This window comes from Phymastichus coffea, unplaced genomic scaffold (assembly GCF_024137745.1).
Source record: "Phymastichus coffea isolate CEN01 unplaced genomic scaffold, Cenicafe_Pcof_1.1 PCOF00151, whole genome shotgun sequence".
Classification (NCBI taxonomy): Eukaryota; Metazoa; Arthropoda; class Insecta; order Hymenoptera; family Eulophidae; genus Phymastichus; species Phymastichus coffea.
This window is the reverse complement of record NW_026706962.1, coordinates 84,924-210,591: the sequence shown is the minus strand read 5'-3', so window position 1 is coordinate 210,591 and position 125,668 is coordinate 84,924. Positions and strand designations below refer to the sequence as shown.

Sequence of the window (125,668 nt, the reverse complement as noted above, 5' to 3'; positions counted from 1 at the left end):
GAATCTTGAGTTCGCTATGGCACATTTAAAGAAAAATAACTTTTAACTTAAAATAAATATTCGCCCACAGTACGTCGCGTAACGTTGTTTGGCTAAAAGTTATATGACTATTCCTGGTTTTGTGAGAAGGGGATATGTGTGATCTGACAAGTAGTTGGCGCTTAACGTAAACAAACATTTACAGCGAGGCTTCGAGTAAGCGAGTTGCTAAGGTATGCGCAGCTCTTACAGCCACGATTTCTCGTACGACAAGCAAATTCACCAATTGACTTGACTCGACTGACGAAACATTGCATTGATTTGGTCGTCGATCGAATGCATAATCGCCGCGAGCGCGGGATCCTTGAGACGGTCAAATAATAGTAGAGTCATGGATGGGCCAGAGAAAGAGATGGCAAAGAAAGCCGACCAATACGCAAAGGTAAGTCACAGCAGGACTGCAATCGGATGTAATAATCGCTACTCGGGGTTACTTTCTGCTATGCAGCGCTTGCTGGTTCGTAACAAGGATCTGGACCAGTCTTTCGAGCCCACCAGGAGTTTCCGCAGGCGCAAGAAAATCATGGACGCCATTGGTAAAAAAGGAATGACATGTAAGACCGAGAGGAAGACGGCCGACGCCGTTGCTAAAACGATTAATCTCGCGCGCAACTTTGCTTTCACGAAGCGGCGGCGGCGGCGGCGGCGGAGAAAGCAAGCAACGAGCCCCAGTTGGTCGACTGGGACGAAGAGCAAGAGAAACCATGCACGAGTACTTGGCTAGAGGGCATCGTCGACAGACTTGACGACACACGCCAATCTCGCGGTTTCAACCAACAGAGCCGAGACTTGGTCGAGTGGCCCGCGCCAGCACATAGCTCCGGCAAGTTATGGCTCAAGATCTCGCTCGACGAGTGTTTTGGCGAATAGTTTCAGCAAGGTTCTCGTTATCCACCCTCTATCTCACGCTGCCTGTCGGCCGTTTGCGCAGAGATGCGAACGGGCCGACCCGCAGGGCGACGCAAAACGAAGCAGGAGCCGCAGCTGCTGAGCCCGAGAGTTCTGCGCGTGCTGGAGCCGCAGGTGGTGTACGTGGAGCGCAGTGTGAACCGAAGCGTGCTGCCGAGCGCGCTCCACGAGCCCGCGGACGAGACGGCCGAGGCGGACTCGACGTTCGTGTCTCTGGTCTCGCGAGAGGCCAGCGCGGAGCAGGAGTACCCCAGCCTGTACTCCAGTCTGCACCCCAGCCGCTACCCCAAGCTGTACCCCAGCCTGTCGTCCATGACGAGGAGGATGTCCGAGCGGCCCGGCTCAACGCTCCGTGGTGAGAGCGCCCGGACTGCGGGTGAGCGGCGAGCGGCCGCACTTGGCCGCGACCTGGCTCTCACAGGCGCCGAGCGCAGCGCGGCGGCCACTCGGACGAGCGACGAGACGGTGTTCGCCACACCGATGGCCGAGTGGCGGCACCCCGACGGCGCGTCGGTCGCGAGCGCGTTGCTCGGGGAAGCGCGCGCGCCGCGGGCGCGCGGCAAGCCCGACCTCGAGTCGACGCGCCAGCAGTCGGTCCAGCCATGGGCCTCACAGCAAGGCACCAGCATATCGACCCTCACCGTGTCGAACACGCCGAGCGACCCGGCGGACCAGCCGGGCGCGTGCGACGCCAGCCCGCCGATCCGGTCGAGTCCGTGCTGGCAGCGGCACGACGAGTCGAGCCTCCGCGTGCTGCTGGACCTGCTGGAGGTGCACCAGACGCAGATCTACCAGGCGAGCAAGGCCCTGGAGCTGTGCCGCGCGACGCGCGAGTTCGCGGTGAGCGGCGAGCGCGTAGAGGCCGAGCGGCTGCTCCTGGCGGCGAACCTCGGCAAGCTGGCGGTCCGCGAGCGCATCCGCGGTGAGGCACTGGCGCCGGCACCGTGCCGCGAGCGCGCCGAGCTGACCGTCGCCGAGCTGAGTGTGCCCCTGCGCGAGCAGCCGCGGCGGCGCGCGGCCCGCGCCGCCGCGGGCGCCGAGTGGTTCGTGCTGGCCGTGAGCGAGGGCCTGCGCGTCTGGACCACCCCGGCGGTCGCCCGGCCCCCCGACGGCCCGCGCCTCCACTTCCCCGGCCGGCTGGCGCTGCCCGAGCTCGCGCCCGACTTCCGGCTGCGCGTCGGCGTCTACTCGATGCGGCTGCGCCCCGGCGCGGCCCTCAGCCACGAGGAGAAGTACCGCATCGGGCGCCGCCGCGGCTGGCCCTGCCCCGCGCCGCGGCTGCCGCGACTGTCGCGCGCGCCGGCGGCCCGCTCGCCGCGGCGCAAGCTCGCCGACTGCTCGGGCTTCCGGCTGCGCGCCAGCCTGGAGCTGCGCCTGGAGCAGCTGCGCGCGCCCGGCCCTGCCTGGCCCCTGCGCCTGGTAAGCCCGCCCGCGCCGGCCCGCGGCCGCCCACAGTCAGCACGGCGACGCTGTTGCAGCTGGACGAGGAGCCGTCGCCGCTGCGGCCCAGCCTGAGCGCGGAGCTGCGCTGCCGGCTGCGGCTGGCCGTGCGCCACGCGGGCTTCCTGACCCACGGCGTCGAGCGGGGCGGCGCGGTCGACTGGAGCCGGCGCTGGTGCGTGCTCGAGGGGCGCAGCCTGCGCTTCTGGAATTACCCGCGCGAGCAGGAGGACGAGCGCCCGCCGCTGCTGGCCATCGACCTGCTGGGCTGCCTGTCACCGCGCGTCGCGCTGGCCGAGCGCAGAATGTGCGCGCGGCCGCGCACGCTGCTGCTGGAGACGGCGCGCCGCTGCCGGCTCGCCGAGGGAGCGCCCGAGGACGGGCCGCGGCCGCAGCGTAGTGGGGCCGTCGTCAGGTAGGCCAGCGGCTCCGCCGCGCCGTCGCCACTGCTTCTTTTCGCCTCTTCCCCTCTGTTCGCAGGAGCCTGCTGTCGTGCGACAGTCAGCACGACCTCGTCGAGTGGCAGTCCCGGCTGAACCACGTGGTGTGCGCCCTGCGCCAGTGGAAGCTCGCGGCCGAGTCCAAGGCTGCGCCACCCGGCGACCTCTGACCTCCCAAGGCGCTGCTGCGCGGCCTGCGCCTTCTTGGATCCACTGCCCTGTTGTTCGGCAATGGCAGACATGGCTCCTCCGCGGGTGCCACCGATCTCACGAGGACATTGCGGAACGTCATCCGTATGCTGGCGATGCACGTCTTCATTATTATAACGACGATTGTTTTGTTAACTTTATCGACAGACTGCACGAACTATCTTTCAAGTGTGCGCGCTTTTTTCCAACTTTTAGCGTTGCAGCTAATCGTTTGAAGATGGCGCTGATTATATTTAACGTTCTCAATTCCCGACAGGACAATTGACACTCGACAGTCAGTTCGGTAATCACGACGCCGGTACTAGGTATTCACGATCACGATACTATGTTAGGTAGATGGCACTGGCTCTTTGACTCAGTGGATCTAATTCTGCCGTCGACAAGCCAATACGCATGCGCGATTGCACTGATTAGGTGTAGGCGCGCTGCGCGCATGCGCCAGTTTGGTATCTTGTGAGCATGGAGATGGGAGTCTCCATGTCTGTGTTATAAAACAACTGCTTTAAGTTGTATCACCTTGTACATTGTATACACACACCTAAATTACAAATGACTGTGAAATAAAGATTATAGTAACACATGAAAATATTGTTCTCGAGTTATTCGTTGAACGTTATCCTTTTGAAATGTGGCCAGATCCATTCGATCCAAAAAGAAGAAGGCTTAGTTTTATGAAAGGGACGCCCGCAAACGTTTATTCTTACCTTGTGCCCGCTGCTGGAGTAATAGTCTTCGTAGGATTGATCAGTCTTCTCCCGTAATCTTAATTGTACTTGTTTGACTTATCATCATAGGCTTTTTACAATAATTATTCTAATCTTTCAGATACCTGCCTTTTGTCTCAAGGAAAATTGAAAAAATTAAGCAGCGTATTATTGAAGACATACCGTTACGAAACACTAAAGGTTTTGAATTAGACCCATATGTTAGCAAGGCTCTTCATACAAAAAGAACAGAACATCTACCCGATAAGTACAAAACATGGTTGGACATGAATTAATATCCATTGCCACAATGCACAAAACTACAAAATGCAAACTTAATCTGCAAGGCAAGTTAAGCCTAAAAAGGAGCAGTAGTGACAGGTATGAAGATTATATCTGACAACATTTTTACTATGAATCTATTCATCACTGTATCCTATAAAATAGTTATTAAAGTTTTCTTGTTGCTTTTCAAACTTTGTCTTGTGATTCTATCCCTTTCAAATTTTGCTTCCGTTCTTCAGTTAACTATTGTAATGGTCTTAAATTGCAAACCAATCTTTTTTTTTTATATCATTAAAATATTTATATTATAGTAGTTCTTTTTGGAATCAAACTTACATTAAATAATTATCTACTTGTATTCATGTATTAATATATTCTAGTGTACAAGGTATTTCAAACTCAGGTACAGTTATTAATTTTGAAAATAAGACTCCGCAATCAACCATACATGTTAATAATCAATCACTTCACAACAAAAATTTCAAATCCAATTCTGATAATAACAAAGAAGATAGTTTGGCTGATTTCAAGTTACCAAAACAAGAACTGGTACAGGAGCCAATTCTAAATAGATATAAATTAGATGCTAGAAAAGCAACAACAAAAATTGCAATTTCAAAAACTAAATCAGCTGTCAAATCTAGAAAAAGTGATGTAAATCAGCCATCGATAAAAGCTACTTTGTTAAAATCACAAACATCTAATCAAAATCAAACTGATCTTAAAGAAGCTATCCCATGTCCTGTATGCTTAAAACTATTCAAAGATGATACTGCATGCACCAGCCATATGAAAAGTTGTGCAGCTAAAAACAATGTTTCGATTAAACAATTGCTTGAAGCTAAAAGACTTCAGGATCGTCAAGCACAAGAAAGAAAGGCAATAGGGCTAATTGCAGCTCCGATTTTACCCGAAAAGAAGAAAGCATTTCAAAGTAAAAATTTTGTAAGTTTAAATTTATCAAGTTAAAGTAAACCAAATTATATTTCAAATTTGTGAAATGAATTAGTGAGATATAATATTAAATTGTTTTGATTCGCAATACTTTTATTTAAAAATATAATTACCTTCATTGTATATTTACCATTTACTTAATAAAAACTTTCTATTTGTTCAGAGCACTAAGGATGATCCACAATTGCAACTTGGATTAGCTATGTCAGAATCTCTTCATGAAGCTGAAAAAATGATAAAACTGAAGGAAGCTGCATTTTTAGCAGGCATTCCAATGGAATATGTCACAGAAATGAATGATGAAGAGCGGAAAAAAACATTACAAAGCTTTGGTTTTACTACAAATAAATCAATAGCTGATATTTCTACAATTAAGCAAAGAAAAAGTAATTGTACATTGAAATAGAGTTAACGTAGTGTATTGATAATGCTTTTTTATAAATTGTTTGCTGTAGTTGTCAACTAAATTTATTATGATACATTTAATACTTTAAAAGTATTATAAGTTTAGTTGACAACTACATCATGCAAAAAACGATTAGCAATACTATTAGCAAACTTCGTTTATTCTTTATAATTTTGTCTGTTTTCCTAATACTATTTTCTTCTTTATATATATTACATCATAATTAGAAGAAAAAATTTTTTTTTCATAAATAATATTTTCATTTAGAAAAATTACTTGCTCCTACGGTTTTGCAAACTCGATCGAAAGAAGATAAAGATCGTGTTTTAACTGAGAGAATAGCTTGTATTTTAACTGATGAAGATGCACTTACTCAAGCACGAGAAAATACTGCAATTAGTTATAAACACGAAACGTTAACGTCAATTACTAGTAAACTGCTGAAAAAAATTGAGCAAACGGTAATAGCAAAGAATATTTTAATACTCTTACATTTATCGTCGTTACCAAGCGCGATATTCTTAAATAAGCTTTATAGGTTATGTCAAAAAAAAGCCTAAATATTTAAAATATGAGAGATTTCGTTGACAGACTGGAATTCAAAGTTTATAATATACTTTCTAGGATAATAAGTTGTGGGATCAAAGCAAATTAACAAAGCGATTTAATAAATTTTATATTGAAGAAATAAAGTCCCATTTTTTTAAGTTCAAGAGGCAATCTGTTGAATCTGAAAATTACGTGAGTTAATATTGATAATATTTTCAATGAAAACGTTGAAAAATAAGCTTTTTATTACGAATTCATAATATTTAAATATTTTTATATACCATAGCAATCACTTACAGAAGAATGTGAAAAAGAAAATACTTCTGTTGTATATGAATCACCTATGGACTGTGATATAATTATTAACAACCAAAACGTAGAACGAAACAATAGTAAATGTGAAATATTCAATATGAATGAATTAAAGAGAAATGATTTCGAATTGGAATTTGTGCAAAGTGTTATTGACAATTGGAAAGAAGCTCTAAATGATAGTTCAGTTAGCGATGTTATAATTTTTGTTGAAAATAATAAGCATATCTACGCACATAAATTAGTCTTTCATATACAATGCCCAAACATCTTGCTTGATATACAGCCACTAGATGCGGTATTTAATTCATCAGTCAAGGAAAAGATAGCTTGGCTTGATAAAGAACAAAGTTCAGCATTAGCATTTTTAGAATTTATTTATAGTGGAACTATTAGCAAATATATAAACATTTTTTATCAAGAAAAATTAGTACATCAAGTTGAACAGTTAGCTAGATTATATAAGAAACAAAATTTATTCACTTATATAAGAAAAAAACAACAAGAATTTAGAAATCAAAGAAAACATTCAGAGATGTTAAAAGATTTTAATAATGTGCAGGGAAAAAAGAATACAAATTGTAATAAATCTATGCATAATAAACTTTCACAAAAATATGATGACCTAAGGAATAGTAAAAGTATTTTTTCGGTAATACAAATAAGATATAATAGTTTTCATATATACAAAATAATATTCATTCAAACATGATATAATTTGTTTTATCTTTACCCAGGAAAATCCATTGATTAATATTTATTGCTCAGCTGATAAATTAGTAGCAAAAAATATAATCCCTAATAATCTAACTGATCAGTTAATTGAAAGAGGATGTGCAGCATCTCCTGATTTATTTGAATCAGAGGAAGATGAAAATAATAGTTCAAGAATAACAACAATATATGATTCAGATTCAGAAAATGTTCAGTCTACAAATAAAAATATTAAAGAAGATGATGAACAAGATTCCGATGAATCTGAACACCTAAACTCTCAAAAAACACTTGTGAATTTGAGTAGGTCAGTCAGTCCTTTAGAGAATATACATGAAGCAATAACACCACCATCAGGACAATCTCCCAAAATAGACAGCGATCCACTCAAATATCAAATTTTCAATGAAGGAGAAATTACTGAAGTACCCACACCTAAATGTCAATCTCCTGAAAAAGTTGTTGACATAAAACAAGAAATCATTCAAAGTGAAGATCTTGCCGCTGTAGTTACTCCAGAGTATGTAGCTCTAACAGAACTCAGTACACCAAAAAAATTAGTGTATACTAATATTGCACTAAATGACATAATGGCTCAAGGCAATAACAATGAATCAATCTACACTGCAGTTACTCCTCCAAGACTTCAAGAAGAATCCGACAAAATGATTGACAGAAATATGCATAAAATCAAAAGTGAATTGACAATATTTATTGAAAAAGTGCAGCGAAGAAATGCTAAGGATATTATGGACACAGATTCTGAAACAGATAGTCCCGATATTCGAATAAAACATAAAAATCCTTTCTTAAAAAAAGATCAAGATGATTCTTATGAATATTTACAAAACAATAAAAATAAACAGTATCAAAAAGCAATAAGTTTAATAGAAAAAGATTTATTACATGAACAAAAATTGCAGCAAAATCTTGAAAATATTGAAATTCATGAAAGTATAGAAGACAATTTAGAAAATCTCAGGAATGACAATTCAGTGAAGAGTAAATTTCAACAAGTATCTTCCAGTAATAGTTTAATATGTCCCTCTGCAAATACAAAAGAAAATATATCCCTATTGAATGATGAAGTTGAGGATATAACAGCTACCGAGTTTGAAGAGTCCATGTACACAAAGTATAAAAAATCCAATAGATATGACAACAGTATTGCTTTTTATCGAAAGAAATTGTGTTTCAATGAACAACAAATTTATACAGACAAGAAAGCTTGGTCTAAATCAATTGTAAAAAATGATTTAAAATACTTGGAAACCTCCAGAAGCACAGTCTCTCAAAGTACAACAGTAAAAAAGCCAAAGCCAAGAATCATTGAAGATATAACATTAGTATCTGATTCTGATGAAGAAAAAAGTCCTTTGAGAACTTTTCTCAGAGATAAAAATAAAAAGAAATCTTCTAGAAATAGCCCTGTTACGGATATAAGTAGTAATAAAGATTTACAAATCGACACAGTAACCACAGCATTAAATACTGAAAATAATAATACATTTCCATTGGAATTTGTTAATGAGTCATTAGATCCTAGCAAAAATTCTAAAGTGTTCAACTCTACAGTATTGAAGGATGAATCAAAAAATAAAGTAATCGATTTATCTATGGATTCCGATGAGGATAATCTTCATGTTAACAGCACTATTCAAAATAATGAACTACTGGTCCAATCAGATAAATCAACGAACAAATCAAAGTCTTTTTTCACAGAGCTTCAAACGAGGATAGACAAGCGTAGGGAGCTCGAAGAAGCTGAGAGGAAAAGTGAAGACATTGATGCAAAGATCAGTGAAATATTACAACCAAGTCAACAGATCACTAATGTCGATGTGAGTTCAAACAGTGATCAAGGAAATCTTAATGTTGAAGAAGAATTTGGTAAAGATAATAATGTGGATATTATAGCATTTAGCTCTGAGCGTGAAATAGTTGATTTGAGTCTAATATCTATTGTTTCTAGTCCAGATGATCTTCATGAACTAGCTAAAATTAATTCTCAAAGATTAAAGAACAACTATATCAATAATAATAAGTGTAATATTTATTCACAAAATAGTGAAAGTAGCCAGGCATTGAAAGAAAACGATAATTTTGATTCGTTGGCGTACAGCGATCAGTATATGAAAACTAAAGAATCTGTGAGAAATATAAAGTTTCTTGAAAAATCTTCTAGAGACACAGTAACTTTGAATGGAGTAGAATCGGATTGTTTCAATGGCTGTTCGCGTGTGACAGATAATAAAACATCCTCCTTGATAACTTCGCCAATATTAAGTCAAAATAGACGTAGCTCAGGAGAAGCCGAAGTAGAATCTTCAAAAATCATCGTCAAATCAAAAAATAATTCAGGGGATACAAGAAAATTAAGAGTAAGATCTGCGTCTGCGTCGACTTTAACAGGAAAAATGGAGAAAACCAGCAGACTTGGATTAAAGCGATGTTCTTCGTTTGTTTCTCCAAAACAAAATAAAAAATCTTCAAATAACCGTGAATTTATAACGTCACCATTGGATTACAGTTTATCTTATATAGATACGCCTAATTTACAGGTGAATGCACGAAAGTTTTTTTCTGATGTTTCAATGATATTTTCATGTATTAATACTTGATAATTTTACAGAAAGAATTGAAAAAGTTTGGATTAAAGCCTCAAAGTAGAACAAAAGCCACAGCTTTATTAACGCATATATATAAAGAAATTCATTCTCAACCTCTAGCACCGCAAAAAAGAACTTCGAATATGGACTCGTTAAGTGAAGAATACGAGCCACCTGCCAAGAGAAGACAGTGCGACAAAAGAGCTACTAAAAACATTGATACTACAAACGAGCACTATTCGAAGACAGGAAAAAGATCCGACGATTGGTAAAAACCCTTTCACTATCTTTCTTATTCGGTAACGTGCTACCTGCGCGATTACTTTCACGTATATGTACTATTCTTACAGCACAATCATCGCCGAGGAAATGGATTTTGATGACCCAGATGTGGCAAGCATCTTTGAGAATCCCGTAAGTATCAAAGACGCCTTCTTCAAACTGATAAAAACTAATAGAGAATTGTACAATCAAGTTTTGACGTACGAACCACTTACGTTGGAGACTTTGCATTCAATGTTGAAGCAAAATGGATTCAAGTGTCAATTTAATAATTTAATGGATTTTCTGGATGAGCAAGTTAGTATTTTCAGATATTGTCATCTAATTTCGACAGAATAATCATTGAAACGTTATTGATCTTTATGTCGAATTATTTGTTTCAGTGCATAACGTTTCAAGTAAAGGCTAACAAAAGCAACTACATAAAAAAATAATATGTTGTGAGAGGTTCTTAACTTTTTTAATTAGGTAGGGCTCCAACATATTGATTCTTTAGCTCACAGAACATATTTTTCTTATTAAACTTGCGAGTGAAAATAACATAATTGACAATACTATTCATGTGATATTTGATACGGACAAATGTCTAACTATAAAAAAATTACCTTTAATTGACAAGTTGTATAAAATAAGCGAGAAGCAACATTTTTACATGTTCGTTTACAACAGCTCGAGTAAAATATCATTAGATAAAGAATAAATGAAGCTTGGTTGATTGTAGTTTATCGCAGACTAAATAAATATAAAACTTGTACGTATATGATTTTATTAGGTATATTGTAAAAATCACTGATGGTCAGTCTAAACATGAGAGGTGTTTTATTAAGTAGCTGAAAAATTAGATGGGCCAATAGGAACTCTGAGGAACACGCGCATCAATTACGAACTACGAGCGATCAATTTATTTGCTTCTGGTTGTAAAAACTCTTCTACAATAGCTGTTACCATTTCATTAAGGGTATTCTGGAGTTGCTTCAAATCTCTGAAAAGTAACAATAAGTGTTTGTTGAATTAAATTCTACAAGGACTAAAGCAATAAATGTGGACTTGAAAGAATACGTACTTTTGATCAGGCGGCGTGCAAAGTTCATTATAGTACTTGATTTTCGGTTCTGTTCCGCTAGTTCGGAGTGTACATACTAATCCATTTTTAAAGGTAAAAGTAATCATTTCGTTGGTCTTGGATACTGGCAGAACTGCTTTATTTGCAGGCTTGGTATTGTCGTATCCTGTGGTTAAATCTCTGACACTCGTGATAGGATATCTTGTTCCGAGAATACCATTCGGGTACTGAAATAAGTAAAAAGGGGCAAGGTGTTAACATCTAAAACTCTTGTCCACTGTGCATTCCTATAGGTTCCGAACAAAAGTCGGGACTAAGTGCGCTTGGCAATAACATACTCAAGGGCACGACCAATCGAGGCGAAAAACGTGGCATGTTAAAAGAATAACGCCTAAGGAAAAACCAAAAACTTGCCAAGCTTACAAAACAGTAAAAGCCTTTTCGTCAAATAATGGCGCCAGGTGATAAAGAGACTACACCGCGGGAATAGCCAAAATGCCCAACAGTAGAGAGGGCACAAGAGTTAACGACGTGAATAGCACGCGCTGAAATTTATCCAACCAGAACGCTCTGCCGGCCGACATTGTCGAGAATGACAATGATTTCGAAAATACCGAGGCTCTTGCAAAAAGAAAAAAAAAAGAAGCGCTCATCGATAGAAACACAAAGCAGTGGTGCTAGCCACGGCCTTGATTCGCCGCGAGCGAACTGATATCGCACAACTGCACGATTACGCCGTTAATGACTGCGTCATGTTGACGACTGTGCACGAACCACTGCAATTACGTCGCCGACTATTATTTTTTTTCGTTTTTTTTCGAACGTCGTTCATCTCTTCCGCCCACGTGACTTTATCACTCGATTGTGTACCTTGCATTACTTTACGACCTAATTACATAGCCTCTTATAAAAGCTCTCTTCCTTTAATCGTCACGGCTCTTTCTGGCGCGCATTGAAAATCCGAGCATTAAAATTTTATGGTATGACTATCTATCGAGATGCTTTGGCATATTGTAAGCTTGATTCTCTTCTATATATAACACGTAATTCCGTGCATTTTTCATCGATCAATTTCTGCAAATTAACGTTCACTTTAAAACTGGCCACAAAACACGGTTCTTAATCAATCGATCTATCCAAATGCTGATGTCAGTGTGATATTATGTTTTATTTTAAATGAAAATAATACTTGAAGCGCGAAGGTTATCGAAATCTAATGAGTGTGCGTGTAACGTTGAAAATGTTATATCTGTCGAGATCTGCACATAGGCCATTTTTGAAGAAACCGACACGCCGAATATAGCTGAAACATATTCAACGTCAACTTGAAAAGCCTTTATTATATTATAATAACAGCAATGCTGCAATCTCAATTAGAATTTATCTTGAAAAGAACTTTAGCCGAGTTATTTTTCAATATCACAAGTGTTATTTTCATTCTTTCCATAGACACAGAATTTTTGCGTAACAAAATGTGAAAGAAGTATTGTATAAAAACTAATAAATATTTTCTATCCTCAATATAATTTTACCGGAAAGCATCCATATATGTCAATAAAGACTTACTTTCGCGAGTGCTATTGAGAGCGTAATACAATGTCACGGCTTATTATTTATTGCGGGCGACTGTACACTGACCTGACGAACGCAACGGCGTCAAATTTTTTTATTTAATTTTTTATTAAGCGTCAAATCTCAGAAAATTTATTTGCTGGTGTTTTTCACAAAACATTTTTCAACATTTTTCATTTTTGCCAATTTAATTGCATTCGGCCTAGAAACAAGAATTCATATTCGCAATCATACTTTCAAATCAACAAGTAGACTTAAATAATTTTCTGAACTTTACATTTTACAGAGATTGAACGGGGTAGTAGTTCCAGATAGAGTATCGAAACAACAAGGGTTGGGTTGGGTTAATTTTAGTTAAGTTGATTTAAATATTGGTTCATTTAAATTTTCAAATTCATGCCAAGTCTTACCGAGCTTTCTTTACCGTTGTAGGTTCTCAATCGGTTGAAAATTGCTTTGATTGTCTCTTTCTCGTGACATATCCAATAAGAATTGTCACTTATATGGTGTCCATACTCGCAGTATATTTCATCTAATTTTTCAATAAGGCTAAGTCCCATACTGTTGAGATAAGCTGCCATTTCAGCAACGCGAGTACCTGCACTCACGCCATCCTTATCCAAGACATTTGAACCGCACATGAAGCCGATAGCTTCTTCGTAAGCAAAAAGTACAGTCTTTCCAGATTTTATCAAATCGGATGCTACGTTCCCCATCCATTTGAAACCGGTTAACGTTTCCTGAAAGATCAATGAGTATCTAAGTACAGATTAACGCATCAAGTTCGACTGTTTATTTGACAAATTAAATCCACCTCAAACTTGAAGCCCTCTTTTTTCGCCATCGAAGCAAGTATTTTACTGGACACGGTAGATGCCAACATATAAGTGTCAGCTAAATTGACATCAGGAAACCTAACTTTATGTGTCTGCAACATCCACCAGCCTAATAATGCTCCTAACTCATTTCCAGAAAATATATACCACTCGCCACTGTGAATGCAAATATTAGTGAATGCCAATACTTTATACACATATAGACTTTTCAAGAATAGCATACTCTTTCTTTTTTACTGCACACGCAAGTCTATCTGCATCTGGATCATTAGCTATGATAATAGTAGAGCCACTCTTCTTTGCTGTTGCAATGCTCAGTTCCAATGCACTGGGCTCTTCAGGATTAGGAAATTTAACCGTGGAAAATTCTGGATCAGGATCCTTCTGTTCTTCAACTGCTATAAAAGCCTACAAAGAAATGATCATCCAATAAATACCTATTACACACAACTAATAATTATAGCAAATATTTTGTTATTGGCTTATTACCTTGAAATTAGCAACTTTAAATGCTTCAACCATGTAATTGTAACCAACACCATGTACAGGTGTATATACAAATTTGATAGCAGTATTTTTGTTAATTTCTGGATACAAAACATCATTTTTCAGATCCTCAAAGTAAGATACCATAACTTCTGGCAATGGGTCTTTGAATAAGAGATTGTTGTATACAAGAAAAGTATCCCACGATTCTGCTAGTGGTTTAAGGTTTTCTAATATATTTTTTTGAATTTCTTTGTCATGAGGCGAAATTATTTGTGACCCATTCTCCCAATAAACTTTGTAACCGTTATCTTCTTTTGGGTTATGCGATGCAGTTATCATAATACCAGCAGCACATTTATATTTAAGCACACCATATGGAATAAAAGGCGTAGGACAGATTTGAGAATACATGTATACTTTGATTTTATTATTCAAAAAGATAGTTGCAGTCAACTCTGCAAACCTGCGAAATGTTTATTCACATGATAAATGTTTATTTATCATTGTCATATTATGAGTGAGATACATTTTGACCTTGAAAATAAGTTCAATTTACCTTTTGCTGTTGTAACGACCATCATATCCTATTACTACACCCTTTGCTCTGACATTTGGGATAGTTTTCAATAGATATTTGGCTAAACCTTGCCCTGTTTGTACAATCACCAAATCATTCATTCCATTATATCCTGGGCGCATTTGTCCTCGAAGACCAGCTGTACCAAATTCAAGTCTTTTAAGAAATAAGTTATTGAGAGTTTTGATATCAACATCATCAATCAGTTGTTGAATTTCTTTTTCTGCTTCTTTATTCTGCATGGAAAAATTGAAACAAAACATGTTTTAATTGTAAGTTTGTAATAGAATGAAAAATCAGGCAAAAAAAAGACAATGCTATGTACTCACTTTGTTCCAGTTTAGCCATTCATTAATTTTATCATCTAGGATTGAATTTCCAGTGGTCACAAAATTTGGAACCATGATTGAAAGAAATTTCAAAGCGTGTATCTTAAAAGCAAGACTTGAACTGTGATAATAGCAGTGAATAATTCTTGTTCTGGAGTAGTCCAATATACTGAAACATGATAAATTTGAGACTAATCAATGTTTACGTATTTTATGCCAAGTAAATTAGCCATTGCACAAGTATTACATATCACAAGACTTAGCAGTTGCCAGAATTGAGGAAAGCAAAAGAAACTACAGTTACTGTATCAGCTCATGGCTCTTTAATTCTAAGTATTATAGAAGAATTTGAAGAAACAATAGTGAATAAAAGATTATTCAATTAATTTTGCCACGGTTTTTCACTAACCACATCTCGCGATTTCAGCAGTGAAAAACATGTAATCCATTCAAAAGTTCTTTTTTATCTCCCTACACTCGTTTTATAACGTGCATACAGATAAGCGACATGAAATGAAATCGTGTCAGAAATGTCTAATCTGTTTATAATAAATCTTGCAAATAATTGATGATGATAATAGATGATTATTTTTCGAATAACGCGCAAGCTTCTAGTTTATAATCAATTTGTACATTTATAAAAAATTTGTTCAACTAAAAATATCAATAGATATATTGGTTTCATATAGTTAAATTATAAATGGATAGACTAGTTCGAAACTTAGTCGATTCGAAAAATAATTACGTAGATGTCTCGATAATTAATTAACGTATATATGTATATATATATATATATACACAATAGACTAACTTGTATCGAAGCTTGTAGGTTATAAGCGTACGTGCATTAAGAATTGGAAAAATTAATGAACAATAAAATAATTGTTTAAGAAGGATTTTTTCAATTGGAAAAAAACATAAAGAGCTTTGAATTTTCGAGATGATCAACCGAGCAGCTCTTGTAAAACACGTAATTTATAGCTACGTTCAGCAATACTAATATTAATGAAAAAAATGATAATCTTTGCAACATAACTATAGTGCTGAGAGAATCAATTATTTTAATGAATAGAAAGTATTTCTCTAGATAATACTTTACTGTTTTAAACTGAAGTTAAGAATACTGATGGCTTATATTTGTTCACCTGACTGAAGTCTAGACAATTGACAAAACATTTAAGCTCAAACTCGAAAGTGTCAAAAGTGAAACAGTTCAACTGAGAATTGCTATCCATAACAGAAGCAAATGACTATACTGCTGATGTATTTTGTTTATAGTTTAGATTTTGATGGCGGTATCCGGTGGGTCTCCTGCTCTATAACCAGAGATTAGTTGACTATAACTGCGAGTATCGCGCAAGTGCAGCGATATAACCCAATATTTCCAATCCTAATACGTAAGCGCAACTTTTTGTTATGGCATGCACGCATGAACGTACATACATACATGCGTATGTAGTAGATATGGTTGTGTGGACAAGAGATCCTCGTTGACTATTCTTACATATGCGACCCTATAGTGTCCAGGGTACCAATCTGCGGATACTGGAGTTGGACCTACAGCTTAGGGTAGAATCCGCGAATCACCAGAACCATGGGATGCCACGAACGCCACACGGACCGACCACACGGTCATGGTGTTAATTTTGGCATATACACTTTTTTTTTTAAATATCATTGGCATATACATTTTTTTTTAAATGTCATTGGCACCCGCTGGTGTATCGTGCATTATACGCAGGCGCCCGTCATCCGAATGCTTAAGTCAAATTCAACCGCGCCGCCTTCGAATTTCTGACCAAAATTCCAACAATTTGTTTTCCATTACTTTAGATCGAGTTTGTCAGCTGTATTTTTTCCGCGGCTCAATACCAACTGAACAAAATATTAAAAAAATGTAAAAAAGAAGTAAAATTTGGCAAAACGTGTTCAACGGAATTGTTAATAAGGTGAACGTCCGACATGCGAACGTTGAGCAGCTTTATCGATCGAAGCATTGGTCGCGAGTGTGACGCTTTTAGACACAGGTAAGATAATCGAAAGACTGATGTGCAAACTGACATTCTCGTGGGGAGTATTTTTCAAGGACATTTTTACAAGATTATAATCACGTGCACGTTTGTACACGACGTACATACATAATCGTTTTTTCATGGACTTGATAGGTCGCTGTAAGCGTGCTGCACTGTCTATACAGTGTGATAGGTAGTCAATGAAACGCATCTTTGCCTTTGCTTTTTTATTTTACACAACAAGGTCGTCGCCGCCAGCAACATGGGCAGCCACTGCATGACCGCTTGACTGTTTGCCATTAGAGCATCGCTTGCGCGGCAACGGCATTCCACTTTGACTCCTGGCTGCGGCTGCGATACCGATCAAACAATCTTTGAAACCGTAGTGAACTTGGTATGCAGGATCGGCGATATGAAATAAGTAGCAGTAGCAGTTGAGAAGAAAGCGAAGCACAGCTAAGATATAAGCAATGTTGTGCAGCTGGTTTCCACGGCTACCGACACGTCGCCTCTGCGAGTTTCGCGAGTTTTCACACCTCCTTCCGCAGTGGTGGCTGCTCTGCAAGCAGCGCAGCTCGTGCAAGTCGTTCATCGACCATGGCCGAAAAAGACGACAGCGCCTGGGTTTTCGACTCGCTGGTGGGCTTCTTGCAAGGTCCAATATGGTCGGCTCCGCTGCTCACCTTCATCGAGGAGAAATCTTTAAGTTAGTATCCATTTGCCGTTTTTGCCCAATCAACGCGAATAATCGTGCGACGATTGCCCCGCAGTATTCGAGCCGGAAACGTACGACAGCAAAGAGTACCGTGAGGTCTACCAGGAGTACAAAAACCTAGTCGACCTGCTGCTCGGCTGCTACATGGAAGACATGGCAATCAGTCCGGAGCAGTTCGAACGAGCTTGCACGCTGAACAAGAGCACGCAAGTACCGGTGCAGTTCCAACAGGTACAATCACTTACCTCCGATACTTATTCCGCTTTCAATGCCGAAAGTTTCGCGCCGAGCATCGCGTCCCTTCGCAATGCATTGCCACGCTAAGCAAAGTTGTTCCCGGCGAACGTTGCGCAGACCTTGTTCGAGCAAATCTGGGCGGCCAACGAGTACCAGGTATTCAAGCGCATGATGATCCAAAAGAACTTGGAGCTGCAGCTGCAAGCGCTCAAGATGATCGAGCAGAAATTCGGCCTGACGCCGGCTTCCCTGAGCAGCCAGCCCGAACACTTCTTGGACGAGGAGCTGCCGATGGAGCAGATTCTTCAGAATGAAAAGTAACGTGCTACAGCATGCAAGCTGGCTTTCATGACGCAACTCCAATTCTTGACCAACAGTGCCGACGGCAGCGATCGAGCGCACGACGACGAGCCGACGGCAGATCTGGAGCTCGATCTGGACAAGGACGAAAACGAAATTCGACTGGAGCACGAACGACTGACGACCAAGTACAAGGACGAAAGCGAGCTCCTGAGGGAGGCGCTGAAAAAATCGAGCGTCAATTCGCCTATCCTCGAGGAGGACGAGCAAGAGCAGCCAGCACTACACCAAGACCCAATGGGCATTCACGAACTGGACGCTTCCGCGAATTTCAGCATCAAGCCTGTAAGTGAGTGAGTGAGAGAGAGAGAGAGAGAGAAATCTCGGTTTGTTTGTATACGCAAAAGTCTCGCAAGATCTTTATTTTCGTAAAAGTTTTATTCGCAATTCTTACAAAATTCGTTAAAAAACTAAATACTCGGAAAGCGAATTGTCGAACAAAAACTGGTGTGTAAAGTCGCTACCGTCGTCATGATTGTTGATTCGTGTCCAGTGTTCATTTATGCGTGCTGTATGAGTGCGCGCGCGTTCTGTGTGTACGTGTAAGTGATAGATAGGTGTCGCATGTTGCAGAAGGAGGAAGCAAAAGAAGAGGACGTACGTAAGAGGCAGCTCTACCTGAAGGCGCAGCGCGACAAATTGGTTGCCTTGAAGAAACAAGCGCGCAGTCAAAGACTCGGTGGCGTCAGCGGTGCTAGCGCCTCGTCGACAAGGCCAAGCTCGGCGAAAATCGTCGCCGAGGCGAGCATCGACGGCAAGCAACAGGAGTTCAATGCACAGCCTATGGATTCTTCGATACTGCAGGTTCGCAAAGCCCTCGGCCGCCAGACTCAAGGCCGAAGTTGTATACAAGTGAACTGCTCTCTCGTTTGTGCGCTTCACCTTCATTTTCATGTCTATTTTATTCGCCTCTCGCCTAGTTTTACTATTACAACCCGTCACTTACAAATTATAACTCGCTATCGACAGTTCGCTACAAATGAAACCAGTTAGTCGGCAATCGGTCAGATAGAGCCTCGTCGTACGCCTGACCGTCCAAATAAATAATGCCCCAGCTTGGAAAAAATGTAATACGATATGTGTGTCTGTGTGTGTGTGGTGTGTGTGTGTGTGTGTGTGTGTGTGCGCGCGCGCGCGCGTGCGCGTGCGTGCGTGTACAGGTCGCTTTGTTTTTTCTCAGTTTTGTTTTCTGTATCATTCGGTGTGGATGGATATGCGTACGTGGTTTACACTATATAATTTGCCTTGAAAACTAGTAGACCGTGTCATCTAAATTTCATTGTTTTATTTAATTAAATATTCAACTCACTTTTACAACGCACATGTTCGTTCGCAACAATGACAATCGCTCATTTACCTCGTTAGCCTCTTAATCGCCTCGAGATTCATAGCAGGAAACGAAAACAAGAAAGAAAAGAATATACATTTTTCTCACATTTTCTTATTTCCCATTTGTCTTAATTATCAATATCAGTGCTTAATGAGTTGTAGGAATTAAAATATTTGCACACATCACATTTCAGTTATTCCACTTGCTGATGATTTTCATGCTGATTCAACTTGATTTCATTCATTCATGGTCTTCACAAAAGTATGTCTTTTTTCTCGTTATTCCGTCTCAACCACATTATCAAAATTTATGACTAGCAACTTAAGTGGTTACTCTTTGAAGTCCATATTGTTTTTTAGTCACCGATCAAACGACGAATGAGACTACTAACTATAAAAAGACTGCTTATATATTTTTAGTTTCATTAAGACTTTGTCTTCTGATGAGGTATGATCATTTGTCACAAAAGAAAGACTGGTGGTGCTGGCTTAGTGATTTAGATCATTAATAACTTACCATTCAAAGCTCATTTGCCTGGTTATCAGTATTGCGGGCCGGGAACTAAATTGAAAAAACGACTTGCTCGTGGTGATCCTGCAAAAAATCCGCTAGACGCTGCTTGTAAAGATCATGATATTGTTTGTTCTCAGTATCGAGAGAACATTGAGGCGAGAAACGAAGCCGATAAAAATTCTAGCTAAACAGGCCTGGGATAGAGTGCAAGCGAAAGATAGTAGTTTTGGTGAGACAGTTGCTGCGTTTGCTGTAGCCAACATAATGAAAGTTAAAAGTAAACTTGGTATGGATGTTAAAATTTTAAAAAAGGAAAAAAAACGAGGTAAGGGATTAAAAAATCGTCAACAACAACGACTTTTTATCTTTTTGTCTTTGCATCCCGCGACTTAAAATGTTGATTAGAAAAGAAAGTCACATTTGAACAATGGCGATGAAAGATATATATATTCCTATAAAGATCTAGGAATTTCATGATATTTTATTTACAATATGTAATGTATAAAGTATAACAACATCGAAGCATTTTAATTTCATTAATCTGATATATATAAAAAAACAAAAGGTCCGAAACACTCCGCGTATTACATATTTCACGTTAAATTCCATGTATGTATTCAAAGTAGCGTCCATAATAAACTACACATTCAAGTTCAAATTATACGTCTTGAACCTTTTATTTAGTATACACTCGTCATTCTTCTTTTTTTTCTCTTCTCTTCTCTCTCTCTCTCTCTCTCTCTCTCTCTCTCTCTCTCTCTCTCTCTCTCTCTCTCTCTCTCTCTCTCTCTCTCTCTCTCTCTCTCTCTCTCTCTCTCTCTCTCTCTCTCTCTCTCTCTCTCTCTCTCTCTCTCTCTCTCTCTCTCTCTCTCTCTCTCTGCGCTCTCTAGTATTTGTTGTACCCAGCATAACGATGTAATCCTAATAAAAAATGTCTATTTACCACAGAGGTGGGCATAATTCTGTCTTAATATCAAATACAAACATACTTTTATGTATTTAAATATAATTTGTAATTTTTTTATATTTAAATTTAGATATTTAGCTTTTTGATATAATTTCCGTTACACGTACGTTTCAAACTATTACAATGGTCATTTTTAAGCTTTGTACTTATTCAAGAACGCCAATGCAAATTTAAAATCTCACTTTATGTACAAAAAGGATTAAGTACCCAAGATTTAATATGCTGCCCACCTCTGTTTATTGCAATACGAAAAACATTTATTGATACCAATGATTGCCTGTTGTACACGTCACAAGTGCTAGACGAAAGTGTTTTAAAGATCCAAAGCAATATGATTCAGAACGCTATTGAAAAATATATTTTGAAAAATGTTGAAATAGAAATGTCAAAGTTAATGCTCACATAAATTTTCATTCTAAACAGTATTATACCTTCATTCGATTTCATCGAAGTTTTCGAACCATCATTATTTAAAATAAATATATGGATGGATAGTGGCAGTACACTGGAAATAACGTAAAGTAATCGTCAGTGTGAAGCATATTATGACTTTTTTATTCCCTTCAGAATTCGAATGAATTTCTTCAAATACAAAAATCTATCGGTAATAGAAAAAAAACTTCCATTCCAATACTTTACACGTTATTTTTTATCAACTTGAAGTAGAAAAGATGAATTACACTATATTATAATAGATACCTGTTTCAATGTATTCATATTTTGAATAACATTTTTCTGTACAATAACTTGTAGCCTTCAACTTGTGGGAGTTATAGCGTGTATTTATAGTTTGTATCAAATTCATATTTAAATAGAATAGTCGTTTTATTGTAAGTTTTCATTGCATCGACCATCAAAGGATAATCAATAAAATATGAATACAAGTTTTCACTATACAACACAATATCATCATTGGAAAAAAATGAATCTCTAATTGTATTTTCTTTATATCTTAGAAACACAGGAATGTCAATGAAATATCTGGCTCGTACGATTGCGTCGTATCGATATTAAATTATAAATGCCAATATCAATAATATGTAATTTTTAAAAGTCAAAAATATAGAAGACAAGACTGTAGGAAAAATCATGTTTAAGTTTCATTCAGAGTAATTTTAATACAGAGTGTCCACATCTAATTAATTACTTTGAACAGTTTTAACATTTGTCATCATAATATTAACCAATAGCTGCTCGCGGATTCAAATAATGTCTCTGAATGCCAACAGTAGGTTAAAAACTTGGTGTATGTAAATTTCAATCCAATAAAAACTTGAAAACAAATGTATTTCCAATACATTTGCATTTAAAATAATTATGTACTTTAAATACACCTGCATTTAAATACTGTATTTAAAATTTTCCTTGCTACAATGACCATTGTAACCGTGTAGTATTTTCAATCATCATTATTTTATAATTTCCGAATTGCTTTCAATACGTGTAACGTATTATGTATATTCTATTTAATAAATACATATCAGTGATTGTATTTGTTTCATGTTTAAATACAGTATTTTGCCCACCTCTGGTCACAGCACTCGTACTATTGACGGATAGTTTGCCTACTATGAGAGCCGTTGCCGTTTAGGCGTTGGACTCAGTTCTGATTCTTCTTCTTCCTCGTCTGAGTCACCTTCGTAATCAACCAAGCCCTGAACAAACAAACAATGTATTTCATTACTTATTCTCCTTTCGTTAATTGTATTTGCGAGAACATAACATTTGATTGTTTTCTAATTATTTCGAGTAAATATATGCAGATAGCGTTTCATGTAAAAAAATGTTTCAAATAATTATTTCCACAATGCAGTAAGTTAGCTGCAAGATATATACTTGCTCGTGACATGTGATACGCAAGCAATGACGTCATGGCGTTAAGCCATATAATTTGCGTGATGTTGAAATCAATTTGGAAATAATTTTCTGATTATCTTAAAACAGTTTTAAAACATTCGATCAAACTGAGCTTTAAAACTCCGAATTGGATCATGTGTGTCAGTCGTATAAACTGTGAATGGAAACATGAAAAATATATAAGTATCTTGCCTATCGAGGCCTAACCTATAAATTTCACATAAAAAATTTGTAAATAATTAAAAATTACATCATCAGTCAGTATTTTTTAGTTCACATGGAGAAAAATTCATTAAAAAGAATTAAAAATGATCATCATCTTAATAAAAATTTCTATTTAGGAAAAAATGTCGATTTCCCGAATTACTAAAATATTCAGATTTCAATTAATACTACATATATAAGAACCGACCTTCTTGAAAATATTAGATGTATTTTTGTCTGCTGCACTGATGGTTGCTGTAGGACTCATCGCATCGGCGGTGGCACCGATTAAGGGTGAGTCGTTCGTGGATGTAGGGCTGCCGCCACTATTGATCTGCGACTGCTGATGATGCGCAACCATGGAAGCAAGCTCACGACCCGGCGAAGGTGTCGCACTCGGCGTCACAACCGACATCACCGCCAAGCTGCTGTTGGTTGTGTTATTGTTAAGAAGTGCTTGCTGTTGAGGAGGCGAGTGCTGTTGCTGATGCGGTGGACTGCCTGTGTCCTTGGCGGAGTCGATAAGCCCACCACCACTACCACCGGAATTTGGCGAGTTGGGTTGCTTTTTCGCGGATGCTGGAGTCACGATGTCAGCAGCAGCCGCGGGTACCACTGCCTCACCCTCGTCGAAATCCTCCTCCTCGTTGAACCACATTTCCTCGTCCTCGTCCAACTGGCGTTGGTCTCGCCTGTATCGGCTATTTCTCAGTATCGACGGTACACTGAGTTTGGATCAGTTAGTAAAATATCGTGGTAAAGACAACACACGTTATACAGTGCGATTCATATACTATTGATTACTGTCTAGTAGTTACCTGTCTAGTGTTCCTCTGTCGCGATCTTTTAGTTTGTCTTGGTGTTGTTCATACCTTAGTTTCAAGGCTTTGAACGTTTGTACGTAGTCGATCGCCTCCAACTCTTTTGAAAAGTTCTCCACAACGTGAGAACATAGAGATTTGACGTCCTCCTGCAACCCAACAAGTAATTAACCTTTGTATTTTTTATAGAAATAAAGACGAATTTGTCTTTCTGAACAGACTCACCAATTTGATAAATTCAAACATCTCCAAGATAGCGGAGTCAAGAAGGTTATAGCGGCCGTTGTTACGTGTAAAAGCGTCGAATACCGGCGCAAACAGATTACCCTTAATGATATATCTATTATAAAATTCATCCTTAAGCGCGATAATCTTTCGCATAAACCTAAGAGCACAGAGCACTAGGAAAGTGTGCGTTGATTTCATTAATACAAGTATCTTCCTCAGCAAATCCTTATTTAAAATACAATTCTTGATGTGGTAAGTATGATGCTCCACACAAAACGACAGTAAATCGAGGATGAGGCCAAGTAGTTGCACTGTTCTGTAGTCTTCTCGCGCTGGCTTGTCGCCGATGGTATTTGCCAGTAAAGGCGCGATCAGAGAAACAATAGTATTTTTGTAGAAATAGTTCAAAAAGTCAGCTTTCTCCGACTTGTTCACCGAGGCCATCATATTCTCTGGATCGAGCAGCAGGCGCAAGATCGAGGCCAGCTGCACCGCACCACCTACAAATCCATAACATATAATTAATCGGCAACTCTAACTATCTCCAATATATAAACTTAACAGAATACAAATACATTACCTAGCTCAGGATCACTGTCGTTGACCAGTTGAGTGACCATGACATTGATGAGCATTTGCTCTTGTTCGGCATTGTTGACTTGCTGCAACGTGTAGTCTCTGACGACGCTCGGCGAATACTCAACAATGTAATTAAGTATATCGACACTGGCGCTCTTGGTCTGAGCGTCGTTGATGCTGAGCGTGATCTCAAGAGCCGGCAAAATGCCCAGCGCCGTAAGAGTTTTGTAGAAGGCTTCCTTGCCCTGGGGCTGAAGATTTTGCGAGAAGTTGCAGAATTCTTTAAGGAAGAGTACGAGGTCGCGCCTCTTGCTGTCGGGCGTGTTTTCATCAGTCAACTGGCGAAACAGTTCCGAGAGGAATTTCTCATCGTCCTGTATGAGGGTAACGATCTCCACTTTGTTAAAGAAGATGAAGCTGCTCAAGGTGGTGAGCATGTTGTCCTCGAAGACGCTCGGGGTTGGCAAAACCACGTCCTGAATGTACTGGACTCGATAAGTTTGGTGTATCTTTGCCAGCAGTTCGGCATTCGTAATAGGTATGGCCTGCTTAAACTTGGCCAACTGCTGCAGATACTGTCTATGCTTTTTAGGCTGAGGCAACGAGGGTTCGTACTCCAAGCAACCGACCACATCAAAAATCGTATCGTCGCTGAACATCACCTCGAACAGAGCATTCTTATTGAGGAGAAATATATTCTTAAAAATGTCATACAAATGGTGCAGTCCTTCCATGTTTCCCAAGTCTTCACACGTATGAAATAAGTTGAGTAACTTTCTAATGTAACCCTCGGATTCTAATGCCATTGCCAATTTTTCTTTCCTCATTGGAGAAGAAAGACAATTTCCAATAAGTTCATTTATATCTTCCAAACGTGCTAACTCACAAGGTGGTAATTCTATGGGTGGTGCTGAGTCGGACATGTCGTCGAATCGTTCATCTTCTGACTCTTCAACTATGTCTTGGGTTATTTCGACTGATGGGTCTTTCCCTTGAACCTGGCATATTTTTTCCCATATCTCATCGCAACCTGCTTTTTCTTGAAAACTTAAAGCTAAATCGTAGTTATCACTTTCTGACCATACGATTAGAGTGTCCTAAAATCAAATTGATACCATAAGTTATGTATTATTAGGTAGCATATAAAACAAGTCTAACATTGCAAAAATAGTAGTTAAAGAATATCTGGCAACTATTCAACTCTGAATATTTAGCTCAATAATATATCAATCTATAAATGGCTATTGTATACATTTCAAATTGTATATAATGTAATTTATTCAAACAATATTCAAGACTTGAATGATTGTAAATATACCTGCTGTTTTTGATAGGCAGTATCTGGCTGAATTTTGCTCTCTAGTAAAATAGTTCCATCACTTTCAGCTCTAACTAAAAGTGATGTACCTTTTAACCTATCTATATAAGATGAGGAAACATGTCCTGTCCCACGATCATCCCACTGTCTGTCTGCATTCAATGCATATAACTTTACTCTTCTGCGTGTGTCTGTCATGATGGAAAATTAGTTTGGCTGCATAAAATAATGATACAATATCACCAAGCAATTAACATGCTGTCTTCTCTGCACAGTTCATTAAACAATTTAAAGACAATAACAGAAAATAAACCTATCTCACAGCTATTGTTGTAATCAATCACATGAGTTCATGTCTGTCTGAGGTGTTAAAAAAAGTAATAAAAGAAAGAAGAAAAAGCACAACCTAATTATCTCTCGGTTATAACAGTTTGAGCAATCCTTATAAAACACATATCATCCAAAGTCACTTGACTCAAACATCAATGAATGCAGAGCAGATCCTCTTTCGTCATCTTGGTCGCACTCGAGACAGTGTATCTGTATTGTCAACGCTACGTTTGGCTGATAAAAATCTAATCGAGACTCAAGGTTAGCGACGCACACAACAGCAGCTTGACGTTCGCACGGGTTTGCACCTTGACAGTAATGTGGCTGCTGGCGTAGCAGCGTCTTGGAAAGAATGTAGCTTCAGCGAGAGGGAGATCGTGAGAGACAGAGAGGAATATCTAACGGCCCTTTGACTCCTTAGTCAGCTGCCGCTGTACGTCGCAGTGTGAGGGACCAGAAAGGTTGTATAAGGACCGCCAGAGACAGTTACCCTTTTGGCCGATATACGTATATATTTGTTTACTGTCGTAGTCGTGCGCGTGAAAATGTTTACGCGTGCTCTCGTTGCATAAGTCTTCCGCTCGCTTTTGCTCGGCAATGAATCTCTCTTCTTCCTCTTTACGCAAGCTGTCCTCTTCTATTCGGCGATGCTCGCGCGGGAAAGCAGCAGCAGCAACAACAGCAGCAGCACTGCTGGCCTCGTTGTCCGCGTGTCGTCACGAGCAGCCAAATCGTTCGTTCTCTCCGTCTTTCACCTGCAGCACGCACCGGTTTCCTCTTCTTCTCCCTCGGTACACAGAGAACAAACACCGAAACTTTCCCTCTTGCCTCTGTGCCCTTTCTCCGTGACTAACTCTTGCGCGCGACGTCAACTCCTCACTCTTTTTCGCTCGCTCTCTCTCTTTCTCTCTCTCTCTCTTTCTCTCTCTCTCTCTCTGTCTCTCTCTCGGTTGCCGAGAGATACGTACGTGAACTGCTCTCTACCGAGGCGGCAGAATCAAGAGAGCGACAGAGCCGACGACGGTGTGCGCGCGCGCGCCCCTCTTCGTGCAAGTATAAGTGTGAGAGATACGCGAAGCCAGAGTTAGAGAGAGAGATAGAGAAACGAAACAAAATCGCAAGGCCAGGTCGCCGATTAAGACAGTTAATAAGCTACGTGAAGTAGCAACAATAAACCGTGTGGTCTTCGGCTTTTGCCTCAACTTTATGCGATGCTCAGCCACGCAGGCGATGTAGCAAGTTACACTTGACGGCAACTCTTACCCCCCGCACAACACGAGATCGGCGTCGTCGGACTTGCCGTAACTTGCCGGCCGCTTAATTGTGCTGCTGAGCCTCCGGTTCCCTTGATTTTTGGCAAAGCCTCGCTGATTGGCTTTGCCTCGCTTGCGGGCCCCCGGGCTCACTGCCTCGATCACACCGATTGTCTAACGTTCAACACTCGCCAACTCGCACCACAGGCCACAACACAACACTCCGCCATGTTAGATTATCACGCGCACTCACACGTATACACACCTACGCTCTCTCTCTCTCTCGATCGCGAGTGACTCCCACCACTGCCACTATTTAGGAGACATTCGTATTCGTATATATTCGAGTTCGAGCTGAACGGTGCTGCCGTGTGCTATGCACACTACTATAATCACGGAGTTCACCGACTTGACTTCACGGACTCCCGCGATTTTTAAAAATTGTTTATTATTCGTGTATATATACTGCTCAACGTGTTACTGTCCTCAATTTTACCAAGATGACCAATGTTTACGTAGGCTCTATACATAATAGACTAGTTGAAACTCGTTTCACAAAACAGATGACAAAAATACTTACGCGGCTAATTGTCTATCGTCATTCGTCCGCTACTAAACATCTCGTTACAAACGAAGTTGGTATCATCATTTCAAATGAACTGAAATTATATTCATTGTTATTATGTTGTTAGTACTATCGACTTCCATTGTTTCGTTTATATTTACTTAATAAATGCCATACGTTCGATTAATTATGTACATTGTTAAATTCTATTTGTCAAAGTTTCTCATAACATTTTTGGAGCATCATTGAGTATTTGTATTAATTGTAAATAATTAATTTATTGGATTTGTTTATTTACATGTTCTTAGAAAGTTACACAATCAACTTATCTGAATGTGCACTTATTTTACATATTTAGAAAGTGTTTATAAACAGTACATAGGTTGAACAAGTGACTTCTAACCTTGGTAAAAATTTAAATTATTTGCCACAAAGCAAACCCTAGGTAAATAAAAAATTGTAATAAGTTAAAGAGAGATGTAATTTACTGACTTTTCCACAAATAAATGTTCAGCAAATTACATTTCCAATAAGATTTCGAATCAATGAATAATTATTCAAACAAAAAATATTTTTATTACTCATCGATTTCTTTGAAAACGGCTATCATACAATATGTAACATTAGTATCTGTTATTCATAATAATTGGATTAACATATTATAGTCTTCAATTCGAATTTCTTTTTGAACAGCTAATTTTGCATAAATTATTTATGACTTGAAAAACAAATTGCACGATAGCGATACTTAGTCGAACAATTGTACAGTAATAATAACATAATAAATATTGAATTTAAAAATGCACTTGTGTAATGTTAATTTTAACATATCACTGCTTTGGAGAAGTTTTAGCCTTAATTTGAGTTTGAAGTACGAAACTTACTCGTTTTAAACTGTCTTTCAGTAGTAGTCGTTGGTTACAGCTTAGTTTCTCTTTTAATACAGAGAAAGTACAGCCTAGGATGAGACAAACGACCGATACCACTCGATTTCACACAGTACGTTCACAAATTATATCACATTAAGTGAATATCGGATGTTTATTCGGCACTTCATTTACCGACTCAGAGTTATGTTATCATCTTACTAACCAATTTTATTTTTATAGCAGATACTTTTTCGTTCTAACCTTTGCTTCAAACTTGAGAATATGTTCATCATTCATTCATTCATTATTCCGAATTATTAAAGATTTTATAACATGCAACCTAATTTTGAAGATTTTTGACAAGAGGTAAGTAGAAAAAAGCAGATTATATAAAAAGTAATAAGGATTCAAAATCTAATCGATGTGAACAAAAAAATGTAAATGAAAAATTCAAAATATTGATAAGTTAGTACATCCGTTACCCGCTTAATCAACAGGATCAATGGTGAATTTTTCTAATCTTCTTCTCCTCAACATTTCTTGTTCGTTTGAAGTTTCGTTATTTACACTAGACGTTGAAGGCATAGTTACACTATCGCTTGTACTTGCGGATGCGGTCGAACTTTCGGCTGATACATCAACAACAGTCTTCTGTGCGGTAAATATTTGCAACTTACTTGCAACTTTTGGCATCTGATTTTCAGTTGAATTTGTTTGCGAACTTTGACCCGCTGCACTAGTCGTCTCAGTTGTCGAAGTGTTTGCAGTCGTAGTTTCGAATGTTGCATTTATAGGAAACGAAGCATCCGGGATGCTAATACAAAAGAAAGGCATTTTAATTAGCATTAATATTCAAAAAGTTTGAATATCAGATGTAATATAGAAAGTATTTACATTGCAGTTTGAGCAGCAGTCTGGTACTGACCCATCATAGTAATTGCTGCATCTATAAGTAACTGAACTCTCCTTAATGTTTCTATCCTATGTTCTACAGCACTTCTTAAATTGCCTTCCATTTGTCTAAGTTCTTCTTCACTAAGAGAAGTTAAATTTGGAGGTGGCACAGGTACAGGAGGCAAATGGATTATTGGATAAAAATTGGATGGCGACAAAAGAGGAATTCCTGGGAATATTGGTGTTGAATCCGAAGTTGAAGAGCTTGTGCCTAAATGTTGAGGTGATCCAGTTTCTGAAGATGTTGTAGGTTGCGGGGGTGGTGGAAAATTGGCCCAAAATGGAGGCATTTGGAAAGGAGCCGGTCCAGGGATAGGTTCTACCATAAATAATAATAATTTAAGCATTATTTTACTCAAATGATTCGTGAAAAGATGAGTACGTACGTTGCACATTTGGCTGTGGAGCAGGAGTTGGTTGTGGAGCAGGTTGTGCAGCAGCTTGTTGTTGATTTTGCTGCCTAGTACTAGTCTGAGTAGGTGTAGGTCTTAAAATATTCAGTCTGCAGGTTGGGCAAGTTTGTTGACGTTGGAACCACGATCGCAAACAAGCAGTATGGAATATATGATTGCACGGCAACTTTTTGCTTGCAGATACCATTTCTTCTCTGTTAAAATATAAGAAAAAAATATGTATTTAAAAAGAAGTTTCAAAATAAATACTTCTGTACTAAATTTAATTACCTGCAAATAATGCAAACGTTGTCAGCAGCTGCCAGCTCTTCAGGAGTTGCATTTGGATAAAGTGTATTCATATTTCTTATAGCTCGTCGAGACATTACAATGTCATGGAAAGCTTTCTTAAAATTCCTCATTGTATAGTACATTGGTCTGAATGCAAATAGTGGTAAGGTGTATATTCTTACCATTATAGCAACAAATGCAACATACAAAACAACCTAGAATGTGAATAACATAATTAATACTCAATATATTTTTAAAGAGCAATTTTATGATATTTCAATTACCTTCATTAAACCAATGATCAGTTCAGTGTATAAAAGAAAAACAGGCTTATTATCCCAAGGATTATCACGTTGTAAATCAATTGTATGAAGTATATATTTTATTGTTATATTCAACACCACAGTAATTAATAAAGCATACTCAAAACCAAAGACAAGTTGGACAGAAGCTCCTTTTGTTACTGTTTGATTGTATGCATAATTGAACATTGCTAAATTTGAACAGAATAGAAGAGCTAGTAAAGACCCAACTCTCAAATGAAATAGCCAAGTTATTACTGGACTTCTTTCCATCTATAAATTGAATAATAAATTAAATAAAATCTTTAATTGTCTTATATAATTTTGAGATTGAATTTTAATTAAAAATACTGACATAATCTACTCTATCCTCAGCCAGCCAATGAAATGATTTCAAGAATAGAAGTAATGTAAACAGTGCTATGAATTTTGGACTGAAATCATCTCTAAAAACAGTAAATGCCAAACAAGTTTCTGTCACTGCATACCAGAGTTTTTCCATCAAGTGCTAAAATTAAAAATACAACAATTGAGCATATTTTTTAAAAGAATAATTGGTTTCATTATCATTAGAAAACTCACTTCAAATTCTGCTGCTCTTAAATTTCCAAAAAAAATTTTTCTCAAAAATGTATTAGCCATCAAAACAAGTATAAGACCTTGAACATAAATGACCTGAAAAAAAATAATAACAATTATTAAATAATTATAATGCTTGATTGTTAAGATTACAAATCATATACAGCTTATAAAAATTGATCCACTGTGTGAAATTATAAATGTTATGCAAATACAGGAAATGTATTCTTTAGGGGTGTTAAGACTTGAACAAATTTTTCAGATGACTTATGTTGAATTAGTTCATTTTTATACGTAAATAAATACAATCAATAACTCTTTGTAAACATATACGGGAAAAAACAGATAAAATGAAACACAGAACCTTTGACTGGGTCTAAAGCAAAACGAAACCGAGAACTGAGTTCCAGAAAGAGTAGAAATCTACAAGAGAGAGAGAGAGAGAGAGAGAGAGAGAGAGAGAGAGAGAGAGAGAGAGAGAGAGAGAGAGAGAGAGAGAGAGAGAGAGAGAGAGAACGTGGTAAGGTACAATTGATGAAAAACTGATACGATGTAATGAAAACGTAAACTCACAGCCATACTGGGATTAGATTTGGTTATGTAGACGACCGACGGGTAAAATTGTTTCTTCTGATAGTAAGCATTGCCGATCACGGCGCAGGTAAGAGCTACGCTGATCAGCACAATACCCGCGGCCCTCATCTTCGCCCTGGAATCCACCTCTGCTGCTTTTGACGGCCCTCCAGCCTTCCGAATGCCAAAATAAAGCTGCTATAACCCTTCAATCGAGAAACTATCACCTGGCTAGAGTCGTTCAGACTTCTTGCCCCGTCACCTACTGCCTTCGTCCAACGGATAGTCCAAGGTTCCACGGTATTTTTCTTTTCTCTCGCTCACCGAACACTACGATTATTTTCAACAACACTTGCTCTTCCTTTTTCTTATTCTGACACACAACTCACGCAAGCAATACTAGTAGCAGCAGCAGGCGACGATATTGCGAGGCGCTGCTTGCGTCGCGGCGTTCATCAAAACTAGCCAAAGACATACGTGTCGTCTGGCTTTGAGTGAACTGATCGAGAGTAGGGTCGAGAGCCATGTAGTATGCACACGTTGACTCAACGTTCATATGTCAATGTATGCATGTACGTCGCTACATGAGTGTGTGTACAATGCTTTATTTATTGCCGATAATTATGCAATAATTGTCGACGGAGACAGATTTGTCGCTTGTGATACAATGGAAACTCGCGATTTTGAAAAATTCACGACTTTACTCTTTTGAAAACGAATTTAAGGGTTGCGCGAGCTTGAAGCACGCGACATGTAGTTATATACTGCTGATATAAGTTTATCGCTTTATATATTTTGCAGATGCTTTGGACAGGCGGTTGTTCGCGATTGGCCCTTGTATAGCTTTATAATTTTTAAATTGTTCATGCGCGATACACTTTTCTCAAACTTGTCGGAATTATTATGCATCTACAGCAGACCGATTGTTCCATTTTTGTTGACGTTTTTTTTCTCTTGTTTAGCTATACTCGCTTATTTTTGCAATAAACTGTGAGACGTTTGATGGTGGTGAAGAACAATGAATGCAGCGTCGTATAATTTTCTTTGTAAGTATTATGTATTACTTAATAATAAATGTAACATTGAAATTAATAAAACCATTTTAGTAAATGCGGATTTCGTGGCATTCACTCGAGAATTTATAATTATTTACAATTAGTCGCAATTTGAAGCACTTGAATACGCTAGCTAAAAATTGCGTTTTTGATATGACATACAGTCATCGATTTTGCTTTCCAATTAATACATATCTTATTATTTAACGAAAATGTCAGAACGAAGCTACAACGAAATTATATTTTTAGTCTAAAACTGCATAAACGAGAAGTTTTTACAGAGTGCTTAGCTGACTTATTTTCGCTTTGAAAAAAATGAATCTGCTTGTTAAGCGTGATTTTGCAGCATCACCCTACAAATCCGAAAGAGATAAGCTCATTTATGTAAAACGATTAGATGTAAGAAGGTTCTTCAAGTTATTAGGTAAGGCACTAAAAACTTTAGCTATCAAATCAAAGCTCCATCGTATTCACTTGTTTCATTTGTTAATCGCAGAAAAATTAGACGATTTTCTCCAAAACGATAGATGTTGCCGATTGGCCGATAACTATTTGATAGCAATGGTTTTTACATACTTTTTAAGGGCCTCATTCGAACCGGAAGAATACACGAAACAGAATTTTTTCGCAGCTTTGTAAGTTTTACTAAAATTGCCATTTTATCATTTCTTATTATTTCAAAGATTACAACTTTATTCTCAATTTTCGAAACAAGGTTTCTCGCCTACAACATGGAAGAGGACGAAGGTGAATTTTCGGTGATCGAACTCGAAGATTGGCTAGATTGTAGCCTCACTGAATTGAGACAATTACGCTACGAGCTTTTCCGGAGAATAGATCATCGGGGTGCGGTATCACGCTCTTGCTGCGAAGTTGTCATGCGGTGTGCCAATCCAGAGCACAAAATTTGGCAGAGACGCCGACATCTCTACCATTCTGGTATTGTCAGCAAAAATACTTGGTGGCCTGACGGGTAAGTATATCGAACCAATTTCAATAAATTACCTAATTAACGAGCTGCTAAACAAAAAAAACAAAAGTATTTTATCTATTATTTTAGAATCGAAAAGTTTTGTCCTGTGTGCGAAGGCGAGAGCGATGAGGATACAGATTACGAGCGAAAAACGGACGTTCATCAAAATCACTCATATAAACGTAATGTTGCTTTATTATTTGAAGTCGTAAAAAGTACACAATAGTATATTAATGTTCTGCACATCATGATGTAGATATAAAAGTTGATAATATCGATAACACGACTTTTATCTCCTATCTGGTAAATGATTTGTTAAATTAATTAATAATAAAAAATGGCTTTCTAAAATATATACTCTAAATCTAAAAATATAATATACGTACTTCGTTAAAAAATAATTGAATACAAATTAAACTGACTCTATGTAAATGACTTTTGAGGACTCCTATAAACAAGGTGGTCTTTGTAAAAATTTGTTTTCCTCATCAAGTCATATGCCGCGTAAGTTGGGTCGTCTTCAAAACAATGCGGGGACTTTGTCTCTTTGGAGTGATAGGCATTACAGCCTTGAGCGGAGTCCGTCGCGGATGCATCGATGCACGCCTGGATGAAAGCTGCTTTGCACTTTTCGGAGTTTTCACGACCAACGGTCTCTTGATATGCGGAGTCTTGCACATCGTACTCTCGTCAGGTTTATAGATATTCACATTGTCATATGATCGATTAGTCATGGAATTGTCGTTACTCGTCACACTCTGTATGAGTTGGTTCTCTTTTTGTAAACTGCTGATTTCTTCGTAACTTTTTCGTGGAGCGTTGAAACGCGTCGATTGACGGTTACCGCTATTACTTATCGTTACTTCCATTTTTATCAAAGGTGATACATTTGGCGATCGGCGTACCATATTTTGTCTTCTGCGTCCGATATCATTATTATTCAACCTTTTGTTGTCTGAAAAATAAAAATATTATAAGACAAAATACTTACCAATAAATATATTTCATTTTAATTTGCGTGGAACTTACCACGTGGAGACCTGGGATCTTGTTTCATTGAAGGACGTGCACTCCCTGGAACTTTCATAGACTGACGTCGATTCGTATCAACTGCCTCTTTCGTTGGATCGTCGAAAAGTTTTGCTTTGGCTAACACCATACCAGCATTTTGGGTTCGCAATTTAGCCACAGATGCCCGGCCTGTTTGGGTCACAGGTGTACGCATCTTCGTTTCTTGCTGAAAATAATCATCGGCATCTTTCCACGAAACCGTCTTCTCATTCTTCAGCTCTACAGACTTTATTCTACTGCTGGTACACTCCATGTCGGATGTCAAATTTGTTTGACTATTGCTTTCTTTTAATTCCTTTATTTTTTTATTGAAATACTGAGAGTTGTCGATAAATTCGCCCATATGAAAAGAGGATGCTCGACGAACCATCGTATTGGCTATTAACTTTGCACTAGAATTTACAAGAAAATCATTACGTCCATATTATTTTATAAAATTAACTTAAACTCTATAAATATTGCACTGTAAATAAAACCTTCAATTGTTAGATCTAAAAAATAGACTTCTTCTTATAATTACCTGATAAGTGGCGATTCATTATTTTGAAAAACATCATCCTCAAGCGACTCAAAGTCATCATCGCTGAATGTACCTCGCGTATGTTCAGCTGTATGACTGATAAGAGTATTAAGCTGTTCTTGTAAATATTTCAGACGCGCGTTTGTCTCCTCACTGCAAAACGTTGTTGGATGTTTAACTTCCGGAGTTTTTGGAGTTAAATTGAGACTCTTGTTCGAGTCACGTTTAACCAGAGGACGGCCACGTTTTAAATTACATTGCTTTGGGTAGCAATTATTCAAGTTGTTGTTTCTAATGTGTGACCTATCAGCAACGTGCCAAGATGCAGTACGCTGTACTTTTTTATTGCTAAAACCAATTACTTAATGAACGATACATTTTATCCGGCAAATCTCTTATCAATTCAAAATTAAATGAAAACATAGTATTTACCAAATAAGATTTTCTTGAGATCTTCGCCTGATGCTTCCAATTTTTCGCGCGCTTGGTGATCTTATCACTTTATGCTCCATTGATTTTCGTATTTTCAGTTCTCTACTAAGTCTTTTGGCTAATTGATCTGTATTAGAAGTATTCTCGATATTCGCTTCTACCAACGTTTTTTCATATTCATTTTGTACTTTCATTATTGGATTCACAGTCAATACTTCGTTTGATTCATTGTTTATGCTCTTGAATTCTTGAGAAATTCGTGATTCTATCGCCGATACTCTATTTTTTATTTCTTCATATTCGCTTTTTGGTATTTTTACGTACTCCTCCGATGAGGCATCCGCAGTGTCGCACGTAGTGCTAGATACATTCGGAGACGAAGAATTTCGTAATGAGTATGAATGAGTTGATTTTCTAACACAACTAACGTGTTTGCATCGGGGATTGGTTTTGCTGTTTGTTGGATTTTGCGAGGTACAATCACCGCAATCATCAGATAGATTTACTTCAGCATCCATAAAAATTTCATTCAAAGCCTGGTTTACGACTGAATTACGCATTTTAACTTGAGGTGGGGTAAATGCTAAACTGATACTTTGAGATCGACGTCGTTTTTTCACATCCGATGAATTATTTCCGTTACTCAATCGCCTTTCAGCGCAAGGACTGAATGATTTTTTGCGCAATTCGATACCTTTCTCGCTGATTTTTGGTTTACTTCTTGGAACAAACCGGTCTAAACTGAGTCTATGCTTCTTCGATCTATCAACTTTATCGCAAACTCTCCTGAAAAACATTTTCAAAAATTATTGTAACAAATCTAATCATTAATTGTAAAAAAAACAACAATATTTAACAACTTACGTTTCAGAATGAACTTTATGAGATAAATATTTTTGTACTCCAGATTTTTGAGTAGGACTTCTATCTTTAGCAGGACTAAAATACACATTTTAATGTTTATAATATTCAAAATAATTTTTCGAAAATTACTAACCATGCAAAATAAAATTATATAAAAAAAAAGAAAAACATACTTTGGATTATTAGAAACCGGGGATAAAAAAAGATATGTATGACCAAAAGAATCACTAGTAGGCATAACTTCAAAAATATTGGTGCTGTAATAAATGTAAAATAAAAAGTTCATGTGATGCAGTGACTATCAGCGAAAATTATCACAGCAGTTAATCACATAAATTCATGCAATTCACACAAAAAAATTCTTAAATATACTGCTTAAGATTTGACACATACTTTCTTTTTATCTCTAATAAGTCCATTGAATCAGTAACTTTTCTTTTCTTTCCTGCTTTCAAAGATGGCGTAACAAGTGACTGATTTGAATCAATATCCAGTAAACGACTTTCTGTTGCATCCATTCCATTAGGAGAACTGTTTTTGCCAACTATTTTCTTTAACCCAGTTAACATTCCTTGAGAAAATATACAAATTTTATAATATATCATACAAGAACAAAAAATGTTCAAAATATGATAGGTACTTGTAAGACTACCACTGCGATGCTTTTTTTTTTTGTTTTTGAATGAGTGTGATGGATCAGATTGATCAAGTTCATTGTCAATGCTTCCTGTAGAAATAGCTTCGGAAATATCATGTGGAAGAACTCCAATTTTCTCAGCATTCTCAATCAAAAGCTGGAACAAGTATAATTGTAAGAAATTGGTCAATTTAACAATGTATATAAAATTAAAAAAATCTTAAGTTACTTTGACAATATTCAAATGAGCATCTAATCTCATTTGAACAGCAACCATTGTAGTTTCTTGCAGGGGCATTATGTTTGGTCCAAAAACTCTAGCCAAGTTATCAATACCCATTTTATTTTGCTGCTCATGTGTTGAGACTGCTTTTAAAAATTCCATGAGGTATGCCAAAGTATTCAAGTGATGTGGTGGTAATAAAATGCATGCCAACAGCAATGCATATAATTTATTTGTTTTAAGCATTTGACATCGTACAAAGAGATCATGATAAATATAAGGTATCAAAGGTTCTGGTAAATTTCTGAAAAATGTTTTTAGGCAATTCCCTACATCAATAATATTATTTTTATCTCCAAGTTGGCCTCCGTTGTCAAGTCTTGCTATAATTTCCTTTTGTCTAAGCTGTGAGCCAGCTTTTCTGAATAAACCTTCTTGAGTAATATTTTTTAAAATACATGTTGTAGCTTGACTAACAAAGACAGGGACATGAATAATTGCTCCTGAAGATAAGTTGACGACGTCCAAAGGTAAATACGAAAGATGCGTATTAAATACTTTTTTCAAGGCACTTGCATTTCTTTCTGGCTTTTCTGTTTTCACGGCACATTTTTTTATTCGATACTTAACCCCGAGATTTCGTAGATTATCCGAAATTATTTGGTAAACTTTTTCTTTGTGTAACACGTCGTAAATCAGCATTTTAATTAAATTTGTTTACGACTTTGCATCTTAATATATTTTCAATACACTTTTTATTCATCAACCAACCATTTCCATTATGAAATATTTCAATTGTCCGTATGTATACATGGATAAAATTGTCGCAAAACTTTACATCACAAGCAATTTCTTTAATGCATAATATTTACACTAAAAATATACGAATAAATGCCTACTACATTATAAACAAAGAGTAGTCGTTTGAAATTGTAAACTAGTAAAAGTGAGTAATCCCAAAGAGTTTACTTTTTAAAATTCGCCATTTATATACAACCATGTATTAAATGTAGTAACCGCCAAAATTATCAAGACGCATTTCTATGAAAACTGTTTTATGTATTTCAAATTATTTAACTATTTTCCTTAATCCAAATCAAAAGTTTGATTCATAAACAAATTGAAAGCTAATATTATTAAATGATTGAAGTTTTTTACGATGAAAATGGGTAAATTGATTGTTTAGTGTCTTCAAAAAATGTTCATGAATGAACCCAACCCATCTTACCCCAGCCGACAAACTTAATTTATAGTAAAAACAAAAAACACAAGTCGAAATATCTCTAACTGCACTACCCAAAATTTCTTCTAATTTAAACTGCACCATCCTAGTTTTTCCAGAAAAAATTTATAACTTTACGGATTTTTCGAACGGTCAAATCTTTGTAAATATTCTATATTTGTATAATTTAATTTCACAAAAAAACTGCACCATGACTGATCTTAACTGCACCCTCTTTACTTTTGTGAAATAATCAACATAAATATTAGATAATTAATAAAAACCATATTGTTCTATTAGTCATGGAGCAGTACTGGTTAGAACGCATGCGCGAACGCAGAAGCGGGAAAATTGCTGTTTTAAATTTCTGATAAAACAACAATGTATTGACGACTACATATATATATAGGACATTATCAAACGGTAACACGTTGGTAATTAATGAAACTGGATCCTTCTAGTTATTAAGAAAAAAATTAATACATACGCTCGTTTAACGAGATTTTGCAAGGACAATAACTTATCGTACATAATCGATATTTTTGCGATGTAAAGGTACCAAAAAACTACGTTTTGTCTGATCTTAATTGCCCCCTCTTTACTTTTACAGAATTATTAATATAAATACTAAATAATTAATGAAAACCATTCTTATATTAGCTATGTAGCAGGTAATGTTTCGTTTAGTTTAGTTTACTAGATGGCGGTGGGACCCTTAGCTGAGACTCCGGTATGCCAAAACGAATGCGTTCACCTAGCAGGTAATGCTTTCCTTTACTAGATGGCGGTGGGTCTCTTAGCTGAGACTCCGGGGGGCCTATTCTGAAAAAAAATTTTGTGGTAAATCAGTTTGTCACTTCAGTTTACCATAGAATTAATCACTTTAGATGTGATAAATGCTTATGACATGTGCTAAAATTTTTTTTCAGAATAGGCCCCCGGATATGCCAAAACACTAGTAGGTAATGGTTAGAGCGCATGAGCGAACTACTACATAGAGGCGGGAAATCTAGACCGTTTTAAAATTCCAATTAAACAAAATAGATTTATTGACTTGTTTACTCACTTTGAGTTTTAAAATCAGTGTTAGAGTTTAAGGGAGTATGGTGGATAAGACTATTAAAAATAAGAATTACTTGTAACTTTGAAATAGCGCGTATTATAGCTTACTTAAGCTATGGTTCAAGTTTCGTGACCCTTCAGAGCATCAAACCCGAGATATTAATGATTAAAAATAACATGTGATCTTATGGGAAAAGGAGGTTTTTGTAGATTATAAAGATATTTAAAATTAAGAAAATTCTGAAAAAATTTTGAGGTACGTAGAAAAAAATAAGAAACCCATAGGTGCCTTCAAAATTATCAATCAGAACCTGTATAAAAAGTTATTGAATAAATTGTATCGGAAATTTAGAAATAACAGCTGAGAATTGAACATGTGGCAACGTCGCATTATTTCCACGTGCTACGTTGAAGCGCGGATTTTTTAAGCTTTTCAACTGCGCATCTCCCTCAATTTTTCATTTGAAAGTTGCAAGAATCATTTTTTTATACCTTTTCCTATCTCTGTTTGCTTGCATCGTTTCTTATAAACTGCTTGAGTAACTCTTTTGCCTTTCCAAAACCATTTTCCACTATATTCACTCATATTTATTCAACATATATGTAATTAGGCTATCTTTTAGGTTAGAGAAAGAGCATGTAAACACGTCGCGGCGAATGGCTGTTGAGCGGAGTGTATATGCGACGTTGCCAAACTTATGATTGCCACTACACGAGTCAATAGTTAGTCGAAGCGCTCTCTCGACTGACTAGCATCGTATCCACCATACTCCCTTAAGTAATAAAACAGTAGTGAAACCAGGGAGTAAGAGAGAAGGAGGCACAACTCATATGGCCGCTGAGCCAGAAAGCGGGACGATTTTGTCGGCGAAGATCGCGACGGAATAGCCTACCCCTCGCTAGTTTCAGACCCCCCTTGTGGTTGACGCTCGTACTATATTAGCGAGCTGATTGACCGACAATTTACCTACTAAACTCGTATGCATTACCTTTATTTTCAGAGCACACTCAGTTTGTTTAAACGTCACTATGTAATATTAGACAATCGCAGTTAATTTATAACAATTATACAAAGCCTAAGCACCTTTAACCTAAACCTATAAATTTAATCACAAGCTCCCACCGGGGATCTGCAACTTAAATATAACCTTCAACCTTTATATAGTGATGAAGACACGTTAGCCGTAAGGCTAAGGTTTCTGCTCCGTGATTACAAGATCACGGGGTCGAATCCTGGTATAATTTTTTTTTTAGTTTTTTGGCATTTATGAATCATTACCAGTAATATAACCAAGCAATTTAATACTTATTGTCGATGACCAAATTATATACTGTAATACTTTAATTCTCGTTTATGAAATGGGATTTGTTTTGTACACAACAATTTCATAGCATTTATTTAAACATTAAATTCTTAATTCTTTTTAGTTGGTAAATGGTTTTTGTATTTTACGCACAAAATAAAATTAAATATTAATTAACACATAGAATACAATTAGAAACCTATTCTTTATGTAGAAAATTCGACTGGAAATTATATAATAATAACAATTGAATATTTGCAACAATGCAAAAAAAAGCAATTGCAAATGGCAAAATAAGAAACTTGTCAATACTGTATTTAACAATGAATTTATCGAATATTTATAGTTTTTATTTGAGAAGAAAGGAAAAAGTATTGATAATAGAGTATTTTTTCATATTAATATTTAATTGTCAATAATATTTGAATTTGTTATTTTCAATGTAGAATTGAATTATTCAAAAAGAATTTGATATTATCGATTAATGAAAAATAATTAAATACGAAGTTGTCACTAGAATATTGTTTGTCAACAAAAAAAGCGATTTATCGATGAGTTATCGAAGACTTAAAATAAATTTCATAAAGTCGTATAAACTCGTATGAAATTGAATCAAAAACAATTATTGATAGACATAAGTGGTTATTTAAATTTTGAGAATGTAAGATATTCTTTTATTAATTATTATTCATTAAGCTCATACTTATTCATAAATTATATGACAGTAAACAAGAATATACGTAAATATGGGTTCATTCAACCAATAGATGTCGAGTATTTTTTTTAAACGCTGTAAAAATCATATAATTTTTCTTTTAATAACAAACTGATGAAAAAAAGACAATGTTAGATACAAAGTCAAAAAGTAATTTCACTGTAGTGCATAATATTTTATGACAATTATGTATGTAAACCACGTGATTTGTGTAATTGCGACACCATTTCTACATGATTAGAATTAATTCAATCTTTAAATTTTGTTATATTAACAGAGCAAAATTAATACCAGTTTCATTGAATAACTAAATATTATTTATCATCATAACTTTATACACAGTGATTTTTTTAAACGATATAATCGTGCTTTTGATCGTTTTTTAATTTTGGACAGGGGCATATAATTCATGCAAATATGTAAATATTAATTTACATTATTATTAATATTGTTATTATTATTATTATTACTGTTCCTCAAACATTCTGTGCAGATTAATTTTCATTGTATTTTTTATAGAAAAATGAGTTTTATCAAACGAATTCTATTTATTTCTTAAATATAATTACCAACAAAAAAGAATTAAGAATTTAATGTTTAAATAAATGCTATGAAATTGTTGTGTACAAAACAAATCCCATTTCATAAACGAGAATTAAAGTATTACAGTATATAATTTGGTCATCGACAATAAGTATTAAATTGCTTGGTTATATTACTGGTAATGATTCATAAATACCAAAAAAACTAAAAAAAAAAAATTATACCAGGATTCGACCCCGTGATCTTGTGATCACGGAGCAGAAACCTTAGCCTTACGGCTAACGTGTCTTCATCACTATATAAAGGTTGAAGGTTATATTTAAGTTGCGGATCCCCGGTGGGAGCTTGTGATTAAGTTTATAGGTTTAGGTTAAAGGTGCTTAGGCTTTGTATAATTGTTATAAATTAACTGCGATTGTTTAATATTACATTGTGACGTTTAAACAAACTGTGTATGCTCTGAAAATAAAGGTGATGCATACGAGTTTAGTAGGTAAATTATCGGTCAAACAGCTCGCTAATATAGTACGGGCGTCAACCACGAGGGGGGTCTGAAACTAGCGAGGGGTAGGCTATTCCGTCGCGATCTTCGCCGACAAAATCGTCCCACTTTTTGTATACGGAGTTGTGCCTCCTTCTCTCTTACTCCCTGAGTGAAACCATGGAGACTGTATAAAGGAGAGGTAGCGCCATGTATAAGAATTTCCGGCTAGTCCCGAGCCTCAGCCAAGCACTGACCCTCTACCCCCAGCGCCTCTCTCGGTGACCAGACCACGCGAGATACCGCGTTACCGACGCGACCTGTCCCAAAGAGAATTGCATAGTCGAGATCATTATTTGAAAGAAAGATTATTGATGAAAATTTATGTGTAACAATTCGCTTGAGATCGAATGCATGACATTATAAGAAATTATAATTACTAAAACTTAAGCCCCTTTTCCCTTGATGAACTTGTACGATATTCATGTCAACGTCGCTGTCTTGTCACGGTAGCTGCGGTAGCTAAGGCGTCCGTATGATTTTGCGATCGCAGGTTCAAATCACGTTTTTTTTATTTTTTTTTTATTTCTATGGATTTTTGTTGATCAGTTGGTGCAATAAATAAAAATGAAGTTTATTTATTTTACTTACTATAATTAATTGTATTATTCACTATGCAAAACACTATTTTTATCTATACTTATTTATTGCTTGGATCTATTTCTACTAAACATAATTCATTTCCATACGATATAAATAAATATGTAAATAAATAAATAAGTAAATAACCATTTTCCCGAAATTATTGTCTAAATGCCAGTGGTATTTCTTCCAAAGACAACAATTTTACGGCATACTCATCAAGTAATGTAAATGAGCAGGCGACACAGGTAAGAAGCCTCAGTGTTTGACACTGTAAAGCATTGTATTGTTATGTTATGTAAAAAGAAATCGAAGCAATGAACATAACAGTAGTGTATGACGTAGTGAATAGTATAATTCATTTTTTGTAATTAAAAGTAGTATTTGTAATTATTTATTGATATGAAAGATACATAAAATACACCATTCTTTTTAACATTTATGTTATATTATGTTAATTCATTTTTATAATTATAAATAGTATTTGTAATTGTTTATTGATATGAAGGATACGTAAAATATACCATTCTTTTGAACATTTATGTTATATTATGATAAGTACTCATTGAATTTCCATAAAATATGTACTTATTCATTTATGCATAGTGAATAATTTAATTAATTATAGTAAGTAATATAAATAAACTTGATCGTTATTTATTGTGCCAACTGATCAACAAAAATCCACAGAAATAAAAAAAAAATTAAAAAAAAAATAAACAAAATGTGATTTGAACCTGCGATCGCAAAATTATACGGACTCCTTAGCTACCGCAGCTACCATGACAAGACAGCGATGTAGACATGAATATCGTACAAGTTCATCAAGGGAAAAGGGGCTTAAGTTTTAGTAATTATAATTACTTATAATGTCATGCATTCGATCTCAAGCGAATTGTTACACATAAATTTTCATCAATAATCTTTCTTTCAAATAATGATCTCGACTATGCAATTCTCTTTGGGACATGTCGCGTCGGTAACTCGGTATCTCGCGTGGTCACCAAGAGAGGCGCTGGGGGTAGAGGGTTAGTGCAGAGATGTGGGTCGCAAACGTTTTACATGGAGGGAATACGGCCGCTACCTCTCCTTTATACAGTCTTCATGAGTGAAACCGCTCGAAGCAGTTATATCTAATGTCTAGTTATTTATCTTAGCGAATAAACCTACATTTAGAAATTAAACAGAGCATTCGTTTTTCTTTTTCTTAATAAATATAAAGAAGCAGTTTGAATAATTACCAAAGTACTACCGTTTGACAAGGTACTATATATAGGTCCTACATACGAAATCCTTAATACATTGTTATTTAATCGGAATTTGCAAACGGCTTAGTTTTCCCGTCACTGTGTCCTTTAACCATTATCTGCCAATCAACGCATGCGTTTTGGCAAACCGAAGTCTCAGCTAAGAGACCCACTGCCATCTAGTAAACTGAAATAAACTTAAAGTGAATCATTACCTGCCAAAAAACTAGACAAATATGCACAAAAAAGTAAGACTTCCCCAATAACTACAATCAGTATGATATATTATACCCCATGTCTCTTCTTAACCGAATTTCTTAATAAATGCAAACTGTTAATTTAAAATAAACCTTAATACTAAACAAATATCTCCTTCCATTCCTCGCTCTTTTACATAAACCTATACTATATAGAAATAAATATACCAACCTTAATTATAAACCACTCTTATTATTTGAATTTCTAACTTCTAATTCACTCTGATCGGAGCCTCAGTTAAGAGACCCACCTCCATCTAGTAAACTGAAACATTATACTTACTATGTAACTAACGGAAGAATGGTTTTTATTAATTATTTAGTATTTATATTAATAATTCTGTAAAAGTAAAGAGGGTGCAATTGAGATCAGATAAAGCGTCGTTTTTTGATACCTTTACATCGCAAAAATATCGATTACGTACGATAAGTTATTTTCCTTGCAAAATCTCGTTAAACGAACGTATGTATTAATTTTTTTCTTAATAACTAGAAGGATCCAGTTTCATTAATTACCAACGTGTTACCGTTTGATAATGTCCTATATATAGATGTAGTCGTCAATACATCGTTGTTTTATCAGAAATTTAAAACAGCAATTTTCCCGCTTCTGCGTTAGCGCATGCGCTCTAATCAGTACTGTTGTTTGGCGTATCGGAGTCTCAGCTAAGAGACCCACCGCCATCTAGTACAGTAAAGTAAAGTAAAGCAGTACTGCTCCATGACTAATAGAACAATATGGTTTTTATTAATTATCTAATATTTATGTTGATAATTTCACAAAAGTAAAGAGGGTGCAGTTAAGATCAGTCGAGGTGCAGTTTTTTTGTCAAATTAAATTATACAAATATGGAATATTTACAATGATTTGACCGTTCGAAAAATCCGTAAAGTTATAAATTTTTTCCGGAAAAACTAGGATGGTGCAGTTTAAACTAGAAGAAATTTTGGGTAGTGCAGTTAGAGATATTTCGACTTGTGTTTTTTGTTTTTACTATGAATTAGGTTTGCTGGCTAGGGTAAGGTGGGTCATGACCATAACATAATAAGTATTTACATGCGAGTAGGAGTTTAAGAACACACGTTACCTTAGGACTTTGTATATTAACATGTCTAATTAAATTTTAGAGTGTAAAAATTACAATAAAACTATTTTCAGTTGGTAAAATTTAAGGAAAAGCAAGAAATTAATTTTGTTCTTAAGAAATGAAAGATTTTCCTGTAAAATTTATCACTATTACAACTGTACAAAAAACGTTGTATCATTCAAATTCTACAGGGGTACAAATTAGTTTTATGTATTTAATGTTTTATGTATTTTTATGTTTTATGTATTTTTAGATGGTACAAACAAATTAAGAAGACATTCATATTTTTTTTTTCAAAATCGCATATTTTTCTACTAGAAGATACTAGATTTTCCGCCGCGCAGGCGCAATAATACGTTTATTTGAATTGCTAATTTACCATACGAAAAAAATTTTTTTTCTCTATTTTTAAAGAGAGTACAAATTCCAAAAAAGCATTTTTCTGATGGTACAAATTAAGACGAAGCTAATGATATATATATATTTTTTTAAATCAATTATTCTTCTGCCAGGGTCGTTTCGATTATTTATCTTCGACTTCGTTGATTTAGGTTAGGATTCACGTGTTTTTGTTGATCAGACGCTGAGGTCATTTAGGCTCTTATTTTTCAAAATGGAAAAAACAAACAAAAAAAAAACACGAGTGATTATGGAAGAATATGGCATACCTAATGTAAATATAGTTTTTATTTGTATCGTTACTCTAAATCAAAATTCACATTATTTATTCATTTTTCATTCAGGCGTTTGAATTTGCTAACCTGCTACACTTGCAAGAAGACTGGACTATTGACAAATTTAAAGAGGTATAATGTATTTTATTACTATAACAAATCACCTTTATATTATATTAACAAAAGACTCACGGTTTTAGAATTTTAAAATAAAAATAGTGAAACAAAGTGAAGATATGTATGAATTGGAATTTGATTTGATCGAATGTTCAGCAGCACTAGCAAATGCTTTTCGGAGAATTTTACTAAGTGAGGTACCTTCTATGGCTATTGAAAAAGTTTATATGTTAAACAATACTAGTATAATACAAGATGAAGTGTTGGCACATAGGTAACTATTTGAGAAGTTATATTTTAATATATATAATGATCAATATTATTAGACTCATATTTTTTAATATTGTATCAATACAGACTGGGGTTGTTACCTTTAAAGGCTGATCCCAGATTATTTGAATACCCTTCACTTCCTTCAAAAACATCTTCTGGAGAAGATGAAGTTAGTGACCAAGATACTCTTAGGTATGAAATCAAAGTCACTTGTAAATGGAACCCTCAAGCGCCCAAAGATTCCAGAAGACCTGATGACATTTATTGTGGAAATAATGGTATTTTTTATTTAGTTAAATTGATATGTATAAATATTTGATTTCTAATGTTGAATTATCTTTTCTATTACAGTATATAGTAGAGACATTAAATGGGTACCTATTGGGAGACAAGCTGAATTATATCCAAATGGTGAAAAACAGTTAGGCATGATTTATGATAATATTTTATTATGCAAAATGAGGCCAAATCAAGAAATACATGCGTTTATGCATGCTGTAAAAGGAATTGGCAAAGATCATGCTAAATTCTCTCCAGTTGGTATGTGTTGTACATTAATAACATAGTATTTTCTTATCCTTATCTTAAACTATAAACTTATAGTAATAATCATTTTCATTTTACAGCCACTGCTAGTTATAGACTTTTACCAGATATCCAAATTATGGAACCTATTACAGGAAAAGCAGCAGAGAAATTTAGAGATTGCTTTAGCCCAGGTGTTATAGAATTAGTTAAAAATGGTAAAGGAGAAGTAGAGGCAAAAGTAAAAAATGCACGTTATGATAGCTGTTCTCGAAATGTCTTCCATCATGACGAGCTGAAAAAATGTGTTAAATTAGGAAGAATACCTGATCATTTTATTTGTAAGTTTTTGCATAATGAATTAAAATAATTATCATATTTTTCTCCTTTTTTGTTAACATTAATTATCATTCATATTCTTTTACAGTCAATGTTGAATCTGTGGGTACCCTACCGTCGTCTGTATTATTCCTTGAGTCTATAAAAGTCTTAAAAGATAAGTGTAAAACATTTATAGAAGAATTAAATAGCATATTATGATGTTAACAAAATTTTTACATTTTATTTTTGTATAATTGCTTAATAAATATTCTATCGATTATCAATTTTATTTTATTTTCCCTGATTATTTATAATTTTTATTTTATACGAAGCTGTCTGAATCAGCATAAATATATTTTCCTTGTTCTCATGAACCTTTTAAGCAACGCGCCATAAAAATAAGAATAGATATGTGGCGATCTCGTGATCGAATAACCAAAGGTATTAGACCCCGATCCCATAGCTACGTATGAATGTGGACGGATACGGACGCGAATCGCACCTCTAGTAACATCACTAAAAATATCTAGTTCGATTATTTAGTACCAACACTACCGGTAGTGAGCAAAAGTAACTGTTGTTTAAAACTGTAGCGCCGAACATACCACAATTTAATGTAAGGCCTATCTAACCTTTACATTATTGCAGTCTATAAGATGGCAAATGATAGAGAATTGATAGACTTTCAACTACCATTAGTGGAATTAGACCTTAATTTTATGGAAGTACTTGAATATATGAGAAGAAGAAGAAAATATATATGAATGATATGCATTAATCATCCCAAAAACTTTTTTTACATTAACATACTCATCAATAAGCAATATTCATGAAAATTTGAAAAGTAAATTGTAGACCTGACACTTGAACATTAAATGTGGTACGTTCGGCGCTACAGTTTTAAACAACAGTTACTTTTACTTACTACCGGTAGTGTTGGTACTAAATAATCGAACTAGATATTTTTAGTGATGTTACTAGAGTTGCGATTCGCGCATGGAGTATATAGTCTCCATGGATTCGCGTCCGTATCCGTCCGTATTCATACGTAGCTATGGGACCGGGGTCTAAAAATATCTAGTTCGATTATTTAGTACCAACACTACCGGTAGTGAGTAAAAGTGACTGTTGTTTAAAACTGTAGCGCCGAACGTACCACATTTAATGTTCAAATGTCAGGTCTACAATTTACTTTTCAAATTTTCATGAATATTGCTTATTGATGAGTATGTTAATGTAAAAAAAGTTTTTGGGATGATTAATGCATATCATTCATATATATTTTCTTCTTCTTCTCATATATTCAAGTACTTCCATAAAATTAAGGCCTAATTCCACTAATGGTAGTTGAAAGTCTATCAATTCTCTATCATTTGCCATCTTATAGACTGCAATAATGTAAAGGTTAGATAGGCGTTACATTAAATGTGGTACGCTCGGCGCTACAGTTTTAAACAACAGTCACTTTTGCTTACTACCGGTAGTGTTGGTACTAAATGATCGAACTAGATATTTTTAGTGATGTTACTAGAGTTGCGATTCGCGTCCGTATCCGTCCGCATCCGTACGTATACCTATGAGACCTTAGGGTGCTTCTTCATTATAGACGTAAATCGCACACAGCAAGCGTAAAACCAAGAAATTCTGAGTGCTGCCAACTTCGAAATTCAAAATGAATTGAAAAGACAATTCTTATTGTATATACACTGCCCGTCAATCACTTTTGCCATGCTTACCTCAAAATTAGGCAAACTTGAAAGTTTGGTATCTCGGTCGGAAATCATCGTTTCACAAAAAACAGCAGGGCATTTTAAAGGTAAAGTCCCGCACGCTCGGCAGAAAACGTGCGTTGAAAATCGCACTTTCCACACGTCGTATCAAAAAATACGGTACGGCACATGTTCGGGAAAGAGTTTCTCGTCTCGTGTCCCCTTCCACCCTCGCTTCGCTCGGGTATAAACGCCACACGAGACCAGAATCTACTTTCCCGCACTTGTATCGTAATGTACTATTTTCGGTTTTTTAGCGCATTAAAAAAATAAAGGAATTTAATTTTTTTTTACGCTTAGTTTTAGTTTTTTTGTGATTTACTACGTCCCTAGACATTTTAATACGAGACGAAAAAAAAAAGTTAAATTCCTTTATTTTTTTAATGCGCTAAAAAACCGAAAAAAAATTTTTTCTCTATTTCTTTATTTTGACTTTATTTTCGTATTCTTGGGCACAAAATGAAACTTTTTTCTCCTTGGCATTTTTTTCCAAAACGTACGCAAATCGAAGTAATTGAGGATTGAAAAAAAAGGTTATTTTTTTACAAAAAACGCCGTAAATCGGTTAAAAAACATCGGATAAAACCCCGCGGGGGCTAATTTTAAAGGGAAAGACATTACTCTCCGAACCCCTCTGGTCGATTTGCCCTCCACCGCCTGGTTCTAAATTGGCATTGATTTAAGTCGAGGTTAAAAAAATTGAAATTTTTTTAATCAGTTTTTTTACTGTAAAAAACACATTTTTTCATTTTTAAGTCTCTGCACGTCTTAAATGGAAGCCTTTGCAATTACCTTTAAAATGCCCTGCTGTTTTTTGTGAAACGATGATTTCCGACCGAGATACCAAACTTTCAAGTTTGCCTAATTTTGAGGTAAGCATGGCAAAAGTGATTGACGGGCAGTGTATATACAATAAGAATTGTCTTTTCAATTCATTTTGAATTTCGAAGTTGGCAGCACTCAGAATTTCTTGGTTTTACGCTTGCTGCGTGCGATTTACGTTTGTATTGGAGAGGCACCCTTATGGCGTGCGCTCCGTCAGTTTACGCGCGAAAATAAGCGTCTATGTTCTGCTAGCATACCGTGAAAGTGTTGTGAGGACCGACTTTTAGTTTATTTGTATTTTATTAACTGTTTCACATTCAATAAATGTTCACTTATGTTACCCAAAATGTCTGTAAATACAGGAAAATATTATCGTGATAAAGGTGAAGAAAAAAAATCGTTTCAAAAAGATAGGAATGTTCCAAGGTTAGATTTTTTATATTATTTAAATCAGTGGTAACTTACTTATTCTCAAATTAATTTTTATTATTCACTATTTCAGAGAGAATACTGCTGAAGGCAGATTATTTCAAGTCAAAGAAAATATTGAAATTGATGGCTTGTATGGTTTTCACAGAGTTACAGATTTTAAAGAAAGAATTGGTTTTCTCATAAATATGCATACTGTAATTTTAATTATCTTTAAAACATTACATTATGAACCAAACCACTCCACCAAAGCACTTGTTTCATTTTACAGACGGACATTGTTGAAGATGACAAACAACTGGTAACAGGTGTTGACTATTATTTTTTAGAAGAAGATTGTTCAAGATTTCAAATTTCTATTCCTTACCATCCTTATTTTTACATATTATGTAGAGATGGCACACATCAAGAAGTCATTACATTTCTTTTGAAAAAGTTTAGTGGTTTTCTAATAAAAGCTGATATTGTTTCTAAGGAAGATCTAGATTTGGTATGTATTATTATAAATGTCATAAAATTTTAAATACATCAGAAAAATATTTTATAAATATTGAATCCATTATATTAATATCATAATCATTCTTTAATAGCCAAATCATTTGATTGGTCTTAAGAGAGATTATGTCAAATTGTCTTTCATAAACTCAGTGAACATGATAAAAGTAAAGAGAGATATTATGAATGTTGTAAAAGTTAATAAAGAAAGAGAAAAAAGTAATACACATTACACAAAACTTTTAGCTGAAACTTTTAATTTTGAACAAAAACATAGACAAATTATTGATCACATGGATAATATTCTAGATATAAGGTAAATAAAATTTATGAACATTTTTTATAAGGTGTTGAACGATTTATTATCAAGTTCTATGATAAATAACTTTGTAGAGAGCATGATGTACCTCATCATGTAAGGGTTTCGATTGATATGGAAATTTTTGTTGGTCAGTGGTATTCTGTTAAAACAAGAGGTACAGAGCAGGCTCCAATAATTACTCCAAGGCCAGATATTGTAGAGCCTCCAGAACCTGTAGTCCTAGCATATGATATTGAAACTACTAAATTACCTCTCAAATTTCCTGATGCCAACACTGATCAAATCATTATGATATCTTACATGTTAGATGGACAAGTGAGATTGAAAAAATATACAAAATATACTATAATTTAATTAAAGATTGAAAAAACATATAAAAATATACCTACATTAAATTACTTTATATTGCAGGGTTTTTTAATAAACAACAGAGAAATCATATCTGCTGAAATTGATGATTTTGAGTACACACCCAAACCAGAATTTGAAGGATATTTTACAGTATGGAATGAACCAAACGAAAAAGCAGTTATTAATAAATTTTTCAATCATATTAATGAAGTTAAACCCCACATATTCGTAACTTACAATGGTGACTTTTTTGATTGGCCATTTGTAGAAACAAGAGCAGCAATTCACAATATTGATATGAAGGACAGGATTGGATTTTACAAAAACAAAGAAGGCGTTTATTCGAGTAGAGCTGCGATGCATTTGGATTGTTTTTGTTGGGTGAAGCGAGATTCTTACCTGCCTGTAGGATCTCACAGTCTCAAGGCAGTTGCCAAAGCCAAACTCCGATATGATCCAGTTGAACTTGGTAAGAAAATTTACTTTCTAACATTCCACTAATGAAAGATAATTAATTTACTTCGTTTATTTCATCAGATCCGGAAGACATGTGTCGATTAGCCGCAGAAGAGCCGGAAGTACTTTGTAACTACTCGGTTTCCGACGCAGTCGCAACGTTCTACCTTTATCAAAAATACGTTCATCCCTTCATCTTCGCTTTGTGCACTATCATCCCTATGGAACCAGAAGAAGTACTGAGAAAAGGCTCCGGAACGCTTTGCGAATCGTTACTGATGGTACAGGCCTATAGAGCCAATGTCATCTACCCCAACAAACAAGAAGCTGAGTTAAACAAGTTTACCCGGGACGGACACCTATTGGATACGGAAACCTATGTAGGTGGTCACGTCGAAGCCTTGGAGTCTGGGGTATTCAGGGCTGACATCAATTATCGTTTTAAAATCGTGCCAAGCGCGGTTGATCAACTCTTGAGCGGCGTTGAGAAAACACTAAAACATGCGCTTGAAGAAGAGGAAAAAATTCCGCTTGAAGAAGTGATCAATTTTGATGAAATCGTTCAAGAAGTAAAAGGTAACATTCGTAAATTAAGGATGGGATATAAAAATATAATACGATAATTTTTTAGGCAAATTGGAAGCTCTTCGCGCTCAACCGTTACGAAGCGAGAAGCCCGTGATCTATCATTTGGATGTTGGAGCTATGTACCCGAACATTATTTTAACGAATAGATTACAGCCGTACGCAATGGTTGACGAGTCAACTTGCGCCGCCTGTGATTATAATAAGCCCGGGGCTCTTTGTCAACGCACGATGGCTTGGGAATGGAGAGGTGAAGTTCTAAAAGCCACCATGGGAGAATACCAACGTATGTTGCAGCAGTTGGAGACAGAAAAGTTTCCACCGTTGATTCCCGGCGGCAACAAGAGAGCTTTCCATGAACTCAGCAAACAGGAACAAGCAGCTGCTGAGAAGAAAAGATTGTCGGATTACTGTCGACGTACTTACAAGAAGGTTAAGGAAACAAGAAACGAAATTCGTCAGCAAACGACTTGCCAAAAGGAAAATTCGTTTTACGTCGATACCGTAAGAGCTTTTCGGGATCGACGATACGAGTACAAAGGTTTGACGAAGAAAGCTAAGCAACAGGTACGCTAATTATTTTAAATTTGGGCTGTTTTTGTCCTAAATCAGATATTTTATAAATCAAATAGTTTATAAATATGTGGTTTTAATATTATAATTATTCTTAGGTTGCTCAAGCCACAGCCAATAATGACGCTGCAGCTATCAAATCAGCTAAAAGTCGTGAAATCTTGTATGATTCTTTGCAGTTAGCGCACAAATGTATCCTAAATTCTTTTTACGGCTACGTCATGCGAAAAGGTTCGCGTTGGTTTAGTATGGAGATGGGTGGCATAGTGTGTCACACTGGAGGTCACATTATCAAAAAGGCGCGAGAGATCATAGAACAAATAGGAAGACCACTTGAGCTAGATACTGACGGAATTTGGTGTATCCTGCCAGGTTCTTTTCCTGACAATGTTGTCGTGACAACTAGCAACCCTAAAAAACCTAAGTTAGTTGTGTCGTATCCTAACGCAGTACTCAATGTTATGGTGAAAGATGAATTTACAAATGACGTATACCATGAATTGGTCGACCCCATAACACGCGAGTACACAATTAGAAGCGAGAATTCGATCTTCTTTGAAGTTGATGGCCCCTATTTAGCTATGGTTTTGCCAGCTGCAAAAGAAGAAGGCAAAAAGTTGAAAAAAAGATATGCTGTTTTTAACTTTGATGGTTCTTTGGCGGAGTTAAAGGGTTTCGAAGTAAAGAGACGAGGTGAATTGCGGCTCATCAAAATTTTTCAGTCTTCAGTTTTCGAAGCATTCTTGAAAGGTACTACTCTGGAGGAGTGTTATACAGCAGTAGCTAAAGTAGCGGACTATTGGTTAGACATTTTATACAGCAAGGGAATTAATCTGCCTGACTCTGAATTGTTTGATCTTATTTCGGAGAACAAATCAATGTCTAAGAAATTAGATGAATATGAAGGACAAAAATCCACATCGATTTCAACTGCTAAGCGTTTGGCGGAGTTTCTCGGTGATGAGATGGTCAAAGATGCTGGTTTAGCTTGCAAGTAAGCTCGAAAAATTTATTATTATTAATTTATTATTAAGTTTTGAGATTCCAAGATTGCGATTTAATAGTTTTTATCACATTTCAGATTTATTATTTCTCAGAAACCATTGGGTTCACCAGTTACAGAAAGAGCAATTCCATTGGCTATTTTCCAGTCAGATCCCAGTGTCGCCCGTCATCACTTGAGGAAATGGTTAAAAGATCCTAATATTCACGATATTGACATTCGAAACATTTTAGATTGGCAGTACTATATTGAGCGTCTTGGTAGTGCAATTCAAAAAATTATTACTATTCCAGCAGCTTTGCAAGGTATATTGAATCCGGTTCCAAGAGTACAGCATCCAGACTGGCTGCATAAAAAGGTATTAGAAAAAACGGACGGCCAAAAGCAGCAGAAGATTACTGATCTATTCGAAATATCTGAAAAACCAAATAATGTTGAAGAAGACGAAGAAAGTGGATCGGATAAAGATGACGACAAAACGCATGAGTCAGTGCCAGATATGGAAGATTTTGGAAATCAAGCTGGTCCTAGTAAATACAGGCCTATAATCGCTAGTGTGACGAAACGGAAAAGGACATTTTCGGAAGAAGAACGTGAAGAAGCTGAAAGAGAAACAAATAGTTTACTGACAAACGACTGGAGAAAAGTTTTCGGCAATCCACCAGATCCGCCTCAAACAAGGGTAAACAAAATAAAAATTAAAAGTAAATTTTTATAAATAAATTTCAACAACTAAGAAACTCTCACGGTAATTGTTAATTTAAAGGAAGAATTGCTAGCGTGGCTTGCATTTCACAAGAAAAAGTGGAAGTATCAAGCAGAGCAGAGAGAAGCAAGGAAAAAAGCTGGTGCTGCTAAACGATTTAGATTTAATCAAAGCTCTAAAGCTACTGATTCCGGTATGAAAAGAACAAGTACAAATACTCTAGGTGGTTTCTTGCAGAGAGCTCAAGAAAAATTGCTGGAAACTCCTTGGCAAATTATACAAGTAAGAAGGAATTTAAAGTAAATATTTTGATAAATTAATAAATTATTTATCTGAATAGCTAGCCGAGACCAGTGAACCAGGGCTGTTTAAATTATGGGTTTTAGTTGATCAGGACCTGCATCAATTGAGGTTGAACGTTCCAAGGATATTTTATGTAAATACTCGAAAAGAAAGAGCTGAAAATACTGAAAATCATTCTTGGGTGAAATGTAACAAAATTTTACCGCGATCACGTCCCGTTTATCACCTCTATAAATATACTGTACCTGAAAAAATTTTTCGTTGTCACGGCAGGTAAGTTGTCTATATATGTTTATATAAATTTACAATTAAATTGATGTTAACAAATATATCCCAGGACTCTGACAGAAGATTTGATCGATCCTGACATTGAAGGGATATACGAAACTCAAATGACTCTTGAATTCCGAGCGATAATGGAACTTGGCTGTATATGCTCAGTCACAAAAGAGGCAGCTAAGGGTTTGAGAGACGTGACTGATACCTTCAATTTGACTCAATTATCATACAAAACTATTGCTGCTCAACCGTATTTCCGCAATGTATTACCTTTTTTATTTAGACAAAATCCATCAAGCTAAAAAATCGCTTTATAACTTTCTATTATCTACATTTTTCTAGACTAAGAAAATCAAGAAGATATTTTTCTATCATCATTGGTCTGCTAACAGCAATTACAGAAGGGCAATGTGGAGTGTGTTTATAACGGAAAGCAAAACTTGTTACATATTTGTCCAAGATACTGTGAAAACAGACCGGATGCCGAATATGAATACACTTTATGTCAATGAGAGAAGCAAAGCGTTAGTACAATTTTTCTACTTTTTTCACCGATCTATGAAGTGTTGGTTTTATTGAAAATTTAATTTACAGAGTTGAAATGGATGAAATAGAGAATATTGCCTCGATGCCTGAATCAATGCAATTCAATATTCGAATTGCGACTGATGTTAAAGTTATTCACACGCAAATACAGAGTGCTCTAAAAAATTACAAAGCTGCAAACAAAGGTGCTACGGTTGTACTTGTGCAATCTCCAATACGTAAGTAATTGATGAATGAAAATTTTATATTTTTTGAATTAATGAAATCTATAATGTTGAATTAATTTTTGTATTTAGCAATAAAGCCACTTACAAGTAAACTGCCATACTTAAATGAATTTCCTCTGGTCAATATGCATATACAAGATTTGGATAATTTATACGATAATCTAGACTGGCAACGAGTAGGTTCGAAAATGATGCTCAGGCATTATTTCAAAAGCGAAGACATTTTTACAAATTTGCTCGAACAAGCTCGTTACTTCCATGCACCCGTGGGAAATTTACCAGATGATGTTATCACTTTTGGCGCTGACTTGTTCTACGCACGTCATTTGTCAGTAGCTAATTTCGTTTTATGGTGGTCACCAAATGAAAAACCAGATTTTGGTGGTAGTGAAAATGATGACAGCAGGTTTGGATTAATAATTTAATGTTATTTTATAAATAATGATTGTTCTTAATGGTTAAGAAATCATTCTTGTATAGGTTGTTGACTGACTTTGAAGAAAGCTCAGGCTGCGTCAAAAATAATTCCAGTGCGTATTCTACCGTTTGTATTGAGTATGATTTGATAAGCTTAGCTGTGACGGCTTTGGTTCAATATAATCACATCAATGATATTGATGGTACCAGTTCATATGTTGCTTTTCACGCTGCACAGCAAACGTCCCTCCAAGTGAGTTAAACAGGATGCGCAAGTACTTATAACTATTTTTAATTGAACCTTTCATATAGGATATGATTTCAAATGAAGGCGGTGGTGTTGCATTACCATCATATGATGAAGTATCACTATGTGCAGACGCTTTTAAAGTTTTGAAAAAAATGGTCAGTACCTGGTTAAAGGAAGTCAGTCAGTTTAAAAACCAGTTTGCCGATTACCTGTTAATGCACTTTTATAGGTTATTAAAAATGCAAAATTTTATTTCGCTATTTGATCTGAATACTCTTATTTCTATTCCTTTTTTTATATACTTTGCACAGATGGCTACGTTCTTCTACATCATTTATGTATGATCCAGCTTTGCGTCGTATTTTACATAATTATTCGAAAAAGTTATTTGTACAGTTAGTGTCCGAAATGCAAACATTAGGATTAACAATAGTCTATGCAGATTTTACGAAAATTATTTTGAGTACAAAGAAAACGAACACGGAAGATGCATATGCGTATATGGAATATATGATTCACAAAATTGTCCAAAAAGAACTTTTTCATAGTATACATTTTGAACCACAAAATTGTTGGAAATATCTTATTTGGCTTGATTTAGTAAGTATATTTTTTACTAAATAGTTTTTTATAGTTATTCAAGAATTGAATAATTTTGCATCATTTTTTACTTGACAGTCCAATTTTTCTGGAGTCAAACAGCGCTTAACGAATACAGACGGAGAAAATTCAGAAGAAAGTGATGGGGTAAATGTTCTAAGTGTATTAATTTGTTAATTCTTGTAAATTTCATAATTTTTAAATAAACTTTCAGGTGGAATTTTTTATGAATTTTAATATGATTGAACATGTACCTATAGAGATGTGTCAACATACTTTCTCAAAAATAATTTCTGAATATTACGGCACAATTTACACTGAAATGCAAACAAAATCTCCTGAAGAAGTAACGGTCATAGCTAAAAAGTTAATTTCGGAAAAAATATCACAAAGACTTTTCCAGTAAGTCCTAATTTGTTACTCATTTCATATATAAATATAGTTTACATTATAAATCGCTATATAGCTTCAATTTTGTTCAAATTTCATTATTAGTTATGTGCAAGCTATCCATAAAAAATATCCAGAGAAAAGTTTATCAATTGAGGAAAATCCATTCCTTGAATTTGATCCAAAAAGTAAGACACTGTCAATAAATCCTGCACTTGAGCTATCTAAAGCAATAACCAAGGTTTGTTTTAATACAAGTAAATTTTTAAATGAATTTTGAAAATTTCATGTGTTTTATAGGTGTTGTCCTTGGACCCTCAAATTAAAGATGAAATTGATAACTTACATAAGAATTTGTTAAGATTAATAAATATTGGCTGCTTTAGTGATAAGGCAGAATGGAAAGATCCATGTGTTTCTTTTATCTTAAATGAAGTATTATGTGAAAATTGTAATCATGTTAGAGATATAGATCTTTGTAAAGATAATTTTAAAGAACTTGAAAACAATAAGTAAGTTAAACTCTACTTTGAAATTGATTTCTCTTTATCAATTTACACAATATAATTGCAATAATTAATTTCAGGCAAGTCTGGAAATGCTCAAATTGTAAATTAACTTATGACAACACTCAGATAGAATTCTCTCTTATAGACATTCTAAATCGTAAAAATATGGGCTATATGATTCAAGACCTTCAGTGCCTGAAGTGTGGTGAAGTCAAACAAGACAATATAATTCCAAGTTGTTCTTGTTCAGGATTTTTCAAAACATTAATATCAAAAGACAATTTAATTAAGACTCTAAAAATATTCCGAATGATAGCTACAAAATGCCAAATGCCGATTTTAACCGAAAGTGTCCAATTTATGTTGACAAATGTAGATTAATATAATTTCTTTGTTTGTAATCTGTAATTTTATAAAAATTATAGACTCGTTATAAACTGGTAAAAAATGTGGAAACACTCTATGAACCTTAACAATTATTTTTTATTCTAAAACATTTAACCATTTATAATTAATATATGGTAAGGAATTTACTTTGCAGTAGCTGGTGCAGCACTAATTTCAACTTTGGGTTCTGTAACAGAATTTAATAAAGATATACCATCCCTTTCAAAGCTAATAATCACCTTTCTATTTTTTAATTCTTACCTGGGAAGTTAAATTTAGGAAAAGAAGTCATGTCAGTTCCTTCAGAACCACCATAAGCTTTGGCTATTCTTTCTAGTTCACTTTTCAACTCCTTTTGGTACTCAGGAGTGTCAACCTTGCCACCCCTATATAGAAACTATTTTATTATTGATTCTTATTGTTCTTGGTAACTTTTAGAATTTTATATACACGAACATTACCAAATTTTGAATAATTATTTTATCATTTGTTAACAGACCATAAGCCTTTATAAGTATGAAAAATAGAAATAACAACAAAATTTGTCATGGTTTTTAAGTAACTTACATTTGCATCAACTATTAAATATAAACATAAACTCACTTTGATTTGAACTCCCTAATTTTATCGATGAAAAGTTGTTGAATTGGGTCGGTGTTCTGAAGAGCTGGAGCAGCGATTCCGAAATTCCTCCTAAATAATTTCGGGGCAGCAGCGACGATACGTTGCGAAAGCATTTTTATATACTGACGATCTGAAATGTCAAATTATCATGAAATTATAAAAAATTATTCATTACATAACTGCATATCGTAAATTCCTGCTAGTTAGACCAGTTAGAGGTTATACTATTCTGACGTTTATAACTTATAAAAGAGAATCTATCCCCAAAGAACTCAATTCAAGTCTACTAAGACTAGAACATTTAGTTATATTTGCAAGTGGGTCAAAGATTAATACGTGATGTTGTTAATGAAATAAATAAAATAAAGTACTTACGACTCTATGATTTTCGTCAATATCAGTATCAGCTCAGCCTCAACTGCTGGTAAAAAGCACAAAGACACCAGTTCACAGAACGGACTTGCAATAAACACGAGCACGATTTTCAAAGACTAGCGCCATCTCTAGGCAATCACGCATATTGAATTTAGAAAATTCTATTTAAAGCGCTTATGCGGAGGCGCATAAGCTTTTGAGTATAGCAATGAAACGGTAGTAATCTTCAAACTTGAGACGCATTTTCAGTAATAGACGTATTCGAAAGTAAATATTTTGTTTTTGTAGTGGCATATTTAACATTCTCAGCGGCAACAGTCTAATTTGGTTTGCTAAACCTATGAATGAAAAGTGTAAAGAATAGTTTCTCCCATGATATTTTATTAACGCAAATAGGCCAGATTCCGAAACGAAAATTCGGTATTCCTATCACACGAAGCAGGCCAACGCAAGATTTTTTCCCAGACTCCTTTTAAGCTCTTGCGTTCTGTAACCAAAAGTCGAGAGAGAGAGAGAGAGAGAGAGAGAGAGAGAGAGAGAGAGAGAGAGAATGAATCCTAACAGAGGTTTATGTGAGGACCTAGCTACTCTGCGTTTGCGTTCATTCCGCATTCACATGCCGTGCGATCGTCTCGCTTTCTTCGCTCCTCCCTCGCTGCTTTTGCCGCTGCTGGTGCGTGTGCTCACATACCCGATGCGTCCCTCGCGCGTCACAAGTGCTCGGAAATAGACGCATAAAAAATCTCTTTTTTCCTCTGTCAGTTTTATTTTCAAAGCCCACGACGATGCGCATGTCGATGATACGGGAGACGTGACATTTTGTACTCGGCGCTCGTATCGCCGCACGGCTTGTATAATTGCTCGTTTACACACGGGCCTTGCATCGCGCGATGCAGGTGATGATTGCACGGAGGAAAGAACGACACTGCCACTTGGTTTATTCATCGAGGATTAGCCCGGGAATAGCTAATTACTGACGACAATTGCTGCTTATAGTAGAGGAAGACAGACAGATAGCAATTGATTTGTAAAGCGATGTCACAGGGCGGATGTTGTCGTCTACGCAAAAGTGCATGAAATTTGAATGAAACATTTCGCTTGTCATATTCTTTCTTTTTTCCGAGAGCTGTCTGTTTCCCGATGCTACACAATTAGTTTGACGAGAACAAGCACTAAATGGCTCAAAATTCAATGTACTTACCACACATTCGTCATACAACTTATAAATAGTTTAGAAAGAGATGATACGGTCATTTTCATTTATCTGTGACATTTTTAATTGTTTATCGTATGTTTCATATTGTTTAATAATTTTAATATTATCAACTTATAATTTATTCCTGTTCTTAGTTAAATTCGTATGTAGTAAACAAATTACTTTTTACAATAATCCTCTTTACATTCAAAATGCATCATCTAATATATTTGAAGTCTTTATTTTAACTAAAAATTGTCAGTAAATATTGTTATGTTAAAAGACATTTTTTAATATTAAAACCAATATATGTTGAAGCTATTTAGTGAAAAGCTTCTCTGAACAGCCCAAAACCAATGGCAATATTTATTATACAGGTTTATTTACGTACTAAAGTTGCTGCCTTTGTTCCATCAACCGCGCATCAATCTGTTGAAAGAAAGATCGGCCAAAATATCCCTGAGCGTATATATTCATTCTTCAACAATACTACCGCTATTTGTAGCTTTTGATCCAAAAAAAGAAGTTGACTAAATCTCCAAATAAAATATGCGAAGATTCAACTCAACAATTACCAAGCTAGTTTGCTAACTTCTGAGAGAGAGAGAAAGAGAGAGAGAGAGAGAGAGAGAGAGAGAGAAGGAAATCCTTGCATTCATTTTAATGTTTTATTTACTGTAATAGTGAAAAAATATATATACATATAAGAACGAGAGAGCTAGTAAAACCACGATAATACTTTGATTCGGCCACAAAAAAACATTGCTAGATAGAAAAATCAAGACAATTGATTGTGGAAAATCAAAACAATTTTTTTACAATTGAGAATTTTTGTCATTTTACAAGTTTCAAGTCGTCGATAACCAACTGGGATTGATTTCAACGAGTAAGTGAATTAAACCGAAACAGTGATTACAAGAACGTTACGCATTTTTTCTATTAACGTACTTTTCTTCGATTACTAATCTGATTTTTCTTTGTTAACAAAATCCATCCGAGTATTTTCCAGAACAAACATTCAAACTCGCTGAACGCTCGGTATAGGCAATCGAATTTCATTTCGGCATATTTTGGAGAACCGTAAGAGAAATCTCTTTTTTCAAAATAAAAAAAAAGAAGAAGAAAAGACTTTCCCAATCTACCCCATCACGATACCGAACCCATAGGGGTCCCATCGGAAATCTCGATCGTCTGGTGGATCGTCTAACGCCGAGCGGGCTCCCACATGAACGCGCACAGCATACACGTACGTGTACACGCAGGACATGGATGGCAGTGGCGGAGCTGAGAGCACGGTTTCGGAGTAAAAAATAGCAAAGCGGAGCAGAGTGCAGTGCGAGGGCGCCAGTGTCGTTGAAAGAGGAGAGAGAGAGAGAGAGAGAGAGAGAGAGAGAGAGAGAGAGAGAGAGAGAGAGAGAGAAAGGGAGAGGACGGGTGAGCGCGAGGGAGACGGAGCGAGTTTCATTCATGAACAGGCGGAGGCGGGGAGAAAGAGACTGAGCCGAGGAGCGCTAGCTGCCGCCGTCGTTGCACGGTCGCGGCAGTGTGCTGCGAGTCCGCCGCCCTGTGTGTATCCACGTACTACGTGCCGTACTTAAATCAAGACGAAGAAGAGAAGACAAGTGCGCGCCGATGTGTTCGCCGACGTGGACGACAGTGCCCGACTGCTAGCGGACGTTCCACGTGCCTTGTTCGCATTATCATTATATTTATTGCTGTCAATTGGTCTTGTTCATTCGCGTAGCAAACGAGCGGGGAGAAGAGTAGTTCGGTTGCCGCTGTGAACGGAACGCTCGCGCCTCCCTCGCCGTCAAGAAGAGAGGGACGGTCGGAGAGAGAAGGGCCCACTCGCAGAGCGAGGAGAATCGCCGGAGCTGCTTCAGGTATACTTTTCTCTCTCTCTCTCTCTCTCTCTCTCTCTCTCTCTCTCTCTCTCTCTCTCTCTCTCTCTCTCTCTCTCTCCTCTCATGCTACACTTTTTTTCTTTTTTCTTTTTTATCGGCGCACTTAACCTTGGAAACAGTCGCCGTCGCGCCGGTGGGATTTCGATATTGCCGATCGCTATCGCTCTCTCAAAGAAATAATTGCTCTCGCTGTCCGACTCTGTTGATTCCTTGTTGCGCAAGCGCGAGGCTATTTATAAATGCCCGGTGTTCCCCCGTCAATTTGCCAATGAAGCGTCTGCGCCCGCATAGGCTGATCTTTGTGTGCTCAGCTGACTGGCCACTGGCTATACGTACGCGTCGCCAGTTTCTCGGTGCATAAAAATCACAGATAACGAGCGCATCTATTCTCTTGGCTCGCGTTTCACGACGATTCAAAGAGGCGAGCCTGCCTGGCTGTTTATACGAGGCCGGCGAAAATCGCGAGTACCAGTCGGGTGCGCCTCGCGCGATCGCTCGGTCGCTTGGGAAAGTGCCTCGCAGTTTGCGCCAGAGTCGCCTACGCCTAAGCAACGCCAGCCTATATTTGTTTTGGTTTTCATCGGGTACGCGCAGCCGTCCGGAAGGAAGTCGCAGGGCATCAACGGGCTTGTCTTGATTGTTGGACGGCAGAAAAAAGAGACGAAGACGAGGAAGAAGAAGAAGAAGAAGGGGGAATTGCGACGACGGAACCTCTCTTTCTCTTTTTTTTTTCTTTTTTGCGAAGGAGGGCGAATGCGATTTTAATCCCCCTTTCGAGAGCTTTCGTCCCATGCCCGGCAGCCAAACGCTGTTGATTGCTTCGTCTACTTGTTGCTTGTCAAGCGCTCGCTTGCTCGCTCGATCACGAGACTTTTATGGGCAATAGCTCTCTCTCACTCCCTCTAACTATCAAGTCATATACGATCTGCATTCCCGCTCGTTTGCTCGATGGTATCGCAGTGCACTTGCTTGGTCTTCCAGATTTATTTTTTAATTAGTCGCACGAGTGTCAAAGAGAATCCAAATCCGACAATCGATCGCCGATTCCGGTTTGCTCAACGCGCGCGTAATACCGTGGATTATATCGGTGCACGCGATAGGTGCACGCACCATGGACTTGGTCCTCAAACGTGCGTTAGCGCGTCGTAGGCGGGCGCCTGCGGGTCACTCAACAGTCGTCCACGAACAAAGCTCGCGCCGTTGCCGATCGTCATCGACCCTCGCAAGTGTACTTTTGTTACCAAATAAAATGTACGATATTTATGTTTGTCCGATCGTATATCTTTGGTTCCTAACGATGGTGCGCAAGCAAGCCTTTCCAAGCGGGTAATCTCGCTGGTCTTTGCTGACACGTGTGCCGAAATTGGGCGTGCGATCGAGTGCTTGGCACACAGGTCGATTAGGCTCTCGTCTTTGAAAAACTTGTCTGTATGGATAGTCTCGGGCTTGGAAGCAGGAGTGAAGAAGAACCGTTCTCGCGACGGCGACAGCGACGAGTCGCGTTTTTACCGATCAGATGCCAGCGGCAATGTTGAGCAATAACACCAAACCGAGGATAGGAACAAGTTTATGAACGGAGCTCTCCTCCTCCTCCTCCTCTCCGCTCCTCACTCTCTCTCTCTCTCTCTCCGGCTAGTTCGCATCGCAGTCGAGCCACTGGTAGCTGACCTTTAATATTGCTCCGGCGTATTGAGAACGACTGATAAAGCAGAGCGTATTCCTCGCAGCAAAAAGTAAGTTGATCGTACTTTTGCGCAAGGAGCGCGTGAACGTATCGGGCGGCATTCGCGGGCTTTTAGCGTTCTCCGTCTCCGTCGCTCGTCTCATCTGGCTCGCTCGGTTTTTGCCAGTTCCCAGGAACTCAGGCTCTGCCTCCTCTCTTTCTGTGCCGCTTGGCCGGCGGCGCGGCTTGGCAACGTCGTTTGCTCCGGATCTCTCGATCTCTCTCTCTCTCTCTCTCTCTCGAGTGACGAGCCGCCAGTCTCGTCCTACTATTCTCTCTCTCTCTCTCTCTCTCTCTCTCTCTCTCTCTCTCTCTCTCTCTCTCTCTCTCTCTCTTTCTCTCCGGTACGCCTACCCATACATTCTGAAACGAACGCGAGGGGAATCGGCCTAAAGAAGGAGAAAAAGAGAGAGAGAGAGAAAGAGAGCCGAGTGGGGCTAGAAATGCTGCTCTTCTGTTGAATGAACCGACGCGTCGCTGCTGACCGTGCTCTTCCGATGAAAGAGGAGAGCGCGAACACATCTTTCTCTCGGTTTCCTCGTGTGACTCGCCGTGGCAATTTTCGGTTTACTGCTGCTGCCAACTGACGCCGTGCACTTGTCGCTCGCTTATTTATAAAGCCGATATAATGCATTACGCGCGCAGGCAGACAGACAGGCAGGCAGGAGCAGCCGGGTCGATATCAATGAAGCTGATTGAAACATTGGAAATTCATTATGCAGCTCGCAGATAAATTTATTCGTATACTTTCTCTGTCTGACTGTCTCTCTCACTCTCTGCCTGCCGCGCGTCTCTCTGTCTAACGCGGATAAATGTGGCAAAGCATTATACCAGTCGACTCGCCACTAAATAATTGACGAGCGTGACGTTCATTCAGCGAATTGCACTCGACCCCCCCCCCCCCCATCCGTGAAAATAGACGACGTCTTTTCTCGTGAGCGACCAATCGCTCGATGAAATAAACGAATTTTCGTGGCTCTATTTCCCTCACTCTCTCTCTCTCTCTCTCTTTCTATCTCGCAACGTCGCTGAATTAACTGGATATATTTCGGGTCTTCGAATTTTCACGGGGAAGCGAAATCGATTGGTTGCCGTGAGGATCTGGAATGACGCCGTGCGATAATAGCCGATCGATCTTAAAAGCATTATGTGGGCGTCAAGTGGCGGAGGAGAGGTCGAAGTTCAGTCACCCTCGAGCGAAATTCTTCCCTCTGCCTCTTCCTCTCTCGCTCCCTCGGGCCCATTGTAACAGTATATATCGAGTAATACGGGCGCCGAGGTCGACGCTGGCGGGCCCCGCACGCATCATCTCCCGTTCATCCTCGTGCGAGCGAGCGCGCGACTCCTTCGAGACGTGCAACTGGAGAGAGCCGATGAGGTAATCGATGAGCGGCTTCTCGTACAATGGATGCAGCGGTGGTGGCGGTGGCTGCGTTTAACGATCATCGCGCCTTTGATACGCGCTCGTTGTTTCGGTCGGCGAGATGAATTGGACGCGTTCCTTTTCTTTTCTGCCCCCGTCGCCTGGCGGCGCCTTTCGACCAATCAACTGCACTCGTCCCTCGAGAAAGTCTTATTCGAGCGCAAATGGAATCGTTTAGCCGGATTAGATTTTAATAACGTAGACGCGAAGGTTTGGCGAGCGCATATATTTTCGTACGGGCGATTAGTCATTAACACGCGCGCGAGAGATGGGCAAAGTAGCCTTTCTATAAATATTTCGCTGCAGCTTGGAGCGCTGTATGCAGCATCCGCTAGACCATTCGTTTTAATAATTGAGTCTCATCCTCGCGCGGGCTCTCTCTCTCTCTCTCTCTCTCTCTCTCTCTCTCTCTCTCTCTCTCTCTCGCTGAATGCGCATCGCTGGATTATAAATAAGGCGTTTTTTTCGGCCGCTGGCGACATTTACAATTTGTACGTGAATTATTCAACACCCGGTCAAATTAGTGTGTACGGCGCGACTTGTACGTCCGCCGCGTGCAACGAGCCGACATTGCAATAACATCGACCTTTCGGAATCCGGCGTCAGAAGAGCTTTTCCGAGAATGCACGCGGGCCAAGTACCTGAGCCACGGTGACTCGCTCTCTCTCTCTCTCTCTCTCTCTTTTTGGTTCATTCAGCGTTCGGCACAAAGGGGGCTGCTGCTGCAGCGTTTACTTGTTTCCTCCGCAAACACGTACGGCCGCAAGCATCACGCCGCGCCGCACTAAAAATATAATCGCGCGATATCGCACTTGCAGCGAGGGTCCGCCGGGCTAATTTTGAACTCTCTCTCTCTCTTTCTGTCCGCGAGCTACAGACTTCGATGGCGTGCAGGCGAGCACGCAGCGTGAGACACGCAGGCTCCCTCGAACACGTGTGCCGCAGCAGTTTTCCAATGTGCCGCACGAGAAGAAAAAACGTGCTAATCACGTGCGGTTTTTCCTCCCCCCCTTTCCGTCTCTCCCTCATCGCATACACTGGCGGGACGACCGATTTCTCCGATTTCCAGTATTCGACGAAAAATCTCGGTCGCTCTCTATCGCTTCATTAGCTTCCCCTTCCGCCATTTACAAGCAAATGGGCTTTCCTTTCAAACTGAAATCTGTCCGCTTCTCCGCTTTGTGTTGGCCTGGAATTTCCACTTGATGCCGTGTCTCTAAACCGCCCTCTTCACGGCTTTTCAGTATCCTGGAGAAACAAAACTCATTCATTCCCACTGCACCTTTCGTTCTGCTCTCCTCCCTCTCTCTCTCTCTCTCTCTCTCTCTCTCTCTGTCTCGCCCTCGCGCACTCATTTGGGTTGGCTCAACTCGGAAAGGTCATCGCCGAAAAAGAAGGCTCGTAACGAGCGTGCGCGACAAAAAAATAAAAAAAAAGGAAACGTAAGACGACGAGAGAGTGTGCAGCCCTACCAAGCTTCCTTCTTTTTTTGGCTCAAGCGCATCCACTTTAGACTCGTCCCTCGGGGGTAAAAGAGGGTCAAGTGCAGAGCACGACAGAAGCCGATGCTGCTGCGTGTCTCGCGATGCTCTCTTTTCGTTTGTGTCTCTGAGGCTCTGCTTTCAGCCCGACAGCGAATATAATGGTTCGAGCGCTGGCTTTTCCACTTTGTTGTACACCAACCGCACGCACTCTCTTACACCAAGTTCTCGGGGGTTTTTTTGCCCCTTCCACTCTTTCTCGTCACTTGTTGGCCAAGATTTGGCAACGCGATCGTCAATACCGAGAAGAAGCTTTAATTCTTACGAAAGATCGCATCATCAGTAATATAGCGAAAACGAAGTTGACGTTGACTACTTTTTTTTTTATTGACGTAATCTTGGCACAGCAGCGGATTTCACTCGACAATGTGAAAATAATGGGCCTACTCTTGTCCTCTTATTCCGCGAAACGCCAGTTTTATTTTTCGCAAGTTAACGCTGACTCGACGCGATTGATTCAAAAATACACACACACCGACACACACAGGACGAATCCGGCAACAAGAAAATCGAAGGTTCATTCTCACGCTTTGTGTGCTCGGAAAAGCGAACCATGACGTCGTAGCGAGCCAAGTCCTCGAAGGGCGTATTTCCCATGACAATGATATTTAACATAGATTTCAGGCGCGCGAGAAGGGAGAGAGAAGTCGGAAAGTCCAGCTAGCCGCTTTCTGCATTACCCTCAGCTGCAGAGCAGCAGAGGGGGAGGGGGGCAAACATCGATAGCTGAGAACAAGTCCGCCCGGCGATTCTCTCCGCGATCGTTTCGGGCCCGAGCGAGCACTTGTGCCTTTACGCGAGTGCGTCGATGTGCGCGCGCGTTGTCTGCGCACACGCACCTTCCATCTGTCTGCCTTCCATCGTCCCCTTCCCCTGGCCTGCCCCGTCTACAGTTCCGCTCTCTCATGCCGTGGTAATTCGATCCTCGAGAGAAGGCCCCGTTGCAAGTTCCCAAACCCTTCGCTGCACCTTGAGCCTTTTAAAAAAATGCATCTGCGGCAGACAGTGATTTCAGGGAAGCTGCGAGGCTTCCCTCCCGTTCCTTCAATCGTGTGCCGAGGCCTGCTGGTGGCAAAGCTCCTTCTCCCCCGTAATGAGATGCGTCCATGTTACCACGACGCGCGTGAGAAAATCATCGCTAATTTTCCTCCTTTTCTCTCCTCGTTCTCTCTCGCGCTCTCCCTCCCTCTCTCCCTCCCTCCCTCCCCCCTCTCTCGTTCTCTCACCACTCTGTTTATTTTGGAGCTCGCGCGCCAGCTGCTGCTGTATCAGTCGCGACTTTTCCCTCGCACCCAGTCGTTTGTTACATCTAACGAGCACGGACCCAAATTACCGCGAGGTAAAAAACTGGCTCCAGTTCGGTCCTGGAAGAAGCGACGATGATACGCCCAATGAATGGAGATGCATCCGTACTCTTTGACTCACTCGTCTCACTCATTTGATGTTTCAGACGAACATGGATATGGAATCACTGTATGACTACGAAGAGGAAGACTTTTACGAAGAGAGCCCCGGAAGAAAAGGATACATCAGTTATCACCGATCATCACTCAAGGTGAGCATCTCGCATAAACGCGCGCCATGCGAATCGAATCGAAGGGACGCGAACGCGCGCCAATTGCAATTTGGCTCTCTCTCTCTCTCTCTCGCTCTCTCTCTCACGCGAGTGCAAAGAAGAATATTCAATTTGGCCGTCTACCGCATCAAGTGCTAAATAATCGAATAATCTAGAATGCACGCAACACTAGGCTGGCTAACACCATTGTCCTGGCTGCTCAGCTGCAATCTGCGCCAATCGCTCCGCCAATTGCATTCGCCAGAGCACGCGCGTTTTTTTTTTCTTCTCGCTTGTCTTGCGCGCTCGTCGTCGACCGTCCCGCAGACGCGCAGGCATTCGCACGCCGCGTTCGCTCTGTCTGTCTGTCTGTCTGTCTCTCTCTCTCTCTCTCTCTCTCTCTCTCTCTCTCTCTCTCTCTCTCTCTCTCTCTCTCTCTCGGCGTTATTGCATTATCGGTGGAAATCCAGCTGTCGCGCACGCCAATTTTGCCAGGCGCGATGTGAGTGCGCGCGATCGGCGACGTAACGCTTTGATTATCGACGGACAACGCCGACGCGGGTATCTAATCTCGTCGCCAAGTTCGGGCGTGCTAGTAATGAAAAAATAAGAAGAAGTGAAAGAGAGAGAAAGATGAAATACAAATCAGATGTATGTTCTATTTATAAGAGGTGGAGACTCGAGACTCGCTCGCGTCTATAATTGCGCGAACGTTGAGTTTGGCATAAATCTCCGAGAGGTTTTCTCGGTATATATCGTCAGGCGAAAATAAACCTTTATCGGCATTCCGTGCTCGCCGCTAAAATTACAAAGCCGCTGCTACGCGAGAGCTGTACACGCGTTCGCGCAGTGAGAGAGAGAGAGAGATAAGGCAATGGAGAGCTAGTTTAGCCTGCCAATCGTTCGACGAGCTAATTCTATCGCCGATAAAAAAAATGAACGCGAGACATCTACCATGCGCCGCGGCTCTTCTGCCCTTTCCCGCACTTTTCGTCCGTCCCCGAGTCGGTGCGAGAGCAAAAGCACAATGTGACGCGCGTTACGCAAAAATTTTCGGCGAAAATATTGGCAGAGCGGGAGGGGCACGATAGGGCAAAGACACAACGCGCACTAATAATACTCGCCAACGAGTACAGTAACCCGCGTAGATGAGTAATCGCTGAAAGCTCTCGGCACTCTTTTTCGCGTTCGTTGTTCGATGCGTATAAAGACCAAAGCTTCTCACTTGGTTTTCTCTCTTTTTTTTCTTCTGACTCTTGACGCTCGAGCATTCAACCTCGATGCGAATGCACTTGCCAGCCGAGGTGATCAATCGCAAACAAGCGGCTGCATAAAAGATTGCCGTTTTTTGTCGAGCTTCGCTCATCGCGTGAGCTTTTCCGTGAATTATTGGCGAATCTGACCGTGCATGCGCGCACGGAGGCGACTGATCGCTGGCGTTAATCGAGTATTTTGGCCCTCGTTACTTATTCAATAACCCGCCTCTCCCGTCGGTGTCTATCGCTTTTTTATCCTCTCTCTCTCTCTCTCTCTCTCTCTCTCTCTCTCTCTCTCTCTCTCTCTCTCTCTCTCTCTCTCTCTCTCTCTCTCTCTCGTTGTATCTTCCTTCGTCCTCTCGGCGTCCTGACCTTTTCAGCATCAAACTTTCAAGGCTACTCGCGACATTGACAAACTTCTCGCACGTCAAAAATAGTCAATAGATCGGAAAAGTTTTGCTCGCTCATGCGCGCAATGCGCACGACTGAGAATTGATGACTCATTGGGAAATCAGAATCTCGAATTTATATCTGTCGCGTACGTACGTATGTACTTTCTAGCAACACGATGCTACGCAAATGTTAGTTCTTCAGCTGACTAAATAAGTGTATTCAATTTGGAGCGCTGTTTTTGTTGAAAAGCAAGCGAAAGCGCCAGATAAGTTGCAACATTGTAGCTCTCGAGTCGTTGTCGTTTGTCGCGCTAAACGAGAGAGACGTGACAAGGTTAGCAGGCGGGTCGATAGCGAATTCTCAATCTGAGAATAGCATCGCACAAACGAGAGAGCGAGAGAAAAGAACGACTCCTACGCAGTTACGGAAATGCTCTCACTCGCGACGTGAGCTATTAGCGGATCGCCCCCCTCCCTCCCGCCAAAAAAAAAAGAAAAAATAGTGGAAGCTACACCCGAAAGCTCCAAAGGAACGGCGTGGCAGCGGCAACAGCAGCTCGATAAGAGCAACAACAAATTGCCTCTGAATTATTGAGCAGCTTGGTATATTGAAATTCGCGGCGTAAGATGGCAGATAGCGCAGTGTTTGCCTGCCCTCTGCTCATGATTTATTCAATGTCGTATGAGTGCAAGGCGCATCAGCAACTATATCTGATCTAATTGAGCGTACGGACGAAAGAACAAATCTGCGCTTTTCGCCGCAGCAGCTTGCGGCAGCGGTCACGTCCTTCATTACCGAAGCGGCTTACATTCGCGTCGATTTCTGCGGGCTCGGTCAATCCGAAAAGCTCGCGCGCGAATAGATTTACATGTCTGAGAGGCTTGCGCGTACACACGCCGCGCGCAGCGTCTATTTCGGCCCCGCGTAAATTTATCTGACCTGCGAAGTGCATGCATTTTGCATAGAGCCGCTCGCCGTCAGTTCGATCGAATCGCCTGGGGAAAAGGAAAAACCGAGCAGCGGCCGAAAGCCGCGAGAGTGGACGAGAGTTCTTTGTCCGGTGTTTCGGGTGGGACCGGAAGGATGCGCCTTAATGACAACGGAAAAAGAAGAGGCGCGCGAAATTGTCATGCAGGACGGCTCCTCGGCGTACGCGTGTTCTCCGCGGCGAGCTGCTCGTTCGTCGATTCGTCGCGCGTCGTCGGGCTGCGCGAGCAGGACAGAGCAACGTGCCTCGGCCGCTCGGCAAAAGGTGGCTTTTGCCAAAGTTGGGAAATAGTCGCGGGCAAGAGCGCGCGGCTCGCTCCAATTCTAGCCACACGCGGAGCAGAGCAATCGTTGCGTCACTCGCGCAGCCGTTTCATTCAGTCGCGCGAAGGTCAAGTGGTCACCCTCCCCCCGCGGTTCTCGTCCGTTGCACCGCCAGCTCGTAGCTCCCCACCGCCGCTCTACTCTTTCGCTCTCCCTCGCTGCCGCCGACGCCATTCAGCGGCAGCAGGTTCATTCATGACTCCGGCGATCGCTCTTTCTCTCGCTCTCTATCGCTACTCGCTACGCTGACTTCAATACTTTCTCAGAGTCCGAAGCCAAAATTTTCTCTCTCTCTCTCTCTCTCTCTCTCTCTCTCTCTCTCTCTCTCTCTCTTTCTCTTTCTCTTTCTCTCTCGCTCCATCGAGGAGAAGCCTTTGCGTGCGCGCGAGAGAAGCTTCTTTGTCTCTCCGAGCGTGTATCCTCTCTTTCTCTCTCCTCTTGTTTCGCTGCCCCCCTTTTTCTTCTCTCGGTCCGCCGCGTTTTTTTCTTTTTTTTCCATTTCACTTTTTTGCGTGGCCTCAAGCCGCAAGGATATGCACATCCCGCCCCGATTTTCTTACTCCCTCTTTTGTAGCAGAGAGAGAGAGAGAGAGAGAGAGAGAGAGAGAGAGAGAGAGAGAGAGAGAGAGAGCGCACGTAACCCAAGTGTTGCCGGCTCGGCTCTCGGTTCGTGTTTCGAGCGAGCCACTGACAAAGGATCGCTACCTTTCTTCGCCCGGTAATTGCAGCTAATGGGTCGACGAACCTAGTTTTATCAAAAAGTCGCTCGCCTCGGCGAAGCTTCTTTCTTTCGGTGAGAGAGGCCGAGTCTACAGCACTGCGGAACTGCCCGAGTTTGCATGCTGCGCGCGCGAGAAGCAAACATCGACGGGGGTTTCTTTTCGTCGTTTAGTTTTTTTTTTAAATATCGCTCTCGGCGCGAGATTTGTCCGAGCACGCGGAGAAGAGTGAGCTTCGTTCGCGCGGCGTGTGCGGAAGACGTTCGGTGCGCGTCCGAGCGCGCGTAGGTCGCCGGAAAGTAAAGCTCGCGCGGCGGCGCGCGATAGAGAGGATTCTTTTTTTCATTCTAGTTTTCGTTAGTTGATACGCTTTCTAGATATACACCGCGACGACGACAACGACGACAACGACGACAACGACGACGATGATAACGACGGAAACACAATTAGTCAGGTTCCCGATAAAAAAAGAAGCCATGTATGCGAATGTATAGTTTAATTTTGGAGAGCAAGGTTGCTTTTGACAAAAGAGAAAATGAAATAAAACGAAGGATAAGGAAAGAGGGAGAAGCGGTAGGTAAGATAAGAGGCAGCGTAGATTAGTGGTCTTTCATTGATTCACGCCCCCGCGCGCTTGGCGAAACAGCGAATTAACACCAATGAAAGAGCGCATAAATTCTCATCGCCGAAGACACAGTGCCCCTCTATCCACTAGGCGAAATTCGAGCGTTTGATCGTTAAAATTTAGATGGGCAAGCGCGCAGCTCGCGAAATCGGCGAATCTCCAAAAGTCGAAATCCGGTGAGCTGTAATTAAGAGGAATGAGCGCGCACGAGTCACTCCTTAACGAGGCGGGCAATTACACGCGGGCTCTTATTAAAATCCTTCCGGTGTCCGATTTGCCGGGTTGTGTGTTTCAGCAGCAGCGGGATGCGCGCGCCGGCGTGGGCGGTTTGGACTGCAGCGGCGGCCTAGTCGGCGTGACCGCCACCACCGGCGGCGTCATGATCATGATGGCCAAGTACATGAAGCAGGAGCTTACCTCCGACGCCGAGGAGGAGGGTCTGGTGCCCAGCATCTCCAACCGATTCACCGGCACCTACGCCATGCGCAAGGTGCCCTCGCTATCCGATCTCTCCGATCCCGAGAGCTCCCTCGGTAAGTTGCTTCTCTACTTCCACACTACTCGTTTGTGAGCTCGGACGCAGCCGTGGCATTTGTTACGCGCGTTGCATCGTCTCAAACGCGCACTCTAATGATAACAATGACTGTATTCGCTCTCTCAATTTACTTACACGATTTTCCAATTGAAAGTTTATCAATTGATTGATGTAATATAGAAGGTAAGTGAATAATTGATCGTTTTGGTGGAGCAGCAATATATACCCACACGCACGTAGGCCTACACGAGGCCCATACGGCTTGAATTGAATAAATCGATTCGTATAAAGGAGAGGCATCGCTCTCGGGTACGAGCTAAAGTAACCGCATCGAATGGCACATTTGGCGCGCCTCGATGAGTGCCTTCGCCAGAGTAATAATAAAAAAGGAGGCGAGGCAGCAGCGGCAGCAGCGGCAGCAGCGGCGAAGGCGCTGCGAGTGCGTGCGCTGCCTGGTCGATGCGGGACTCGTTCTGATGGATGCACGTCGACTATCCTCTATTAGGATTGATGACGATGATTGCCGCGCGCGCGGAAGTTGGTTAAACGCAGATGCATCTGGTAAGACAGGCGCGTCCGCGGCTATCGCAGCCCGCATACGCGATGCACTCGCAAGTTTTCAGCTTTGGGCGGTTTTTCCTTCCGGCCTGTACGTGGGCGCTGGACGCCGAGGAGGCGCGACGGCAATCGCGCCCCGGCGCGCTAATTAAAGCCACGATTTCCCAAATTGCAGCGCTTAATTGCGCCGCCGCTCGGCGTGTCGCGCGCGTCGATCTTGTTACACGGCTAGCCGCCAGCCAGAGTGTCGCGGCGCGATGAAAATGTAGCGAGAATTCACGAATTGGATAATCAGCAGCATCCTCATTAAAGCCCCTCACACCGGGCTCCGCGTGCGCAGACGCCCCCGTCTTCCTCGCCGCTCGGCTCGGCTCAGCTCGGCTCGGCTCGGCTCGGCTCGGCTCGGCTCGGCTTGCTCCCGCTTTGTCTCGATCTCGATCACGGCTGCGTGCGCGCACCGATAGCGCAATGTAACGCGTGACCCACGTGCTCCGATCGACCGTACGTGCCTATGATAATGCGCCGCGTACACCACTGCGCTACGCCACTAGCGTCGAGGAATCGCGCGCACGCGCCTGTGTGCGTGCGCCGTTCCCTCGCACCTTCCTCCAACCTCCTGCCGATTCGTCGGCCACTCGCGCCGCCGCGGAGTCTATTGACACGCTAATCGCTCATTATACAACGCGTTCCTTTATTCCGGCAACGTCAATACATCGGCACTCGACGGTGTTATCGAACCCAAGGAGGCGTCGTCTTGCTCCTAGCGGCTCCGTTCGGTCGGCAATTTCGGAGCAGTACGGCGGCTTGAATTGGAAGCAGACGAGCGCTCGCGCAAAACTAATGAAGTCGTGCGACAATGAAAAGCGCGGCTCGCTCACGCTCAATTACGCGCTCGACCAAAATAAAGCTAATTAAAGTCTCCTTGGGCTGGCTGCAGAGTTTTGTTTGGCGGAATTATGTGAGTGCGCCGCGCGCGAGGGACTCGAATCAGGCCTGGAAAATCGCTTTCAAGACTCTGCTCGCTGCACTCATGTGTATACAAAGCGCTCACACGATTAAATTAAGTCCAATTCGAGGCGCGCGCTCACAATGCGAACGTGCCACGCAGTAGCGCGTTCAGCGGCAACACGCGCGCAGTCGCTTTTATAAGCGAATCGGGGGCTCGCTTAGCTCGCGCATTGTTCTGGCCGCGACGATCGATTTCTAACGCAACGCTCGGCGCGAAAGCTCCTCTTGTTTTACCGGGAAAACAGACGCTTCGCAGCTACGCTTAGCTATCCGTAAACATTGTCCGTTCACGCTCCCGATGACTTATTTAAAGCGGATCGCGCGCGCTCGAGGGTAAAATTAGCCGCTCATTATACCGCGACGCGCGCAGGCCGGGCAAACAGCGCGGCGGCTGCCTTCTCGTGGATGACCGCGCGGAGCCAAGTGTCGCCAATTAGCCAAACGCAAATGTCCTTCGGTGGTGGCCGGTGGCCAAGTCCACTCGGAAATATCGCTCGACGAGATTGGCTATGTACGTGCGTTCTCCGACCGCCTTATCGGCGCTAGAAGAAGAGCAGCGAACCGACGGTTTACCCGTTTAGGAGAGGCGCACTCGCGCGCGAGCCTATGTGTGCCGGATGAGCGACGACTTTTTTTCCGCTTCTCCTTCCTATCGCGCTATCTCCAGTCCGCCATCTGGCTTGTAAAGTCTGTTTTCGGAATCGCAGCGAACCCAAGTCTTTTCGCTGTTCGCGCGAGAGGCGCGCGAGCTTACGATAATCATTCCCGCGCTTCAGTTGTCTTTTTCGAATTCAAGGTTCCTCCCTCTCCACCCCCCCCCCCCCACCCCTCTCTCTCTCTCTGGTTTTTTTCCTCGAGAAACTATCCGGCGGGAACACACGCGACGTATTTGATTTCTTTGTCGGGGAGGAAGAAAAAAAGGCTTGTAACGTTCGGCGCCGAGAGGGGAGGAGAGCGACCGCATCGCGCGGGATATTTACACGAAGTAAACTTGCATAAGCGCGAGCGCTCGTATTCCCATGAGCGAGCGAGAGTCAGCAAGAAAATAACGTTTGGCCTGTTTATTCGTCGCTGTTCGGTGCGCGCTGGCCTGTCGCCGCCGCACGAAAGGCTTCCCTCTGACGACAATGGCCAACGTAAGCGCAATTACGTTTCTCTCGCTCGGTCGCTCGCTCACGAAAAATCTTTCTCGTTCGCACCGTGCACTGTACACTGCCTGCGACCGCAGATATTCCAAAACAATTCTCACGTTCGTCATCGACGTATCTTCTCCTCTTTGTTTTTTATTCGCGCGTTACGTGCGCGCGTGGACCTCGTAGGCAACGGTGACGACGTTCACGGGGAAAAAGCTCGTCGAGGCATTGCCGATAGTTTCAGACGATATCCGTGGATTCATTCATCCGCGATATTAATTGTAGTTTACGAATTCCTACAATTAGAACGCTTATGGCGCTGTTTTCTGTTTTCACATTCGACAAGCACGCGCATTGGAAATGACGTCCGATAAATTCATTCGTACACATTCGTTCGTCCGATCGTTTCATTCAGAGTTTCAACTTTCACGTAACTTTTTCTCTCTCTCTCCCTCTCTCTTTCTTTTGGATATCGGATACGTATACACGTCCAGCTGTAAATAGTCGTAAACGTCTCTCTGTCCTCTACTAATATCAACCGAATGTCAGAAAATCTTGTCCCATCGTGCCACTTAAGAAAAATACCCGAATCGAAAGAAAATGACGCCACTAGCGCGATAACATCGTTAATTAATCCCAATGATCAATTACTTTTTATTCGGATCTCATTGAAAGCTGCTATAGTGTATAAATATTATAGTGTTGCGCATATACGTCGTAATCGTGACGCGATAGCGGCGCGGGATTTCTACGCGTATCTGAAACGATCACCACGATACGTCGTGGCGTAGCCTTGATAAGCCGACAAGAAAAAGAAATCGTCAAACAGAACCGAAACGAAAATCACGATTAATCAAGTCTCTCCGTCGCGGAGTATTAAGTCGCAGAGGCGTATTTTCGAGCGTAAAAATATATGTAAGAGAAGCAACGACGCATCGCACGCCCGAAACTACGGAGTAGTAGGGACGTCAGATAACTGTTCCGCGAATTGCAATCTACGATTTTTATAAGTCTCCTACTTACTCACATTGTCAATACATACTAATATCCAACGGAGTGTGTCTGCGCGATGCTGTGCGTGTGCGTCGTGGCTATGCACTTCCCACGCGAACGAATCTTGCCACCACATAAGGATTATACCTGCAACACTCCTTTCTCGCTCTCTCTCTCTCTCTCTCTCTCTCTCACGCGCGCGCTTAAGTTCCAGGCTTCCATTCACGCGCCAGGCATCCATCCATTCACGAAAATCCACGCGGCGACGGCGGCGCGGCACGTAAACGTCGCGCGACCTCAGAGACTTGCTGCTTATTATTCAGAGATCCTCCTCTCCCCCTAGCAGCGGAGCTTTATTTATTTTTTCTTCGTCCGTCATCTCCCGTCATTCCCTCGCTATGCTCGGCTATTTATTTATTTATCTCCGTCGCTCTCGGAGCGTCTCGGCAAACACGCAGGCGGGAATTCATTAATGGGTCGTCCGCAGCGGCGACGCGCACTCGCGCATGCGGGCGTCACCTAGCGGCCGCGACTCGCGACCCGGGGCTTCGATGATCTAGCGATAGGTAGCGCGAGCTTGCCTCTTCGCGGTGACGAGTGGCTCGGTGGTCGGTAAGGTGGCCGACTGCCGCGCGCTGCGCTCTCGAGTCCACAGGGCTCGTGCACTTGGCGTTGCTCGTAGTTCGTTCGCGAGGAGGTAGCAGAGGCGCAGCGTCCAAGGAACTGGCGACTTACATCGCCAAATACAAAATATCTTCATTCTCGCCTGATATTCCTTTTTCTAGGTTGTAATTTGCGCGATAAGATGCCGTAGCTGCGGGCCGACGATCGATACGCTTTTCTGAAAAACCGGCTGCCGCGGGCAACTTTGGCGAATCCACGCTCCAACTGCTTTCGAGCTTCGGCTTCCGAGCGCGTTCGCAAAAGATACTCCGGCGTCCTCAACGAAGCTCGCGGCCGCGCGGCAGCTCGCAAGCGTTGCAACGGTCGCTGCGATAATCGATGCTAAAGCTGCAGTCTCGGCCGGGGCCGCGCGCGTAGATGTACAAGGATAGAGCTGGGACAACAAGCCAGTGCATGTAGCTGTTGCACGCGAGGCGAAACGCGCATGCACCTGTAGTGCGATGCAGCCAGCATTAGCGCAGCAGCGGTCGCGAGAGGGGACGTTAAAAGCCCGGGGGGCAGCAACAGGTAGCAAGGAGGGGCTCATGCGTGTGCAGCGAGCGCATGCCAGTTTCTCGCTTTGTTGTCAAGAGACTGCTGCTGCTGCTGCTGCTGCTGCTGCTGCTGCTGCTGCACCGATCGCTGCGTCCCTTTCTTTTTTTTCCCTCTGCTTCTTTTCTGCCCTTTTTCACCATTGCTCTCTTGCTATCCTCTCTTCTCCGTCTTCTTTCCCTTCTTTTGCTGCGATTCACTTGTCGTGATCGATTTCTTCTTTTCAAGGTGCTCGAGTGAACTGGAATTTTTTTTCTTTTTTCCTCCATTATTTTACGAGATTCAGCTGGTGTAGTTTGCTCTGTATATAATGATGCTCCAAACTTGAAAACAACCTATTCACAAATATTTCATTGTTTAAGAACGACTAAGTAAAGAATGGAATGAGATGTTGTTCAATTTTTAGACTCGACCCATTCGTCGTTGATTAGTAACGCAGTTAAGCCTAATTATGGAGAGTTTAATAGAGAAGTTCGGCAAAGTAGGGTGTGTCCTTCTTGACGTAAGATTATAGGGATTCCGTAAAATTTCATGAATTTTTTCACTCAGCGCGATAGTCGAATTGACGAATAAGTATAGAGCCTCGAATTGAAATATACTCTTTCATCCCTACGTACGATCGAAGCGCACTTTTAAAAGCCTTTGTATACACGTCATTGGTAAAATTCTCATGAATGAATGATAATGCGCGCAGTGTGTGGACGCAACTGTCAACGATAGCCCTGCCGTCATAAGCGATAGCTCTAATCTTATCCTAATGGCTCGTCCGTGTTTACGGAGCAGCAATTTCAAGGAGGTTCGCAGTGGAGAGAAGAAAAAAATGGTTTTCTACGAGCGAATCACGGCGACAAGAAGGAAAAGCCACTGGACCGATCGTACAAACAGGTCGATCGCGCGTAAAAGTGAGCAGCGGGCGGGAAATCGCCGAAAGTAAAGCAGGAAATTCAAATGTATCGTCCGTCTATCGGTCACGGCTTGCGAAGCCGACTCACGAAATCCGGCAACGACGAAACTTTCACCGTGGCGTGCGTGCCCATATGGTCCTCGATCATAGGCGTATCCTGCCCGCTCCGCTTGGCATACATATACAACGCGCGTAAAAAGGACAAGGCGCAGAAGAACGAAGAAGGCTACCGTGAAGATGCGCCTCTCATAAATGAAAATCGCCGGCGATAAATTCGTGCGTGCCGGAGTAGAGAAAGAGAGCGAGAGAAAAGGGAATAGAGGTGTATTATAGAAAGAGAGGGGCAGTGGGGAAGTCGGGGCCCCCACTCGGTTGTCCGAGTAGCCACGCGAGTTCATTCATGAGATCGTGGGAACGGTTCACTCGCGGAGCAGGACCGCTTTACCTTCATCTTATCCCCACCCGCCGCCGCTTCTTCTCTCTCTCTCTCTCTCTCGCTCTTTCAGCCAGCTACTCTTTTGCCATTATCTCTTCGTCCTCGTTTCGCCGTGTACCTTTTGCAGCATTGTCTGGCACAAGCTGGCCCGCAACGAGCACCTTTTTTCCTTCGTCGTCACTCTGCCCGTCTCGTTCGTTTGTTATTTGTATCGCGATTTACGTTTGCTGTCATAATTAGCCGCTCATCGTCGTCGGCATCGGCGTCGTAGCATTGACGAACAGAGAATTCCGCGCTTTCGTAAAAACCTTACGTCAGAGCTGCGCCAGCGGAAGTCGAAAGTCGGCGATTTCCTTTCCGAATCAATGGGCTGCCGCTTTTTCTCTGTCACGCGCGGGAAAAGTCCATTCGTTGTCTCTCTCCCGCTCGGTCGGTCGGCCGATTCGCGCGACGCGAAACTCGCTCGGAGATACGCACGAGCTTGGCCGCATCGGGCCGGCTCCTCTTCCTCGCTCCTGTTCGTTTGGCGCGCGACGCTGGCTAGCTGCCGTCCAGCGGCCGTCCAGCGGCCGTCCAGCGGCCGATACTCTCGCTGTCGAGTCGTGCGTTCGAGCGTAGTTCGAAGGAAAAATACGAGCGAGAGCGGCATCGATCGGTTTGCCGGGCGCGGTTCCCACAACAGCCGCGCGCCGGCGCTCATTGTAATATCTTGTCTCGACGCCGCTGCTGGCAATTTATATCGGCGCCGTAAAGCCGAGCAGTAAAATCGAGAGCCCCGAAAGCCAATTACTTTCGATGCTTTATAAACAATTAGGGGATTCCGCGTGGCGGCGGGTAATTGCCGGCCAAGATCGGTCCGAAGAGCCTCGCGCCAGCGCGTGCATTCAACACCGGCGAGAAGAGGCTTCTGCGAAACGCACAGCCGCGTATAAATGGTGCGGCGCGGCTGGCCGGGATACCGGCGATGGATTTTTCCGGCGTAATTGCCGCGAGGCGAGAGGCGAGAGGCGAGAGGCGGCGCGGCCGCGACTTTCCTTCGCGCCGCAGCCCTTTTGTTGCTCTCGCGGCGCAGAGGAGGCGAGGCGTGCTGCTCTCGTTCGCGCTCTTTACTGCTTTTCCCCTTATATGATAGGCTCGGCGCGCCAACCGCGAGCGGCAGCTTCTTACCGAGTCATTTTCAAAATAATGAATGTTTATAGCATCAATATTATCCACACGGGACGATATAGCAGGCCGCGCGCGCACGCGTACGCCGCCCTGGCTTTTTCTCCCTCGTCCGCTTCTTCTCTTTTCCCCTGTGAAAAATTGCGGTAGCTTTCACGCTCCGGCCGCTGCCGCGTGTTCGCGCGAGCGCGCGCGCGCGCCAACCATTGATTATGGTAAAAAGACGAATTGTCGTAAAAGCGCTGACTCAAAATTATTATGACTCGGCCAGTTTTTACATAATTGGACGCATCATTTTTATCCGCGCGAGCTCGTTTCCTCGCGACTCTTCTTTTGCACGCGAGATACGCGAGACGCGAGACGCGAGACGCGAGACGCGAGACGCGAGCACTGGCAAAAGCTGTTTTAGAAAGCGCAATCGAGATGAGATGATTTATCGAAGAATTCGCCGATTCAGAGCGACTTTCTCCTCGACTGAAACGCACGAGGGTTTTGATAAATATATGTAGCACACGGCGAGCCGGTGGCGCGAGATTCCTGCGCGTTGCCAGTTCAACTTTGCACCACCGTCAGTATTATGCGCTGCGGCGAATCTCCGAACGGGCGACGAAGAGCAGTTGCTAGTCGCTTATCAGACGTCAAGTGCGGATGAGCAGGCATCGCGCGATGCTGCGAGCGTTCGCCTCTCTCTCTCTCTCTCTCTCTCTCTCTCGCTCGCTGCCTCGCAATTCTCGCTTTTTGCCGCTCCTCTCTCTCTCTCCTCGCGAGCCTCTTATTTTACAGCCCCGGCGCTTTTATTTCTCGTTCGTGAATGAAGCGAGTCTTGCCGCGCACACCTGTGCAAGCGCACGTTCGCCTCGGAGCGAGCATACACACGATCTCGCATCGTCTGCTCGCCGCCTCCAGAGCTTTTCTGTCATTCGCGCTGCCACTTCTCCTGCTGTGCCTGGCGGAATTATAACCACGATAATAACGATCGCGGCTACTTTCGCGAAACGGTGGGAAAATCGGGCAAACTTTACGACCCTCCTTGATCACCGACGAAGCTTCCGCGCGCGACAGAGCTCTGCGATTTTGTAGCGCGGCGAGATAAAATAAATAAGCTCTCTCTCTCTCTCTCTCGCAGGCGGCTTCTGGTTTTGAACGGGGCGTGATATAGAGCCGCTCGCGCGCGAGAGAGCGAGAGAGATGACGGAGGCCCGATAGACCAGGCATCAGTGAGAGGAGAGCAGAAGCAGCAGCCGAAGGTCCTTGCACTCGGCCAATTGCCGGGTTCATTCATCTCGCTAGGACGCGCGGCGCGAAAAGGCCAGGCGGGGAGGAGAGAAAAACTAGAAACACAGCTGCGGACTTTACGCGCACGCGTCCTCGTTAACGCCACTTTCTTGCGCGGCCCGTCGTTATATCGGCGTCTCGCGCTCCCGCGGCTGTTATCGAGCCTTTGTTTGCAGATTATCCCAAGACAAACAGATCCAGCCGAGCACGTAATCCCGTCGGGCGGCCAAATTGCAAACACTCTCCTCGCCGAACGACTTTAACCGCTTTTTCCGAACGGTCAATTTTCTTGCGCTTATATGTGTTGCGCTCGCTTTGTTATTAGCTAAATTACAAGCTCCCTCTCCGTCCGAGGGCTGGTTTTTCTGGCCGCGGCAACGAACGCGAGCAAGAAGCCGCACGCCGCCGCCGCCGCGAGAATGACTTTCTCGGAAATTAAGCGGATTGTTATTTGCTTTTAATAACTGCGCGCGGCGGCGGCGGCGGTGGCGGCGGCGGTGGCGGCGGCGGCGGCGGCGGTGGCGGTGGCTTTTTCATCCGCTGCCGGGACTCGCTCCACTTGCAATCAATTATTCGTCGCGGCCTCGCCAAATCCACTCGGCCAAATCCACGTCGTCGCGACGCGTCCGAGCAGAGCGCAGCCAGCGCGGCCGCGCGCAACTTCGATCACTTGCCGAGGCATATTCGGGCGTTACGGTCAAGCTGTTTTGCTGGTCCGCGTTGCCCGGTTATCGCGAGTGGCGATCGGAAGCGAGAGAGAGAACCGGCGCTGCCACTTCCTTCCTGCCCCGATCCGTCCACTGCGTTGCTGCGGTGCGCCTGGACTGCCGACTATCGCGAGCGCGCGGCTCGCTGATAAGCGCGCGCCAAGCCGAGGCGGCCGCGGCGAGTTTAATTGGTCGCGCGTGCAACCTTGACGCGCGCCAGCGGCGAGAAGAGGCCGAGGAGCAAAAAGAGAGCGAAAGCGCACGCTCGCGGTACGAGCTGCTACCTACAAAGCATCGCCCGGGGCGACGGAATGCCGCGCTCGCTCGGCTCAATCTCGCGAACGATGGTAACTGTATCGAGTAATGCCTAGCTGCGCGATCTTCCTCTCTCACTGGGCGCTCTGCATCCGTGGCCGCTTGAATTTCATCTGGTCGGGCGCGCGTGCGGAATGACGGTCGCGTGGCTTCGACGATTAGTCGGCGAGAAAATCTTCGTGCGGTTTCCATACGCATGGAGATCTCGGCTGAAAGGAGCCAGTGCACGCGTCGCTCATTAAGCTCGTGCCGATGCGTGCTCCTGCTGCTGCTGCTGCTGCTGCTGTACGGGCGAGAGTTCGATAGCCTCGGTAATGACTAGCGGCGACTCTAGGCAAATAAAGTAGCGAAATAAATAATTGAGGCGGCGCGGCAAACGAGTTTTCTGCGCCGACAATAAAACTCGCGAAAGGGGAGTTTTAATGCGCCGCCGCCGCCGCACCGCTGCTCGGCTACCTCGAGCCCGAGGCGAGGAAGGAGAAACAGGCGCGCGACTCGACTGCTAAGTGGGGATGAGAGCCACGCGATCAAGATTTATTTATAAGTCCAAGGGAGCGGGCGAGAGAGAGAGAGAGAGAGAGCAGCACGCACGGCAATATGTGCAGCAGTGCTCTTTTTTTGTACCTTCCTTCGCCCGTTGCTCCTTTCGCTGGCGCTCGCTTCTGCAAGGCGCTACACGACGTCAGAGGTACCGGCGCGCAGTGCTCTTGTTGCTGCATTACCACCAGCCGGATCCGCCCGTGATCTCTCTCGCTCTCTCTCTCTCTCTCTCTCTCTCTCTCTCTTTCTCTCTCCCTCTCTCTCTCTCTCTCTCGACGGAATGTACATTGTCGTCTGCTGGGGCACCTTGTCCTGCGAACGTCGCCAGCCAGCGTGACCGTCGTTCCGTCGTCCTCGACGAGCGGGAGTTCGGCTTACGTAAAGTCCGAGCGTCAAGACCGAGCGAGAGAGCTTGACGGCCGAAGCAACGCCGCCGCTCACCCTCCCCTCTCCCGCCCAACTCGAAAGGACGCCGTTGCTGGATTTCGATGCGCCGGCCCGCCGAGATTTTTCCAATCAGTCGGAGCGCCGCGCTCCAGCCCTTTTTTGCGACGTGTACACGTGCCATTCCGTACACGCGGCTGAAATTTACAGCGGCGAAAGCCGATACCTCTGCTCTCCTGCCTCATCTTTTTTTTTTCTTTTTTTTTTCGCCGTCGTCCGTGGAACACAAAGCAAAGCGGTAGTAGCGGATGCGAGCGAGAGCGAGAACAGCGGAAATCAGCGTTGAAAAAAAGCGCGATTGAATTACTGTCGATCGCCTGCGGGCGCAAGCGAGCGAGCAGCAGAGCAAGCAAAACTCTCGGTACACTAACGGGACTACGTACTCGCATGCTTGTCTGCGGATATAATATTCGGGCTTATCGCGATTACGTGTAGCACGCGTACAAACGTTTACCTACCCACATTCTCGTGTGTTGGTGCACGCTCGTTGCTTGATGCCGAAGGGAAAGGTCCGGACGCGCGTGCCCGAGCTACGGGACGCCGAGAGACGGCGTCGCCGATGGTGCTCAGCCGGGGTAATTGAATATCGCGAAGCCGAGCATTTTGCAAACCGGTTTTTCGAAAACTCGCGCCGACCTCTCTCGCTCTCTCGCTCTCTCGCTCCGTCTAATGACTTCATTTTTTCGTTATTCATTAGGCGGTCGCTATTAGCTCGATCAACTGTCGCCGACGAGGCTCGATCGGCGTTCGCTCCCGGCGGCCAATCAGCGGGGCTCGCCGCGGTCGCCCGACAAATTGGCCCGTGGCGGGAATCGCGGCCCGGCAAGCTAATCGGCGGCAAAGCAAACGCCGCGCCGAAAATCCAAGCAGCGTGCCCTCGCCGCGAGCCGGCGTACGCGCGACACCGGGCAAACACGAAAATTCAGCCGGCAAGTTGACTAGCGCGCGCTCCGTGTACTTTTCGCATGCGAGGCGTGGGAGGAGCTTGAATGGCCTGTCCAATCGCTGACCTCTGCACACCACGCCTTTTTCGCGACTTTTCTCTCTCTCTCTCGCGATGCTCTGGCGATGCTCTCGCGATGCTCTCGCGAGCGCACCAGACTGCCCGCCAGGATTTTCGTCACGCGCCGATACGGTCGCGAGATCTCGGCGGTTGCGCGTCTCAGCCGGCCATCTCGCGGACCAATGGTCGCGCGAGTCGTCAAGTTCAGAGCTCGGCGCGTGTTGCCGGGAAAATCCGGCGAGGCGTGACGCGAGCGCTTGGCATGACGTCACAGCCGCCTAATTTACACAGCGTGCGAGTCCCTACGCCTAGCCGGGCGCACCAGCTCGGAAATATTAGCATACGCGAGCGGCGAGGGACTCGCTGCCTGGCGTAATTGCCCGATTCGTTTACGGGGGAGCTCGAGGCCGCTCTTTTCCTTTTATTTTCACCTTTCTTTTGTCCGACCGCGGCACAGTCACTCGCCTTTACATATTTATTGTGGTTTCGTCGATGCCACAATAACGCGAGCGCCGCTCGGCATTCGATGCGCGCACGCTGGCTTTTCCTATGAGCCATTACACGGGCTACTGCTGCCAGCGTGTAAACAGTTTTCCCGACAATGCCCGCTACAATGTGAACGGGCGCATAGCACTTTGCAGAAACGCATTACGAAGGGCTCGAAGAAAGACAGAGGCAAGTCAGAGGCAAGGAAGCTCAGTGCGCAGTCGTCGGGCTGCACGGCCAACTCGAAAGAAATAAAAAACGGTCAAGTTGCTCTCTCCCCCTCGCGCGTAGACGCGCGCGTAAAGCGTCTGTCGGCCCACGTCCAATTTGGCCGCGGCATTTACTCATCTAAGCGATTCAGTAATTGCGGCCGCGCGGTGGCGGCTAAAAAGAGAAAAATGGAAACGACGACTGCGCGACGCGACGAAGGCGCGGACACCGTGCGTGCGTGACTGTTGTTGTTTCTCGCTCTCTCTCTCTCTCTCTCCCTCGCGTATAAATTCTGGGTTACAGGTGCGCGCGCGCTTCGTGCGTGAGAATGCAGGTGCTTCGCCTTCTTTTTGCGCTTGGCGTGCCCCGCCGCGCGGAGCAGCGTAGTCGCCCACCGAGCGCGGCGAAGAGAGCGAGAGAGAGAGAGAGAGGCGCCGAGACACTTTCGATGTGCACTAGCGGGCGCGTCTAATTAAGTCGCGGCGAGAAGCCGGAAGGCCGATCGAGCGCACACATCCTTCGCTCTCTCGCGCACCCCGTCTCGCACAAAGGCCGATCAATCGCCGCAAGACCGCACCGCCAACTTACCAGCATTAATTAAAGGCCTCGCTCTTGCGTCGGAGTATGTTTGCGCGTCGGGGCTTAATTATCATCTCGCACCCCGAGGCGATCACGCGCCCGGATAATCCCGTTCGATCCTTCTTTGAAATGAAATTGCTCGCGAGGGTGCTATCGGCGAGATAGAGAGAGCATAGAGTGGGGATCGGTGTCGCGGCGTAATGGAATTTTCGAGGCAAAAGTCAAAAAAAAAAGAAGGAAGAATCGGAAGGTGGGTCTGGTGCTTGGATGATCACGAGGATGACGCGGGCGCGCAGCCAGACGAGTACGTAACGTACAGCTCTCGCAGGCTTCGCTGGCCAACGAAGCGTACTTCCAGTCGAGAGTTGTTGCGCTCTCTCGGTGACCCCGCTTCGGCTCCTCCAACGCGCACGTGTGTGTGTGCGAGCGTGCGTGTGTGTGTAAGGTCTTTTGTTTCGCTGAAAAGCTCGAAATTCCCAGAGTAGATTGCCGCTGCCGAGCCAAGCCCACGAATAAATTTTGGCGCTCGGTCGCCGGGCAGCCCGCATGGGAATCGTCGCCGTTGCACGCGGCAGCAGGAGCAGCAACGCTCGCGAGAACGCGTTGCGTAACGCGCAGAAATTTTTCGAGGATGAGCTGCGACTGAGCGAGCGAGAGAGAGAGAGGTGTGCTCATGTAGATAAGCTCCGTTAATGACCGGACGCGCGCTCAGCCAGCCAGAACTTTGCGAACCTCGCCTTCTCTCTTTCTCTCTCTCTCTCGCTCTCTCTCCAACCTCGCTCTCTTATTTTACCTTCACTCTTCTCTGTATATCTGCCCCCGTGGCGTGCGCACGCGCGAGGACGATTTTCAGTCGAAACTCTAATAGCCGATCATTTTCGCTCGCTCGCTTCTGCGAATTGTATGCAGAGTCACCCAATGCACGGGAATTAGCTCCCGCCGCCTTCATCTTCGTTACAAATTTTTTCCCGCACCGATACTCAATTACTGTCCGGAGCCCTTGCCAAATACCGCCAATTAAACAACCGCCTCCACCGCGTTCAATCTCGCCGACGCGAGCAGATTCGCCGCGACGATATGTACAAAGACGCTTGCGAGCGAGCCGAGGTGTATATTTTTCTGGGAGCTCTCTCAAATTGCTTCATGCCTCGCTAGTTTCGCGTACGCCGACGCCACCACCGCGCCGAGCTGACTTTTGTGTTTTTTCTCTCTCTCTCTCTCTCTCTCTCTCTCTCTCTCTCTCTCTCTCTCTCTCTCTCTCTCTCTCTCTCTCTCTCTCTCTCTCTTTCCTTCTGTTTCATTCCAACCGACGCGCACCGCAGGAAAATCTCCACGGTCGCCGATTTTTCATTCATGAAACACACTACTCGGCGCAGGTCGTTATTATTCCCCCGAGCGCGCGCGCAGAGCTCGTCGCTCGCGCGCACCGTTATATCTATAGCACTTTGTCGGTCTACTCTTCACCTTCGATTTTCACGATTACGCTTACGAGCGTTTTGTCTTCCTTCTGTCTTTAGCTTGCTTGACGCTCGTCGGAACGAGACGTATGCGACATCGTGGCTCGACGCGTCGTCGTCACTCGGACACAGCCACGCGCTCGTCGTGACGATATCACGTTTGGTAATAAGCCCCGACACACTCGCGCGACGACAAAGAGAGAAGGTCAGGCGCGTTCGTTCTAGAAAGTATAATTCCTCTTCTTGTTCTTCTTCTGCCTTGCGCAACTCTCGCGATTTTCCGCAACTCCCTTGCGCTCAGCGCCCGTTAAATTTTACGATTGCATCGACTCGCCCACGCTAACGCTCATTAAACATTTCACAAAGCCATGATTTTTCAATGCAGCCAGCGTAATAACTCTATTCAATGCAGTCGAGCGGCCGTTTTCTTGCTATCGCCGACGAATTTGCTGCCGTAGGGTCGAACTAGCCGCCCGATAAACCGAACGTATTAATTATTCGCTTGTCTATATAATGGATGTCAGCCCCTCCCCCCGCAGAATATCAGCTCGCCCTGATGGACTTGATTTTCACAACGCGCTACTCTCGTATGGATCTGGAGCGAAAGGAAGACGTCGTTGACACTTCGGAATAAATGTTCACGCTAGTTTTATCGGAAATTCTTATGCGCGAGAGCATCGATGAGAGCTCGCGCAGGAAATTAAGTTAATGCTTGGAATAATCTTCTAGCGGCCCTTAATTATTAATTGGCGCAGCGCGACTAAAAAATAGAGGGAGAGAGAGCGAGCATTAGCTATTTTGAGAGAAGCTGTATTACATGTACAGACGTGAATTTCTATGTATTATGCATTTTGCAAGAATTATATTACACCTAAAAATATAATTAATTCGTTGAAACGCCGCGAGGGGTGAGGAAATCGGCGCCTGCGGTGGATATCGGCTTTTCGAACATTAATTAAAATAAAAAGGTTTGGCTATTTGCTCTCTGGAATACATGCCGAAACATGGACAAGGCACGCCAAATGAAAGCTCGCGAAGGGAAAACAGTATTTGAAAAATCAGCAGCAGCAGCAGCCGCAGACGAAAGAAGGAGGAGAAAAAAGACCGTGCATCCGTTTGTCGACGAACGAAACGTATTAATTAATACCGTGTAGTAGCCGAGTACAAGAGACCGGTCTCGCTAATTGCGAAAAGCTTGCGCGATCCATCGTTTCTTTCCGCGGGCAACAAGAAAAGGTTGCGATCGGCTCATTAGTTAAATATCACAATGCGCGTACGGCTCAATTAAGTCGGCGTTGGCCTATAGATTCTCATTAGTCGCACGGCGCCTTTAGCAGTCCATAAAGAAGTACGTGCGCGCAGCTGCGCCGAGAAAGAGAGAGAGAGAGAGAGCGCGAGCGCTCGAACGAGGAAAAGCGGAAACGGCCGGTTGATATTGCTCTCAATGGGCGAGAGGAGGGAGAGCGTAGGCGTGCCTATCGCCCGGAGAGCATACAAATGTTTTTTTTTCGTATCTTGCACGCGCCGCGATTCTTATGTACGTATAGGCACACAGAGGAGCGCTCGAATCGTCGCACATGCCGGCCATCGCTAACAGCTCGTCGCCTTGTTTTTCAGCGGCGTCACCGCGCGCTGATTAATGGAAGCGCGATATTTCTCACGATATTGCGCAAGGCCGATTAAAATCGACAGCGCGGTCGAAGGAAACAGCGGAGAAAACAAGGAATATCGGCGGCGCGCTCGGGGCGCGGAGCAGAGAAGCCTCGCCATTCATAAAACCGCGACGCGCCTGCGAATTGCCTTCATCCTTGGCGTGCGAGCCGAGCGACGCAGCTTTCCTCCTCTTCTGTCATTTCCGCTGAAACGTAATTTTCATTCACCTGCGCGCCGCTTGGCGCCGAGCGACCGACAGCATCTCTTCGAATCGAACGACTTTCCCTGATAGGGCGGCACGCCTCGGCCGGAAGTCGTCCGCGACGCGCGTGGGGCCTGTGACGTTGGTTGACGGGCCCGAGGAAAAGACTCGATCTATCGATCGGCCAGAGGCAGCCGAACTATCAGGCCTCGCGGATCTTGCCGAGAGACGCAGACAATTGCTCGTGCCTCGCTCGCGGCCGTTTCATTAATTAAACTGATAGCGGCATCGAGATTCGAACGGTGGCGCGCTGCCGCGCGCAGTGGCCGGAAGTCCCTGCGTAACTCATTCTTCCTTTATGCGCGATATACACACGCGAGAGGCGCGAAAGTCTGCCAAGGTACGCGCGAGCATTATATTGGGCTCTGTTTGCGAAACGCAGCCTCGCGCGCGCTCAATCGACGCACGCCGGTTTTTCGCTGTTTTTGCCCGCAACGTTTATCTGTCTTATTGAATTATTACCTGTTCACGCTCAATGAGCTCGGCCGGCACGGACTGGCCTTTCCTCCGCGGCGCGCCCGATTGCAATCGAATTTTGCCGAGTTTACGATCGCCTCTCTATTTCTTTTCCTCTCTCTCTCTCTCTCTGCTCGCTCACTCTGAGAAATCCCGATTGTCGTTATGTAAATTGATATCGACCGCTGCAACTGTTTGAACAATTAAGAATGAATAATGAGGCCGTAAATTCGTGTACGCAGAGGCACAAGCAGCAGCTACGTTGAGAAAGTTGATTGAAAGTAAATTTTCATGAATGGCGAGCGGTGGCGAAAACAGTGGTGCGCGCAGCGCAGCCGGAGGAAGAAAGAAAAGGCGAACGCGCGTGCCCGAGCGAGAAAGAGAGCATTCATCTGGCAAACTGTTTACTCCTTGCGGCCAAGCATCCGTAACGTATAGCTCGGTTCATTCATGCTTCCTCCTCTCTCTGCCTCTCTCTCTCTCTCTCTCTCTCTCTCTCTCTCTGGCTCCGTTGCTGGCTCTCGGGCGCAACGGAGAAGGCGCGCAAAAAAGAAAGGTAGGTATGGGCACAGCATCCATTGAAGCCGCTTATCTGCTCACCTGACTCGCGGAAGCGGCTCGTCTAGTTCCAAGCAGGCGAGCGGATGTCGTGAGAGGAAGTGACGTTCTCCCGGCTGCACGTGCGCTCTGCTTTGCAAATCGCGCAAAAAGAGAAACAACGAGACTAGCCCCCGCGTTACGTTCATTCATCTACTGCCAAATGAATCACATCCTCTCTCTTGCTGAGGCTGCTGATGCTGCTGTTGCTGCTGCTACTGCTGCAAGAGCAAAACGAAAGCTCACGTGTTTCCTAGTCGGCAAAAACCTGCTCGGCCTCGGGCGCCTCTCTCTCTCTCTCTCTCTCTCTCTCTCTCTCACAGCCGATACCACCTGTGGCTTATTATACCTGCGTGCGCCTGCTTGTCTTGATCCTGCGCGTGCTGCTTTGTCCTCCTCCGTACTGCTCGCTGGCGTTGCTACCGGCCGGTTTTATCGTGTAAATTGCAGGCTTACGGACGATGAGGGAACCGATGTGAAATTTGTAAGAGAATCAATTTGGTTTGTGCCGCCTACAAGCTACACAACGCTCGTTCACGAAAGAATTGGCGCTCTTTATTTCATTCGGCCGCTTCTCCCTTCTCGAGCATCGGCGGCGATCCTACGAGAGAGGGAGAGAGAGAGAGAGAGAGAGAGAGACGGACGGTCGGACAGACTCGACGAGTGGGTAATGAGGCCCCGGGCGCAAGTCAGCCGTAACTTGAGTGCGATATACACCTATACTCGAGTCGGCGGCGCGACTAGTTTCGCAATAGAGCGCGCATCGTTAGCACACACGCGCCTTCGACTCTCCAACTCTCTACTTACAAACTTTGGGTGCGCAACGTCACGTCTCGGCTCGTTCATTCACATAAGCAGAAACCGCTCTCCTTATCTCGTCTCTCTCTCTTTCTCTCTCCGTCCATCCATTCTCTCTCTCGGCAGTCTCCCCTCCTCGACCCGCGCTGAACCGCTCGGCTCGGCCCCGCGCGCGCGAGCGGCGCGTGTGCTTCTGTCTCTCTCGCACTCACCTGCGGGCCTCTCCGCGAGCCGCCTGCGACGCGCGCGTGCTTCGCCGAGTGACAGTAGGCACCAGGTACCAAGTGCAAGTGCGTGGTGTGCTGGTGCGCGTTCGTCGATGGAAATGCGCCGCCGCTGGCGCGCCCGGCCGCCGTCTGCTTCGAGCGCGAGGCGCGGCCCAGCGGCTCGCGCGGCCTAGCGCAACAAAGCCCGTCACAGGCGCTGACGCACGGCGCGCGCGATTGATGCATGAGCGCCAGCCGACCGCGGACTACCCCCTCGCCGTCACTCATGTACGTGGATCTGGGCGACGGAGCCCACTACCAATATCACCACATGGGCTTTCAAGCCAAGGCCATGAAGCCCTTCGCCAGGCCGAGGCCCACCATTGGTAATTCCCGCGAACGGCCGCAAAAAACTCGTCCCGAAGCTATAATAAGCTCATAAATAGTCGAATAGTGGAGGTAGGGGCATCGCTGTTGTTTTTTGCGCGCAGGTGTGTTCGCGCGCGGTCGCTCGGGCCGCCGGGCCCGCTGACATCTGGCGGACGATCGCGCACTCTCCGCCTGGCCAGCGCTTCCGACTCATATCGCGAGTGCCCAGCTTCTCGTCGCGACTTTTTGCGCGGACGGCGATCGCCGATGTATCGCCCGTCGGACTGGTCGCCCGTTATTGCGCGCGCGCCGCTCACAGACCATCAAGCGACGACCAGTCGGAGCGCAATCAACCAATAATAGTCCTCAATTTACGTACGCGCCCGTAATGCAAGGATAAAAGAAACTTTCCAGCTCGCCCGCACGCGGCACCCGCGTTGCGACAATGAGAGCAGAGCCGGCGCTGCTATCCCGAAAACGTCGAGGGGAGCCCGTCTTCGAGCCGCAGCTCGTGCGGTTAAAAAGAGACGATTGTCCACTCGTTACGTACGATAAAAGTGTCGGTTCGGCCGAAATCTTTGTATCGCGTCGTTATCCGCTTAACAGCGCCACTTGTACGAGTACAATGGTGCGTGCGGAGAAGAATGCATCTGCCGCCGCCGCCGCTGTTGCTGTTGCTGCTGCTGCTGCTGGCCAGTCACTCGATTCCAGGAACGAGGAGGAGGCGAAAAGTACGCCTATTCGCTCTGCGAGGCAGAGGCAGAGACATTTCTCTGAACTTCCGCTGTTGCCGCGAGATTCAACGGTTCGCCGGGTTATCAGTAGTGCCTTTTGGAGAACGCGTGTTTCATGCTGATATCGAGCAAAAGCCAGCCTCTGCGGCTTTGTGTTTTTATACCCCGATAACGTTGCCCCGCGACGTACTTTCCTCGCTCCCCTTCTCTCTCTCTCTCTCTCTCTCTCTCTCTCTCTCTCTCTCTCTCTCTCGCTCGTTCACGGTTCTTCAAAGCTTTTCTTCTCGGTCGCGTAAATCGCCGACTTAACAACGTAACATCTCAATTATAAATTCACTGGCCGCCATACTTTCTGCCCATAGAAGTCAACGCACCTCGCAATCCTTGAGGCGGCGTTCTTTCCCCTCGATTTGCGCGCTTAGTATGTGCATCGCGGCGTCGATCTGCGATAAAAGCTATACCGCCACCGTTCGCATGCTCGCGCGACGCGTAGCTATCTGCGCCGCGACGTGTACGAGGAAAGAAAAAAAACGAGGAACGCGCGTCGCGTTCGGTCGAAACTCGGCGCGCGGACGAGCCCGCGAGCTCGAGCGCTTCGTTAGTGCCTACTCGTCCAAACGCGCAGTATTAACATTTTTTTTCTTCGCTCTTTTGGCTGCTTTGGCGCGCGCATTCCTCGTGCTGCTCCTGCCTCTGCGCTCGACCGCGTTTTATTCGCGCGCGAGACAAAGAGGCGAGAGCCGCGTCAGGCGAAAATTGTGCGTCATTAAAAAGATTGAGGCGAATTAAGCGCGCCAATTGCTGGAAAACTTGCGCGCAAGGCCAAAAAACGCCGCGCGCCTTTATCAAAACAAATCCCTCGCGCCGCCGCGGTTTGCTCGCGCATCGCGCGCCTCGCGTACACAGCGGGAATGGAAGAGGGCAGCAAACCAAGTCGGCCGACAGGTGCAGCGCGTGCGCGTACGCCAACTCTGTCCCTTCGCGTAGTACGTTGGACTGGCGACGCCTTCCATATGCCGAATGTAATGCCGCGGGAGCGCGTTTTAATAATCCGACTGACCGCAATTACGGCAAGTCGCTCGGTCGGTCGCCCACCTCTGGAACGTAGGTGTGAAGTATAGCCGCGCGTACCGGCGAACAGTCCGAAGGCTCGAAATTACGGGTTGTCGCGAGCGATCAATCGTCGCGATTAATGCTCCGAAATGGGCAGCGCTCAACAGGTGCAATGACAGCGCCGCAACAGGTACACGACCGATCGAGGCGAAAGGGGTGCGCTTTGTTGCCCACGCACGTGCAACGCTCGCGTTGATTAGCGCTCGGGACAGGCCGTCGGCGGATCCCTACAGGCCTCCATGAATATCGCGCCTGCCCGAGCAGCGAGGAGCGAGCAGCGGGCACCGGCGCGAAGGCTCTATTTTCAACGACTCGTTGCGCCGCTCGCGCACGTGCGCTTCGACGGCGTAGTCCGTTGAGCGGGCCCGCGACGCCCCCCTCGTAAACGTATCGCGCGCAGAGCGCTTGCACGACACGCCCGTAATTTTCCTCGGCGAGCCGTTTTCGTCGGCAGCGCCCGCCGATCGCCGGCGATCGCCGGCGATCGCCGATGGAAATTTATGCGCGGCGCGGGTTAGGTATCGCGCGCTGGCCGTCTGACCCCTGCGCCGCTTGCACGACCATTTGCATCGGTCGGCGGTATGCTGTTGGACTGGCGCGGCCGGCCGATCGACGGCTCTCGTCGATGCACTCGTCGTCGCTGCGCGTTCGAGACGCAAGCCCAATTTCCCAACTGACCGCGACTCCGCGTCGTCTGCTCGGCCTCGCCGTTGAAAACGCCCGGCGCAAAAGGAGAGGCGACTTTTATTTTTCTCCGTTTTTTTCGCGTTCTTTGTACGTTTTTCCCAAGGCTCTCGTCGAAGCCTCCATTGTTTTTCTATTCAAATTTCGCCGGTTTCTCACACGCGCCGCTGATGCCCAGCGGCACCAGCAGCGCCACCACGAGACGTTAAATTGGCCAATAATGTCGAGTCCCGGGGCTTTGTTCTCTGGACGATTTATCAAACGAGCGATAATTAAGCACGATGTCGAGCTGCGAGCGACGAGCGAGACGATAAGCCACGTACTCGTATCAGTGCGCGCACGAGAGTTGGTCATTGTTGGGTTTGGAAGTTGGTAATAGGCTGTTATATACGCTCGTCCGACATTTACATTCAATGGAAATGTCGAGCGCGACGTTATTCTTAGCTGCACGCGGAATATTGATCGGGCTTGGCCCGAATTAAGCGGCAATTAGAGCGCTCGGCTGTCTTCCTCTCCGATGCTCGGCGAGAGGGATGAAGGCGGCAAGGTCGGTTGACACAGCTCTGGACGCTCGCGCGGAGGCGTACCGAGGCATGACGAGGAGAGCTGCTCCGAGCCACTTGCGCACGCGATGCACCTGCGATCGTTCTCTCTCTCTCTCTCTCTCTCTCTCTCTCTCTCTCTCCTATTTGCGCGATGCTATCGCCGAGCGCGCTATAGAGAGTCGGCGAGCTCGTGCCCGCGTGCGCGTGTGTGGGGGGACAGCCAGCGCGAGAGAGCTGCTACTGCTGCTAGGCGCATTATATATGGCAGCCGCCCCTGCACCTGACGTGCCTGCTATGCTGTCCGAAGCGAGCGCCGTGTGAGAATCGCCATTAAGCCGGCTTCTCACACACGCGCGCGGCGCGCTCGTACGCACCTTGCAACCCCTTGAACCTTGCGCTCGCTCGCTCGCTCGCTCGCTGGCTGGCTGGCTCGGCCGCTCGCCGGTCGCGCTTCGTCGCCGCTCGCGCGTCCAAAGTGCCCAGCGGGACAAAGACCTGCTCGCGCGATGAGACCTAGCCCAGGCCGTGGATTACACGAGCCGATATACTCGCGCGCGCTCGCCTCCCGATCGGTTCTGCGTACGCCTCGGAGGCCCGGCGAGCCTCCGTCGCCGCTCGCCGCGGAAGGCAACGCGAGTGGCCCGTGCGAGAGTATGCTAATGGCGACGCCTCTTGGCTCTGTTGTAGATGTCCCGACGCAAGTGCCGCCGCTCACGCCCGGGACCAACAAGAAGATGACCGAGGCCTTGAAGGCCTCCTTCGCATCGTGGGAAAAGGAGCAGATTCGCCTCAACATAACCAAAGGTCAGTGCGGACAATGCAGCTCGCGCATAAAAGCGGCAGCCGCCGCGGGCCATTACAATTGCTCTCCTCCCGCGCCTTTTCACTTGGCCTCCCTCCCCCCTCGCCCTCCTCTCTGAGCGCGCGCTCGCCGCCCCGGTCCTCGCTCGTCAAACGCCTCCAGGAATGTCCGCGGCGCGCAGCCAAAGTTCACGCGGAGGTCAACGGCGCGCGGGAACAGCGCGGAGATCCGCGAGCAAGCCAAGCGGAAGTATCGTCACAGCCGCGTGGCTCTGAATGCGCATACCGGAAGTATAGGCCGATCGGCTCTCTCGCTCGGTCCCTCGCGCGATGCCTACCGATTAGACGGCATGCGACCGAGCCGCGACGCGACAAGTGCACCAGATTGTTTATCTCTCGTACCTGCCCGCGTGGCGGCGCGCGGACCGGGGCCCGGGGCAAACAGGAGAAAAGGAGGCCCGGACAAAAGCCTCTGTTGGCAGAGAGCCAACAAGAATCAAGCCTTGGCAAACAGGGCGACCAAATATCGGCGGCGAAGCTTTGATCATCATCGTTTCCGCGCCATTAGAAGAGCAGCCTACGCGTACGTGCATTCGCGCCTCGGCTCGCTCGGATGGGCTGTTTGCTTTTTACCTCGCCTCGACCTTCACTCGTGTCTTTCCTCTTCTCTCTCTCTCTCTCTCTCTCTCTCCGCTCTCCTTCTCATTTTTCGGCACACACTCGAGTGCTCGTTAGCGTAGCCAATGATCGTTGCACGATTTCAACTAACTGCGATAAGAACGATGATGCTTTTGCAGATCCCCGACAGTGGTCGGAATCGGCGGTAGCAAACTGGCTGCAATGGGCCATCCGCGAGTTCTCGCTCGAGGGGGTGGCCATGCAGCCTTGGCAGCACATGAGCGGCAAGCAGATCTGCGCCATGGGCAAGGAGTCGTTCCTCGCCAGGGCACCGGTCTTCATGGGCGACATTCTCTGGGAGCATCTCGAGATTCTTCAAAAGGGTAAGAGGATAATTGTCGAAACTGTCGCCTAACATATATAACTCGAATAATCGCCGACGCGCGCGCGCAACAATACAATTACACAGCGGCGCACGGAGGCGAACATTAAAACAAATGAAAAAGAAACCGCGCGTCACGCTACGAGTTATGCTCGCTCGGAACTGGCGAGTTTTCATCGAAATTGCCTCGGCGCGTACAGCGCGGCCACGGCTTTTCGAGCATTTTCCAAGGACCGCGGCACATCGACGTCGCGCTCGCGCGCCCGCGAGACACACTCAACGTACGTTTACCATCCAAACAAAGAAAATCGTAACAAAGACAGGCTAAACACGGCTATATAGGCCGCTATGCAAATCGCTTCTAAAAGTAGAATCTCGTTTCGAGCGTGCAAGAAGGAGCGAGAGAAAAAAAATGAGAACCGTTTAGCGTTTCCGTATCAGCGAGCTCGAGTCGCGGAACAAGTGAAACGAGAAGAAGACGAGGAAAAAAGAGCCAGTATTGGCGTAAGAGAGGAAGCTCGTGCCCGAGGCAAAGAGAAAGAGAGAGAGAGAGAGAGGGGCAGAGAGGAAAGCAGCGGAAAAAGAAGAAGAGCGACCCGCTGAGGTGATGTGACTCGCTGAAAATAGATCAGATTTCCGTAAAAATCGCAACAGGTAGTAGCGATGATCGCACACAATGAGCCCCCAAAGGAGCCCATACAAATCAGTCGTCCGGAAGCGCGCACTTACGCAAACTTATGGCCCTTTTTCTCCTCGTCCCTCATTTCCCTGTTGACACGAGTATATGCTGCGCTCTTTCAGCCTCTGTTCACGGAATATTTGACAGCTCAATTGATCGGAGCGCTGCACGAGCGGCGACGGCGGCGCCGGCGACACGCGCGCGTAACTGTGCTTTCCATTCTCCACCAGCGATTTTTCAGGCTGCGCCGAGTTTGCGCAAAGGGCCGACCGGCTGAAAAGCGGGAAAACGAAGCGGGCGCCCACGGATCTCTGTTGCACGCGCCAGAGGACGCCCGTCCGATTCCTCGGCACGGCCTCGCCTCCGATTGCCGTTACGCGCGTGTACGTGCAGATTTGGATCTCTTTGTTGTTCACAGCGACGCTGCACCACACGCGAAACGGCTCTTATCTCGAGCGATGGATTCGTCAGCTTGCGGCTGCTGCTGCTGCTGCTGCTGCTGCTGCTGCTGCTACGCGCTGATAAAAATTAAGACCGAGCGAGCGTACGCACGCGCGCCACTTTTCAGCGCAGATATCGCGCTGTACCTCTTCCGCTCGCTCGCCTTGCTTCGCTTTCTTTTTCCTATCGACGTCCCGTGGAGACCCAATCGTACGGCTTGGACCAGTCGGTCGCGTCTCGGTCTGAATTTCACGCAAGGCTCGCTCTTGTCTTACAGAGGTGGACGCCGAAAAGGCGTCGCTGGAGAACATGCCGGCGAACCTGTACGAGAGCGTGTGCATGCCGGACTTGGGAGAGTTCCTGGGTTACAACCAGGCGAACGCGGCTGCGGCGGGCACGAGCGGCGGCGGCGGCGGCGGCGGCGGCGGCGGCGGCGGCAGCAGCGCGTCGTCCTCCAGTGCCGTGGCCACCGTGCCCGACAGCAGCCAGGGCAAGAGTCCAGCCACGAGCTCCAGCAGCTCGCCCTCGGCCACCAATCAGCCGCCCCCCGGCCCTATCGCCACTCCGTCGCCCGTCGCTGTGTCTTTGCCGCCGAGACCCTATCACAACGAAGGTAAGCCGCACTCGCGTCGACGTCACCTAGCTCCATTGCGCAACGACCATCATTATTTCGCCCGCTCAACTATTGTAATTTTTATTGTGGCCATATAAATCATTTCACAATGGGCACAAGTAATGTTCATAATTTTAACACATGCCGTCGTAAAAGGAAAAAAACGATGGCGCAATTGCCACGATTACTCCATCGAGAATTTTCACCCAAAACATTCGACCCGCTGCAAGGCTGCTCTTTCGGAACATCAAAAATATCGATAAAAGTTGTGCTTGGCGGTACAGGATGAACGAAAGAGAGTGGCGGCGAAGGACGAGGCAACCAGGGGAGGGGGCATTTCGTGACAAAACTGCAGTCCGTGTTTCCCCGATTGTAATGCAAACGAAAGCCGCCTCTGACTGCAGGTTGTGCGGCGGTGGTTTCTCATTGTTACGTCAAGCGCAAGAGAGACTCTCGTTCTCGATAGCATCTATTCCGTGAGCGAAGTGCAGCGCCGCGCGTCGCCTCGCGTTGCGACTCCATACTCGCAGCGCGCGGGCATATATCTCTTTGAAGCGCGCGAGCAGGCAACGCCAGAGTTGCGTTAACGTTAGCCGCTCAGCCCGCTCATTATCGGCCGCTCGTAAGTTTCGGTTTTCACGAGAATACAATTCGACTGGCGCGCGCGGCCATTCCGGAATTTCAATTAATTATTCAGAAGGGAACCCAATCGATGACCGAACCTCTCTCTCGTTTTACTTTCTTTTCTTTGTTTTTCTTTTTTAATGCCGCTTATCGTATGCGATAGATCTCTGTTCTTGCGTGCATGAATGATTCATTAGCGAGGGGGGCTGTTGCACTCGTTGCACTACTGCTCGCGGAGCGCGGACTGCTGAGCCATATTTTGTTGTTGAAATAGCGCTGCGCGGACGCGTGGACGCGCGATTCCCACAGCGATCAAATCCTAATTCGACTTATCGAGCCGGCGACTAGTGCCAGCCGCCAGCCGCCAGCCGCCAGCCGCCAGCCGCCAGCCAGTTTCGCGCGGCGGTACTTGCGACCAATAGAACAAATCGAGCGCAATTATACGCACTGCTCGTCGAGCATTTACAAGAACAATCAACGAAGGCACGGATTGGAGCGGCGAGGCCCGCAGTGCGCTCGCAACGAGTATTAATACGCGCCGCCGCGGGGACACGATGAATTTTAATGTGCGCGCATGCAAATGGCCCGTGCGCAGTACGGGCCGCCGCCAATCGGCTGCCCACTGCAATCTAATCGAACGGCGCGCCGACGAGCTCGCGCTGTCGTCGGCGATTATCGATCGATTCTCCGAACCGCGACGGCGGCGAGGACTGCCGCCCGCGCCGTCGGAGAGCCGTTCCTCCTGGATCGCCATCGGCGCGCGCGGAACAATGGGGCGCACCTCCGGCCTCGCGCTCGCCACCGATGATTGGCCTTACGTCAGCGCTGGACGCCACGAGGGAAAGCCAGCGCGCTCGGCGGCGCGAGGCCCGCATCGGCTCGGGCCGCGCACGTGCGGGGCGACGTCGCCCACATCGCCGGGTCGTGATTTCAGGGCCGACGACGAGAAAGCGAATTCGGCGCGCGCCCGATTATCCTCACGTACGCGCGTACACGTAGCTTTCGCGCGCGGCGTGCGAGCCGGCCATTGTAACGAAATACATAACGAGCTTTGTTGAGTCAGCTCTTAATCAAGAATAATGAGCGCGCGCGCGCGGTCGTCGACGTCAATTTGCTCGCGAGACTTGGTTCGCTATTCGCCTTTCGCCTCGTGACGACGATATTAACGATCATAATCGTCGGGCACACAGTCAACGTACGCGACGCCGCTGGACAAGGTCAAGCCCGAAAAAGGCATCGCTGACGGGCCACGGGCGCGCACGAGTGGGTACTTGCATGTTGATCGCAGCCGGCTGGCCGGCTCTGTGCCGGGCGCCAGGAGCGATTGGATTCGCGAGAGAGTGGCATCTGGTCCCCTCTCGCGACAGCACAATAGGCGCGAGCGGAGCATCTTGGAAGGAGGTTTTCTTCCCCGCGCGCCCGAGGGGATGGCCGCACTCGCTGCCTGAATTGTCCGGGGGGAGGAGCAGCTCGTCCCCACCCCCTTTAGCTTCCGGTTGTAACGCGAGAGCTTTCGATGCCTGGCTCCCCTTAACGACCTCTCCACTCTCTCTTTCTCTCCTGCCTCGTAACGACGCGGCTCCCGACGCGGCTCCCGACGCGGCTCCCGATCGCTTCGTATTATGTATTTTTCGTGGGTGTGCGCTCGCGCTCGAGAGAGAAAGAGAGAGAGTATTGCATGTCTCCTCCTCCCTGCCTGCGACTATCTCTTCCTTCCTCCGCTCCGGCGCGCGCCACACGTGTTCCGCTCCTTTCCTCCTCTCGGGCGCGAGAGCCCGCGAGGGTATAAGATTTCCACTTATCAGTGCCCATTGACGGACGTGTGGGTCGTTATAGGCGCTGCGCCAGTGAATGAGCGAGCGAATGAATCGGCGACCTTGAATCTCGGCAGGCTGCACGCTTCATTCATATCGACACCTTTGTGTGTCACTGCTGCAACTCGCAACAACGCAACGCGCGACTCAAAAAGGCGCACCCCTTTCTCTCGCTTTGTTCCTTCTCTGTGTGCGCAGCGCTCGATGGTCTTTTTTTTCTCCCTTCTCCTTCGTCTACTCCTTCGTCTCATTTGGTTTCTTACGCGAGGGCCCATTCGTATTCCACGCGTGGTGCTTCGCGCGAGCGAGGCCTTTTGTATGGTGTGTGCCGCGGCGACGTGGCGCCGCGAGGGAGGAATACAATTTTATTATTATTATTTTTTTTTTTCGAGGATGTGCCGAGAAATATCGGATCGAGCCTTACATAATTCATGCGCGATCGACGCGCCAAAGGTTACGTGCCGATACATCCTCGAGCATTGAAATTCGCGTGAAATTCGAGCGAAAAAAAAAACAAAAGGAATCGCGAGGAGAAGAGCCACCGCTGGGGGCAATGTTGCCCCGCGCGCCACTGGTTTTACTGGCACGGCGGCAACTCACGCACGCTGTTGGCGAAGGTACGTCAGCAGCAGCGCTGATTTAACCATGCTCAAAGGTACGCGACACGTAGGACCGCCCATTGTTTGCGACGACGAAAATTTGCGTGAGCATAGCCTCTCATGAGAGCGTTCGCGTAAGGAGTAAAAGAAAGAAAGCGAGTGCGAGAGAGAGAGGGGGGAGGAGAGAGAGAGAGAGAGAGACAGCGTTTCCGGCCTCTTCGGTGTCACGTGCGGCAACCCTCCGGCATCCGGTCGTCGTAGCGCTCTCTCTCTCTCTCTCTCGCTCTCCCCTCTCGTTCGATCTTCAGTCGCTTATACACACAGGCCCCTCTCGAAAATAGGCTAGGCCCAGTGAGGCGCGTGGGCGACGTCGACCACCTTATGCTCTTGGATACGTATTTCTTCTTCGTTTTTTTTTCCATCCTATCGTTGGCAGAGCCGAAAAATTGTTGTTTCCGCTGGGCTCTCCAGTTTCCAAGCCGCGCGCATCGTGATTTTTCATCGCAGATGTTTCGTGCGTAGGGGATCCACCGATATTTATTATACGTACGCAGAGTTTACTATCAACGTATTTACTGGGAAAAAAACAGAGAAAAGAGAATCGACCGAGAGAGAGGGAAAGACAGAGAATCAAGGCTACCGGATGCTCGGGCGAGCGGAGAAAAAGCGGAGAATCGTAATTGAAAGATGATAAAAGCCTGTAAACAAGCGTGTCCAGGACAAGATAATGATGTAGGTTGCGCCGTACGTATTCGGTGAATCACACTGCCACTGACAAAAATCAAAACGACGACGACGACGAGGCGACGAGTGCCCGGCGGGGCGGGAGGGGCATTGCAGTGGAAGCTATTGATAGAAGCGTGTATGCGCCACGTAGCCGATAATGCCTCGCACTGGCTCGCCGCGGCGCATATTAAATCGGCCCCCGGCCGCTTATGTGCGATTCATGCAAATTCATGCGGCGCGCGACGACGCAGCCAGCAGCAGAATTGCTCGCCCGCGACGAGCGTCTTGCGCACGCTCGAAGGTGCCTCCACGTTCGACGTCATATCTGCTGCCCGAAAAACGACAACTGAAGAGGAAAGGCAAAGAGAGAGAGAGAGAGAGAGAGAGAGAATGAGTGAGGGAGAGGGGCGAGGGGGAGCAAAAAATGGTGGAGGTATGAAAAACCGTTGCGAAGCCCTGCGGAGTATGCAGCCCATAGAGCGAGAGATCGTCCGCCGCTAATGAAAAGCTCGTTGCTTTATCCTCGAGACGAGAGCGAGCGAGCGAGCGAGCGAGCGAGCGGTGGCGGCGGCAACGGCGGCGACGGCAGCCAGCGGCGGCGGCAGCAGCAGCAGCAGCAGGTGGTTATAGTTAAAGGATCGGTACGGGGGCGTACCCCTCCCAGGACGCTCGTCTTCCGGCACGTTATCCCCACCGCGCGCGCGCCCAGTCGTATTCTACGAGAGCGCGAGCGAGAGATAGAGGCGCGCCGAAGGGAGGGGGGAAAGGAAGTAGCCGCGCGGTGGTGGCAGGCCGAGCGAGCGAACGGAAACGCGCCGAGGCACCGTCACAGTGACACGCGCGTGCAGCTCGCGTCAAGTGGTTTTGGTGTTGCTGCTGCTCGCGGCTCAGTCCCGCGCTCTCCCGCTCTCGCTCCATCTCCGCAGGCTCAAGCAGCGGCTCTGCCTCGCTCCTTTTATGTAATGTGCGCGACCAAGTGATCTCGCCGCGAGCGAACCCAGTGGTTCCGGCCGAAACGAGTGCCCCGGTAGAACTCCGCCTCGCAGTTCGGCCTTGTTGTTGTTCCTCGCTCTCTCTCTCTCTCTCTCTCTCTCTCTCTCTCTCTCTCTCTCTCTCTATGGTGCGCCGAAAGTGATCGCAGTGCGACGAGGCAGTGCTTCGAACGATGACAAGTAGATAAAGTGCGCGCGAGTAGATGCGCCGGACAGAGGCAATCAGTCGCAAGCGCACGAGCGGCCAGCAACAGTGTGGTCGGAGCCGAGGGTGAGCAAGCTGCGGCGTGTGTCAGTGGCGTTGGTCGAGGGGGCGCGAAGTTTGCCCGCGGAAGTGACGGCGCCACGGCAGGCGTCGCTCGGGTCGAGACGTCGGGCTCGCGGCCAGCGGCGCCGGCGAGCACGAGCCTAGCCACCACGGCAGCGGCGGCGGCGGCCTACCTCCAGCTGGCAGGAGCGCCAGATCTCGGCACCCTGCTCAACAACCCCAACTCCAGTGCCAGCAACGCCTCCGGCGCCAGCAGCAACGAGATGGTCCTGTCGATGCTCGACAACCTCGTAGCGGCGCACGAGCCCATCTACGCCGACTACCCCTCGTCCTATCAGGACATGACGCAGCTGCACCACCATCACCAGCAGCAACAACAGCATCAGCACCAGCACCAGCAGCAGCAGCAGCAGCAAAGGCGGCACATGCAACAGATGCAGCAACAGCAGCAGCAGCATTGCAGGAGCAACGGGCCGGTGCTGCTTTTGGCATCGTCACTCGACGCCACCACTCACACGCCAGGTTCGCCAATTTTCAAGACTGCCGACGTTCACACGCGTGTGCACATGCAGCTGTCTCGCTCGCGCTTCCGTTTCCGCAGCAACAACGGCTCCCACCACTCCGCCGCACTCGTGCTGCTGCTGCTGCTGCTACCAAGTCTCTCTTCTACCTCTTCTTTTTTCTCTCTTCTTACGTGCGACGGTGGCGGTAGCGGCGGTTTTGGGAAATTGGAGATGATAACTGAATGAGCGAGCGGTTTTCCTTGTGGGTTTTATGAATGAACGCCGAGAGTCGCTGTGGTTTCGCGCTGCCCAGTCCCACGGCGAAAAAAGGGAGGATGTCGAAAAGTCGTAGTGCGTTCTTTCATTCTCTTCTTCTCGCTCCTTCGTCTCTCTCTCTCTCTCTCTCTCTCTCTCTCTCTCTCTCTCTCTCTCTCTCTCTCTCTCTCTTTAAAAATAGAGCTCGCCGGAGCTTTTATCTCTGTCTGCCGAGTCTTCGATGCTCGGCAAAGTTAAGCCAGTCTGGCGGCTAAACAATGACACGACGAGCCTTAAGAAAAGTTTATTCGCGTTGCGCCGATTCACCGATAAGCCGGCGTAGCAGCGCGCAAAGGTGTTTGACGATAGCACACACAGGCAGCCGGAGAACGTCGCTCGTTTTTTTTTTATTTTCTTGTCAGCCAACGGGTTGAAAACAAAAAGTTGGCTTATCTTTGCGCGCAACAACGAGCGAAACACTGTGGTTTTTTCCCCGCTGGTTAAAAATTTCGCACGCGGCTAATTAATTTCTATGGTGCGCAGCAGATATAGTTTTATCGGGACAGAAAAAAAAAACACGAGCACGCGGAACAAAAAAAGTGAGAGAGAGAGAGAGAGAGACTGAAGCACGAACAAGAGCAAGACAGAGAGAGAGAGAAACGAAAGCAAAAAGCCCAGCGAAAGTAACGAGCCACGAGATATATATCCCCAGACGGAAGTGGCTAATTACAAAAGCGATATTTTGCGGGATGCAAGCTAAAATTAATCAAAATCTCGGCTCTCGCGAGCGAGCGTTGGCAGCTATTGATCGCGGGGCGCGCAGTTTCTAATGCACCGATGCCCCGGGTGTGTGTGTGTGTGCACAGTGAAAACTCGCGCGCGAGACAAACGGATACGTAGCGCGGCGATCAGAGTGATTTTCTTCATTAGTCCGCGCTCCGCGTAAACACACGGCCGTGCGCGGAGGACGGCCAAGCTGCCGCGCGGACTTTCCATAGAGTGACGAAACTGCTCGTTACACGCGCTCGGCGAACGCGATTGGCTCGCAGCGCCGCGCGTTTTTTTTCTCGCCGTTCGCCAATCAGATGTGCAACGACACCGCTCCACGCTCCCATCCAGGTTAATGAGATATCGATGCAGCGCTGGCGCAGATATAAAAACAATTAGCCGACAGCAACCAGCGGAAATTGTATTAATCAAGGCGCTCGGCTGCAGCGCCCGGCTCGCTCGCGCGAGATCAATGAGAGCCGGGTACATTTTTAATAAACATGAATTAATCAGGCCCCCGAGTCTCTTTTCATTCATCTGCCCGGCGCGCCGCAGTCTGTTCTCTCTCTCTCTCTCTCTCTCTCTCTCTCGAATATAGACGCGCGCACGTTTGTCCAATAATGGCTTCATTCGAGTATTTAAACTGCACTCCGCTCCTACAGCGCGACATGTTTGCCTTCTACGGCGTAAGGCAGCTGCCGCGCGAGAGTGCGACGTCGCTTCACTCTCTCTCTCTCTCTCTCTCTCTCTCTCTCTCTCTCTCTCTCTCTCTCTCTCTCTCTCTCTCTCTCTCTCTCTCTCTCTCTCTCTCTCTCTTTTAAGGGAGACGGAGAGCGGAGGACGAGTGCTAGCGAGAGGCAATGATAAAGAGGCGCGCGAGCGGCGCGTGCCGAGCGGCCCTTCCGACCGGCCGCCGCGAAGCGAGAGAGAGAGACAGACACCTGTTCCTTTCCTCTCTTTTTCTTCCTCGCGCGCGACATGCAGCCACTGCATCGTGCCAGCTACCTCCTCGTACATGCTCTCGGTCTATCTACGTTCCTGGCAAGATTCCGCTTCGATTTCATACGCAAGTACACGCGGCAATGCTTCATTGTTGCTCGTTGAATTTCGCGTTAAAATTAATCGACCAAATTCTGCTCGCAAATATGCATCGATTCATAAGAAATTCTTCAACAGTTGACTTCCACGATCTGCGATTTCTTTCTTTTCTTTTTTTATTATCGACGGTATCTTGTGTTATTTCTCCGGTGCTCACGGGATTTATTCATTCTGCTTTCAGACCGCTATGAATTTTTATCGTAGCGTCGTGTTATTAGATATCATTTATAATGGAAAATTCGATAATCCCAGCAATACCCTCGCCCGCGGTACATCCGGCGTTCACAATGCAAGCGACAATCGTATGCAGAAATCAATGTTGTCACACGAAAATAGACTAGCTGTTCTTGGAATTTTTTAAAGCTGCCCTGCTTCGGCTCGCTGCCTATTCGGGCGAGGGAGAAAACTCATCTGCGGCGCTGCACCAATTACGAGCGTGCAGAGTGTTTTTTAAATGGGGGAGTCGTAGTAAAGATCCCTCGTTGCTCTCCTCGATGATCCTCGAGAGGCAGGGCAGCTGTGACCACATTTTCCTCTTAAAACTACTTACGATTAAGGCTGCCTCGTTTTACATTCGACACGTCTTGGATTTATACACCGCGCCAGACGAGCGGAAGCAGCGCGCGCGTGCGCCTAATATCACTTCTCCTTCGTTTTTTGTTTCATACGTAGTTCCGAGGGCGGGATGCGAACAAAAAATCTTGAAGTGTAACGGGAAATCGAAAGATCGAAGAAGAAGAAGAAGAAGAAGAAGAAGAAGCAGCAGCGGCAATGCATGGAAGTTGTAACGATGAAAAGAGAGAAAAAGGAGGAAGGCGCGCGCGAGAGTATCGGCGAGTGACCTGCTGTTGCGGGACAGGTGTATGGAAATGTGCGCCAGACATAAAGTCTCGCCAACGTCGACCGATCGGCCCGCCGCACAGCTGGTCGCTATAGCTTATTATGCGCCATACCTTCTTTCTCCACAAAATACACATATATATGTACACACACACACACACACACACACACACACACACATACTGTTAATTAATAAGAGTGTCAGCCCCAAGGGAATGACATTTGTTTCAAGACAGCCCGATTTCCAGGAATTTCGGCCGTTTGTATAGATCCGAATCGATGCACATAATTTTAAATAATGATATAGACATTAATCGGATTGGTACGAATCCTTTTTCACAATATAGAAAAGCAGAATTTTTATTTGGTCTGTATTTACTGAAAACGACAAGGAGCCACGGCTGTTGGCGAGGCAAGCAAACAAGTTTGTCGAAACAAAGCAAACGAAAGAAAATCTGGTAATTTATTAAAGAATAAACTGACTGCATAGAGCTCGCTCGCTCTCTTGGCGGAAGTAGAAAAAATATTGACTCAATGAGCCCGGTGCATCACGGAAACTCGAGCAATGCAGAAAAGTTGGTTGGATCAGCTGGTCGTCGTCGTCGTCGCGGCTCTCAATGTGTCCCAGGTGCATGCCATGTGGACTCCGCATGCAGGCGCTCGCGACGACGATCTTCCTTTGGAGTGCTCGCCTGGTCAGGGGCCCGGCGAGTATGTGCGCGTCTACATCGGCACTCGGCGCCGATATCGCCGCTTATCAAAGTGTCGCTCGGACCATCGAGCGCGGAGGAGTGGGCGAGAGCGAGCAGCGGCGGAGGAGGTGGCGGCGGCCGTCGGTCGCTCGGAGGCCCCCGCTGCGCGATAGGCGGAGTTAGTTGTTCGCCAATCGAGGATTAGCGCCGCCTCCCCTTTTTGCAAGCCGGGGAAGGAGCCAGTCGAGGGAGAGGTCGGAGTGCACTCTGCGCACTAGCGACGCCAACGCAATACCGGCTCGTGTCCCACTCTCTCTCTCTCTCTCTCTCTCTCTCTCTCTCTCTCTCTCTCTCTCTCTCTCTCTCTCTCTCTCTCTCTCTCTCTCTCTCGCTCGCTCGCTCGCTCGCTCGGGCGCGGGCCGATTGCGCCGAGATGCCGATGGAGAACGCCGCGCACGCTCGATATTTAGGCCTCCATCGAAACGCTCTCGCGCGCTTTATCTCCCGCTCGTAGCAACGCGCTGTCGCGCGGAGCTAATTAACGTCGCTGACTAACGAGCCCCTATCGGCCAGATACGACCCTTGAAAATGGAGTAAAGCTATCGGCGCTACGCGATAATAGCAGTCGACGGAATAGTCGGGAATTCGCGGCGGTGTAGAATATAGTCCACGGACTCGGCCGAGAAACTTCCAAATAAACTTCCAAAATAACGGAAGCAGCCAGCAACACACGCGAGACTAAACAGACTCGCCCCCGCATCTGCGTCTGCATCCCCCAGGGACAGGGCGGCGTACTAAACGGCTACATGCTTGTCTTGTTCTTTCTCGCAGGCGGCTATCACCACCTACGCAGTCCCGCGGAGCAGCAGCAACAGGACAGCCGGCGGAGGGAGAGCTCGCCCCCCGCGCTGACGAGCGGCAATGGCACCGCGACGCAGCCCCCAAACAATAATCCCAGCGTAGCCAACAACAATAACAGCAACAACAACAACAATAACAGCAGTGCTCACAACAACAACAACACGACGAGCAATGCTTACATTCACCTTAGGAACCTCAATAGCCTCAAGTCCGAGAGTGAGTTGGAAATCAGACGTAGACTCGATCTAATTTGAGCTGCATCTCCAATGGCTTTCCGCTTACTATTTCATCGGTCGATTTGCATGCACAGCAAAGTTTGCCGCCGAGCGACCAGCGAGCAGTCGGTCGTCTATAAATGCACACCGCTTTTTCCGCGTGATCCAATTTACACATTGAGTAGCCGTTGCATGATTCGCGGAGGGTAGGAAAGCCTTTCGTTCCCGGAGTGCGAGAAGCGACGCGCGACTGATGTGCGCGCGGCACGCTCGTGTTTCAGCGAACTACGCGAATCACCAAACGTCGGAGCAGGCAGGAGCGCACCTGGGCTCGAGCAATGGCAGTGAGCTGGGCTCGGGGAGCGTCGGCGAGGATCTCAGGTCGTCGCAAGCTCCCGAGAGTTACCTCACGCCGGCACACTACTCGGGCTACGAAGAGCCGCCGAGCTCCGACTATCACGGCCTTGGTTCAGCCGCGTCGGCCACGCAAGAGCACCATCCCTCTGGACATGCCTACGGCCTGGACGCCTCGCCCGAGTTTTACGGCCAGGCGGCGGGCATGCAGCTCGAACCCAAATACCAGCCGCCGCCTTTCAAGAACTACCCTCGAAGTAAGCCGATTCTTATCTGTTATATATCTTATTATAGAGCTTATAGGCTTTCCACGGCGCCGCGTGCCGAGGGACGTCAAGGATTGTCGATGCATTTCTTATTTTCCAGATAGCGATGGATATCTTGGCTATTTTATTATGCTTGTTTTAGCGTCGCCGAGAAAGTTATACAAGTTTTTTTACTGATTTACGTGACTGGATTTTTCCGTCCTCGGCGGAGCGTGCATGGGCTATTTCTGAAACTAACAAAGTGGAAGATAATAGACGCGCGCGCGCGACTAATCGATTGCAAAAATCTGGAAGTCACACGGCGCGCGCTTGTGTTTCTCAAATCAAGATACGCGCGCGTTACAAGCTGCCATGAATAGGCTTTTGTTACGAATACAAATCATTGTTCTTTTTTTTATTTTTTTTGTTTTATTCTGTTTTTTTTTTTTTTTTTTTTTCGAGAACGACGCGTTTTCGTCGAGTTTGAAAATGCAAATGAATTAGAAGCAAGGCAGAGACCGATTGTTCGTGCACCAACGCGCGTCGTCGTACGAACGGGGAAGCTAATCTGAATACTTGATGTGTCAACAGGTCGCTATCACGAAAGTTACAGCGAGGGCGGCTACGGCCAGTACGACGCGACACCCTTCCAGACGGTTCCGGCCAGCGCAGGTCCTGGCGGCGGAGGAGCTGGAGGTGCGCCAGTGAACGAACAATGGGGAGTCAATCCGTCTGTTGGCGATCATCTGAATGCTCATCACCCGGCCTTCCTCGCGGGCCTTGGCCTCCGCGACTCCACCAACTCGTCGCATCATCCGTCGTCGATGGGCAATCAGAATCCGGACCACCAGAAGCCACTTCTGCCCAGCGCCATGCTCGCTGGCTATGCAGGTTTGTGCCGCTCGAGTGTTAGGAAATAGCCCAGCAACGCGCTATTGTAATCGAGTCGAGGGTCAACGTTCGCCGAAGCAACGTTTCGGTCGGTGGTTATCTATATCTTTTGCTATGGAGCTGACACGCATGACGCAATGTTGGGCAAGCGAATATTGAGCGATCATCAGGTCGCATTGCTCAACGCGTATATTATAGATCTTAAGAAACTGATTAATCGAATTATAGAAACATTGTTAAACGAGAGATAAGTGTGCCAAAATTTGTGAAGCAAAGTATTTCGTCATGAAGAAGCCAGTCACAGCTAACTCGTTAGATGTTTCGCTTCGAAAAATAATACTTGATGAGAGTTGTCTGTCCGATTTTTTACTGACTTGCGTCATTCACGAAATCGATATTTAATCGTCGGTTTCTTTTCTCCCGCTCGCTTTCTGAAAAGGAAAAAAATCAGCGGGCAATTCTAACGATCCACGTTTTTTTCTTGTTTGCAGGAGGCGGGCCCTGTTTTACGGGTTCTGGGCCCATTCAGCTCTGGCAATTCCTCTTGGAGCTGCTCACAGACAAGAGTTGCCAAGGTTTCATCTCGTGGACCGGTGACGGCTGGGAGTTCAAACTCACCGACCCCGACGAGGTGGCACGTCGCTGGGGCATCCGTAAGAACAAGCCCAAAATGAACTATGAAAAATTGAGTCGTGGTCTGCGTTACTACTATGACAAAAATATTATTCACAAAACGGCTGGCAAACGCTACGTTTACCGCTTCGTCTGCGATCTCCAGAATCTTCTAGGGTTAGTATCCGCTTACTCGTTATGCGGAATTCATTGACTCGCTCCAAGTTAGCTTGACGTTGTGGGTTCGACGGCTAACGGCTGACCTTGTTCTTTACAGTCAAACTCCCGAAGAACTGCATGCAGCGGTGGATTTGAAGCCCGAGAAGAAGGAGGAAGACTGAGTCCTCCGATACGCCTAGAATGTTGCAGCAGTAGTGCCGAAGATGAGTGTCGATAGAGACGATTATTGACCGCCACACGGACGGCAATCAATTCTTCGGTGTACGGAGTCTAAAAAGTGACAAAAAATAAAAAGAGAACGAGAGACAATTGTTAAATGTACTAGGGCTGCATTATACGAAGAAGAAGGAGAGTATTAATTGTAGATTTGCGTGCGCGAAAGAGTGCAAGGGACGCCCAGGACGCGTGAGAGAGCAAAGTATACGTTGTTCAACAAGTGCGACCGTACTAGCGAGCGAGTAAGCGAGACACACAGAGCGAAAGTGACATAGACATTTGCGTGTGCGTGCGAGTGTGCGGGGCGACGCGAATAGTTGTCTTGAGAGATTTTTTTTCCTAGATTTAAGAATGTTTCATAAAAAACGTAAATGAGTTAATTAAATCATTGAATAAATAAACAAGCAATGAAGAGTCAACGGCGAATGACGAATGTACATTCCGTGACTGCTTCCTCTTCTTCTTCTTCAAACTTGTTCTATATGACAAAAAAAATATAAGTCTCCCTAAGAGAGAATAAAAATGATGCAATGAAATTGAATCGGTCGTATGTACCAAAGACAGGGTCCGCATACCATTGGTGCCTCAAAGTAATAAGCTAAAATGTGAATTTTTTTCTATTTTTTATTATTATTATTTTTCGTTCGATCGACTATCGATTTGCCACGCAAGATTTTAGAAAATATTTATAGGAGTAACTCGAAGACAGTTTATACATACATACATGCATATATATATATATATATATTATACATTATATATATTTTTAACGTTACGTGATTTTTAAGCACTGTGGCATCGATTCATCATCAATGATGCATCTAAATTATTTATGTCGCATCATTTTATTACGTGTGTTATTATATCGTTGATAGATGACACAATATGTGATTGTTATGACTCTAATTTTACTACAATAAAATATTATACCTATGTCCAACGTCGTTAGTTATTGTCGAACCTCTTTCGTGGTTTCAACTTTTTCATTGTAAATAATGTTTTTGGATCGGAATTTTATCATTTCTACAGACTTTCAATTTATTTCACTTTCGAGAATCTTTATTTGATCAAACAGAACAAGTTTTCTTTACTTCGATATGCTAATTCAGTGTTATAATTCTAAAATTTCAAAAAAAAAATTATTGAAGCATCCTCTCTCGGAATTCAATAATTTTGTTGATTATGATAATATTTTAGTCAAATAATATTGATGTTCTTGGTAAAAAGTCACAATCAAAATCCGATTTTCCCATAGTTAAATGTTTAAATTTGTCAAAATTTTCATAAAGTTATTGGTTAATTAAAATTCTAAAGTTATTGGTATATAGTTAATTTTCTTCTTTTTCATCGCATATTTTATTACATTTAAGCTCCAAGGGCTCAGCGAGTTGGACAAAAAATGAATAGCAACCAAATCTTAATATTCAAAAAATAATTTTAATAATTCTTAAAATCGTAATATCGCTCACGACCAGTTCTTTTTTCATTGTATAATTTGTGTCATTGAGCCAAAATTGGTTGAGTATTAGTTGAATATTACAATAAGAAAGAGAATATCAATGTTTATAAATTTTGTACAAGGCCTAAAACGCTATCTAAGGCTGGCATTACTATAAAGAATATAAAAGAATAGCTATTGATTGAATAATTAAAAATTGGACAGATCAAAATAAATGGTGAAATCTATTAAATCGATTGGACCCGAAGATGATACCTGCCTCTCCAAGTTTGTTTAACCGTCATTAACCATCACTAAAAAATAAAACAATTAATCTTCGAACACAACACCATGTGTCGCATTTCACGTGCAATGGGATAATGATGTGCATAAGAAAAATATAAAAAATTAGAAAAATTAACTTTTTCAAACGTGTCATGAAGTTAAATATATGAAATATTGTTTTATTCTGTATATTGTAAGGAAATAACATTTCCAAAAAATAGGATCATGGTGCTACAGGATTTCTTGTTGTTACCAGCAGTAGAAAAAGTTCCACGTTACCGATTTTCGCTATAGTAATGCGTGTCGGTAAATGATCGTTGAACGATGAAGTGCTCTCCTTTGCATTCAATCATACTAGTATGATTTTCTTTGTGTTGCAATATTTAAAAAAGTGGACCAAGCGTAGTTTAATCATGAGCAACGATTGTCAAAAAATTGAAGATTGTTTGTAATTTATAATCCTTAACAGATGCAAACAGCCATACTTGGGAATCCAGCGGGCTGCCTGATCACAGGGGCCCAGCACTACTTAGCATGATGCGGCGCCCAACCCTAAACCTTTACCTTGCCAAACTTGCACGGTTGACTTATCGCATTTAAACGAAGGAGCAGAAGAAGGACGGAAAATGCTGTGCGTCCGTAAGTGAGAATAAAAACTTACCTTGTAAGCAGTGTCCAAACCGGTAATAAACAAGCAGCCACCGTGATTACGCTGTTTACGATCGGACACCGCAGCGGCGGCAGCAGCGCGGCGCTCGGCCTTAATTGCGCCGCTCATAAAACAAGAATTAAGAAATTGCGCGCGTTGTCTTTTTGTTGCGCAATTACGTTAGTCAGTGCCCACGCGAAATGACGAGGCGGAAAAAAAGAGGCAGCTTTATACTTTGCGCGAGCAAAAATACAGCGTGGGCGAAAAAAAGCAGAGCAGGGAGAGAGCGAGAGAGATTGGAAAAGTGGATGTACGCTATCTGTGTTTGCGAGAGGAGTTCTGGCGAGAGAGTTCTAGTCAAAGCGCGGCGATCTGGGTGGTCCAGAGCAAGAGAGAGAGAGAGAGAGCCCTGCGGGCTCCAATGTCCTGCCGGCCCGTCTTGCACACCTACGTGTACCTACCACGGCTCACCGTCTGTATGAGGGCACCAATACGCAAAGCCGCGCACACCTACGGTCACGGACACGGAGTCTCTCGTTTAGACCAACCTACACAGTGCCAAGCTTCGCCATCGTGTGTGGCCGCTCTCGCTCTCTCTCTCTCTCTCTCTCTCTCTCTCTCTCTTCTCTCTCGCTTGCTCGCCCCGTTACGATCGTTTCTCTTTCTTTCGGACCAAACTGTCCCGCAGCTCCTCTTCTTCTTCTTCTTCTTCTTCTTCTTCTTCTTCTTCTACTCTGCCATCTTCTCCGCTGCTTCTATACAGCACCACGAGAGATAGATAGAGAGAGAGAGAGAGAGAGAGAGAGAGAGAGAGAGAGAAGCTTGCAGCTCTCCTTTTCTCCGTGGCTCCGAAAATATTCCGTGTTTTCATACAGCGATTTCGCGCACAACTCTTTTCAACTTGGTATCCCTCCCACAACAAGCTCTGTCCAGGCTGTTACCCTCGTCGCACAGCGTGGCTAATGTCTCATTCGAATACAAAGGTAAATAAATAGAGGCGCTCGCGGGCGCTTAAACCAACAAACAACTTTCCCTTTCCAGCGGGCGCGCGAGGTTAAGGTTTTTTCCTCGGGGAGGAGAAGCGCGCGGAGGAACGTTAATGACTGTATTCTAAAAGCTTCGATTTGCCTCTCGGCCGACGCCCGACGATTGGGCCTCTGGCCGTTAGTCTCTCTCCGATCGTTGCCGATAATGCTCGCGCCGCACGCACACGCGATCGCCTAACAGTGCCGAGGCTTTTCCAAGGCCTCCCACGTGAACCAGACGGAGATCGTAAAAATAAAAGGCGGCCGTCGCGCCGTCCGCCCAAAAAACCACTCTCTACTCTGCTTTCACGCGGCAGCCGGTCGGACCTCCCAAGACTTTTCCAGCGGCGAATCGCGAATGTTTTCCAAGGGCCCCTTGGCGATTCGCGATCCCGCTGTCGGCCCCCCCTCGCGTCATCTGCGCAGCGCTCGCGGGCCGACTGCCGGGGCGGCGAAGGCGTCTTGCGAACGGAACTCCGGAAACTCATCTGTCGGACGGTTCGTAATAAGGCCTGCACTTCTGCGCTCGTCGTGACTTCGATGTTTAATGAGGGACTCTTGGGAGTTCCGTATTATAAGTGCTCGGCTCTCTCTCTCTCTCTCTCTCCACGGGCTGCAATCGCCGGCTAATCAATACCTCTTGGCTTTCCTAATTACACAATCATCTCCCTGTGCGGCGGCGGTGGCGGCGGCGGCGACGGCGCGAAGTCACATTTCGGCATACGATGGGGGGCAAAGAGCGTGCAGCCGAAGGCCGTCTCCTTCTCTCGCGGATAGACTGCCACCGGCGCGACGTCGTGTGTGGCCGCGCTCACTCGCGAACCCAGAGCAAAAGAGAGAGAGAGAGAGAGAGAGAGAGAGAGAGAGCCCGAACAGCTGCTCTCCGCGCGCTCTCGCTCTCCGCGAATCGCGGAAGAGATCGGCAGCCCGGCGTTTACCCCCTTCTGCTCGTTTCTCTAGCCTTTTTCCTATTTTTATGCTGTTTCGCCTGGTCGATCTCCGCCGACCGTCGGCTTTCCATTAATTATCGGGCCTCGCGCGCACTCGCCCGGATACAAATCATTCGTTACACTTTTCTGCCGAGCGCTCGCGCGTTTTCATCTCCGCGCTCGGTCCGTGGCCACTCGATAAAGTCGAGCGCCGATATGGTCCTTTTGCGTTATTAAAGACTGGTTTCCGCGCTCGCCGCCGCTCGCCGAAGCACGCGGACGCTTGGACAGGCCGACCGCGCGAGCGCCTCGCGGCTCGTTCCTCCGGCTGCAATACTCGAGCCGTGATAACTTAATGATCGTGCCGATGTAAGATTAATGAATCGACAGTTGGATGAAATTTGTTAAATGCGGCTTCGCCGAAAATCCGCGCCTTTACCCCCGCGTCAGGCGCCTCATTGCCGAGCCGCCTCGTTCATTATCCTCCTCTTTCTCTCTCGCGCGCGTGGATTTACATTTTTCCACTCGCTTCCGCGAAATTATACGACCAATGTCGTAAAAACATTTGATGAGTTTCTCGATTAGAGAAAATTACGCCAAAACACCAGACGCTCAGTTTTTTTGCTTTTCATGGTACAAAATCTTTACTGATGTTATTCACAATATATCTATATATACATACATATGTATATGTATATGTATATATATATAAACCCTTTGTTCGATATTATAATATTATATATATATATATATAGTTTCTCATCCCGTGCAACTTATATAATTCTTATGTACAAAGGAAACGTATCATTATCGGACATATATACAAAGTGCATCATCGCTGGTAAACGAAAGAAGATTCGGAATTTGGCCATCGGCTGACTATGGCTCGTGAGTTTTCGAAAGCCTTTTTGCGGAGCAACCTAATCCCAAAGCCAACGTATACATACATAAATTAAATTATTCACAAGCAAAGCGTAATAATAAAAGCACTTAAATAGGCGATAAACTTTGAAAAACATCAATTCGAATGTCGAGTCAGGGCTTCGGGACTAGAGAGTCGCTGCTTTGAGGCAACGGGAATTCACGATCCAAAGTGCGTTTTACGTACGGAGTAATTGGTAAGGCGATGTATAGGAACACAATTGTCATGACTCAACGAATTGATAAATACACCGTGTGATCAATCTCATTTCGTTTACGTCTTGGTTCCTTTACAGAAATCAGTGAGTTACTCGCAAAATATACATATTAATATAGTGGAACGTCTACGTTGTTTGCTCGCTTTTTCTTCTTTTCTTTTTGTCGTGTCAAGTTATGCTGCCGCGTTGTTCATTCGACGCAGAAAACGTTGACTGTGCTCGAGATTTCCTCGCAGTTCTCTCACGAAAGTACACAACAATATATTCAACGGGTACTCGAGACTTGCATGATCCAATACGCGCGAACAAAATAATCTCGTCATTAACTAGTCAATTAAACTAAAATAAAATAACAAAAACAAATAAAGATAAGAAAATGTTGGTGCGCTGTTTGACGCCGTACGTTTTGAATAGATTCGAGCACGAGGTCGACGAAAACCTTACGAGATATACAGAAAGAGAGCGCGAAGAACATGTAATCGAAAAGTCGACGGACGACTCAGGACGAAAGAGAGAATGAAGAAAAAGAGTGGAGCGAACAGGGCGGAAAGCTCTTTTCTTCTCTCTCGGTCGGAGTACGATTTGTATGAGAATACGAAAGAATGGTTCTCTATGCGCGATATAAATTACTATATGTAAATAGCTACAAGGCGGCTCGAGTCGAACGATATCTTTAGCGCGATCTGCATTACAAAAACGAAAGTGGGCCTGCGCTCTGGATTCCGTGGCGTAGTGGAAGGCAGGCGGCAGGCGGCAGGCGGCAGGCGGCAGGCAGGCAGGCACCGTTCACTCGTGGGCGCCGGATGCGTTTGTCACTCGCTTACAGATATCGAGCGAGTTATCTCCGTCTCTTTCCTCGTCTCTCTCTCTCTCTCTCTCTCTCGTCTCCGCAGTAGATATCAACCAGGGAGTCCTCTTTGGTCGTTCACTCGCGAAATACTGTTTCCGGGCGTTGTCGAGCTCCTTTCTCTCTTGCGCGTTCTCGCCTCTGCGTCGCGACGACGCCCTCTGAAAATAGCGGAGATGCTGCTTTTACATGCGCTCTGCACTTGGCATCGCGATGCGCGCCGACGCGCGCTCCCCGAGTGTTTCCCGGAAAGCCCACGCGATCGCGCAGCTCCTTCGATTCGAGGAAATTTTCGAGAAGCCGGCTTCGCCCCCCAGCGAGCCCAGCGAGCCCAGCGAGCCCGTCGAGCCCGAGATTAGTCATTCCGCGAGGTGAATCGACGACTGGAAAAACGGACTGCCGCTGGTGCAACACGTGAAGCGCAGCTTTCCGCCGAACGATAAAAGAAAAAAACGCGTCGAGGCCGCCTCTCGCTCTCTCTGCGTGGCCGTGCGCCCGCAGGCCAGTTTCTTCCTAATATGTCCCTTCCGGTGGCCAGGCTAAACTGCCTCGCGTGTCGTGGACCCGGCCTAATCCCGATAATCCGCTCGCGAGAGCAGCCCGGGGAGGGGCGGAGAGCGCGGGCGCGCATACCTTATCCGGCCGCGGAGCGCAGCAGCAGCACCAGGCCCAGCAGCAGTATCGTCCAGGAAGCGCTCTGGTTGGACGCGCTGGCCACTCGGTTGGGGATCTTGTTGGTGCTCGGGTCGCTGGACTCGTAGGCGGAGGTGGCGTTGTCGGCCTCGGGCCCGAGCTGCTGCTCCTGGTAGTTGTGATGCTGGGACGGCTTATTGAAGCACAGCACGTCCATGTTGCGGTGGATGGCGATGCAGTCGTAGTCCTCGGCGCCGTCGCAGAAGCACGTGTTCAGCTTGGCCGCCTTCTCCTGGCGTCGCAGAATGTTGATCGAGTTGCGGCAGCTGTCGGAACGGACACACGAGACACGTGAGCCTTGATTCGCCGATTCTCGCTGCTTAATGCAAATCCGCGAGGCGTCGGCGGCGGCCGGTCTGGCTTCTTCCCACGCCGCGACGGGGTGAGAAAATCGTCGTCGTCGCTCGCGAGGGCCGACTTACCGCTTGGTGCACTTCTTGCCGTGGAACATTCGCTTGCAGTTCTCGTTGTAGTACTGCAGCGCCGTCGAGCACAGGGCGTCGGCGTTGCAGATCCAACTGGCCACTCGGCAGGACACCCTCGGCCGCTTCATTGTCGTCGTCACGCTTGCGCGGCAGATCTCCACTCGCTGCTTCGACAGCTTGCACAGCACGTCGTCCGGCTGGCAGTAGCACTGCGGAAATACACGCGCCTTTAGCGATGCACGCGTGCAGGCGACGCGGATCGCGAAGTCGGAGCCTCGGAGAGCAGGGGCTGCGTCGGGCAATCAAATCGCCAAATCGCCAAATCGCCGATATCCCATTGAATCCATTTGCCCGACGCTCAAGACCTAACTGCATCCGCGGGCCTCGTCAAACTCGCAGCCTATTGTTCTGCGAGCCGACTCTCTAATTTAATCTTTCGCATTGCGCTTGTGCCGACGAGCCTCGAGGGCCGTCCGCGAGTCGATCGCGCTGCGGCGCAATTAAACGCAACAAATTGGCCGCAGCGCGCGAGTCCGTTATTGCCGATCGGTCGCACCGAGTACTGTTAGCGCTATTGTTGCTTCGAGGACTACGGTAAGCCGGTTTGAGCTCTGCGCGAGCACGCGTCGAAAGAGCGCTCGAAGCACCCCGAGCCCCCCCTTCGCGTCCGCGGAACTCGGGCAATCCGGGGCTTTATCGCCGTTTTACGAGATCCATTAGTGCTGCCTAAGACTCGAGGGCAGAAAAAAACCAGCTGTCAACGCGCGGCATTGCTCGCGAGTGAGGCTCCCGGATGTCCTCGAGACGCGAAGGTCCGTCCTAAGTCCATTAAGAGGCTGCCGCAGAGATGGCAATGAAGCGGCCCGCGCGGCGGTGCCTCGATAAAAGTTCCGTCGAATCGCGCGTGAGTCGTAAAGCGCCACGGCAGAGGGTCGAGGGGATCCGGGATCGGGTGCGCGGACACTCACCGTCATGAGCTCCTTGCCTTCGTCGGTGCTGGCGAGACCGATGAGGGCGTGCTGGCAGTCCTCGGGGCACTGGTCGACGTCCCCGTGCAGCACGGCGGCGCAGCGAGTGAGGTAGTGCTGCAGCGCTCGGCCGCAGCCAGTCCGGTAGGCGCACCGCAGCCTGGCGTCGTCGCACCTCATCGTGCCGTTGCCGTGCTGCTGCTGCTCCTCGTGGTCCGCGGCGGCCGACGCGTTGGCCCTGTCGGAGCCCAGGCCCGCGACCACGTCCAGGGCGGACGTGATGGGGAACAGCCTGGAGGCGCCGGCACAGCAGCCGAGCATCAGGCACGCCGCCAGCAAGACCCTCGGCTGCAGAGCCGTCGTCGAGACCCCGCTGCCTGGCATCCTGCGTGCGCGGCCCGGATCTGCGGGCAGAGCGGAGGAGCGGTGCTCGGTCAGCCGTGCGTGCGCCTCGGCCTGCCGGAAGTCGACGCGCTCCGCCGAGCTGTCGAGTCGATCGCGGCGACGGAGAGCGGCGCGGGCTTCGACGAATTTGGCTCTCGCGTCGGCGCTGCACGCGCATGGGGGAGTTAAAAATAGAGATGCCCGCTCGGCGCGTGACAGCCTCGCGGAATGCGCGCTCAATTGTTATCGCCGTCGTGGCTTCTTCGCGCCGAATACAAAGTGGAGTTGGGTTCCGCGCGGCGCGAATTCCATCATGACTAACGTCCTCTTGGGCGCTCGTCGTGGGACGCGCCGTACAAATTGCTCGCGAGCAGAGCGAGCGCGAGATTTATCGGTTTCGATGTCGAATAATTTCTGGCATCGCTCGGCCGGACGGCGAAACGCTCATTTACATTTGAATCAATCCTCCGCGATTCTCGCTCGGTTCGCCCGTGGCCTCCGATTTGAATATTTTCTATGCCAACGGCCTCTTTCGACGCAAGCCTCTGCCGAGCTCGCTCCAAAGAGACACCGAGACACCGAACGTCGGAGGAACGCCAGCTTGGGTACTGTTGGACTCGGATATCGCGAACGCGCTTGGAAAGTTATCGGCTGTCAGCGGCTGGCCGTGTACGGGTCGGTCGACGGCCGCAAAGGCAAGCGAATGCGCGGCAAAGTGAACCCGGCAACGCGGACGAAAGTCGTCGGAGCCGCAGGGGGGGTCTCGAGGCGAGGCGCGCGCCCAATACCGCAGGCGCTCGCGGCGAATCGATCGTCCGATCGTCGCTCGACGAAACCACGGGGGACAATTATCGTATCGCGTGCGCGAGCGCGAGCGCGCTAAAAATGCCCGTCTCTCTCGCATAAATAACTCAATCGAGCCGAGCAGCTTTGCGCTCTGCGAGCAAGAACCAGCGCAGGAGGAGGACGGACAATCGGAGCGAAGAAGGCGCAGCGACAGCGAGAGAGCGGAACGCGGGCGCGCGCGCGCCACGGCATACGCGACATTCTCGCTCGGAGCGTTTTTACCGCGGACTCTCTGTCAATTAAAGCCCGTCGCGGATAAGCACAGCCGGCGCCGTCCAAGCGGCGTCGTCGATTACCTTGTTCGCTTAGCTCTTCGGCCTGGCGCACCTTGAGAATCACATTGTTGTCGGAGCACACGAGGGCGAAGCGTAGACTTGCGCGCCGAGAGCAAAGTTTGGCGAGCAGGCGCGAGTTCAAAGTCCGACGTGGTACTGGAGGAGAATGGAGCGGAGAGGCAGACGAAGAGAGAACGGGCGCGGTGCTGGCGGGAGCGCAGCCTCCGAGGAACTAGATTGAGTTGTGACGGCTGAGCGCAAGCGGCCGAAGCTCTCTCCCCCCACTCGCGCGCAGCACAACAACCGACCAACCGACCTATACGAGCCGCGGCCAACCTAAAGGAGAGGGACCATCGCACGAGCACGCTCACCTACAGGCGCGAGCGCCGCTGTGTGCGCAAGACCTCGAGGCAGCGGCGGCTCGCCACTAGCAGCAGGCAACCAAGCTAGCAGCCCCTGATTGAGATACCAACTCTCCTCTCGCGGGCCCAACGCTCCCCCTACCGCGCAGCCTCCTCCTACTCCTCCTTCCTCTATATGCTTCTGCTGCTGCTGCTGCTGCTGCTGCCGCCGTCGCCGCCGCCGCCGCCGCCGCCGCCGCTTCTTTGGAGAAAGACTACTGCAGCGGTGCATCGTAATGGGTCCCAAGAGCGCGCGATCCCAATCACTGGTTCTCAACCTACATACGTCTCTACTCCTCCGCAGCCGAATAACGAAGGGTTATTCGGTGTCACGTCCCGGCTGCGTGCTCGGCCGCGAGCGAGCAGGTGCAGCTCTTTTCAACGGATAATGAATTACAGCTCGGCGACGCCGCCGCCGCCGCCGCCGCCGCCGCCGCCATGAATTAGCTATGCTCCGATTCCACTCCGACGGAATGGACGGTTCCTCCTCGCTTTTCCTTCTTTCTTTTTCTCTCCGCCTCGTCCGTTACTCTTCGCGCTCCCGCGGACGTGGACCGTGGCACGGCGCACGGGGGCCCGGCTGAAAATCAGCCTATTGTTGGTCGCGCGGACGCGCGTGCTCTTCCCCGTGGGAAGGGAACCTTTTCATTGTTTCGGCCTCCGCCTCGTAGGCCCGGACCGCTCGCGCGGATGTACCTCCAAGCGAAGCACTCGCTCCCGTACGTCGCGCTCTAATTTCATCGAGCGTCCTCTTCTCGAGCTGTACCGACGAGGACGAGCGTCGACGTCCGATTGGCCCGGAAACCACAGTCGTCCCGCGCCCACGGATCGTCTATTGCCCAACGGACGATTCAATACCCCCGATCGCCATTTCGCGCATTCGCCATCGCTAATGAAGATGTGAAATATAACAGCAAACAACCAGTCGGCCGTTGAAAAAACGAAAAAAAATGAAAGGAGCGAAGGAAAAAACCGAGCATCGCCGGGAGTTTCTCTTCCTAAAATGACATAACAGAGCAAAAGAGCGAAAGAGCGAAGCGATTGCGACGAAAGAAAAAAAGGCGGAGCAGCGGACAAGGCCGTGGCCTCCAGATTTCTTTCGGCGCGAAAAAAGCGCAAACGGGAAAATTGAGAACCCCCCGAGGAGCCGAGGCGAGGGTGCAGCCAGCTGGCTACCTGCGACAGGACAATGGTCCCGCGAAACACGAGGCGCGCGCACTCTCTGTCTCCCTGTGTATTTTCTGCCGCTGACCGAGCAAACGGCTCGAGGTGTCCGCCACGGGGCCTACGTAAATAAAGCGACGCCACGCGCGCTATCGACACTCCGAAAAAAATCTGCATCTCGGCGCGCGTCGAGATTGAGTTATTATCCCTCCCCCCGCCGCTCTCGTTTCCTGCTCGCGGCGAGAGCGAAGGAGACAACGAGTAAACGTCCAGGGAGCAATTAAGCTATCTAATTTAGAGCTACGCGCGACACGTTAATTGGAAAGGAGCAGGCGCGCGCATCGCGAGCGCGGCTTCGGCATCGACTGCAATAAATTGGCTGATTTGTGCCGCGAGGTTTTAACCGGGGACTTTTTGCCGCGCGGAGTATGCGCGGCTCGTCGTTGTTTTGGGCCTTTGGCGAACGCGCGCGCGCGATGGGAAGGCAAATAATCGGTGGCGCGCCGCAGGTGCAGCTCCAGCCACGGGGCAAAGAAAGGCGCTCGCGCGGTTTTTCCGCGCGATTAGCCCGAGCAACATCGGATCCCCGCGCGTGCAACGGAGAGCGAGAAAGCGAGCTATCCGGTGTCTCAATCGATACAAAACACGCTTTCTTGCGGCCTCGACCAGCAGATCGCTTACGTTTATTAACGGCCCGATCGCGCGCAGATTGCCATGCCTCTACCGCGCTTACGCGAAAGGATGCGGCCGAGACAGCGCGATCGAACTAATGATATCTCGCGCGCGGGAGACTCCTCCGCGGCCGCTGCGAGCTACGAGGGAAATTCTTGCGCGAGGGAGGTCTATTTGTTGTTTGCGCTTTTTGCGCGGTGCTTCTTTCTGCCCCGAGACCAAACCGACGATTCGATGTGCTTATTATGGCCGCTCGAGCTTGAAATTTAGTGCTCTTTCAGATTGTAATCTGCCCTTTTTTTGCTCCTTCATTTCCTTCTTTTTCGCCTTAATACTGAAATCTCAGTTCTTGAAATTATTTGCAAGTTGGACTGTATCCCACGAGCGTTATTAACTTGGAATTTAGCGCGCCATTTTTTTACTCTACTTACGCAGTTTTTATCTACGTCTCGGGATATTTTATTTATTTGCCAATATCAGTAGTATTTTTAAATATGCGAGGAAGGCATACGTATATTTGTATCGAGTAAAATCTTGTGAAATCCTATAGAAAATGTGAAAGTCAGTTAATGCTTCGAAAAT

The 125,668-nt window shown here is 45.1% G+C and overlaps 12 protein-coding genes across 28 annotated transcripts; 6 read left to right on the top strand and 6 right to left on the bottom strand.

Moving 5' to 3' along the window:
• The first annotated feature begins 2,994 nt into the window (after nt 1–2,994).
• Nucleotides 2,995–10,367, top strand: LOC131672475 (uncharacterized). 3 transcript variants are annotated; one of them, XR_009302628.1, is made up of 12 exons: nt 2,995–3,795; nt 3,864–4,123; nt 4,408–4,972; nt 5,145–5,367; nt 5,655–5,848; nt 6,012–6,128; nt 6,223–6,900; nt 6,986–9,523; nt 9,595–9,839; nt 9,922–9,985; nt 10,047–10,150; nt 10,237–10,272. XR_009302628.1 is itself a non-coding variant. In XM_058949715.1 (12 exons), the coding sequence occupies exons 2-12, from the start codon at nt 4,020–4,022 to the stop codon at nt 10,285–10,287; spliced, it is 4,836 nt and encodes a 1,611-aa protein (XP_058805698.1). In that variant the 5' UTR covers nt 2,995–3,795; nt 3,864–4,019; the 3' UTR covers nt 10,288–10,367. The 3 variants fall into 3 exon arrangements, 2 of the variants coding, with proteins under 2 accessions (XP_058805698.1, XP_058805697.1); XM_058949715.1 differs by having other exon boundaries at nt 4,408–4,430; nt 4,539–4,972; nt 9,922–10,150; nt 10,237–10,367; XM_058949714.1 differs by having other exon boundaries at nt 9,922–10,150; nt 10,237–10,367.
• Nucleotides 10,368–10,696: 329 nt separating this feature from the next.
• LOC131672476 (phosphopentomutase) lies at nt 10,697–16,362 on the bottom strand. Of its 4 annotated transcripts, none has more exons than XM_058949719.1 (9): nt 16,167–16,362; nt 14,720–14,888; nt 14,370–14,626; nt 13,814–14,276; nt 13,548–13,732; nt 13,303–13,480; nt 12,899–13,228; nt 10,917–11,143; nt 10,697–10,835 (listed from the first exon to the last, which is right to left on the bottom strand). In XM_058949719.1, the coding sequence occupies exons 2-9, from the start codon at nt 14,792–14,794 to the stop codon at nt 10,733–10,735; spliced, it is 1,818 nt and encodes a 605-aa protein (XP_058805702.1). In that variant the 5' UTR covers nt 14,795–14,888; nt 16,167–16,362; the 3' UTR covers nt 10,697–10,732. The 4 variants fall into 4 exon arrangements, with proteins under 4 accessions (XP_058805702.1, XP_058805701.1, XP_058805700.1 ...); XM_058949718.1 differs by lacking the exon at nt 16,167–16,362 and adding an exon at nt 15,865–15,960; XM_058949717.1 differs by lacking the exon at nt 16,167–16,362 and adding an exon at nt 15,819–15,953.
• Nucleotides 16,363–17,088: 726 nt separating this feature from the next.
• LOC131672477 (cilia- and flagella-associated protein 36) lies at nt 17,089–19,630 on the top strand. Of its 2 annotated transcripts, XM_058949721.1 has the most exons (6): nt 17,089–17,125; nt 17,213–17,437; nt 17,502–17,677; nt 17,777–18,000; nt 18,061–18,328; nt 18,617–19,630. In XM_058949721.1, exons 2-6 carry the CDS (start codon nt 17,329–17,331, stop codon nt 19,034–19,036), a joined length of 1,197 nt encoding a protein of 398 aa, XP_058805704.1. In that variant the 5' UTR covers nt 17,089–17,125; nt 17,213–17,328; the 3' UTR covers nt 19,037–19,630. The 2 variants fall into 2 exon arrangements, with proteins under 2 accessions (XP_058805704.1, XP_058805705.1); XM_058949722.1 differs by lacking the exon at nt 17,089–17,125 and having other exon boundaries at nt 17,305–17,437; nt 17,801–18,000.
• Nucleotides 19,631–20,766: 1,136 nt separating this feature from the next.
• LOC131672469 (serine/threonine-protein phosphatase 4 regulatory subunit 3) lies at nt 20,767–28,017 on the bottom strand. Of its 2 annotated transcripts, XM_058949701.1 has the most exons (7): nt 25,861–28,017; nt 24,544–25,639; nt 23,961–24,463; nt 23,733–23,884; nt 23,123–23,639; nt 22,380–22,508; nt 20,767–20,807 (listed from the first exon to the last, which is right to left on the bottom strand). In XM_058949701.1, exons 1-6 carry the CDS (start codon nt 26,056–26,058, stop codon nt 22,422–22,424), a joined length of 2,553 nt encoding a protein of 850 aa, XP_058805684.1. In that variant the 5' UTR covers nt 26,059–28,017; the 3' UTR covers nt 20,767–20,807; nt 22,380–22,421. The 2 variants fall into 2 exon arrangements, with proteins under 2 accessions (XP_058805684.1, XP_058805683.1); XM_058949700.1 differs by lacking the exon at nt 20,767–20,807 and having other exon boundaries at nt 20,819–22,508.
• Nucleotides 28,018–28,265: 248 nt separating this feature from the next.
• LOC131672455 (E3 ubiquitin-protein ligase synoviolin A) lies at nt 28,266–32,450 on the bottom strand. The gene is made up of 9 exons (XM_058949674.1): nt 32,235–32,450; nt 31,969–32,142; nt 31,399–31,491; nt 31,172–31,324; nt 30,799–31,089; nt 30,515–30,729; nt 30,218–30,438; nt 29,772–30,150; nt 28,266–29,691 (listed from the first exon to the last, which is right to left on the bottom strand). Exons 2-9 carry the CDS (start codon nt 32,095–32,097, stop codon nt 29,364–29,366), a joined length of 1,809 nt encoding a protein of 602 aa, XP_058805657.1. The 5' UTR covers nt 32,098–32,142; nt 32,235–32,450; the 3' UTR covers nt 28,266–29,363.
• Nucleotides 32,451–32,498: 48 nt separating this feature from the next.
• On the top strand, nt 32,499–34,223 carry LOC131672457 (speedy protein A-like). 4 transcript variants are annotated; one of them, XM_058949678.1, is made up of 6 exons: nt 32,507–32,556; nt 32,931–33,014; nt 33,305–33,447; nt 33,520–33,658; nt 33,739–33,996; nt 34,084–34,223. In XM_058949678.1, exons 3-6 carry the CDS (start codon nt 33,339–33,341, stop codon nt 34,220–34,222), a joined length of 645 nt encoding a protein of 214 aa, XP_058805661.1. In that variant the 5' UTR covers nt 32,507–32,556; nt 32,931–33,014; nt 33,305–33,338; the 3' UTR covers nt 34,223. The 4 variants fall into 4 exon arrangements, with proteins under 4 accessions (XP_058805662.1, XP_058805660.1, XP_058805659.1 ...); XM_058949679.1 differs by lacking the exon at nt 32,931–33,014 and having other exon boundaries at nt 32,499–32,721; XM_058949677.1 differs by having other exon boundaries at nt 32,499–33,014; nt 33,296–33,447.
• Nucleotides 34,204–38,688, bottom strand: LOC131672456 (rho GTPase-activating protein 11A-like). The gene is made up of 10 exons (XM_058949675.1): nt 37,750–38,688; nt 37,524–37,677; nt 37,277–37,454; nt 37,057–37,140; nt 36,884–36,958; nt 36,020–36,805; nt 35,588–35,935; nt 35,026–35,459; nt 34,383–34,951; nt 34,204–34,296 (listed from the first exon to the last, which is right to left on the bottom strand). Exons 1-9 carry the CDS (start codon nt 38,443–38,445, stop codon nt 34,485–34,487), a joined length of 3,222 nt encoding a protein of 1,073 aa, XP_058805658.1. The 5' UTR covers nt 38,446–38,688; the 3' UTR covers nt 34,204–34,296; nt 34,383–34,484.
• A 7,235-nt stretch (nt 38,689–45,923) lies between these two features.
• On the top strand, nt 45,924–48,486 carry LOC131672467 (DNA-directed RNA polymerases I and III subunit RPAC1). Of its 3 annotated transcripts, none has more exons than XM_058949698.1 (8): nt 45,924–46,031; nt 46,856–46,977; nt 47,048–47,110; nt 47,179–47,369; nt 47,453–47,646; nt 47,720–47,908; nt 47,995–48,234; nt 48,321–48,486. In XM_058949698.1, exons 2-8 carry the CDS (start codon nt 46,918–46,920, stop codon nt 48,431–48,433), a joined length of 1,050 nt encoding a protein of 349 aa, XP_058805681.1. In that variant the 5' UTR covers nt 45,924–46,031; nt 46,856–46,917; the 3' UTR covers nt 48,434–48,486. The 3 variants fall into 3 exon arrangements, with proteins under 3 accessions (XP_058805681.1, XP_058805680.1, XP_058805682.1); XM_058949697.1 differs by having other exon boundaries at nt 45,928–46,031; nt 46,817–46,977; XM_058949699.1 differs by lacking the exon at nt 45,924–46,031 and adding an exon at nt 46,226–46,240.
• Nucleotides 48,487–51,084: 2,598 nt separating this feature from the next.
• LOC131672479 (DNA polymerase epsilon catalytic subunit 1) lies at nt 51,085–59,777 on the top strand. The gene is made up of 24 exons (XM_058949724.1): nt 51,085–51,234; nt 51,311–51,434; nt 51,509–51,727; nt 51,828–52,048; nt 52,126–52,369; nt 52,466–52,874; nt 52,943–53,437; nt 53,493–54,013; nt 54,118–55,013; nt 55,101–55,704; nt 55,789–56,010; nt 56,069–56,304; nt 56,369–56,573; nt 56,653–56,834; nt 56,905–57,074; nt 57,153–57,489; nt 57,564–57,753; nt 57,813–57,979; nt 58,062–58,350; nt 58,429–58,497; nt 58,565–58,752; nt 58,846–58,981; nt 59,041–59,252; nt 59,327–59,777. The coding sequence occupies exons 1-24, from the start codon at nt 51,143–51,145 to the stop codon at nt 59,628–59,630; spliced, it is 6,732 nt and encodes a 2,243-aa protein (XP_058805707.1). The 5' UTR covers nt 51,085–51,142; the 3' UTR covers nt 59,631–59,777.
• LOC131672480 (ATP synthase-coupling factor 6, mitochondrial) lies at nt 59,715–60,736 on the bottom strand. The gene is made up of 4 exons (XM_058949725.1): nt 60,636–60,736; nt 60,240–60,390; nt 59,898–60,022; nt 59,715–59,823 (listed from the first exon to the last, which is right to left on the bottom strand). The coding sequence occupies exons 2-4, from the start codon at nt 60,371–60,373 to the stop codon at nt 59,780–59,782; spliced, it is 303 nt and encodes a 100-aa protein (XP_058805708.1). The 5' UTR covers nt 60,374–60,390; nt 60,636–60,736; the 3' UTR covers nt 59,715–59,779.
• Nucleotides 60,737–63,355: 2,619 nt separating this feature from the next.
• On the top strand, nt 63,356–113,873 carry LOC131672481 (ETS-like protein pointed). Of its 5 annotated transcripts, none has more exons than XM_058949730.1 (11): nt 63,356–63,713; nt 69,872–69,976; nt 74,579–74,813; nt 97,347–97,463; nt 98,258–98,461; nt 99,858–100,193; nt 110,204–110,449; nt 110,730–111,059; nt 111,639–111,938; nt 112,430–112,727; nt 112,828–113,873. In XM_058949730.1, exons 2-11 carry the CDS (start codon nt 69,878–69,880, stop codon nt 112,889–112,891), a joined length of 2,229 nt encoding a protein of 742 aa, XP_058805713.1. In that variant the 5' UTR covers nt 63,356–63,713; nt 69,872–69,877; the 3' UTR covers nt 112,892–113,873. The 5 variants fall into 5 exon arrangements, with proteins under 5 accessions (XP_058805713.1, XP_058805712.1, XP_058805711.1 ...); XM_058949729.1 differs by having other exon boundaries at nt 74,576–74,813; XM_058949728.1 differs by lacking the exon at nt 63,356–63,713 and adding an exon at nt 68,893–69,760 and having other exon boundaries at nt 74,582–74,813.
• Nucleotides 113,874–117,997: 4,124 nt separating this feature from the next.
• Nucleotides 117,998–123,110, bottom strand: LOC131672463 (growth arrest-specific protein 1-like). The gene is made up of 5 exons (XM_058949687.1): nt 122,871–123,110; nt 121,345–121,748; nt 120,374–120,585; nt 119,892–120,217; nt 117,998–119,419 (listed from the first exon to the last, which is right to left on the bottom strand). The coding sequence occupies exons 2-4, from the start codon at nt 121,726–121,728 to the stop codon at nt 119,893–119,895; spliced, it is 921 nt and encodes a 306-aa protein (XP_058805670.1). The 5' UTR covers nt 121,729–121,748; nt 122,871–123,110; the 3' UTR covers nt 117,998–119,419; nt 119,892.
• Between the last annotated feature and the right edge of the window lie 2,558 nt (nt 123,111–125,668).

Excerpts from the sequence above, each read along its gene's own strand:
- LOC131672476 (XM_058949716.1), bottom strand. Across the intron at positions 13,481-13,547 it reads TGTGCAGTAAAAAAGAAAGA|TGGCGAGTGGTATATATTTT; the intron begins GTATGCTATTCT and ends TTGCATTCACAG. Across the intron at positions 10,836-10,916 it reads TGCACGCCGCCTGATCAAAA|AGATTTGAAGCAACTCCAGA; the intron begins GTACGTATTCTT and ends GTTACTTTTCAG.
- LOC131672463 (XM_058949687.1), bottom strand. The coding sequence starts at position 121,728 with ATGCCAGGCAGCGGGGTCTCGACGACGGCTCTGCAGCCGAGGGTCTTG. Across the intron at positions 120,586-121,344 it reads AAGGCAAGGAGCTCATGACG|TGCTACTGCCAGCCGGACGA; the intron begins GTGAGTGTCCGC and ends GTATTTCCGCAG. Across the intron at positions 120,218-120,373 it reads GGCAAGAAGTGCACCAAGCG|CTGCCGCAACTCGATCAACA; the intron begins GTAAGTCGGCCC and ends CCGTTCCGACAG.
- LOC131672456 (XM_058949675.1), bottom strand. The coding sequence starts at position 38,445 with ATGCTGATTTACGACGTGTTACACAAAGAAAAAGTTTACCAAATAATT. Across the intron at positions 36,959-37,056 it reads CCGGTTTCTAATAATCCAAA|TCCTGCTAAAGATAGAAGTC; the intron begins GTATGTTTTTCT and ends TGTGTATTTTAG. Across the intron at positions 36,806-36,883 it reads CATAAAGTTCATTCTGAAAC|GAGAGTTTGCGATAAAGTTG; the intron begins GTAAGTTGTTAA and ends AATGTTTTTCAG.
- LOC131672457 (XM_058949679.1), top strand. The coding sequence starts at position 33,339 with ATGAATCTGCTTGTTAAGCGTGATTTTGCAGCATCACCCTACAAATCC. Across the intron at positions 33,659-33,738 it reads CAGAATTTTTTCGCAGCTTT|GTTTCTCGCCTACAACATGG; the intron begins GTAAGTTTTACT and ends TTTCGAAACAAG. Across the intron at positions 33,997-34,083 it reads AATACTTGGTGGCCTGACGG|AATCGAAAAGTTTTGTCCTG; the intron begins GTAAGTATATCG and ends CTATTATTTTAG.
- LOC131672455 (XM_058949674.1), bottom strand. The coding sequence starts at position 32,097 with ATGAGGGCCGCGGGTATTGTGCTGATCAGCGTAGCTCTTACCTGCGCC. Across the intron at positions 31,325-31,398 it reads TAAGAGCAGCAGAATTTGAA|CACTTGATGGAAAAACTCTG; the intron begins GTGAGTTTTCTA and ends TTTTAATTTTAG. Across the intron at positions 30,730-30,798 it reads TGATCATTGGTTTAATGAAG|GTTGTTTTGTATGTTGCATT; the intron begins GTAATTGAAATA and ends TTCACATTCTAG.
- LOC131672469 (XM_058949701.1), bottom strand. The coding sequence starts at position 26,058 with ATGACAGACACACGCAGAAGAGTAAAGTTATATGCATTGAATGCAGAC. Across the intron at positions 25,640-25,860 it reads CTGCCTATCAAAAACAGCAG|GACACTCTAATCGTATGGTC; the intron begins GTATATTTACAA and ends ATTTGATTTTAG. Across the intron at positions 22,509-23,122 it reads CATCTAATATTTTCAAGAAG|GGCTTGGTTGATTACGAAGG; the intron begins GTCGGTTCTTAT and ends TTGTTTGTTCAG.
- LOC131672479 (XM_058949724.1), top strand. The coding sequence starts at position 51,143 with ATGTTACCCAAAATGTCTGTAAATACAGGAAAATATTATCGTGATAAA. Across the intron at positions 57,980-58,061 it reads CTGTTAATGCACTTTTATAG|ATGGCTACGTTCTTCTACAT; the intron begins GTTATTAAAAAT and ends TACTTTGCACAG. Across the intron at positions 58,753-58,845 it reads ATATCACAAAGACTTTTCCA|TTATGTGCAAGCTATCCATA; the intron begins GTAAGTCCTAAT and ends TTTCATTATTAG.
- LOC131672467 (XM_058949698.1), top strand. The coding sequence starts at position 46,918 with ATGGAAAAAACAAACAAAAAAAAAACACGAGTGATTATGGAAGAATAT. Across the intron at positions 47,647-47,719 it reads CATTTATTGTGGAAATAATG|TATATAGTAGAGACATTAAA; the intron begins GTATTTTTTATT and ends TTTCTATTACAG. Across the intron at positions 47,909-47,994 it reads TGCTAAATTCTCTCCAGTTG|CCACTGCTAGTTATAGACTT; the intron begins GTATGTGTTGTA and ends TTCATTTTACAG.
- LOC131672477 (XM_058949721.1), top strand. The coding sequence starts at position 17,329 with ATGGCCGAAAAAGACGACAGCGCCTGGGTTTTCGACTCGCTGGTGGGC. Across the intron at positions 17,678-17,776 it reads TACCGGTGCAGTTCCAACAG|TTGTTCCCGGCGAACGTTGC; the intron begins GTACAATCACTT and ends CGCTAAGCAAAG. Across the intron at positions 18,001-18,060 it reads CAGATTCTTCAGAATGAAAA|TGCCGACGGCAGCGATCGAG; the intron begins GTAACGTGCTAC and ends CTTGACCAACAG.
- LOC131672480 (XM_058949725.1), bottom strand. The coding sequence starts at position 60,373 with ATGCTTTCGCAACGTATCGTCGCTGCTGCCCCGAAATTATTTAGGAGG. Across the intron at positions 60,023-60,239 it reads ATTAGGGAGTTCAAATCAAA|GGGTGGCAAGGTTGACACTC; the intron begins GTGAGTTTATGT and ends GTTTCTATATAG. Across the intron at positions 59,824-59,897 it reads TCCTAAATTTAACTTCCCAG|AACCCAAAGTTGAAATTAGT; the intron begins GTAAGAATTAAA and ends ATTCTGTTACAG.
- LOC131672481 (XM_058949726.1), top strand. The coding sequence starts at position 69,515 with ATGAGATGCGTCCATGTTACCACGACGCGCGTGAGAAAATCATCGCTA. Across the intron at positions 74,814-97,346 it reads CGATCCCGAGAGCTCCCTCG|ATGTCCCGACGCAAGTGCCG; the intron begins GTAAGTTGCTTC and ends GCTCTGTTGTAG. Across the intron at positions 100,194-110,203 it reads GAGACCCTATCACAACGAAG|GCGGCTATCACCACCTACGC; the intron begins GTAAGCCGCACT and ends TCTTTCTCGCAG.
- LOC131672475 (XM_058949714.1), top strand. The coding sequence starts at position 4,020 with ATGGTTGGACATGAATTAATATCCATTGCCACAATGCACAAAACTACA. Across the intron at positions 4,124-4,407 it reads AAAAGGAGCAGTAGTGACAG|TGTACAAGGTATTTCAAACT; the intron begins GTATGAAGATTA and ends AATATATTCTAG. Across the intron at positions 5,849-6,011 it reads TGAAAAAAATTGAGCAAACG|GATAATAAGTTGTGGGATCA; the intron begins GTAATAGCAAAG and ends TATACTTTCTAG.